This window comes from Ciconia boyciana, chromosome 24, assembly GCF_034638445.1.
Source record: "Ciconia boyciana chromosome 24, ASM3463844v1, whole genome shotgun sequence".
Taxonomy (NCBI): Eukaryota; Metazoa; Chordata; class Aves; order Ciconiiformes; family Ciconiidae; genus Ciconia; species Ciconia boyciana.
The window spans coordinates 4,951,283-5,089,397 of NC_132957.1; the positions used below are offsets into that span (position 1 = coordinate 4,951,283).

General features: G+C 49.0%; 7 protein-coding genes and 1 long non-coding RNA gene across 21 annotated transcripts in view; 5 read left to right on the forward strand and 3 right to left on the reverse strand.

Moving 5' to 3' along the window:
• LOC140643512 (hyaluronan and proteoglycan link protein 4-like) overlaps window positions 1-2,312 on the reverse strand; it is an 11,470-nt gene extending 9,158 nt beyond the window's left edge. Inside the window, exon 1 of the mRNA XM_072845363.1 lies at window positions 2,221-2,312. Coding sequence (XP_072701464.1) covers window positions 2,221-2,312 — 92 coding nt within the window. The remainder of the gene's footprint in view (window positions 1-2,220) is intronic.
• Window positions 2,313-4,595: 2,283 nt separating this feature from the next.
• Window positions 4,596-24,372, reverse strand: SUGP1 (SURP and G-patch domain containing 1). Of its 2 annotated transcripts, none has more exons than XM_072845704.1 (14): window positions 24,227-24,372; window positions 23,744-23,915; window positions 23,029-23,132; window positions 22,376-22,603; window positions 20,462-20,573; window positions 19,761-19,864; window positions 17,947-18,070; window positions 15,641-16,131; window positions 10,706-10,812; window positions 9,858-10,035; window positions 8,916-9,022; window positions 7,926-8,071; window positions 6,294-6,423; window positions 4,596-5,758 (listed from the first exon to the last, which is right to left on the reverse strand). In XM_072845704.1, exons 1-14 carry the CDS (start codon window positions 24,249-24,251, stop codon window positions 5,732-5,734), a joined length of 2,055 nt encoding a protein of 684 aa, XP_072701805.1. In that variant the 5' UTR covers window positions 24,252-24,372; the 3' UTR covers window positions 4,596-5,731. The 2 variants fall into 2 exon arrangements, with proteins under 2 accessions (XP_072701805.1, XP_072701804.1); XM_072845703.1 differs by having other exon boundaries at window positions 4,597-5,758; window positions 20,462-20,585.
• Window positions 24,373-24,626: 254 nt separating this feature from the next.
• On the forward strand, window positions 24,627-43,975 carry MAU2 (MAU2 sister chromatid cohesion factor). The gene is made up of 20 exons (XM_072845705.1): window positions 24,627-24,790; window positions 24,863-25,191; window positions 25,284-25,301; window positions 25,559-25,624; window positions 26,300-26,395; window positions 28,060-28,154; window positions 28,667-28,694; window positions 29,172-29,327; window positions 29,862-30,008; window positions 30,481-30,571; window positions 31,238-31,341; window positions 32,355-32,432; window positions 33,045-33,110; window positions 33,401-33,484; window positions 34,487-34,536; window positions 34,783-34,860; window positions 35,323-35,434; window positions 36,019-36,109; window positions 37,703-37,830; window positions 39,310-43,975. The coding sequence occupies exons 1-20, from the start codon at window positions 24,658-24,660 to the stop codon at window positions 39,382-39,384; spliced, it is 2,025 nt and encodes a 674-aa protein (XP_072701806.1). The 5' UTR covers window positions 24,627-24,657; the 3' UTR covers window positions 39,385-43,975.
• Window positions 36,276-46,708, reverse strand: LOC140643636 (uncharacterized). 8 transcript variants are annotated; one of them, XR_012039608.1, is made up of 7 exons: window positions 46,053-46,708; window positions 45,622-45,848; window positions 44,834-44,935; window positions 44,065-44,169; window positions 43,171-43,856; window positions 37,293-39,378; window positions 36,276-37,034 (listed from the first exon to the last, which is right to left on the reverse strand). It is a non-coding gene; the product is annotated as an uncharacterized lncRNA (long non-coding RNA). The 8 variants fall into 8 exon arrangements; XR_012039615.1 differs by having other exon boundaries at window positions 36,279-37,034; window positions 39,010-39,378; XR_012039614.1 differs by lacking the exon at window positions 36,276-37,034 and having other exon boundaries at window positions 37,824-38,238; window positions 39,163-39,378.
• Window positions 46,709-47,550: 842 nt separating this feature from the next.
• Window positions 47,551-112,213, forward strand: GATAD2A (GATA zinc finger domain containing 2A). Of its 6 annotated transcripts, none has more exons than XM_072845692.1 (11): window positions 47,551-47,662; window positions 80,317-80,391; window positions 90,140-90,411; window positions 101,096-101,225; window positions 101,799-101,930; window positions 105,664-105,795; window positions 106,962-107,150; window positions 108,012-108,291; window positions 108,860-109,149; window positions 110,008-110,194; window positions 111,118-112,213. In XM_072845692.1, the coding sequence occupies exons 3-11, from the start codon at window positions 90,149-90,151 to the stop codon at window positions 111,246-111,248; spliced, it is 1,734 nt and encodes a 577-aa protein (XP_072701793.1). In that variant the 5' UTR covers window positions 47,551-47,662; window positions 80,317-80,391; window positions 90,140-90,148; the 3' UTR covers window positions 111,249-112,213. The 6 variants fall into 6 exon arrangements, with proteins under 6 accessions (XP_072701793.1, XP_072701795.1, XP_072701792.1 ...); XM_072845694.1 differs by lacking the exon at window positions 47,551-47,662 and adding an exon at window positions 47,704-47,755; XM_072845691.1 differs by lacking the exon at window positions 47,551-47,662 and adding an exon at window positions 61,580-61,719.
• A 10,774-nt stretch (window positions 112,214-122,987) lies between these two features.
• NDUFA13 (NADH:ubiquinone oxidoreductase subunit A13) lies at window positions 122,988-124,464 on the forward strand. Its single transcript, XM_072845794.1, has 5 exons — window positions 122,988-123,139; window positions 123,284-123,362; window positions 123,673-123,744; window positions 123,820-123,889; window positions 124,213-124,464. The coding sequence occupies exons 1-5, from the start codon at window positions 123,046-123,048 to the stop codon at window positions 124,330-124,332; spliced, it is 435 nt and encodes a 144-aa protein (XP_072701895.1). The 5' UTR covers window positions 122,988-123,045; the 3' UTR covers window positions 124,333-124,464.
• A 651-nt stretch (window positions 124,465-125,115) lies between these two features.
• YJEFN3 (YjeF N-terminal domain containing 3) lies at window positions 125,116-131,444 on the forward strand. Its single transcript, XM_072845881.1, has 6 exons — window positions 125,116-125,225; window positions 127,938-128,046; window positions 129,664-129,774; window positions 129,869-129,982; window positions 130,423-130,573; window positions 131,230-131,444. Exons 1-6 carry the CDS (start codon window positions 125,179-125,181, stop codon window positions 131,442-131,444), a joined length of 747 nt encoding a protein of 248 aa, XP_072701982.1. The 5' UTR covers window positions 125,116-125,178.
• A 1,175-nt stretch (window positions 131,445-132,619) lies between these two features.
• CILP2 (cartilage intermediate layer protein 2) overlaps window positions 132,620-138,115 on the forward strand; it is a 6,699-nt gene continuing 1,203 nt past the window's right edge. Inside the window, exons 1-9 of the mRNA XM_072845882.1 lie at window positions 132,620-132,695; window positions 134,283-134,381; window positions 134,725-134,997; window positions 135,256-135,438; window positions 135,807-135,965; window positions 136,071-136,331; window positions 136,470-136,578; window positions 136,664-136,821; window positions 136,926-138,115. The exon at window positions 136,926-138,115 is cut by the window's right edge and continues 1,203 nt beyond it. Coding sequence (XP_072701983.1) covers window positions 132,635-132,695; window positions 134,283-134,381; window positions 134,725-134,997; window positions 135,256-135,438; window positions 135,807-135,965; window positions 136,071-136,331; window positions 136,470-136,578; window positions 136,664-136,821; window positions 136,926-138,115 — 2,493 coding nt within the window. The 5' untranslated portion in view covers window positions 132,620-132,634. The remainder of the gene's footprint in view (window positions 132,696-134,282; window positions 134,382-134,724; window positions 134,998-135,255; window positions 135,439-135,806; window positions 135,966-136,070; window positions 136,332-136,469; window positions 136,579-136,663; window positions 136,822-136,925) is intronic.

Genomic DNA, 138,115 nt, shown 5'->3' on the forward strand with positions numbered 1-138,115 from the left:
GCTGACTGTCTGCAGACACCGGTGCTAATAGCTTATCCTGGAGAAACACCCAATTACCAGCCCGAGCGCTCCCCGGCGCAGCACGGCAGACGTGCCGACCGGGGACGAAAGGCCAGCCGTCCCCCTGCCCCAGGGTCACCCGGCTGAGAACAGCTCAGGTCTCATTTATAGGAGGCTGCGGCAACACCCAGCTCGTGTTTGCCTTGTGCAGGCGGAATTGCTCTTCCAGGGACAAGGATGGGGACAGGGACAGGGGCCGGGGCACGCAGGACCCCGCGCCCAGGGACAGGACGGGCGTCAGCAGCGCTGAGTGAGGCTGAGCTTGTCCTCACCGTGTGCACTAAGCATCCAAACCCAACACTTTTGAAAAAAACCCTCAAAACAATCGAATAATTGAAGTGTCACCGCCTAAGTGCATTATTACTAGTGTATAATTAATTACTACACAACTAATTACTCCCGCAGAATGATTAATTCAAAATTAAAATATGGATGCCGCGGTGGAGTAGCACAACACCGGGCTCCTCCGATCACCGTAAGACGTGACCGTGCGTGCGATGGGGCTCGAGACACACCAACGCGTGCCGGCACCGGGGCCACCCCACAGACGTACCAGCACCTCGGGGTGCCGCGCCCAGGGCACCCGGCTCGCCCTGCCAGGCTGAGGGGCTTTGAGGCCACCGTCGCTCATCCCGCAGCAGGGACTAATTAAGGAAGGGGGGGACGTAGCCCCTCCACATCCCCCCGCAACGCCTGGGCAGGAGAATAATATTGTTACGGGCTTCAGTTTGGGGGGGCAGGCTGGAGGGGCCAGTGCTCCCCACAGCTACAGATGGTTTTCACCTGATGCCGCATCGTGCAGAAGAGCTGCGGATTTCATAGCGATGGATCCCGGAGATCCGGGCTGTAGCAGTGCGGTGCCACGTGGGATGGAAGGGAAGGAGGAGACCGAAAAGATGGGAATGAAAATCGGGAGATCGTTAAGTAAAGTTTATCGGGTGGCCAGGAAAGCCCCGGCTCTGCGATTAAGAGAAGTTGGGCTCAAAGCCTTTCCTGCTGGTAAAGCAAAAGCAGAAATTAGCTATAAAAATAAATGTATAACGAATGGGAAAAGGAGGGTGAAGGGGGCCTGGCAGGAATGAAAGGATAGAAGGTGCAGTAAAGCGATGGAAGAACACAAGGGGAAAACCCATAGCTGGCAGGTCCTGGGGCGTGGGACTGGAAATAAGAGAAAAGTAACCAGCCAGAGCGTGGTTTTATATAGCAGAGAAATAAAGCACGCCAGGAAGCGGTGGGGCTCTGGCCAGCTCACCAGGGAGCTGGCCCTGGCTGGTGGCTGGTACCAAATCCCCCGCCGCGAGGGCGCCGGCCGGCCAGGGATGTGCTGAGCAGCCAGAACGCGGCTGGGTTGGGGCGTCACGGGGGTGTCACAGCACCAAAACTGAAACCGGGGCTGTTATCAGGCAGCGTGACGGTGGCGATGACGAGGCCGGCGCGGAGGGGTGGCATCAGCCACGCTGGGACCTGCCAGCGGCCGAGTTGCCAGGGGGGTTACTCTGGGAGGGGGAGATGGGGCTTGGAGGGGTCCCCAGCACCCCGGGAGGCACGGCTGCGTATGGAGGGGACACCCAGTGTCGGGGGTCCTGTCCCTCTGGCCCGGAGGGCTGCGCTGGGGCCAGGTGGGTGGAGAGGATGCTCATAAATCAGGGAGATGCTGAGCACCCTAATCCCTGGGGGATTTGGGCTGTCGGCGAGCCCCGTTCGCTCCATGTTGTGCAATGAGCCCGAGCAACCCTGCTGCGCGTCTGTTCACTGAAAACAGGATTTAAAAGTCATAAAGGCAGCCATGAACCACGCCGGCAAAGCCCCAGCCCGCAGCAGGCTTGCCGTGGGCTCAGCCGGGGCAGGAGCACCTGGACCGAGCCCCCTGCCCCGGGCTGGACCTCGCCGCTTCTTCCCCCGCCCCAGGAGGGACCCAGCACCCTGCCCTGGACACTGCTCCCCCCTCTCTGGGTCCGGATGGGACCCAGTGCCCCATCCCGCGTGGGATGGCTCCCACCATCCTCGGACAGAGCCTTGTCCTGGGTCAGTCCAGATGCTCCTGCCCAGTCCCAGACTGGACCCAGCAACCAGGACCAGTGGAGGAGAGGACCCAGCACCCCGCCCCGAGCCGGACCGCAGCACCCCAACCCCAGAGCTTTGTCCCCAGCCCGCACTCACTCTGCCAGGGCGGTCGCGCCATTGATGCCGAAGGCCACGGGGATGGCGAGCAGGGAAGGGGTGAGCACACCCGGTGTGGCGGGGAGCTGCATCCCCGGCCCGGCTGCCGCTGCCAGAGCCCATGGACTTCGGCCCCAATGCTGGCGAGCAGGCAGCGCCCTTAAAGCGCCAGAGCCGCCCGGGCTCCCCGGGGGGAGGAAGGCCAGGGGGTCCCGGGGGGAGGAAGGCAGCAGCCGAACACGCCTGTGTCCATACGTGGGTCCGTGGGGGTCTCTGCGCTCGAGGGCTGCCGTGAGAAACAGCACTAAGGGCTGCGGGGGAAGGATAAAACCACTCCAGAAGAGGCTGTGAAAGCTCAGGGACTGTTTTGGTTTTTTGTTGTTTTTTTTTCCCAATTCATTATGGAAACCTTAAGTACTTAAAAGAGCCAAGAAGACACACCTCTTCAGATCTGTAAGAGGAAGAGAGAAGTGGAGCATGTGAAAGCCAACACTTCATCCCTGCCTTTAATAATGAATTGAATTGAGCAGAGAGCAGGAGTTTCAAGGTCTCTGCCTCCAGCTGGGAGCCCGGTGTTCCTGACCTCCTCCTCTCATGCTCTCTGCTCAAAACATGAGTGTTTACCTCCCCACCAGCCCGGGGAGAGACCTGGCTCAGCAGTCCACAACCGGGCACACGCTTAGAAACTTCCACGGTGCTTAGCAGACCCCCAACACGGCCACTCAACCTTTTCCCTTCCCCTCGAAGCCTTCCCCAACGTGCCACTGCGTCGGGTCACTCTTTTGCCCTCTTGCTTCAGAGTCCAGGGGCTGAATTGGCCGCCCTGCACTTTGCCCTGGGCTCGTTCGTCGTTCCTCCGGGCGGGAGGAACTCGAACGCACCCCGTGTGCCTCGTCAGCATGGAAGTCGTGAGCAAGCTCATCAGCGGTGAGGAAAAGCTCGTTAGGCAGTGCTCGTTCAGCCTACGGCAAAGGGAGCGCACCCGAGAGCAAGGGGGGTTCAGTCTCCAGGGCTCAGGAATGAGACTTGGCTGAGAAACCACCACCAGCCCCGCCTGAAAGCAGCACGATACCCTGTTAAAACAAAAGAAAGAGGGGTGAAAGCAGGTGATCTGGGGTGACTTGGAGCAATAACTGTCAGATCTTCCCAAATACCAAACCCTCTACAAGCGTCGCTTCAGTCTCCCAGCTCTTGCAACAGCCGCTCGGGGCAAACAAGCCCCGAGCCCTTTGCCTCTCCCTGGCCGGGTGATTTCACGGTGGCCACCCCATGCCACGCTCACCACGGGCACTCATGCTGTCACACACGTGTTCACACCGGCCGGGCATCTGGCACGGCCTTTGCGTGGCAGGCACCAGGAATTTACTCTTTGATCTAAAAGAGTCCAACTTTGGTGACCTTCTGGGCATGCCGCAGCAGCCGCCTGTTTGATTTGGTTTCTGAAGACTAAATCCCCGCTTTGTAGCTCACGACGGCGAGGAGGAGGACTGCGCCAAGTGGCTCAGCCAGGTTTCTGCAGAACTGACCCCTGCTTGCTGCTCCCAGCGGCAGGGCACGGGGGACAGCGTGTGACTCACAATGACATAAGAAAAAACCAGAGCAGAGCAAAGCACCTATTGATGAACACAGTTATCAAGAGAAGGGGCTTAGGAAGACCAAGGCCACCGTGTTGAAATAAAAGACTAAAACAACTTTTGCCAACACGACCGCGACGAAGTACACGGGGATCGCTGTAGTATCAGATTAGCTTTAAAGACCTGATCAGCAATGGCAGCAAGCCTGCCCACTCACCCTGCCTTTAAGGCCACGCTGTGACCAGGGCACTGTTGCTGCCGAAAAGGATGTCGTGTACATACACTTGGAATAAAAAAAAAAAGACTGAAAATGCCTCCGCTCCCCCAGCAAGCCCCTACTTCTACAGAAAAGGCAGCAGTGAAACGGGCAGCCCAGCTTCAGCCCTGCGGTGCTCCAGTCTCTGTTAATCCAGGACAACCAGCTCAGCAGCTCTGGCTTGTGCCAGGCAGGAACCGAGACCGAGCGGCACTGCCACGACAGAGAGACACCAAATGGATGGGTGTCCTAACTTACCAGGAAAACGCCGTTGTCACAGTGACCTTAATCATTTGAGGAGAAGTTTGGCCCTACTGAAGACCTGCCAGATTTCTTATCTTTATTTCCCAATCTTCCACGAGTCCCGCCCATGCTGATTAGCCATCCTAAGCGCAACATCCCCGTGTCCGAGCTGTGGCGAGCGTATGCGATGTGCTGGCACACCACACGCTCCCCCAGAACAAGCCCAGCTCCGTGCTCCTGCAAGGTGCTCACGCATTTGGATTTTTCTCAGAATGAACCCCTACTGAATTTACCATTTCAAATGTTTTTATTGAAAGCTAAGTCCTTGACTCTATGTTGTTAAGAAAAGTTAACAGAAGAGAATTGCACGCCAAGTATTCGGACTGAGGGAAAACAAATGCAAAAGAAACCAAACCCACCAACCTCACTTCGTTTTCTCTAAGATGCTTGGAAGGAAAAAGACCCAGCGCAGTCTCTCGGCCTACAAAAACCTCACAGTAAGACCACTCTTTCAAAAAATTCAGTGATTAAATCTAAGGAACAAATGACTTTTATTTTATTTACAGACTGAATGAAGAAAATTTGTATTTGGAGAGGGGGTTCTTATGACAACAAAATCCAAATGGCCTTTGAGAAACTGTGTGTGAAGGTTTGGCTCTTCATCACCCCAATCCATAGAAAGTGTTAGCAAGTCTCTTGTTTTGCTAGGAAGCCGGGGGGTGAACTTAGTGTTCAAGAAGCCAAGAAGCTGTCGCCTCTGAAGTTGAATGAACTCACCCTGCGCCCCTCAACCCTTGCAGCCATGCTCCACACCGATCCATGCCTCGTCTTCCACAGGGCAGAGGTAAAACAACTAGGCACTGGTTTTGCCATGTCAGTTGAAGGTCAGACTATAACTTCAGGCTTCACGACAGCACCAGAACCCAGTTCTTCAGGGAACAATAGCCTGACTGGACAATAGCCCCAAAAGCTGGGTCGGAGACAGTCCCTTGTTGTATTTGCAATTAAAAAACAAACAAACAACTCCCCCCCGAGCAGCACAAGCTGCGTATCCGAACAACAGAGGATCTGCTGTTACACAAAAAATGCATTCCTTGTAACATGGCACTGAGCTAAACACAAACAGAGTCCCTGAACTATTCTTACTGGTATCTTTGGTGCTACCCTTCCGCTGTCAGCAGGGCACCGTGTGTAGACCTCCGTCCTCACCTGCTCTGTTCTCCTCTCCGAATATCACCCAGGCCTTGTTACGACACAGTTGTCATGACACTCGAGTGTGCAGTGAGTGGGCTTGCAGGCCTTTCTTCTGGGTGAAAGATGGTATTGTGACTTTGATAAGTTTTACAATATTAGCAAATAAGAGAATGATAATGCAGTTTCATAACATTTCACAGTAAAATTACAATTGTTTTGAAAATACATTGTCCCAAAAACATTCTCAGTAGTAAGGTCGTCGTGGATTGTTCTGTGGGGAATAACAAGAGAAAATTAATCAAAATTGCTGTCTTTGCAGAACAATGAGCATCTGAGCTTAACTATCTGAAAAAGCCACTGAAACATGACATTTCTGACAGTGAAACCTGAGGTTTCCCACCAAAAATTACAAATGTAGCTTTCCAGGTGTGCTGGCATGCTGAATGTAAGAGGCAAATGCAAACTTACAAGCCTTTTGCAACCAGGAAAACGATTATTCAAAATAAACCATGGATTCATGGACAATCCATCTGCTTCCTTTGTGTGCACAGTTTATACTTTGTATGTACCAGATAAAATTAAAACCAGGGGCTTCTGTATTAAAAAAACATAGCAAGGAAAACCACGCAGCCATGGATGTTTTGGTAGCAATAATTTGATTCAACACAAGAACAGAATCAAAGAGAAACTCTGACAGCATGCGCTCTCTTGGCTACGCACTAGAAGCACTCCCACCCTTACGAGATACGCACAGGAGCCTCGATGGATTTGTCTCTATGTCTGCTCTGGTTTTGGGACTACCTTACCAAGGGGTTTGGTCGGAAGCGGTAGGCGAGCATCATTCGTTTACGGAATGCCTCGTACTCATCATCCTCCTTGGTTAGCTCGGCGGGGCGATCAATGCCAAAACCAGCTCCATCCACAGCAGTAGTTCCCCTGTTTGGAAAGAGGGCACAAAGTCTCCGAGGTAAGCAGATGTGACAGATCACCTTCCTCTTCACCAGAAATACCTGCTGCCTCTTGTCGTCAGAGCTCAGAGAACAAGCATCAGGGAGCACTGGGCATCATCACACAGAGCGCACTGCATCGAGACAGACAGCTAATACCGCACAGCTTATTGCATTTGCCACTTTTCTACGTTGCCCCTCCAAATCAATGATGCTTGCCATTGTTAGATGGAAGCAGTAGTGTCAACGTGTATTTGCTTAACCTTTTACAGCTGGAACAGAAATACTGTCTGGGCTTTGGATGCCTCCCTACTGCACGGTGCTCCGACTGGCAGACTAACCTTTGGCAACCCAATGCGTTGATTTGTCCCTCACTGACTGGAGGTACACAGAACTGGTAAACAACGCGCCTGCCTCCCATTCCTTCACTCCGGAACAGTCCAAAAGCGGACGCAACTCCTTTCCAGCTGCAGTAGCACCTTCTTATCCATTCTAAGAACATCAGAGATGGTAGAGCCCAAGCAAATCACAACCCTTGTTCAACCCTGTGATGGACAGAAACTGCCTTCCTTCTCTTGTTTGCACGCCTTCCTGTTTTGATTACAGCGATCTTTTATCACAGGACTTCTTTGAACCAATAAGCATGTTGCCAGAGAGATGATCTTGCGAAAGAGGAGAAGTGCTTTGTAGAGATACTTTTCTATTGTGCAGTAAACAGACAACTGTTGTTTCTAAAAGGATCTAATGCTAAAAACCAATTCAGAGTATTTCCTATCCCCAATATTTGGTTTTGAAGTTCAGCATCTGTTACCAACAGATGATCCACCTAAAGAGAGATGCTCATCTATTTTTGGATAGAAGTCCCATAAAGCTTTATTATATACAAAGTGTGATCAAATCAGAAAACCTCTGCGCAAAAGAGTGAAGTCAAGACAGCTGCATGATCACACACAAAGCTCTCTGATCTGGACTGAAACATCTTTCAAACACAGGTCTAGCAGTAGCAAATATTGGTAATTGCCTTTCACCCACAGTACATCAGGGACCAGCTAGCAGGCACCAACGGCGCTTCAGATGCAAAAGGCATGTTCTTTAATACTTAAAGAAATTTATGACTTTAGAGACATGACTTAATCCTCACATGCCCTGGGAGAGGCGAGGTACAGAGAAGTATTACCTTCATTTTATAGATGGGGAAACTGGGGAGAAGGCACCTCTCAGAAGAACACACTATGCCAACTGAGATTAGAAACTCTTGGCTCAGATCATACCTCCTGCCTGAGATAAAGTAACAAAGCCAGGCCTTGGGGGGAGGGAACCCCAAAGAAATCAGAAACCATTTTTCTCCTTTGCTGCAAGTATTCCATATTCTGTTCAAGTGATGAATTACAGTCACATTCATTGCAGCTGCTTCCAGTAGGCTAGGGTAGGAGCATCAATTATCAGCCCAAGAGGAAAGGACTAAATCAATAGTAGAAGAACTCTGCTTACTTGCTGACTGGGTTTTTAATCCCCTGTCCATCCGAGCCAAGTCCCTCGCCTTCCTTCCAGCCCATCTTCATTAGCATTTGATAACCTATGTTTTCCACAGTCAGTTTGAACTCTTTGTATTCAGAATAATCTGGCTCACGTCCTTCCTGCAGAGACACAAAAGGTAGCGTTGGTTATTTTTTATATGCACCTATCTTTGCGGTTCAGAGGAGGGGAAAACCAGCTTCAGCCACTCAAAGTTAGGATGGTTCTGGCAAACAGTTAATAACTAGCACGATTTCTTGGGATTCCAGTTCTGCACCACCACAGAGAAGAAAATAGGTAAATGATAGAGCGCTGCACAGCCCTATAACATACTCTGCAAGAAGCAGGGAATGCTACTGTGAGATTAAGCTGAGAAATATTTAGCTCCTGAATTTAAAGTTGCTCACTGGATCGAGCTTCAGATACTTCAGTTCTTATTTAAGCCAGGGTCTCCAGGGAACGTCAGACCCCATGCTGGTTACATGAAAACATTATGAGGGATGCACCAGCATCAAGAAGTTCTACAGTTTAGGAAGAATTGGCAGGTATTGAATTGCTTTGCATAAGCTTTTTGTAGGCTTTATATTTTCACTTTACTGCAATCGTCTGGATAAAAATTCAAATTTTCCTTGCTTGGCATCAGCAACCGCTTATCCGAAACAGGAACAGCAGACAAATGGTGGGTAGTCTGAGAGGCTTGTCTATAATTTCACCTAACCCCCAAATACCGTCCCAACAGTCTGTTCTCTAATTTGCTACAGCTGTTTCTCTGCAAAGAGCAAAAAAACTAACCCCTTGTTTCCTCCAGCAGTAACAGAGCTCCCAGTGGAAGGGCAGAAGTACCTCAAGGCTGCAAGGTAGCTAACTGCTGTGAAAAAGGGCTAAGCAAGCTTGAGATCTTTCCCTCACTGCTATGGGACAAGTCTGAAGCATTGCCACCGCCCTGTGAAGTCTCTGCTATTTCACCTTCAGTGCCTTGAATGTCTCCATGAATTTCTCCAGCTCGTCAGGTGGAAGAAAGTCTCCGATGAAATGTTTCCCTCTGCCCATCTGGGTCAGCTGCTCGGCCCATTCTGCCCAAGACACAGAGGAGAGAAAACAGTAATAACGCAGCGTTCTTTGACTTGGAATTTCAGAGGGTTTGTGAAGCATAAAGCCTCACAGCAACAGACGTTTATTATCTCCAGCCAACAGGCAGGGAAGCCGCAGAACAGACCAGTGAAAAGTGACCCTGCAACTCCCACGCCAACGAGGTGATCTCAGACATCTCCCTCTGGAGGCCTTTGTACAACCACAGAGCGAGACGTTTGCATGGCAGCTCCCTACACACCTGTCGTGGTTTAAACCCAGCCGCTCCCTCGCTCCCCCCCGGTGGGATGGGGGAGAGAATCAGAAGAGTAAAAGTGAGAAAACTCGTGGGTTGAGATAAAGACAGTTTAATAAGTAAAGCAAAAGCCACGCACGCAAGCAGGGCAAACCAAAGAATTCATTCACTACTTCCCGTGGGCAGGCAGGTGTTCAGCCATCTCCAGGAAAGCAGGGCTCCGTCACGCGTAATGGTGACTTGGGAAGGCAAACACCATCGCTCCGAATGCCCCCCTGCCCCTTCCTTCTTCCCCCAGCTTTATATGCTGAGCTTGATGTCATACGGTGTGGAATGTCCCTTTGGGCAGTTGGGGTCAGCTGTCCCGGCTGTGTCCCCTCCCAGCCTCTTGTGCCCCCCAGCCCCCTCGCTGGTGGGGTGGGGTGAGGAGCAGAAAAGGCCTTGACCCTGTGTCAGCACTGCTCAGCAATAACCAAGACATCCCTGTATTATCAACACTGTTTCCAGCACAAATCCAAAACATAGCCCCATACTAGCTACTGTGAAGAAAATTAACACTCTCCCAGCCAAAACCAGCACAACACCTCGCGTCTTGTCCATCTCCATGCGTCGAAGCTGGTGCTCCCACGTTCCCAGCTCACTGTCCACCTCTTCATCGCTGTCATAGCCATGTTGGTGCTGCTGAATTGCCTTTTCCCACATCATCTGCATCTCCTGCATGGCTCGCTTGTGTTTCATGATCATATCATACATCTGCTGCATCTAGGGGAAGAGACGCAACAGCGCACTCAGTAAGGCAACCAGTTCACAGGCAGCAGAGTCTGCCACAGAGGCATGCGAGTTGTGCAGCAGAGCCCGCACCCGCCCCAGCTGCCATACAGACCACGGGTTACGACAACTACAAATCCCAACAGGCAGTGCTGTTGCTTGATCTGATCCGCTCGCTTCTCAGATCAAACAGGAGCATTACGCGTTGGTTCCTCCAACAGAAGTGCCTTGATATTAACAGTGAGGACTGCTGCCATCTCATCATCCTCACACAGTTTAAACATCACCCTCATGTTCTGGCAAAAGCCGATTCTGCTCTCATTCCCCCAAAGCTTGCAAGAATCCACTCACCTTCTCCCCACTGCTGAAGCAATACGTAACCAGCTGCAGATGTGACACAACAGACCTTATAGATTTTGGGGTTTAGTTTGGTAGGACAGCAATTGGCTGGCTTAATTCATATTCCCCAAAGTCCTCTAATATTTCTGCTGACTGCAGCATCACATGATTCTTAGGCATTCAGCACAAATCCTAGAGATTTATTTGTGGGCCACTGGGAAAGTTCCTTTGCTATCTCCATCTCCGTTTTCCCATCTCACCCAGCCATGCTGCAACGCAATACGCTGGTACACAAACTAATTTGGAAATAATTTCAGGGCATTACCTCCTGCTGCTCTTTCAGTTGTTTCTTCTGGGCTTCGGAGAGCTCCGTCACACCCACCAAACCAACCGGTTTCCCTTTTTCGTAACCAAGACCCTTGAGGTCCTGAACTGTAATAAGCACACGTTAAAAGACTTTAAAAAATCTGAGACAGCTGTTGAGACCAGCAAAACCGTATCTCAAGATCCCCGCATGAAGTTTTACACTCATTTCATGGTTCCAGCATTGAGACACTTAACTGAAGAACAACCGCCTGGTAGGACTTAGGAACCACAGGAGCAGGAAAGCCACTGGGTCGCACCTCCTTTGACAGCCAGCTCAGAGTATTCCCTCACCCTGGCCCAAGGCTCTGCCCATATCGCGTTAGCAGACTCACAAACTGTGTCTCGCATCCTCAGAGGTCACACTGCATGGCAATCTGCTACACCATGCTTTAAAAATCAGTCCCCCTTAAGATTAATTCCCCTCATAAGGCTTCCTCATGAACCCCAGCCACTGCAAAGAGTGATACTTAATTATTCCAAATTGAGTCACGAGCAGATCTGAGCCTGTCAGCATATTGTCCAATCTGTGCACGTAAGTGTCTGCTGATTACTATGTAAACAGCAACTTCATTCAAAATGAAAAGCAAATGACCACATTAGAATAAAGACATGAGCATTATGCTGCTTTTGGAAGTTGCTGTTCCCCAAGGAGATTTTAGTTTCTAATCTACAGGCTCAAGAGCAGCATTGCCAGGGATGGTGCCCCTGCTTTCAAAGAGGGGGCATTTTAAGTCTCTGCTTGACAATCCCATTGATGTATCCATCCTCCTTTTTCTGCAGCATTCCCTTTTGGAAGCTCTTCCTTTGGAATAATTTTTGCTGTTGTATCGGGTAAGCCCTGAAATTAGATACTAACATTATCTGGGCAGGGCACCTACTGATTTAAAATTACCATATAGCACTCTGAGTTCAAAGGACTAGTTAAAGGAAAGAGAGAGGGGGGGGAAAGGAAGCCTATTTGTAATTGCTGCACCATGAAAGAAAGTAACAGAAACACTGCTGGGGCTGCAAAAAAGAGATTTACAATGGAGATTGCCTTACAAACTTGTTTCATATATATCTAGCAGGACTGGCAGCTCCCCTCTAAAGCACCTCAGGGCTAAGATCCCAACAGTTAAATATTTAAGGGATTAAAAAGAAGACACACAACCGCACTTGAAAGCGCGTTGCATTTTTCAATACAAGGAAAAGGATTTCTTCCTAATGACTGCAAAAACCTCCGTCTGAATGTAAGTCCAGACTACAGTTAAATGATGCTTCATTAATTATTCATTATCTATTAATTATGAAGCCCGATAATAATAGGATCATTGTTCATGACACCAAATGTCTACACAGCATGCTAATTAGGCCCCAGGGGTCATCTTCTCCCTTCCTCTTATTCGCACTCAGGGCAATTGATCTGAGCACTCTTATCTCTTCTCCTTTCCCGCATGCTTTTGGATGAGCTCTCCACGATTGGAAAGTGGCTTCCTTAACTCCAGCCTCCCAAGGAGAACATAAAACAGCGCATCCACCCTCCCTCGCACAGCTACAGCCTCTGCACATTCGCACCAGCGCCAGGAGTCAACTCTGCAGGAAGAGTTATGTAAAACACTGCAAGAGGTTTTCCAAGAGCAGGGAAGCAAGAAGCCGCGTTACGCTAGGCTTGGTGCTAGGATAGGCGCTTTCAGCTCCCAAGAAATAAGAACAAATAGAAAAATAAACCTATCTATTATTGATAAACAGCCCGATTTCTGTCTCTGAAGGCACTGAGATTTGGAAACAGTTTTAATGAACACACTAGGCCTATTCCACGTAAAGAAGAATCTGGCCCCAAATGTTATGTGAGACTGGGGCACTTCAGCATCAGCCCTAGTCAAAGATTCACCTCCTGTCTCAGGGCATGGGAAAGCTTTCTCTGAATGCACCAAGGAAGACTCTCTGCCCTTCACAGAGGTCAGCAGCTCTTTGGCTTAGTTCTGAATTGCATAAACACTCAGGCTAAGAGCCAGGCATGGCTCTAGAGGCCTCGCGAGCTGGTGGCTTGCCAGCATATATAACCACCTTAAAGGAGAAAGGTGAGACTGTAGCATCTTCTTTTACTTCCCAGAAAGCATATGCCACGGCTCCTTCCTGTGCTGAAACTACATCTGGTTTGTCTGACTGCTCTGGTACCCTGCAGACTTTCTGCTGAGAGATGCTGAAAGAGTCACTGCAGAAATTTAGCTCTGGGGGATATTTTTGTAGACTTGGCCCAAAGTATCACAATACAGGCAAAGTTGACAGAAAAAAGCAAAGCTCCACCCCAAGTCCACATCTGAAGATAGAAAAGTCTATTCATAAATAAGATCAGTCAGTGTATTTGCATAAAAATAGATAAGATTTCTAAGTTCCTTGCACTGGTCTAGCACCAGGCAAACACTAAGCAAAAGATAAGGGGTTGCTTCTCAGTCTCATGTTCAGCAGGCCTGGGAAAAATACATTTTTTTCCTTGAATGACATCAGCTTTGCCTACAGGGTTAATGGTGCAGTCTATCTGCAGCATTGGCAGAAGACTACCTAAAGGTTTATCCCTTTCCCACATGCCTGAAGAGGAGCTGGTTACAAGAGAAGTGAACGTCCTCTAAGGACAGCAGGAGAAATCCCAATACAGAAGTGCCTGATTTTTTGCTTCATAGTCTGAAGATCTTACTCAATTAAAACTAATCGGACCCAAACCAATCCAATATTAGGTTTCAGAAAATTCTAATGACGGCCTGCAATTTCCCATTAGTCCACAGAGTTCACCGATCACAGTATCTCTGCTCTGTTCAGCTTTTCACATGTATTAGTCCCTGCAGTATGTATGCTGTTAAGTGTTTCTATATCAATATATTTAAGAAGAGCCTTGTTTCTGTCCAAAAGGGCTACACTTTCTCCTCTCCGTGATACCAATCTATTACTAAGAGTAGACAGGAAAAGAATCAGAACAGTCCGCCACTAAATCCAAAACAATTGCTAAGGATAAAGGACTAAGACATAGATATTTAGGTACCAAAGCATACTGTGCAACTCTAGCCTTCCACAGGACCAGGGGTATAATTTGGAATTCTCTTCACCTGTCAGGTTGAAGATGTTAATTCTAAAAAGGGATTAGTCCATCTGAACCGATAAAAAAAAATCCTTCCCCCTGCAGAGCATTAACAGCACATTAACGGTTGATTTGTTATGCCTGGCAAATTGTTTGCTGTCCTTTTCTTCTACTTGACACAAAGCCCTGCAGAAAGTGAGCATGAACACAACGAGCATGTCCCTGTCTAATTAAGGGGAGGCTAAAAGAGCCAGGGGACATTTCAGCAGGAAGCATGCTGGAATGAGCACATGGATACCCTTGCAGCCCCCCCGACTGCAGCAGGAGGTATTAAGATGGAATCTGATGCTTGTTTTGATAGCGCCTGCCCAGCTTCATCATCGAAGCTTCATTACTGTCTGCAAGAAAACAAAAATTACTCTAGAGGTACAAAATCAGGAAAGACTTTTGCATCTGATTTCTGCCTTACTATGAGCAGCAATTCCAGGTCAAATGAATAAGCCATCCAGGTTGGTATCTTGTCCTGTACATATGAGATGTATAGCCAAGACTTCTGTATAGGGCTGTGATCAGAAGACAGAATTACAGAGGAACTTCTCTTCATCTACATTTGAAGTGCTGGATTAGGAGAGAGAGTCCTTCCTTCCTGACCTCTGCAGAATCAACAGACACCACAGCACATACAGCCAACCCTACATCTTACCCAAGCCTAACAATCAAAGCTATTAACGGCTGAGCAATTATCTCCTCTGAAACCCAGACAAAGCACAAGACCCACTGACTTGCTGCAGCAATGAATTGTACAGGATGACCATGCGTTGAGAATTATCTGTGGTCTCACCCTGCAGCTCAGAAAATTATAGCTTGTTTTCTGTTACTCGTCCCACTTCATCTGTTCTGCTATTGCTTTTTGAAAAAGGTCCTTATTGAGACAGGTACTTATTACTTTTCCTGGGCCTTTAGCCTCATACTATTAATTCTCTCAGTTTGCCAACAGTGACTGCCTTATCTTGTGTCTTCTCTTTCTCCTTTTCACATCCTTTCCCCATACCACACTAATTGGGCAAAGGATTCAGAAGATGCCATCTTAAATGTCTGCATTCACCTGTTGTCCTTGAGTGACTCCATTTTGGTATGCATCTCTAACTGCCTGCCTAATTACCTATCTGCACAAGCACAGATGAACAACCTCTGAGAGCTCACTAGAAGTGCCTCGACTGGAAGAATTATCTTCCAACACTCGAAAAGAGCTGCACCCCCTGGGTGAACTTGGCAGGTGAAGTAACAGGAGCATGAGCCTCAACGCTGGATGAGGACTGTGAACCCCGTCTGTAATCAAATGAACTGAAATGGGTGTAAATTGGAACTGGAAGTTATACTTGCGTCCGCCAGCACTTGGGGAACAGCTATTCCCATTTAGCCTTCTGATCAGTTGGAGTGAGATGGAAGTGCTGCCCAGGGATTTTATCCTACCATGGGGAATAAGCACAGTTCAGCCTTTGATATTTGTTTTCTGACAGACTCTCTTCCTGAAGTGAAATAGCCCTAAATAGTGTAGAGGCTGAGGCTGTAATGAGCTATAGCACAGCAGGGTTTTAGAGATAGCTGAAGAACGATAAGATCCAGTCCCTGGTGTCTGCGAGATAAAGTGGTTTATCTGGGTTTCCACACAGGGGAGGGTTAGCTGCTAGACCTAGCTGAGAGATAGGGGGCTGGCAACCAAGGAGATTACAACAAGAGATACAACTCGCTGGGTTTTCTGTTTACAAAGCCAGCTGTGCTAAGGCAGAATGCACTCCCCAGGAAAAACAGTTATTCAACACAATATACAGACCCACTAACCTGAAAGAGGAGAGGGAGAATCCAGCTGTTGGACAAGCTGTGGGAGGGGCAATTCGACCTTGTCCTCCTCCGGCCCCCACCTGCTCTTCCGCTTCTTTTTCGTAGTGCCGGTAGCAGTAGCTGTGGTGGTTGTTGTTGCAGTAGTTGTAGCTGTCTGATCAGGTGGAGTTGTAGAGGATGATGGTGAAGGTGAGGGCAAGGGCAGAGGCGAGGGAATGGGCAAGGGCAAAGGCGAGGGAACGGGCAAGGGCAGGGGCAAAGGCAAAGGTGAGGGCAAGGGCAAAGGTAAGGGCAAGGGCAGAGGCGAGGGCAAGGGCAGAGGCAGAGACGGTAAGCACAAAGGTGATGGTGATGCCTCGGGACTGGTCTTCCTTTTCAGACTGGACTCTACAGGTAAGGGGGCACACACAGTGCTGGTTTTGGCCTTACGGAACTCCTCCAGTTTCTGCCGGTAATACTTGTAGCCTTTGCTGTTTGGCTCATATAAAAACCTATAAAGAAAAAAAAAAAGAAAGTTTAGATGTAAGAGTCATATGCAGGGGTTGGATATAGCAGTTTGGTCAGGGCTTTTCTTTCCTGCAATGCTCTTGCACAACTAGCCTTCCTGCACACTTCCTTGCTCTCCAGCACCATCCTGTGTGCGTGTGCAGGCAATGCAAGGCTCCGCATGCTCTTGCAAGGTAGGCTGCAAGCCTTTGGGATCAGGAAGCGTATTTCCCATTCATGACCAAACCACAGCTATTTTCGGTGTCAAATAAACACACCGTACTAAAAAGGACCATCTTATGTTTGTGGAAATGCAAGGTCCTCCCCCAGAATTCACCTGCCTTCCAGAACACGTTTGGAAAAACTGCAAGGGCTCCACAACATGTCAGGTTTCAGTTCACAGAACGAAACAAACATTCAGGTCTTACCAATGGGAATGCCACACCACTGCCTAAAGAAACTGCTCCCGAGTCTCTATTCAAGCTAGAAGCGTTGACATTGCCAGTCTGCTTAACTACACCAATACTCCTCCTCCTTCTGTTCCCTCATACACAAAAAACCATTGCTTTGTTTGCTACCCCTTCCAGAAATAGGCATCTCTGACCTTTTGGGTAAAATAAAACTCCTTAGTCTTTGTGGGAAGAACATGAACAATCCTCAACCTAGCAGCTATGCAAAAAAAACCAAAACAAAACAAAACAGTCATGTTTGTTACAAACACATTATCTTTTTGGGCTCACTCCAGTTTAAATAGTTCACACAGAAAACCTGTCTATTCCTAACTCCTCTATAATCTTCCCTTTTTAGATGACCAGTTTAATACTTGATATAACCTCTCCTCAGGATAGTGTCTACTCCCACAAGAAAACATAGGAGATGACAGGCCTTTCCTATCTACCACTGCCCAACACACACAGGCAAACACAAACAGCTCTCTGACATATTTTAAAGTTCACTAAATGTGGTCCTGCATCCCTCCATTTGAATAAGAGCACTAAGGATTGCTTCAGGACCAAGCAGAGGGCAGGATGGGGCCCTCCTATGGCGAACCTGATGAAATCCTAACAGAGGAGATGGTGTTTAACTTGACTGTGCTCAGGTGGGATCACAGCAGTGTTTTAAAGTAAATAATGAAACAGCTCAGGTATTAGCACATCTGTCTAATGTAATTCACAACACAAGAGGAGTACCCCAGAGGGCCAGAAGGCAGCCAATAAAATGCCAAAATATCAGCAACAAAATAAGGCTTGCCGAGCCCCACTTCACTTCCAGAGAACACACCAAATTGTTTGTAAGAGCAGAAAAATGAAACATGGATGAGACCAAAGGGAGGCATTAAACAGCTGTCAGTGAGCACTGAAGAGAACAATTCACATCTGAAAGGCTGAAAAAGATATTCCAAAGGAGGACCTAATGGTGAAGGAATGCTACCCGTACGTTAGTGAAGATGCTGTGTAAAGAGCAACCCAAGAAATTAATTGGATAGCAGTGGTATGAGTGGTGGATGGGGGCCCACACCAAAACACAGCTAGAGGGAAAAGTGTAAGAGTTAGAATTATACTCATACATTGCAACAGAAAGCAGGCAAGGAGGGGTGGAAGTCGTAAATTAATTTTGGGGAAAGCAAGTCGATTTCTCTCCCTCTGTGCCTTGCTTTAAACTGTGAAGCTTGAGAATGTAAAAGTCTCGGTGCTATATAAGTGCACTGTCCTTGTAACTTCAGACTTCTCACAGGCTTGTCTATTATTTCCCCTTAAAAAACCAAAATGACCCATCCAAGCCCCCCCACATTACACTCAGCAGCAGGCTTCTTCCTTTACCTGAAAGCATGGTTCTCTCGGTTGTTCTGCAAGGCAATAGCTTCCACCTCGGGACCCCCGTCTGCTATGAACCTGGCCAGTTTCTCAGCAGAGTTCTTTGTCTCTTCGTCGTCTGGGGGTGAAACTTTAAGCAGGCTGTCAGTACTGGGCCCAACTCACACAAGCAACAGTCAAAGCCTATCTGTTCTAAGAACCCCAAGAGCAGAATAAGGGCAAAAGGTCGAGTTTAATTTTTAGAAATATTACACATAAACAGAGTTTATATCACAAAAACATGATATTGCATAAGGTTGTACAACAACTTTGTAACCAGAGGAGTGCCCATTCACACATCAGCTTCCTCTGTGCCAGGAGCTAGATGAGAGCAGATTAACAGATAAACCAGCTTTTGCCTTCAAAGATGGACACTTGTTTCTCTCTACTGCAGAGGAAGTCTGTTTCTTCCTTGTCTCAGGCACTTTTCCATAGGGTTACACCTCAGCACTCGCACTTATCTCTAAGGACTTTGCCACTGACGCCCCCAGGAGCAAGGGGAAGGCCTTAGAAAAAGTGGCCAACTAATACCGCACCATAATCCCACTTGTACCTACTGTCACTACACATCTGCTGGCCATTTTAGGGGAGGGTTGTAGGACAGAGGAAATTCTCCACAGAACAGTCCCCATCCTCACCTGGAAGAGGTGGCTACTGCAGCCTTAGTCCAAAGGCACAGAGAAGGCTCTGATCATTAATATTTCAAGCATATTTGACGTTTATAAGGAGCCAGGCAAATACGTTATTTAGCCACGACAGCCTTATATGACATTTGCTACCTGCACAGTACCAGTGCCAGTACTCCAGTGTGCTGGCACAGGACCAGGAGGCAGAAGACATGATTATAAGCCATGGACAAGTCATAACCTTTCCTTGCTTCAATATTCCACACCTGTAAAGTATGGATAATACTGCTTAGCTTCCAAACTGTTGTATCAGTTAGTTGATATTGGTAACAAGCTCTTTCAGCCTACAGTCTATTAAACCATGATTTGTTTGAGCTGTTAACTCATCAGCATGACAGCTAAATTGCATTAACACTCCTTTCCACAGCAAAGGAAGCTGACACAGAGAGGTCGAGTGATTCGTCAGGGCCATGTGCAGGCCTGAAAGAGGCTGGACCAGAAGCGATAAATACCTGGCCCACAGACCACACTTCACCCACTAAATAATTTCTGTCTCTTAACACAGTTAACCAGATTCCACTGCTCACACCACCTGTCTGTTGGCAGATCACCCACTTCTGCTGTTTTCCCACCTGAAGACACAGTCCCTTACTTGCAAGGATTTATGTCCCAAGCAGAAAATAAAAGCTTTTAGGAAATGGCAGCAGAAATGAGGATTATGTTCAACAAACCAGCCAACCATTTTCATTGATAACAAACCAAATAAGAACATCTGCGAAAAAATACTTTTCCTAAATGCATTTTCAGGGCTGAAACACTTGCCAGAACACACAGGACGGAGAATCATTTTAGTTCATTTTGTTAAGGATTTTGGAGAAACACAAGGAAAATCTCTTTCAAGAGCCCTTTACATAGAGCATGCTATAGCATGCTGTGGGCTCAGGAAACAACCATTTGGGCACAAGAGTTTGATGCCATCATGGTGGTGTTTCATCACCATCTCCTTCCATGTTGAAATTTTATTTACAGGCAGGAGATTGACAGCCAAATATCCACTCCAACTGTCTCCAGAACAGACCTAACAAGCAGTTACAGAGACAGTAGTAAAATTTAACTTATGCAATTAATTATTTTCCAGCTCCCAGTCTTAATTACCTTTCTGAGAAGAGGATGCCTGAGAACTTTGATTCTCTTTTCTTATCTCTGCCACTTTCTTTCTGTAGTAAAGGAATTCTCTGCTGTTCTTATCATGCAAAAACCTAGGGGGGAGATGGAGGAAAAAAGGGCAAAAAATATGCATCAGCAACAACTATACACAAACATTGATACTTGGGGATATAAATAGCTCAAAACCAAAAAATACAAACTAGATAAATTACTCGGAATGCACTTCAAATGTGGATTACAGTGTCTTCAGCATGTATAAATACGCATAGCTTTAATCTAAGGACTTGCATCCAAATTTTTTGTGTCACTTGAAGGGAAATAAATAACAGCGTCCTCTGACACAGGAGGGAATCCTTTGTCCACAGCCACACAGCGCATCAATGGCAGAGGAGACAGGAGCAGCCCTGAGATCGAGTCCAGTATCCCCACATGCTAGATGTTGTAAGGCAGCCAGACCTCCCAGGCTGTATTCCTATCTCTAGTTGATCTGCCTCCTCAGCACCATCACAGCATCACTTTCTGCCTCAGTTTCCCCCGCTATAAAACAATTACTCGCAACAAAGCTCATATCCACCAAACGATAATTAAACCAAACACATCCATGAGAACTATATACACAAGGCTGATGTTTTTCTCCTACAAAGAGACAGCGTTCTGCTTTGGAAGACAAGAGTTATCACCACACTTACGAAAAAGCTGGATTATCCTTGTAGTCTTCCACAGCGACCTTCTCTAATTCTGGTCCCCCTTCAGCCACGAACCTAGCCAGCTTTTCCACCACTTGTCGGGTCTCCGCATCCTCTGGGGGTAAAACTTTAAGCAGGCTGTCAGTACTGGGGTTCAACTCACACACCAAACAGGCAACAGGTACATTACTTCTAAGAACCATGGCGGCAGACAAAAGTAGAACGGGAATGGGAAGAAAAAGGATGAAATGGGGGATCCAGTCTTACACAGCTGTACAAATTACAATCCCTAGGTTACTGTCAGCCCCTGAACTCCCCTAGTAGGAAGTTAATATTTTGTCTAGATTTTTCCTACAAGGAAAAGCCTAAGATTTGGATCACCACAGTTTAGGGTGCAACTTCAACTGCACCATCATTTGCTTCTGACAATTCTACTCCATACAAAACACAATGGGGAAGAACAGGAATTTGGTTTTAGCCACAACATTACTCACTAAAGATTACAGATTCCAGTTCCCAAGACATCGCTCTGTACCCAGACAGCAGAGACAGATTGTGTAGCTGGAGCACATAGTTCTTCCTACTGGCATATGCCCATATCTCAACCCTCGCTTGGAGGGAATCCCACCAGAGCTTAAGAGGAGAGCTTAGTCTCCAAGAAACTGTATTTTGGCTTCTGTGCCAAGAAAGGAACCCACTAACACTGACAGCGATTGCAGAGCTGATGCAGGGGACATTAAATGGGAACTAAACACAGACATTTGTCTAGACAACAATATTTTGGGTAGGGCGCTGAACAAAGAGCACACAGGAGCAGAGCTGTCCACGCTGATCTAGACTAGATTCGAACCCACGGTCTTTAAATTAAGGGTCCATATTCCGTCTTTGCTCTCTGCAGCCAGTGGCTATTTCTCACATTCCTGCAGTGCATTTCACGCTTAAAGTTCAGACTTGCTAAGATTATGCTTTTATAAATCCCACCAGAAATAGCTAGACATGGTTTTGTAGACATGTAATGAAATACGTTATGACACAAAGCTTAGTGTGACTTATTTAGCAACTCCAATCTCATTTTATACTTGATTAATACGCACGCATGAAATTCAGATTATTAAGCAAATCTGCCTTCTGGCCTCCTAGCCTAGGTTATGCAGAGAAACTTGGTCATTTAAGTGCTGCAATATTCTTCATTGGTTTTCTATGCTACTTAAAGCAGTCAGGACGTAGAGATGAGATTTTCTAATGAAACTTTGAAAAGAGGCAGGAACTTTGATTTTACCTGGTCATAGTTCCCTGCCTTACATGTAATCTTATTTATTAACGTACAATTTTTTCCCCCTACGCAGCCACATCCAAACTGAGGACTTTTCATTTTCTATCATTTAAAAACCCTAAAATTCCATTTCAAATACAAGCATTATATCTATATATGTTCTAGAGAAGTCAGCACTAGCCATAACAGATTTCAATTCTACAAAAGCAGAATTATTATGATTAGCAAACAATCAGGCTCCATTAAGAGTAGAACAAATTTATTTTCTACACATTATTTTTCACAGAGACTTATAGACTGGTCAAGCACTTGCCTTGATAACTCAGAGAAAATAAATCTCCTAGGCACAAAACAGAGCTGATCTAACTATGGAGAGTGACCCATCTCCCACACCAAGTTCAGGCTGGGTAAGTAATATCTAACAGCATTCAGTGCCCGGCTTTTCTGCTGGCTTCGGAGGAGTCCACCAGCATTAACTGGTGTCATTTACATTTCACGATGCAGAATTCTGCACCCAGGAACTGTGCCCATTCACAGCATAAGGAAAAAAAACCCAGCCCTCTACTGGGAAGAAGATCCTCCTATCAGTAGGGTAAGTGGACCTGCACCCCAAAACAAACAACGTAGTACAAGGTGTCATTTACCTTTAATTTCCAACCACTGCTCATAATCTTCCTCCTCATCTTCATCTGGCGACTGAAACACACTGAGGCGGTTAACGACTGGGGTCTGTTTGGAATGGGAGTAGTTCTTCGCTTGGTGCAGCATGCTGCTCAGGACCTGACCGGGGCGCTTCCCAAACAGCATAGGTTTCTTCCCAACATTTGATGCAGAAGTGTTTGCCGAGTTATTAGTAGAACTTGGGGGAGGTTCTTAGAAAAGAATGAGGGGAAAATAATTCCTGTGCATCCTTACTGTTTTAATCTCAGAAGGTTACAAATAACAACTCAGGCAGTAACACAGCTGCAATAGGCTGTTATTTTCAGAGTAAGTTAAAGACACTGACTGGTAAAAGCTGCATAATGAAGGGAAAGCTGCGGTGATTTTTACAAAGTGAGATTGAAGCTAGAAGAGAGACGCTTGTCTTTACAGTACCTATAGAGGGAAAGAGGTACCTATCGCATCTCGAAGAAAGACTTTAATCCAAATTTAAAGGAGTCGTCATTGCTTTAGAACTTACTCGTACTGGTAACAGCTCATAGCAGGGTTTCTAAAGTGAACATACATGGAGGCAGCTCACACAAAGCTGGTATCATCAGGAGAAGGAAGTCCTCCTGTTGCTCAGAAGTCGACCTACCAGTACTTGACTTTTCCTTCTGCAGCTTGAGAAACTGCTGGAGGAAACTGCCATCATTAACAAACTTGTTGGAAACACAGGCTTCATTGTCAGTACCGTCATCTCTGAATAGAAAAAGAAAAGTAGGTGACGCTACTCATCCTCCTCCCCAGCCCCCTTCACATTTATTTTGAACAGAAAACAAGACAAACGCTAATGACTACTAATCTCTCTCATCTAACGTTGAAAACACACATAGCTTTTCAAAAGCACAAGGACGTTCAGCTTGCTGCTTACAGCATTTACCCAAGCTCTCTACCTGGCTTGTTTACCACTCCATTGAAACAGGATTTCGACTTGCTCTGTTACGTTACCCTGCTTCCAAGAACCCCAGGCAAGCATTTAACTGGAGAACTGTGCTAACTCTTAGGAGTCACGACTGTAAGAAAGGTAAGAAATAGGAAGCAGAAGGGAAGTGTAATAATACTCTTAAAAATAGATGATTGCTCTTAGCACATATCTATTCACACTAGTACCTGAAAAATCTGACTAGGTCAATTAAAGTGCAACTATCCTGTTCCAACCTTTAATTACTCAATTATCAATTTCAACTTTCTCAGTATTTGCCTCCAAGTGCAAGAGCTTTGTAAAGCTTGTCTCTTCGGTTTCATTTGACAAGCATGCCCGTTTTCTGTCAGCAAAGCTCCCGTCTAAAAGCACCGTAATTCAGACATACTCTCCAAACAGAGGCAGCTGTTGTATGCTCAGGTAATTCTGTCTCGCTTGCTGCTCCAGTCTGGCCTCAATTTCTCTCTTTTTCTGCGCTATCAACTCCTCTTGGTGAAGAATATTCACGTTCGTCTTGGCCGATTTAGACTGCGCGACCCCGAACCACCGGCTCGCTTTCCCTACGGCAAAAGCGGGGGATGAAAATTAACGCTGCGGCGTTCGGGGCCTCCCCGAGCCACCGCGCCGACCGGGGGGATGATGCCACGGCCCTGCCCCGGGCCTACATCGCCCCGGCTCCCACCGCCGTCTCCGCGGGCGGGTCTCTCCCCACGCAGCAGCGGGAAGGCCGCCGAGCCCGGCGCGCCGCCGCCACCACCCCCGCGCTGCAGCCGGCTGCCACACCGCAGGGCCGGGGACGGGCTGGGGAGGGGGGGGCGGCGGGCCGGGGGCGATGGGGCAGGGGCCGGGGGCTCGGCGGGACCGGCCGTACCTGGCGCATCCCTGGGGTTGTCCATTTTGGAGCTCCCGTCCCACGATGCACCGCGGTTGGCGGGGCGGGCGGTGCCAGACGGCTCTGCCGCGAAGGCCTCTGGGAGATGTAGTCCCGCGGAGGCCTCAGCCTCCCTCCCCGCGCCTCCCGCGGCAGCGAGGCCGTTCAGAGGGGCTGAACCGGCTCTCTGAGGGGGGGGTGCCGCCGCCACGCTCCTTCCCTAGGCCCCCCGCCACAGCCCGGCGACGGCGGCCGCTCGGACTACAACTCCCATGAGGCCGCGCGCGGCCCGCCATTTCCCATCAGCGCCTCAGGGGTGCAAACACCTCCCAGCGGCCCGCGCGGGCGGACTCCATATCCCGTCGGCCCCCGCGCGCCTCTCCTCGCCCCCGCCCCTCCCCTCCCGCCCGTGTTGTCGCGGCGGCCCTGAGATGGCGGCGGTGGCGGCGGGCGCGTCGGGCTCGGCGGCTGGCGCGGCCCCTCAGCAGCAACCGCCGGCTCAGCAGCAGTCGCAGCCGGCGGCGGGTGGGGCGGCGGGCTCCGGGGAGGCGGGTGGCGGAGGCGGTGGGGGGGCTGGCGGCGGTGGCGGAGGAGGAGGAGGTGGTGGTGGTGGTGGTGGCGGCGGCGGAGGAGGAGGCGGCGGCGGCGGCGGTGGTGGTGGCGGCGGCGGCGGCAGCAGCAGCAGCGGTGGCGGCGGCGGCAGTGGTGCTGGGCCCGCACCGGGGTCGGGGTCGGGCGGCGGCGCGGCCGGGGGCGAGTCGTGGTACCTGGCGCTGCTGGGCCTGGCCGAGCACTTCCGCACGTCGAGCCCGCCCAAGGTGCGGCTCTGCGTGCACTGCCTGCAGGCCGTGCTGCCCCGCAAGCCCCCGGCCCGCATGGAGGCCCGCACCCACCTCCAGCTCGGCTCCGTCCTCTACCACCACACCCGCAACGGCGACCAGGCCCGCGGGCACCTGGAGAAGGCGGTGAGCCCCGGGGGGGCGGCTGCTGGGGGGTGGCCCTGTCAGCGGGGCCGGCCTGTGGTGGTTGCAGACTAACCCCCTGTCTTCTCTTGCAGTGGTTGATATCCCAGCAAGTATCCTTTTCCTGGCTGCCTGGACGAGGAGCGTCGCTGCCCGGCCACCTCGCTCCTGCAGCGAGGGCTCTGATAACAAAACACCCTCCAGAGAGAGCCTGGCCCTGGGGATGGGGATTTAGCTGGTATTTTTAATCTACTTCCGTGGTTGTGGGCCGCTTTCCTAACGTATACGTTCTGTAAAGTTTTTTGGGGATGTTGGAGTGTTGCTGTGTGCCAGAGAGTGTTTAATATTTACTTAACTCTGATGCTGCTAGATTCCTCAGTTTGAAGATGTTAAGTTTGAGGCAGCCAGCCTTCTGTCCGAGCTGTATTGTCAGGAGGTGAGTGCACTGAGACTACTTCAGAAATTGTTGCTTGTCTGGGGGCTGCAGGGCTGCATTTAATTTGAGTGGCTTTGGTCTTGGAGTAGTATATTGCTATTAATAATAGGATCTATGGAGTTTTTAGAGGTCAGCTTCAATGTAAATATAGAGTACTAAAGTGTAAGCCTGAAAGACTTTTGGTCTTTCTTATTGTGAAAGTTGCTGCTGGAATTGTAATGCAGGTCTTCCACAGCAAAGGAAGTTTACTTGGCCAAAGTATTTCTTTAGCCCTCGCTTAGACAAAGACAGGCTGATTTGGGGGGAAGGAGGCAGTTTTCCTCAAGCTTTTGTTGTGTTCCTAGGCTATTTTTATTCTTTTTCTCCAGAAAAGCCTTAACTAGTCTTTACTTTCACTAAAGTAAATGTTTACCTTTTCTCTCACATGCAGGAAAAAAGTGCATATTAGAATAGTGGCCAAAGGAGTTCAATAGCTAATACTTTTGAACAGACTTTGAGTCAAGTGTAGGTGTGTGGGCCTGTGTGTTAAATACTTGGCTTTGTTCCTTTTCATGTTTTAAGGTTCCTGACAACGACAAGGTAGCGACTAGTACTTTAAAAGTTGTTATTGTTAGTGATGAAGTTCCCAGTAGCCTGTTTTTTTTTTGTTGACTAGGGTGCATGTTTCTGTTTCAGAATTCAGTGGATACAGCAAAACCTCTGTTACGCAAAGCCATTCAGATTTCACAGCAGACTCCATACTGGCACTGTAGATTGCTTTTTCAACTTGCAGTAAGTGGTTTATATTGATAGCCATGTTGCTCTAGCACTGTGACTGGAAAAAATGCCTAGAAAATATCTGTATTCTTCTTAAAAAGAGCTTGGATGCCTCCCCTCCCCCTAATTATTGCTGTTAATGGAGAGACAAAAGAAGAAAAGTGCATGCTATCAAGTAATGATACATTGGTAGATTACGGATTGGATCAAGGCCCACTTTTTACTTCCTGAAGGCAGATGGGGAAGAAAGCAGCAAGGATCATCCTGTGGGCACTAGTAACACACAACGTTAGAGGTGGAGGAAAATAAAATCCACCTTATGGCTTGCAGTAAGGGCAAATGTTCTCTTAAAGCCTGCTGCAATTGGAGCTTGCCAACCTGAAGTGTGTGTTTGATTATTTTCAACCTAATTAGCACACAGAGCAGAACTGGGATGGGAAAAGCAGCTGGTGCGAAGGCCTCCAAGCAATGTTACTCTTCCTCTTCTGTAATATGCTCTAAGTGTGGCTTCAGCTGCACAGGTCAGACCGTCTTCCCTTCTAGGAATAAACTGGTGCATGTTGGAATTTGCAGCGTTTAAGGCTTGTTACAGTCTTCAGCTGTGTAACTACTCTTAAAGTGCTGATTTTCCTGAGTGATCCAATGCATTAGGTAAGGAGCATATCCAGAAAGTTAACTGATCAGTGGGAAGAGCAGATGATTGCTGAAGAGCAGCATCTATTTTTCCAGGTTATGCCTCTTCTCTGCTCCTAAAGAGCCTCGAGGTGTTTAACGTGGGAGTTGAGGGAGTTAATTGCTCTTTACAGGTACTCTGCAGCAGAGAGCTAGTTAGGAAGCAATTTTATCTTTGAAGACTGTCTCAATAGTCACCTGTACTTGTCTTTTCCCCATCCCGATGAGCTTAAACAAGCAGACCAGCTTGTTAAAAAGGAATTGCCAAGCTCCTTTGTGTAGTTTAGGAACAGTGAAATGTGGAGGGCCTTACTATCCTATCGATTAAAGGACAAATGTTTACTTTGCAATGACTTAATGCCTGAGTACTCACAAAAAGCTTAAGCTTTTTTCTCAGTGCCTCCCTCTGAATAGGATCCTTCCTCCAAGCTTGACATTCTTTGCTGATTTCTCTTCTGTGTGGTATTTCCTTTCTGGCTTTTGCTTGACCACAGAGGCCTGTGTGTGTCATTGCCTTGGTGCCATAGTTCTGCAGCTGTGTGGCTTTCTACCTGAGTTTGCAGAAGGTACAAAAGTCAGAAGGCGGGAGGGAGTGAGAGGTGCTCTGGTGGCTGCATCATCCTCTCCCCGTCACCTGAAACATACCTTGCAGACTTCCTCTGCTCTTCTTGCTGGAAAACACGCTCTGTTGTTCCAGTTACTCCAATGTAACGGTCCACGGTTATACTGGAGCTGTTGGGATCTGATCTGCACATGATCTTAATGAATTATAACAGCTTTGTGTGGTAGGAAACTGGGCTGAGAAATTTTCTTTGAAATGTTACAGACCTTTTTTTGGAGAATGCCAGGTGTTTCTGGAAAATGAATCTAAAATTAGATGATACATTTAACAAGTACCAGTTTAGCACTTGTCATGTGTAAAGCACAGGAGTAATTACATTTTTAAAAATTGCTAATTAGGTTCACAAATAAAATGCTGATCTCTTGTGGCTTTTTTTTTGTTTCAGCAACTACATACACTTGAAAAAGACTTAGTATCTGCATGTGACCTTCTCGGAGTTGGAGCAGAATATGCTCGGGTAGTAGGATCAGAGTATACCAGGTGAGTTCCCTCAACCTTTTTCCCTTTCCACAGAAAATATTTTGGTTTCCTGTACGTTTTATTTAGAGATGTGATTGCTATGTGGGTTTTGCAGGCAAACCAATATTTCTGAGTGTTCTCTTAGATCTGAGAGTTTCTTTCCTTTTTCTGTTAAAAGCAGTAATGTCCAGTAAGACTCTGGAGAGTCTTTTTTCAAAATGAATTTTGTTTATTGTCTTTATCAGCAAGTTTTCCCAGTAGCCTGTTTTGGCCTTACAAACTATTGTAACTGGAACTGTCCAAAGCTTAGATACGAACCTGAGAGACTGGGATTTTGATTCCTGGTGCTATGATCGGACTGTTCCATTTAGCTTTTAAATGTGCTTTCTGTGGCAGGTTCCTTAATACTGTTTTGTCTATTGGGTTTTTTTTTTTGGGGGGGGAGACTGGCAGATTTTTTTTTCAGGGTTTTTATATACGGTTGTGGTTTGGGTAACTTCTTTGAGTATGACATCCATTTTGTTTCATTTCAGAGCACTGTTTCTGCTAAGCAAGGGGATGGTAAGTTGGATGTACTTTTTAACTAAACTATTTCCTTGTTTAACTAGTATAATGCAAGTTACAGAGCAATAGAGTATAACCTGCCTGAACATAGGTTATTTGTTTTAAGGTATCTTACATGCTTATCTGTGCTTTATATATTGTTTTACTCACGTGAGTGAGCAGTGTTAAAATATACCTGGGATGAGCCTTGAGTCTGCAGGATTCTTGTGAATAGGTTTGTCTTTTTTTCTCCTTTATTAATGATGACAAATAATTTTCTGGAAGGAAAAAGGATGACTGCAAATTGTCACCGGAGCCCTTGTAATTAGGGGTGAAAAATCTAGTGGTGTGAAAAGGCTGGTGCTCTTCAGTAAGATGTCTTTGAGTCTGGTTTTGTTTTAAATAATAGATTAACGTACCTGGGGCTCTGCTGTGGTTCTCTGAGTGTTTAAACTGTTTAGCATAAAAATAACGAATTTTTATTTAAAATTGTAGCTCCTTCTAATGGAACGAAAGCTGCAGGAGGTGCACCCTCTCCTTACCCTTTGCGGGCAGATAGTTGAAAACTGGCAAGGAAACCCCATCCAGAAAGAGTCGTTACGCGTATTCTTCTTAGTCCTGCAGGTCACGCATTACCTGGATGCTGGGCAGGTACGTGCGAGTTGTGCTTCTATAGTTCCCACGTGAGAACTGGGGAGAAAGAGTACTGCCTCAAAAGTAGCTAATTATTACACTGAGGTGATTTGGGATTTTTTTTTTGCTGCGCTGTGCTTTTTGTTGATGAAACTTAATTTCTGTAGATTTTAATCACAAATGAAATTAGGATTGAAGAAATTACCTTCATTTCTTCTTCCCAGAGGAGGGGTTTACTGTGGTACGCTTATAACTGTGGCAGCCACTGTTGGTTCCGTATAATGTTGTTGGAGATAACAGGTTTTGTGTATAATTTTGAAAAATATTTTGAGTGGTTGTTGGTCATATATGCAAATATGAAGGGCTGATTGTTGTTAATCCTGGAACAAGCCTAAAGTAGTCACTGTTCTGTCATGCTGGTGTTGTGATTTATGCATGAACTAATTTCCTGAATGTGGAGATTATTTATTGCCTGGTAAGTTTTCCCAACTAAGTAAATGTTCAAGCATTTGGGCTGCAGCAGCTATGTCTGATATGAATCATCTTTTGCAGGTGAAAAGTGTGAAGCCATGCCTGAAACAGCTTCAGCAGTGCATCCAGACCATCTCCACGCTGCACGATGATGAAATTCTGCCCAGCAACCCCGCTGATCTCTTTCACTGGCTGCCCAAGGAACACATGTGTGTGCTTGTCTACTTGGTGAGAAGCTCTTTTTTTCACTTAATGTATATTGCTAATTAAGGAGGAATTGGTTAAAAATTGCTTGGAGCCAGCAGTGACGGATTCTGCAGACCATATGCTGCTTTACGTTACACTGACAGTTTAATTCTGCCACAGCATCTGTGAGACTGTTGCTTTCAGTGATGTCAGTGTTTGAAGAGACTGTGCAAGGAGTCTGGAAACTGGAATGTAACTTTTTTAATATCCAAGCCAAATAGAATCAAATTAACTCATACGAAGTTGAGCTGTGTTGGCTTATTTTTACCAACAGAGTGACAATCTTGACTTCAAATTCCTGAAACTAGTTGTCCCACTTCTTAAATATGATTGTACTCCTGAATGATGTCAAAATTTAGTTTAAAAAGCTGGTAACTGAGGAGTTGTGTGAACTCCCAGACCTTTCCTCTTTGCAAAGATAATTTTTTGTAATTTTTCCTGTGTTTTCCGGCAGGTGACAGTGATGCATTCCATGCAAGCAGGGTACCTGGAGAAGGCTCAGAAGTACACAGACAAAGCACTCATGCAGCTAGAGAAGCTAAAAAGTAAGGATAAAGATTATAATTTAGCTGATGCAGCAAGATTCCATTACTTGTTGCTAATTTAAATTAAAACAAACCAAAACAAAACCGCAGCAACCTTATTTAGCCTGCTGTCAGTCTGTTTCTGCTGCATCTAAGAACTTTGTTCTGTTTTAAAACTGGATAGTTACTTTGAATACAGAAATCGAGTTTTTGGGGGTTTTATTATTGTAACCCAATAAATTGGGCTGCAAATACATGCTTTTTTTTTTGCTGCCTTTCTGATTGTCCATGTATTTGGTTATTCAAGTTCTTGATTCTCTAAAACGAGGGTGTGTTCCCAAGAAGTATTTCCTTAACTGGAGCTCAGATTCCCCGTCCTGACAGTTCGGGGCATTGTGGTTTTTGGGGGTGTAATGTGGGTTTTTGGGGATTTTCTGTTTGTTTTTTAAACCTGTGCCATCCTTCCCGGGGCATATGGAAGAGGAGCTGGGCAGTATGCTGGCTCTTCTGACACCAGGTGGGCCAGCCAAAGACATCACTCTCTAGATTTCCACAAAGGAGTCTATATATCGAAGTCTTGCTGAACCACCTGCAGTTGAGGAAGCTGGCTGGGTGCTGGGAAGGCTGCGTGGTTAGGATGTTAGTATGGTCTTGACTTTGCTAACTGCATTACTTTTCCCTCTTCAGTGTTGGACTGCAGTCCTATCTTGTCGTCTTTCCAAGTTATTTTGTTGGAACACATTATCATGTGTCGGCTTGTCACGGGACACAAAGCCACAGCATTGCAGGAGGTAAAAATGGGGTTTCATCACTTCCCTAGTTGTGGATGTATGCAGTGACAGCTTTTAAAATATGGGAATTTCAGTTTTGAGGAAGATACTTGGGCTCAGTTGGGTATTCCAGCAGTGCTAAACTACTAACAGATATAGTCAGGCCTAACGGTGCTCAGGATAACACAACTCGGAAGCCGTGGAATTAGCCTCTTCTTAAATATTTTATTCAAGAACATTTTGGAGGTGCTCATGGAGTCAATGGTAATTGATCAGTGGCCACAACTGACACCTTCCTGATCATACTTTGCAGTCTGATTCTGGTGTCTCTTCCCTTTCCCTCAGATTCATGACTGAGTGTTCCAGTCTTGTCCAAGTATTTCTCAGTTTTTGAGGTTCCCTGCCTTTCTGTCCTTTCTTCCTCTTACATAGTCTGGGGGGAAGGAAGAGGGCAACAGTCTTCTCTAATGCAAGAAAGAACAGTGCTTTTTTCCCATTCTTACAGTAATTTTTAATTCTTGTTCATCCATCCCTTATTTATAGGACATACTGCTGTATCATCTCAACCTCTGCTGTCAGCCTTCTCATGAATGTACTCGCGGGGTGGGGGGAAATTTAGCCTGCTAAAAGAATAGTCATCGGTTCTGGCTCATAAAACTCATCCCAAGCACATACCCTGTGGAAGATTTTGATTCCATTTTTTCTGTTGCGTGCCAACTCGAAATTCTGAGCGTGTCAGAAGAGATCTGTGACTTGGTTTGCAGGTGGTGCCACCATATGGTGGAGCTGCTGCAAAGCAAATAATCCGAAAGCAGTTTGAGTGTGCGTCTGTGTGGGAGGAGTGTGTATGGAGCAGTGCGTGTACCTTGGCTCGAGGCAAGTCTAGCCTCCGCTTTTACCTAGGAGCGTGATTAGGGTTCTTGAACCAATCACTGAAACATACTGAATGACATGTATGATGCAAGTAGATGGATTTAGAGCATAAAATGAAATGGAGAAAAAGCACCTTAAAATATTTTTCTTTTTTCGAACAGATTTCACAAGTCTGTCAGCTCTGCCAGCAGTCTCCCAGACTGTTTTCTAATCACGCTGCCCAGCTGCACACTCTATTAGTAAGTGCCTATGATTAGCAGTAAACTTTTGACTCTTTGGAAGACCATACCCAAGACTCATACTCATCACCAGTAACTAATGAGAACGTAGTGAGGCAGACAGCAAGATGTCCTGCTGAGTAATGGGGTCTGCGTTAGCGATCACCAGTGCTGCTGTGGGGGCTCACACCCAGTGTTATTTAAGCCTGTCAAAGGCTTAAATCCCTTTTAAAAATAAGTGATGTGTCACATGATAGTTAGTATGCAAAGTAAATACACGAGATTTATACTGTGCACGTTTGAGACGGTATGTTGTGGGAACTGTGTAAGGGGAAGAATTTCTGTAGCACTGCTGTTTGAGTATTATAAGAAATTAAGAGGGTTTTCTTAGATAAATAGGGTGTTTTTTACAGGAACGTACTATTTTGAAGGACTTCGTGTAGAAGTTGCTCACTTCAGAAATTCAAAATATAATTTTTCCCAGAGCCAAGCAAAACTAAGGCTTGTTGGTTACCTTTTTTCTGGCTAATATCCTGAGATTTCTGTGGTTTTGTGCATGCCTTTTCCTCTCTGCATTCTCAGCTTGCTGTAATTGTATTATGTGTTACCTTAGAAATATCATGTCTTCTACAGGGGCTCTACTGCATTTCTGTTAATTGCATGGACAATGCAGAAGCACAATTTACTACAGCACTGAGGGTAAGATTTTCTTCCCAAACTATTTACTATGGATGTTCAATGTGGAAATGGGCTTGTTGGAGTTGTTGTGTGGGTCACCAAACAGCTGAGGTTGGAAGGGAAATCTGGAGACCATCTATATTAGTTGCACTAGTTCATTTTTTTTTTCTATGCTTATCACAATTCGGGTCAGGAGGATTTATTAATAGCAAAATATTGGACAGCAAATCTGTGATTTATATGGGGTGAGCAAATTCTGGGTTAGATGCTGAAAGTATTTGACTGTGCTGTTGGTATCTTGTTTATTTTAGCTCACTACACATCAAGAACTGTGGGCATTTATTGTGACGAACTTAGCCAGCGTGTACATCAGGGAAGGCAACCGGCATCAAGAGGTAAGTGGTTTCCAACTCTCATTCTAAAAGTCAGAACTTTCTCGGAGAGAAAACTGCTACTGTGCTTGGACTACTATTTTTTTTTTTTCTGAGCATTTTTGCAAAGCAGTGCCTTGTCTGGCAGCCAGGCAACTCCTTAATCAGGGTAGTGTCAATTAACAGTAAGGAACCAGTGGTATCGGCTGGCCTAGCTGCAAACCACTGAAGCAGAGTATTCTGGATTGTACGCAGAATTCTCCACAGCACTGGGAGGGCAAGCTTCCCAGTGTGACGTGTGTGGTTAACTCTGTCATCTTGACTCATTCAACCTGTTTGCTTCAGTTTCCATCTGTGGAGGGGGTTTATTAGATTGCATAAAACCTGGAAGGATTTAACTCAACATTCAGAAATAGCCATGTGCACGTGTGTGTTCATTTTGCTTCGGCGGTGTGCCTGAAGCCATATTAATACAAAAATTCAGCTGTGTGCACTCAGTGACGCGTCTGATCCCTCGGTAGTAACTTTTCAGAGACATGCTTGCAGGTTTCTTGTGAAGAGGCTGTAAATGAACTTTTTCATCAAGCACGCAATACTTTGTTTAAAAAGCTTAGAAAGCAAAAATGATAATTTAAAAAGTTGACCTTTTTTTTTTTTTGCTTAGTTGATTTCTGGTTTTAATTAAATAGCGAATCCGATACAGCATTCATTTGGGTCTTGAACAGCTCAGATATGACAGCTAAAAGCTTTCTGAGGAAATAACATTGTACAGAAAGTTCGATAAAGTCTGAGAAAGCATATTTTGTATAAAACTGGAGTTTAGGATCAAAACGGGCATGACAGCTCCTGATGTTGGAATGTTTGTGCTGCGATCTAAGCAGTACAAGTAAACTTGAGTGTGTTTGCGGTGACTTGCACCACTTTGATTTGATGTGCGCTTCCTATAAAACCACTTGCCGTCGGTACTGTAAGCCTGTATATGTGAGAAACGCTGATTATCTTTCTTTTTCCCCTCCCACTTTGTAGCTTTACAGCTTATTGGAAAGGATAAATCCAGACCATAATTTTCCTGTGAGGTGAGAATTCCAGAAACTATATACATGCTGATGTTGCATTGGTGATGGTAATACTGGATTTGTAGCAGGCTTTTTTTAAAAGAAAACAAAATAATCAACTTCTTTTCAAGGCAGAAGTTCTGACCATGCATTAAATATAATGTTTTGTTTGGAGATTTGATTATTAGGCAAATTCCTAGAAATCTGTTTGTAATGCATTTAATCACTGCACAATGCCTCGATTTCAATGCGTTGCTTTGTCCGTAGCTCTCACTGCCTTCGAGCAGCGGCTTTCTATATCCGAGGTCTGTTCTCCTTCTTTCAAGGAAGATACAATGAGGCAAAGTGAGTATAAATTGGTGCACTTGGAAGGTGGGGGGGGGGAGAAACTAAATCAAGCTTTTTAAGATAAAAATGAAAACCCTGAGGCCTTGCTTTCAAACCTGCTAGCTCTTCTTCCCTGCGGATTTAGTCAACCTTCTGTTTTACTTCGGGGGAAATACCATGAAACCGTTCAGTTTAGATCTCTTTAGTGCTGAGTGCTAATACTAATACTTGTGCAGCGTTCTGCGGTGGCACATCTGAAACAAAAGCTTTTCAAAGGAGGACCTCTATTATAATCATTTTTGCTAAATGAAAGGTGAGGTTTGGGAATTCCGTGCTTTGTTTAAGGTCACCTGCAGCACGCTTTTATTCCCGAGTGCTGATATTTGCCAGTTGGATTAATTAATTGCTTAATGATGTTTCTTACATACTGGAGGGAGAGTAGACTTTTTAAAACACTTTATTTTTGCTCTGTTTCGGTAGACGATTTTTGCGAGAGACACTGAAAATGTCAAATGCAGAAGACTTGAATCGATTAACAGCCTGTTCTCTCGTCCTCCTGGGTCATATATTCTATGTGTTAGGGAATCACAGGGTAAGCCCTCACTGCCTCCGGTATTACCGTGTAAATGTTTGACTTGTCATTTGCCAAAGAAAATCGGGACATTGTGTGAAATTAATCTTAGTTTAAGAATGCTTGTTTATTGGTATCCCACTAAAAGTTAGCAGCTTATTGACTTACGTAATTGTGTAGCTGTAATTGGCATGTTTGATAACACTTTAACAAAGTAGTAGTATTTGAAGGCTGTTCTAGAAAGTGTGTTTCTATAATGCCTGAAATAACTTGAAAAAAAGGAGCTGAATGAACGACAAATAACATCATTCAACTGGATTGTTTTGGAAGGAATTGTGGGTACAAGCTCCTTAATTCTCACCGTATGCCAGAATGCATGAAATATTTCTGTTATCTTGCACAGCATAGACAGCAAAATTCTAGACAGCTTTAGATGATGTTTTTGGGTTATTGTCCCATTAAGCACTTCCACTTCTTAGCTAGAACATGGCAGCAATTAAAGTAGACAAATTTTTTGTCACAAATTTAACATCTCTATGTAATGTGTATTCACAAGGGGGGGGAAAAAAAATATCCATTTTATTTTGATATCTGCTCTTCACCAGGAAAGTAATAATATGGTAGTACCAGCCATGCAGCTTGCAAGCAAGATACCAGATATGTCTGTGCAGCTGTGGTCTTCAGCTCTGTTGAGAGGTAAGTTAGGAAAAGGGTTTGTACTTAAAAAAAGCAGCAGAGAGCCCATTGCTGCTAACTGGGGATTGAGCATGGGGACATATGCCAATGCCAGCACTCCCTGAGAGAGTGCCTGGGTTTACAAAATACCGCTAGAAGTGCAAGATGATTCTCCCGGTTACTGGTCTGCAGCTCTGGCACTGCTGTCAGGTACTCCAGTTGGATTTTGGGGGCGGCTGTAAGACGCCTGGGGTGAGAAGGGCCTGTAGAGCTCCAGCATCTCTGTGTAACTGGTGCGAGGCAGCAGTTGGGTTTCTCCTGCTGGTGCTGATGGCGGTTTACGATACAAACACCTGAACTGGAAACCCTTTGGAAAGGGCTCCAGTTCGCACCCGTGTAGCGTCTACTCTGCTGCTGCTCTGCTTTTCTTTGACTGCAGTTCCAATTGTAGTAAACATTTGATTAAGTTTCACTTAGGCTTTGCTTCTGTGTATTGGGCTTTAATACATATAAGAGACTATTATATCACTTCATACATAAATATTGTTTAATCTGACTTACACAGGCCCCAGGATGCTTTGTTCAAATATTGACTAGCTTCTTGGCAGACCATCAACATCAGTGCTGCAATTGATTTGCTCTCACTAGAAAATAAAGCAGTAACTATCCTTTTTCCAAGAACTTACCCCGCAGCTTCAATTTATATTAAATTGTCATGTTTACTATAAGCATGGTGCTCTGCGTTGAGCACTGTGGGCCAGGCTTATTTTCTGCTTTGCTGTTGCCTTTGCCTGGAAGTGGTTTCGTAGCAATTGCAATATTTTTCTTATTCGTTTCCAAGTGGTAGTTCACGTACAAAACATGCCGATAGTACAATGATGAATCCGCTGGAGATGAAACGCCACCCCGTGTTCAGCTGCTGTTGCCTCCGGTCGTATCCACTAGCCTGGGAACAGCGAAAGGAAAAATGAAAGCAGAACAGAAACTGGTGAAGAGCTTCCTTTTCTTCAGAGTAGAAAATTACTCTACAAGAGTAATTTCTTGAAGAAAAGGTGCTTGATGAGGAATAACAAAACACAACTGCACGTTCGTCGATGGGAGCTGCAGCGTCCCAGCCCCTGCCACGCTGTGCTACTTGTCATTTTTAGCTGAAATTGTGTGATTCTTAGTAGGTTACCAGTCTTAAATCTGGTCGAGCTAGTACCTGTGAGTAATCCTCACAGAAAACAAGACACTAGGATCGGTTGTCGCCGTATGCAAAGCAGCAGGCTTCTGTAGCCCCCCCAAAAGCAAGGATTCGCCAAAGAGTAAGTGTTGCTTGACCTCTGAAACCTGTGGTGTTGAATCGTGGAGCTGCAGAGAGAAACCGGCGAGTCTTTCCTGTTCCCACTAGATGGTGCTGGAAACTAAAAAGACAAAACACAAACTGCACAGGGGCTTTTATTGGCGTGAGGAGTTTGCTTCCTCCTTTTACAGCTACTGTAATGTTATTTTTTTAATAGTTGGAAACTAAAATGACACCAAATCCTGCAGTGTGCACTGCCAATACTATTGGAAAAGGGAAGGCTTCGACACAGTGTTTCTCGGTGAGCACACGATGCTCTTGTCTTTCAGACCTGAACAAAGCCTGTGGAAACGCCATGGATGCGCACGAGGCAGCACAGATGCATCAAAACTTCTCACAACAGCTCCTCCAGGACCACATTGAAGCATGCAGTCTTCCAGAACACAATCTAATCACGGTAAGCCATCTTCATCTTGCAGTTAGGAGCGTTTTTGAGGCAAAACAATGTGGTTTGCTTTCCTTTACTGTTCCTTTCTTCTGCTGAGCACACTTCTCAGTAAGTTGACAAAATTCAGTCTACCTCCTAGTATTTAAACTGGACTGATAACAGGAAAAGGAAGTGTGACTCAATTTAATTAATTCACTTTTATAAGGGTTACTTGGTGGGTAAGGTTTTTGTTTCTTAGAAGCATTTTCTTGGCACACCAGAACTGCGGTGCGTTAAATGGCTTTTGTAGGCAGAGAGCCACTTCATTTTGGTGACAACTATTACTTTTGAAAGAAACTTACCTTGTTCCCAGGTTTTAATATTAATGTTGAGGTCATCTGGTCTGCCTTGTTCTGGGGAATGCTTCGTTGTACACTGCTAAAAGTACAGTTTCTGTTGATACTTTAGCATTCCTAAGGGTTTTTTTCCATTTATCTAGAAATCTGAATTGCCCGTTAATATACCATTTGATGCCTGTATAGCCATTGCCTTAAGGTGCAACTTTCTTTGGACTTCAAATACTGATGTCCTTCCTGTCAGAAACATTTTTAAGACTGTTCTAAAAATACAGAATTGTTTCTTAAGCTGCAGCTGAGCAAGGGCATAAGATAATCTACTGTTCTGGACTGAAATAATGTCCAGAATGGGAATATGAGATGCAGTGAACTCGACATCTTTTTCCCAACATTCCCTTTTGGGGAGAAGAAAGGAGGAAAAAAGGAAGATGCTATTTGCTGGTTTTGCTCACAGAGGGATCCCGGGAATGAAAGTGTTTGCGATGCAGCCTGTGTTGAGAGACCCCCCTGGCCAGGCGCCTGCCTCCATCCGTGGGCCAGGCACAGAGATGTGAGCCAATGCTCCGGCCTCCCATCTTTGCTTGCCGTTGCTGGCTTTTGCATAATCTATGCTGGATTAAAAATCTGGAGGGGGAAGAGGATTAAGAAACAAATATTAAATCTGTCCATTTTAGATTCTGACCAATGTGAGAGGAAAATATTTTAGTAAAGAAATGGGTGAGAACCAGAGGCTTTACTTGGTCTTGAAACACTATAGCTGCAGCATATAATGGGCTCAAGCAGACACATCTAAAGTTAGGTCCCTCATTTGTGCAAGTCGCGCTTTCCTGTGTTTGGACGGTCAGACATTTACCTGCAAGAGCAGGAAGTGCTTTCACTTGATTGCCCTTGACCCTGGATTCAGCAGGGGAGTCAGCTAGGTTTGGAATGACGGGCACGTGGAGCAGCTTCGAAAGAAATACTGTTCAAGGGATAGGAGCTCCACGCATGTAAAACAAAGTCAAACCTGATATGCAACTTCTCGTGATGAAGTCTTTAATTATCTCAAGGTAGCGAACGTCTGTATGGCGAGCTCCTTCCTCTGGCCTCGCTGCCATTCCTCCCCTCTCCAGGCAGTGGCTGTAGGATTTTCATGCTGTTTGTTATCTTTCAGTGGACAGATGGACCACCTCCTGTACAGTTCCAGGCACAGAACGGACCCACCACCAGCCTGGCCAGTCTCCTGTGAAAGAGAATAACTATCAGGACAGTGTGTTTAAAAAGAAAAAAATCCAAAAAAGGAGAAAAAATTCATGCAAAATCTTTTCTTCAAAGAAAAGGCAGCAAATTCCTCTTCTAGTGAGGGCCTTGTAGGAAACAGATTGCATAAAGACAACATACATTTCATAGACTTGCAAAGTGAGAAGGGCATTTTAAGCTGCTTTTACATAATGTGTGTGAATATACAGCTAGTGTGTATATACCTACTGGTTTTAATCTGCTTTCCTCTTACTGAGAATTAAGGTTTAGTCCAAAGGACGCTTGTTCCTTAAATTGTTAGTACCTACTTTTTAAAAATTGTCACAGAAAATGAAGAGGACTCGCACAGTTTTGAATACCAATGGTATGCTAAATACTCAAACCTTCCTTGGAGTACGATGCACGCCAGTTTTAATGTTTTCTGCGCCCTTCCACTCCTGGGAATAATTGGATTAAATCATGATTGATTGCAGGGTGCCCTAAAGTTCTAAATCTAGTTTCTGAGGTAATATTCTTTCCCTCTCGTTGTCTGCAAGTTGTTGCCAGTGCCGTTTGTAGCCTTGCAGCGAAGGTAAGGATGAGATCGGCGAGATCCGAGTTCTGACGGGCAGGGTGTTTGCAGCCGGGGGGTGCGGCAGCGTCCTCGGAGTGGCCCCCAGGCTGAGCAGAGCAGACTTGCGCTGTTGTCAGAGGAGCAGATGCCACCGCCCGGATTCAGGAGCGTGTGACAATGTGCCACCACTTCGTCCCTATGAGGGTCTTCCTTCTATCTCCCTGCACTGATGGCCGGTCCCGCACAGGGTAAGGCAGAACCACAGCACTCTCCATCTCCGCGACTTTGTCGTGATCTGTAGGGAAGGAGGAAAGTTCTTGTCCTCCTGTCTACTCCCTCCGTGGCTGAGCAACTGGAAAACAGCATTTTGCATCTTTACTGCAGCCTCACCAAGGGAAGGCAGCATCTGTGCCTTAATGCCTTTTACAGGTGATTGAAGTCAGAGTTAAACTAGGCAGTTAAAACCCAGATCCAATATAAGCCAGAGGCTTATGATAAAAACTAAACTATAGTCTTGCCCTTGGCAAAAACTTCACGTTTCCGAACTTTTCTGTGTTAGCTTTCCTATTCTATCTCAGTTTTTTGAACTCTTCAGCTGTGAATTCTCACTGCGTTTGCCTGTGCCTCTGCAGCTGTCTCAAAACAGGAAAGACAAGGCCCAAGTTTGTTCTGCAGAAAACAGTATGAGAGTTGTTAATTCCATGAAGCATCAGCAGCTTTATAGCAAAGATCTGTGCCAGTCTGTCGTAGTGCCATGTAAAGCTTGCAAGGTTCATGGGGTTGAATAAAGGTGTTTTTCTCTCTTGGTAGCTCTGCATATTTATCTCCCAACTTAAAAGGGGGAGGGAAAAGGAATCTGCTAGAAAAATTACTTGTGTAGGGCTTTCTGTGATTGCTTCTTTTTCTGAGGGAGGAGGAGAATATTTTAGAGGAAATATTTGACCCCCCTCAAACCTTTAGAACTTGTATTGTAGAAGGAATACTGTGAAATCTGTCTTTAATCAGAGTCATGGAATGGTTTGGGTTTGAAGGGACCTTGAAGATCATCTAGTCCAACTCCAATGGTCATTCTTTTCCAAAGTCTTGTGCCCTGTCTAGCAACAGCTCAGAGACGCTTGCTTTTGGTACTTCAGACCTCTCAGTTTTTACCACTAAATGATATTAAGAGCACAAGTGTTTGTCCAATTACCAAAATGGGATTTTTGTTTCCTCTACTGGACACACGATGCTGATTGAGATCCTGTTCTCAGACATTTACTCTTGCAGAAGCCATGTATGTTCTAGGCCTTGTTAAATCTTCAACGGGGAAAACATGGCCTCAACATCGGTGTAGGGAGAGAGTCTTATTACTGGGTTTGCAAGAAAAAAGAGTGCTGTTTAAAATCTCCCTTAGAACTCAAAAAAATAGGAAAGAAATTTGTGAGTTAGCGTACAGGGTATTTGGAGGTACCAAATACAGGGAGAATCCATGCAGATGGACCCTGTTCTGCATCGCTTGCTCATTGAGATCATGTTCTGTGTCTGCCGCCCGGCTCTCGTGATCTCCTGTCCCCTCGAAGGCTTTGAATCGCAGACCTGACAGCCGGCCTGCTGTGGCATTCCTACAGAAGCTGCCAGGCTCGCAGCACCAGGGGCAGGAGCCCGTCTCCATGCCAGCACCTCGGTGGCGGGCGCTGCCCATGTGGCCCTGGTTCCAGGCGAGAGGAGGTGGGTTTACGCTCCCTCCACTTGTTCTGGGACAGCCAGGCTGTGCCGCAGGCATCTGTTACAACAACTTCATAAGCTCAGCAGCTGTCACGTGCTTAGATTTTGATCAGGTAAATCCTATCTTGGGAATGTTGATACCCCATGGACTATTTTTAAGTCTTTCCCCCTTTTTTGGGTTTTTTTTTTTGCGTATGGGAAGCAGTATCTCTCTTTGGTTGTTCCCTCCATAAGTCACTGCGTTGCAGGAACTCGGTACCTGTTTTTAAGCACCTAAGTGCGATGGCCGTTTTCTTGGCAGTGCTCTCGGCAGCTGAGGAATGACTAGTACATGAAAAAGATGTACTTTAAAATTTGCTAGAGTCCCATTCAGGTAATCCAAGCATTCTCTTTTTTTGTCTTTTCTCATCCAATCTGAGGCTGTTGTTTAACTGATTACATGCCCATCGCAACGATAATAAATTGCTTTAAATGTTGGCCAAAAAAGTGCTGCTTCTGTAAGGCAATAGTAAAAAATCCCAACTCTAGAGAGCTGTGGTTTGGGCTGAGTTTGAGAAAAGCATTTTGCAGCAAGCGAGATGTCCAGCAGCGCCCGTTCAGGTAGCTGCATCTCCTGACCTTATCTTGCTGCTCAGGGACCTGCAGAGCTGAAGATTGTGTTACGGGAGAGCGATTTGCGGTGGCAATTTTCTGGCTTCTCATTGTTGGTACTTGTGTGCGAACCAGGCTGCTTTGTAGTTCAAATCCCTTGCCGGTCTGTTCTCGGGAGGGAAGGAAGTACTTGAGGGAAAGGCTGCCTGCTTGCTTCTGATGTAAGCGTGCTCAGGTTTTAACAGGAACCATTTGCTAAATGTGGTAGCTGAACTTGTAATGTCAGGAGGAACAACCTGGGATTTCCCTGTCTGCGACAAGCCAGCTTCACCTGGACTTTTCTTTTGTGCAGAACAGCGCTCGGCCGCACTCACCCACAGCCCTGTGGCGTTCAGAACTCTGCTCCGTTACCAGAGTCCTCTTCCCATCACAGAATTTCAAAAATCATGTAAATTTGAAAATAACTCGGTGATTTTCTATCTCTGAAATTCAATGTACATTTGTTACAATGTACAGTGCTTTTTAACTACACTTGTATATTAAATTATTTAATAGTTTTTGCTTTTCAGTATCTTTTGTATGTAGCAGAGATTAAAACAAGGACCTCATAACTGAAGTTATTCCTAATTTTCAAATGCGTATGTAAAGTTGAACAGAAAACTAGAAGTTTACAGTTTACAGATAATGTTCTGTTAAGTGCTTGGTCTGTCTAACTTGATTTGAACAACGTATTTCTAATCTTTCTTGTCCGATCATTTAATTCTCTATAGAAACAAACACGAAGTCTTTTATGAACTTCTAAAAAAATTATTCTTCTAAAGATGTAATTTAGAGACCTGTACAGTTTTTTTCTCTATTTTTAAATGAGTAGCAAGAACTTACACAGAAGCATCTAATCACTGTTTTGTAGATAGTGTAAAAACTTACGTATGTATAGAGAATGCAGTCTGAAGAAGTGTTTGCCTGTTGTATTTCATTTCCTACAGTATGAACATCAGCAAGGCCCATGTACACAGGAAATCTAGATCAATCTGGCGGCTGGGGAATTTAAAAAAAAAAAAAGAAACAAATCATGAACTTCATCCCCTGTCATCCCATACGTGCACTCGCTGTGACACCATGAGCAAAAATTGACATTGATAAAATGTTAGGGCCTTAAGTTGCTATGCTGCCAGTGGATGCATGGAGGTCAGCACAATGTATTCCATGTGACTTCACTGCTTTAATTTTATTCAGCTTTTCCAAATTGTCCCGAAAGTAAAATTATGATAGGAGTTCAGTAATGTCCCATTTTCCTTTAGAGATGACTGACCTCTCCAAATCATGCTGGGTGATCCCGTTTCCGTAATGTACGGCAGTTCTTGCCGCAGTGGCGAGGAGCGAGTGAGAAGGAAATCGTGTTGGTAGTTTAGGCTGAACAGAACACTTGGAGAAATCAGGATGAAATAACACCCGTCTGTGCTCTTCTACTGTCTGTCTTAGCAAGTGTATTTAATTGTTTCCTGCAGTGAACCTTTAAATGTCACGTCAGGTTTGTACAATGTATTGTTAAGTGTTTGTAGTTCTCCATAAGTAGCAGGACGTGTACCTTCTGCCAGTGCTCCTTCCTGAAGCTGTAAATACAGTAACTCATGTAATGAGACGGAACCGGGGGAATTACTTTTGTTGCCTTTGTTTCCTCTCGTTTTCTATATTAGAAGAATTTTTAAATAAAGTTTAATTTTACTTCTTCTAGCAGTTTGCAGAATACTAATTCCTTTAGTTGATCTGCAGGCAACCCTGCCTACAAAGGACGCGTTTTATGCGGCAACAGTGACTTACCCCTTGGCCCAGCTAGAAGTTGTTTAAGCCCTGTCCTGGCTGTGGGACACGGGGGGCGCAGGGGTAGATTGCCGCTGTGCCTGCAGTTGGGCTGAGCGCTCCTGCCTGGAATGAGAACCAGAATTTCCTGCTGGAAAATGTCCACCTGACTGCTCACCTTAGCACGCTGGAGATGGCCGAGGGTGGCTGTGAACCTGCTCTGGGGGTGGCTGGAACCCCGGCAGGTGTCTGGGTTAAAACAAGACTGGCGTGGATTGGTCAAACACCTGGAATTTTTCTTATTTGGTCTAGGACAGAAGTATTTTTCACTGCAGTCGTGCAGTCGAGAAGGATGCTGACTCTATTTGATCTTCATAAATGGGATCTGGTTTAATGGAGATTGCTTTTTGCGTCTTTTATCCCGAAATTTTCTGGCAGGTATTTTTACATTTTGAGCTTAAATTTAAAAGGAAGAAGAAAACTACTGAATTAATTTGTCTGGAAATGACATTTTGAAGAAACTAAAAATTTTAAAGCTTACTGCCGACCATCCCTTTCCAAAACGTCATCTGAGCTGCTAAGCTAGTCCCTTGCATTTCATCATAGAAGCTGAGTAGGTTTTGTTCCAACAAGTTACTCACTATATGAAAATTTTAACCCAAATGGCAGCTTCCTTTCTGTCAAAAATAAGACTCAGCTATGCTGACTCTCCAGTCTCCTTACGCTGGTTATCTGCAGTTCCTTCCTCGGGGAAAAAAAATGCATCTGGCATAAACTGAGCTATCGTCACCTTCTCTTTGTTCTGCCTTGATCGGGGCTGACTCTGGACTCTCCTCGGAAGCAGCTCCTCGCAGAGGATGTGCCTAGTGGCAAAACTCCACGTGAAACACATCTAAAATACATTAGCAAGAAGTATGAAAGTTTGGTACTTGCCTGATGGACGCGGAGACGCATCCAGAGTAGATCCTCTTTGTATTTTACTGTGTAGAGGCTTGTCATGAGCTGACAAAGCAAAATTAAGATACCAGCCTGCTGCACAACAAGCGACTGTAAGTTTTCTTTTGTCAAGTATTTTTGCTTTTATTTAGCTGATTCCACATAACCCCTTAGCATGGTCAAAACCTAAAGGAGAAAACAGATCTTCCAATGTTTGCTAGGACTACTGGATACTGCCTCTGCAGGTGGCAAAGCTTGCTATCGCCTCAGTAAAATTCTGGCCAACCAGGACAAGAAAAAAAGTTATCAAAGAGATTTCTGGGAATAACTTTACCTAGCTTCTAGGTAATAAAATGCATCTTGTGCTAGACCTGTTTGGTGACACAGAAAGTGAAGTAAGTTGAGGTCCTGTGTGGATTAAAGCATCACTCCAGAAGGATTGAGCCCTTAGTAGTTAACCAGGAAGGTTTGAAGGGCCTGAGGTGAAGCCAGTGGCTTTTGGGCTTCGGGAGAAGTCCTTAACCAGAGTCACAAGTGGTTGTGAGCTGCGCTGTTAACCCTTAGTTACTTGTAGCTAAAATTGTCTTGTGCGAAGGGTGGAGGAAGGTACTTTATAAGAAGAAAACTTGTGTTCAGTCTTACCTAAAGGGTATTGAACCCAAAGTTGTTAACAGAAGCAGTGAATCTTTAATCTGGAGTGGAAAACAGCTGTGAAAAGTTGAGTGTGTTGGAACTTTCCTGACCAAAGGCTGAATACGCTCCAGGAGCGGGCATGCCGGAGAGGGAGGGATGAGGCCCGGGTTCTAGCGTTGGTTCTACTGCTCTTTTCTTGCAAAAGCCTTGATGATGTGCCTTCTGCCTTCCCTACCCTAGTAACATGGGAAGCGTACCGATTTATGCTTATTAAAGATTACGAATAAAAATATTATCTTTTACTCTTTTGAAACAAGTACCCAAATCACCTGAATATGAAGCTGCATCTAATCCTATAATAAGCTGTATGTGGAAAATAATTGATGAGAGATTGGTACTAGCATTATAAATAAAGTGCAGTTCCTGTCACTCAAACTTACCCTCGATTATAAACTTGCTTCACCCAAGATATTTTTTTCCTTCTAAAAACAAGCTTGCAGGTGTCTAAAAACGCTGAATAAGAAGTCCTGAGGCTTATGTCAGAGGCAGCGAAGGTAGGTTGCAAGCTGGCAGCTCAGAAGACATTTTTTGTATGAATACAGTCGTTCAGGGGGAAAGTTAATTGATTAATTCCTTTGTTCCCGTTTCTACGCGTTGGCTTGACCAGGTGGATTCGGTTCCTCCCACCCGCGGCGATGCCGAGCACCGGGTAGACCCTGCAGAGGGGGACGGCTCGCCCGAGGGCCCGCAGCGGAAGGGTTAAACATCCCTTCGCCAGCTCCCGCGGGAACGATCGTATCGGGGCCCTGTCAGAGGTGCGGCCGATGGCATGAAAACGTCTGCGCACCCCTGACCCAGATCCGCGGAGGAAGCGGGGATGAGTCACCACAGCCGCGGATTCCCGCGGGCTGCCCGGCCCCCGGACGGCTTGTCGGGGCTTGCCGCGCCGCTGCCGCGGGCCCCGGGTCCTGCCCCCGTTTCACCCCCTTCCCGCCCCGCCGGGACGGGTTCGCGACGCTACGGCGGGGCTCGGGGACGGCGAGGGTCCTTTCCCGGCGGAGGCCTCGGGCTGCGGAGCCCCCGGCGAGGCGCGGCCTGCCTTCCCCTTCCGCCCCCCCCCTCCTCCCCCCCCCCCGCCTCACGGAGCGAGCGACCCCGCCGCCGGCCCCTATCTGAGGCCCCAGGCCGGCCTGCGCGGGCGGATAAGGGCCGCCGGCGGGGCCTCTCAGCGCGGCCGGCGGCTCCGGCCCCTCCCCGCGGGCAGCGGCATCACCTCGGTCGGCCTCGGCGCGGTGCCGGGCGGGGGCTGCCCCCCCCACCCCCGGCCCTGCCGCGGTGCCCGGGTCGCGGGGGGGGAGGGGGGGCGGCCGAGCCCCGCACCTCACAGCCCGGCCCGGCCGCGGGCCACGCCCCCTCCCCGAGCGCCGCGCCGCGCATTGGCTTCCGATCCCCCACCCACCGAGCGCCACGTGGAGTTTACTGGCCAGGCTGCCCGTCAATCAGGAGGCCGCCCCGCCTCTTTTCCTCACCGCTTAGTATGTGGGCGGGCCGAAGGCGGGCTCTGGCTACGATTGGCTAGCGGACTGGGCAACCCCAGCTTTTCATTGGGGGTCGCAGCCGTCCGTACCTCGTTTCAAAAAAAAAAAAAAAAAAAAAAGAAACAAACCCACCACCCCCCAGCCCCCCCCCAAAGGCCTGAGCAGGAGGCGGGGCGAGGCGCGCGGAGGCGCAAGTTTGTCCAAATCTGCCTAGCAACCGGGGTGGGCGGGAAAGGCGTCCCGAGGAGGTGACGGTTGGTGGCGCGCGCGCCACCCCGGGAGTCCCGCGCCGCCGGCGGCGCGCGGGGCGGCACGGGGAGAGGGAGGGAGGGAGGGAGGGAGCCCGGCGCGAGGCGGGGCTCCCTGCGCGCGCAGCCCCCTCCTCCCTCCCTCCCTCCCTCCCTCCTCCTGTCAGTGGCCACCTGAGGGAGCCGCCTCCCCTCCCCCCACGGCCCCAGTCCGGCCCGGGCCCCGCTGAGGAGGAGGAGGCGGCTCTGAGGGGGCTGAGGAGAGTGAGTGACATCCCCACCCCCCGCAGCCCCTGGGGACCGGGGGTGGGGGGAGGCGTTCGGGGAGGGGGACACACACACCCCGAAGGGGCGAGGGTAAGGGGGCAGCGGGGCTGAGGGGAAGGGGCGAGTGAGGAGGCGAGGGAGGGCGGAGGGGAGAAGCCGGGGAGAGCGAGGGGAGAGGGGCCGGGGAAGAGGACGGGGTCGCTGCGCGGGTGGGGGTCGCGGACCGGCGGGGTGGGGTGTGGGGGTGGCTGTGAGGCACGGCCGCTCTCCCGGGGGCACGGGTGTGGGCGCCCCGCGGGCGGCGGGGCCGGGGCGGCAGGGCCCGGGCACGGCGGGGAGGGGAAGGCCCGAAGGGACGCTGGGGAATTGGCCTGAGGAAGACCGGGCCTGGGAGGGGCGCTCACAAAACGGGGGGGGGGGGGAGAAGGGGAGGGAAAGGGGGCTGGGGAAGTACCAGCGGAGGGTGGGCAAGGCTGAGGGGGTGCCAGGGAGGAGCGAAGAGTGCATCCTGGGAGTTGCCCGATAGGCACAGCTACCAGAGCATGTCAGCAAAGCCAGATTATTAGTCCCAGAGACTTGGGAAGGCGGGGGAGGGGAAGTGGGGGAGGGGAGGGAACTACCGATGCTAAAGATGGGGCATCCGGGAAAGAACTTGGGGCCACCGGGCCGGGCTGGGTGTAGCCGGCTCCGGAGCAGGCGGGGAAGGGGGCATGGCGGGGGAGAGGCCGGCGGCTGGAGAGGGAAGGGTGCTGCTAGAAACAGGGCAGCTTTTTTGGTAATGAAGGTACCAGGACTCCTGAGAGAAGCCTCAGTGGCGCGTGCTCCGGGGGGAACAAGACGTCCACTGCAAGAGAAAGTGGTGCTCCAGAAATGGACAAAGTTCTGTCACGGGGCAGCAAAAATCGAGGGTCTGCCGTGGATGAGGCGTCCCTGGGAAGAAAGGGTGAATGCAGGCAGGGTGAGGCCACTTACGGAGGGGACCTGCTAAGCAGGAACAAAAAAAAACTGGTTGCTTGCTGGAGAGTGCCAGATGGGTTGAATTCACGACAGGACTTAAGATGGAGGTGTTTTGTGGGGCTGATGCCAAAGAGGAGTCCTTATACCCCTGTGTCTAGATGTGCGGAGGTTATGTGCGCAAAGATTGAGAAGGAGGCTCATTTTCACGAATTTGAAAACACCACTATTGCGTTTGCCTCGATCACTTTCTTTTTTCTGGCAGCGTTTTATCTCTGTACTACTTTGGGGGGGGATTTAGTTTGTACGCAAGACAAGCTCTATTCAAAATAAAGTTATATCCTGTCTGTGGTCTACCACCTTCTCCTCACCCCCAGCTATCTGCCATGTTTCACAGAACGTATCTAGAGGGCTTCTTAAAAATCTAATTCATTATTAATTTTCTATCTATCTTCTGCTTTTTTTTCGCCGTCTTTGTGATAAGAGCGGTGAAAAGCTAGAGAGAGTATAAGGGAGTATATGTACGAGCTGTGTACGCTCGGGCAGTTGCTATAGGTAAAAGAATATTGTCAGTTTAAGTATTTAGAAGTAACTAACTTTACAAATTTTGACTCTTCACAGCATTTTAGCAGCAAATTCCAAATAAAAAAAGTGTAAGGGGAGAAAAAGCTTTTATTTTTGCTTTAACTTGAGAAGGACTCTTAAACATAACTCCTAAACAACTTAGGAATTGGTGGTACAACTATTTATTTGAACTAGCTGAATACAAAGCACTATGAAATGCAAAGAAAATTGTGTGAAATACTTCAGTATTTTTCACAACTGTACCATGCACAAAGTTTTAAGAAAGAAAACATGTATTTTTAGTGGGCAGTCTTCTTTTAAGCTTTAGATTGAGCTGAGCTTCTAATCTCGCTCTCACTGGTACAGATGACTTCTTTTTTTCAGACTTTCTCAAGAGTTTAATGACACGTCTTACATGAACCTGAGCATGCATACTGTTCAAACAGTGACTAAATCTTCCAGAGAGTAAAACAGATGATGTTACCACACAAATATAGCTGAAATTACGGCTGTGTACCAGTGGTCCCTAAATCCTGCTGTCCAATGGCCTAGTATCTGAAGGAAGCAAAATGCTGCAGGCTGTTTCATGTCTCCCAGTTGGCTTCATTTTAAACATCTTAATTTCCTGTTCCCATGAGTAATTTCAGAGGGTCTTGCAGGAAGAAACTTGTCTATAAGCAACGAGTTGGGGACTACAAATCACAAAATCTTGTTTAAAAAAGTACACAAACACACTAGCTTTGCTTTTGAAAGCTACTCGAAGAATGTGAATTAGCTTTCATCCAAAGTTAATTATCCAGTTTCCATCATGACGGGCTGAGTGCTTCAAGGATTGTGTGTAAGAGGCAGAACTGCTGAACGTTAACCTCCTTACTGCAGCAAAAAATAAAAGGCCGTTGCTAGATTTAAGTATAACTGAACGTCTCTTATCTCGATAAGAGTTCAGCTGTTTGGGCCAAAGGGAGATCAACTGTTTTCCACCCTGGTATCTTTAGCTTGAATTTAGGGAGTCCACTGAGTCTCTGGAGAAACTGGCTTGCGTGTTGTCACAGTTTCCCACGGGCAGGTAGGGAATTTAAAAGTAATAGTGGAGATGTATTCAATGGGTCGCAGCCGCGTTTTTAGCAGCACTCCCGAGGGAAGAGGAGAGACAACCCTAAAATGTCTCCTAGTCGTAGCGTGATGCTGTGGAATGAGGACTCGGAGCTTTTTTTACTGCTAAGGCCAGAATGAACTGGAACAGTGAATTACAAATTACAGGGTTTAAAACTTTTGGACCACTTGCATCCCTTGACATATGCGTTTCTGCTTGAGGAACTGAGCAGCATCAATGGGCCATTACCAGAGTCTGAAATATCTCTATAGCATTCTTGCTTCAAAAAAAAACTCTTCAGGAAGATGTGTGAAAAGTATTTGCCTATTCTGGCTTGCTGGTCGTGTCCTCTGTTCCTTGCAGAATGCTGGGGCTCGATCTCATCTACATTTCTGGGCTGACTCAGAGTATCTAGTTTCACAATTTTGGTGTGCAACCACAAATATCAATGATTGTTGCAGCCGAAGAACAAAGAGAGAAGACACAGTATAAGAATACCCCTTTGCTGACTAATTCCCTTTTCTTTGGAGCAAGGTGGTGTGTACATTTTTGGAATCCTTACCAGTGCGGTTACCAGCCCAGGTATGAAAACTGAAGGCATGTGAGCTGTTGTACCATGTACATACAGGTAGGCTGGCTGCTGAAGAGCATCTGGGAGTATCTCCAGAGGCCAGCGGTCTTACCTCTCTGGCTGGTTACATATAGAGATGCCGTAAGTTACTTTCAGAATAGGATAATAAATATTTTTACCCAAGTAAAATAAATTGCATCAACCAAATCCATTGACCCATCTTAATCACAGGAGAAAATACTACTCTTTGGGTCTTCAGCAGTTAGAGGAGAAAGGTTAAAAGTCAGCATGGAGAGGAGGACAAGAGTTACTCTTGTATGACTCAATCTTCCCTGCCTTTTCACTCGAGTCGTTACTTTTAATCAAATAGGTTTCTAGATTTGCAAAATAAGCAAATTAATGCTAGTTGTGAAGGATACTCTGTGGAAAACACAGTTTCCCTAGAAACAGGTACGTGGACCTGTATGAGTAGTTGTGTCTTTATCATAGTTTCATTTTACACGAGGTTCCTTATGTCAGCCATGACATCTGTTCACCCTTTAGCTCCCGTGGCTTAGGACAGATCCTTTCCTCGCTGCAAGTGAATAATCAGGGTGTTAGTGACAAGCTGGAATATTGGAACGATACCTGCAGTGTTTGCTTTTTGGTTGCCTGGTGTAGTAAACCAGCGGCCTTACACTCACAGAGCTACCAGAGGTATTTTCAGGATTTTTCCATCTGTTTTATTGTTGTGTTTGCAGCCCCTAGCAGCTTTCTCTGCTAGAGAACTCCATCTTCTAATCCACCACCCTTACTAATAGTCTCTCACAAGTTCTTTAAGTTTATGCAACTGAACCCACTTGCCCAGCTGATAAGACATGGAAGTTCCAAGGAGGCTGGGGAAAATGAGAGGAGGATGGTCAGTATTTGGTGGCAACACCTGGGCTTTGGGTCCAAAGGACCCTGATCAAATAACTTCACAGCTGAGGAACATTTTCTTGGTTTAGCCTGTTGTTACCAGTATATAACAGACTTGGCATCGTGACTGCCACTATAAAATCAAGTGGGTTTTTTTCTAGCTATTAGATTTCACCATTTTTTCAATGTATGTGCAATATAATTACGGATAAATTACAAAGCATTATATTTTTAATTTATAGATAAGTATCTCCAAAGACCATCTGAGCCCACATACAGTTGCCTTGGTTCCTATGCGCAGACCCGTTAAACTATCCTTCAACAATTGATTTATATAACTGAAATAGCTAGGGAAGTGAGAAATTTCCTTCCTCTTTGGATACAATGCCAAGGATGTCAAATCTCCAGAGAGCCTGATGATAAGAATTGGGCTGCCCTTTTTTGCAGTTATTAAACAAGTACCTGATTATTCCTCAGAGCACTGGAACCCTGGCACGCGGTTCTGTGGCACTCTCTCTCCTCCCTCTCGATTGCATGTGCCTCTGCACCCTGCAGACCCAGAGCAAGGCTCGGGAAGTGGTGATGGAGGACCAGCCGCCTCTTCACAGGAAAACAAAGGGTGCTTCAGCTTTTGGTGACATAGATGTGATTCTTTCCCCGAGAGCCATCTCTTGGCAGTGCGCTGGGAGCGGCACGTAACCAGTAGCAGTATCCGATGGCTGCGAGGGATCTCCCTCGCTGCCTTTTCTCAGTAGAGGGATTTGGCTTCGTTGTCCAGGACGAATTTCAGATTGGAAAACAGCTTACCAAAGTCTGCCTGTTGCCACAATGAAGTGTTCTTCTCTTCTTCCTCACCTGATTCTTGTTCCTACTGAACAACCCGTATTTTCTAACGTAAAGACTAGGGGAAACTCCATATGCAATTTGTGAAGTACTATTAAAATACAAGATTATTTTGGAAGAAGAAAACCCCTAACCTTGGTCTTCCAATAAAAGGTCTGTGTTAATTCTGTGAAGGTGTTTGCAGCAACTAATGCAAACAAGCACGCAGAGATGTATAGTTTAGGACTTCAGTAAACTCTAAGCAAGAAGCGGTAGTTGCTTTATGAATACTTTTCCCTTGAAATCTGCCTGAAAAAATAAGACCAGTAATGACTGATCCCATAAATCCTAAATTTAGAAATGAATCTAATTTATAAGCCTTGCTTTTCAGCAGGAAAGCAGGTTATGGAACTGACCTAGTATAGTGCTGTTGGGGGAAGAGAGGCGACTTCATCAAACTGAAGTTGGAATTAGCAGGGGGTCAGGGGAAAAGACTGGCATTTTTAATGTGCTGATAATAAACATCTTATTACCAGGAGGAACAATGTTAATAAATGCTTGTAGTAAACATGGTATAAGGCTCTCATAATCTTCGTGAAAATACAGAGGTTTTCAAAATGCAGCGCACCCCAATAATGATCTGTCTAGTCGACTTTATTTAGATCAGTAAAACCTGGCTGTGCTTTCGCAGACCTTTGGCTTTACATCAGTGTGCCCGGGATTGCTGGTAACATAACTTTATGGTAAGGCTCTGTTGGCGTCTTACAAATACACAGTCAAGTCCTTGAGAATTACAGGTAACAAAGGACTCGGAGTATTCAACTTTTAAAAATGACAACATGATTTACAGCAAACTGAGGCCATGTTGAACTGTCAAACTTTTATTCACCTATGAAAGTTTAAAGGAAAGTTGTTTGAGAGGTGCTGATAACTTGCTTGGGCTTGACATGATAAAAACTTTAATAAATTTAATTACAATCAAGGAGATGATTTTGTAGCGAAATGGCGCAGTTGTCTTTGGATGCAATGCAAGTTTCAATGCAGTGCTGATCCCTGGGTGGATGCCTTGAGAAACCAGGAACAACTGGGTACTCCCTTTCACAACTCTAAGGAAAATGCTCCATTTTAGTGAAGGGACAGTATTCTGCATGTGTTTTGCTCAAAGTTCCTGCTTTTTGATCTTTATCTACCTTTTATTGCAGTCACTTTTAAACCAGGACTGTACTAAGTTCATTAGTTGCAAGATTCTCTGTTGCAAGATTTCTACGGCTGATTTCAGTTCTCTGCCTGGCTTGCTCCAAGGCTACCTTCCTTTTGGTCCTGGAGATTATCGCTGTGCTACGGTTAATCACAGTCTGAAATTTAACCGCTCACGATGACCACCTCACTCGGTGCTTTTGTCTGTAGCCAAGCAGCAGTCCCACTCTTTGGGGTAAGAAGGGCTTTACTTTCAGTAAAAAAAAGAAGCTAAGACTGAAGCTAATTCAGTTAAAAGATGATTTTACACACAACCAGCCTCGGTGGTTGAACGCAGTATGGGTTTTAGCGACAGGGAGAGCATGAATCATTTGCCTGTTTGCATATTTAAAGAAATCTAAAGTAAGAGTAACCTGACAATGTTCTGGAGGATCTTGTGTCTATTTTCATCAAAACTGTATCACTGGAAAAAGAAGGTCTTGCATAGGCAGAACTTATAATTAATACAGAATATGTTCCATCAGCTCTTTATTTCTCAGTTGCCCCATCCTTAAGGATCTTTAGCCAGCACTCGTCTGTTAAACCACAGAGAACTGTCGATGTCACGGCATCCGTACAGACAGATATCTGATTGTGCGGGCATTAATCTCCGTTAGGAATCTAGTCTGATGCTGGATTGAGAGAATAAGCTACTGGGAATTGCTCAAATACATCTGTGGAATTTAGGTGGAGTTCTTCAGGCTGCAACTACAAACCCGTTTACCTTGTGAAAGACATTCCCTACACGCTCTGAAACCCTTCGTTTGCAGGGTCTGAACTGTAAAAACAAATCCTTCCTGAATCAGGCTTTTCTGTGTCCAGTTTGCCAGCTGGTAAACACTGACTGGGGGTTTGTTCAAATCTGATTAATAATGATGTATTATTAACAATGACAACCTGGAGTCAGGAACAACCACCTCCTGCAATTCCCCATACACTTTGGTGGATAAACACAACTCCTACTTGAAAATACTCTCAAACCCTTTCAGTTTTAAGTTTGATAACCTGAAAATTCACAACTCGGCTGAGCAGCACAATCTGGCTTTCAAAATCAAAATCTTTGGTACGGTTCCTGCAACCAGCACCACAGCCTCGTGCAGGGACACCTTGTATGTGTCAGAGGGAGAGAGCAAAGTTTTAATCATGACATCTCCAATACTGTATGACTTTCAGATCTGCTGTTTAATCTTGAGAAAGGAATCATTTCAGCCCAAAGTATACCAGGCAGCCTAACTGGTCCCCTCAAGGATAAAAGCTGGTTTTCTAGAAAATGGGGTAACTACAAATAGAGCTTTTGGTCCGTTCTGTTCCACATTTGGTAAAAACTATCAGTTATTGAGGTCATGTTTCCCCCATTACCTCTAATTTGGAGGGCAGTAAAGACCAAAACGCTCCCCAGATGGGAGGAAATGTCATACACGTTTTAATTCTAAGAATACTTCCTAATAACGATGGTGCATCAGCTCTTTTCTCCTGCCTTCACCGTTCAGGGTTTCAGAGTATATGGACACGGATACTGGTGTGAATTAGTAATTTAAATATTTTTTAATCAGGAGTCAACAAAAAAATTATACACAACTGGAAGTGTTCATTATTGCACTCGGGAAGCCATTCATTCTTAAAATTACACAGTTTAATAGCACAGCGGTCCTGGAGCACTCCAAGAGTGCCCACACCCTGAAGAGCTTACCAGTTAGAGGAGGCCAAATGCAGTGCCTGTGTGTAAGATGAGAGGAAATTAGCAGATAATAATAGAATCATCTGATTGCATATGTGGACTGCGGCACAACCCTGTTTTCATTTAAAAAGGACGGTGTGAAGTGATCAGCAGTCCAGCTGATGCAGAACAAGCCGCTGCCGGTTGGCAGACTTCTTGTAAGCAGATTCTCCCGGTGCCGAGTATCCCATAGTCTGTTCTGGAAAAGGATTCCATGCTAGAGAAGAGACTCATGGACCGAGCTTTCTCTCTTGCACAAAAAGAGAAAAACAGTGAGGTTCTTGAGGGCTCCTGGTCTTCTTTGGTGCGCCACACTTACAGGCTGCAGATGAGACAGTTAAAAATAGGCTGGCAGGTCCAGATGAAAGAGATTCTCAGGAATATTCAGCGATTGATACAATCAGCAGGAAGGGAGGCCGAGATCTCTTTGTCGGCGTGCACCCACCGATTTGAGTTCCTGCTTCTCACAGGACTGTTTGTGGCAGTTAAAACTTGCAGAAAGTCAAATTATACAGGAACTCTGTAGAGTTTTCTGCAACTGGTTAATTCTTCTTTTAATCAGGGTCAAGTACTGATAAACCACGTGACAATGATCAGTAAACAAGCAAGGGGTGCTTGTTCACAGCCATTCCCTCCAGTAATGGCTCTGTGGCTCTGACTCACTGTTTGCCAGCAAAACATTTGTGTCCGAAGTTGCAGATCACAAGACGAACTGATCTGAGACAGTCTGTGGTGGACCAGTTTTCAGGAGGTTGAGATGTTCTTTGGCAGATCTTTAAATAACAGCAATGCTGGGTGAACTTTGTTCTCTCCCACTTCCGAGCAAAATCGATAGTCCATGAAGCGCTTGTTGAATTGGAGCAAAGCTCCTCATATATCCTCTTCCAACCATGAAAGTGCTTCTTGGAGGCAGGGTCAGATAAATACCGCACTGAAGGCACCATCTCAGGCCAAGCAGTATTTGCATATGTCCGCTGCTTTCCCCATTTCCCCAATAACTTACTGATCTTTAATTCTTTACTTTCCAGAAAGATTAATTTTCATTTCTATTTAGGGTCATTCACCTCACTGCTTAGATCATGGAATTTTGACTGTTTCCAATCTCGCGTCCTGCTTTGCTGCAGAAGACGTTTCATATTTAAGCATTACTCCCAGGCAAACAGACCCGGCGGAACAGATTATATAGTGACCCTGAAGTGTCTCAGATTCTTCTGGTCAAAAAGCACCAGTTTACCAGCTCATCCTATTCCTGAACTACTTCCCAGAAATTCAGTCTCGAGCAGCTGGTGGGAGCTGCAGCTTGCACTTGCATGAGAACAGTTTCACCAGAAAGTAAGTGAAGGACCATCTCTTGGTCTCAAGTCTATGGAATTCCTTTCATTCTTAGCATAAGCCATCTTAAAATTGTATTCTGAAGATTTTGAGCAGTGTTGCAGCATGCTTAGAGTTTTATCCTTTTTTTTCCTTTAACTATTTCAGGATGTAGTCTGTTAATTTCAAACTTCTAGCCAGCAATAGAAAAGATAAAAAAGCCTAACCCATCCTTTACAAGGTGCTTTTTAAAGAAAAATTAAAGGATTGCAGCCTGTCTTGTCCCAGTGTCAGACTCCAGCTCAATACACACTCAGCAGTAGCCCTTAGTTTATCTTCTGAACGGTGGAAATCAGGTGAACGTAACATACAGATGCTGGTCTGAAGCAGCTTTCGAAGTCTCTGTGCTCCTGATGTCTTGGTCCTCTAGACCATCAAACGACATCGGAGTTGTGTTCTCTACCTTCACAAAGACACGTATCAGCCATTGAGCTTAAGAACTTGTTTAGCCTGTTCGGTATGCCAATATTAGCGTGTTCCCGTGCGTCTTATATCTGCTGGTGGTTGTAGGAAGATGACCAAGTCTAAGAGATGTGGCTTGAGGTTTACTGCTTGTTCTTGTGACCTACATTCTGACGTGCATTGGGAAAAGGCTTAATCTCAGTTTTCATTTTTCCGTTATGGACACTTGTGAATTTTGCCCAAATTGTTGGTTTTTTTTTCCTCGTGTCCCAATACCAAATTCTGCTGTTGTCGCAACCAAATTAATGTCCTCGCGTACGCTACGTGGGGTGGTATTTTTATGAAGCCTGTAGATAGCGTAGTATTAAAATATACGGGAAGGATGAAGTGTTTGATCCATATTATCTCTGGACTTTGCATCTGGAATGTGCGTGACTGCTGCGTGCCACTGGCCCGGCTGGAAGGGCTGACAGGACGGCTTCCCTCTGGAGCCACCCACGCATAGCCAGTCCCGGCACCCAGGCACCAGGGAGTGTCATTAGCGCCATGCAGCTGATGCCCTCCTCGGAACAGTGTCACCTTAGTGACACACCCAAGACATGCCAGCTGCAGTGGAGACAGCCAGCTGGATTCCAGCTTTCCTTCTCCCATCTGACCGCACACGCGCGGTGCTCTGCTCTGCGCTTAATTGAGTAGCTTTAATCAAGGCCCAGGTGAGAAATGGTGAGGTAACACTGTTCTGGTATTGCTTTACCATGCACCGTCTGATTCATAACAAGGAAAAGATTTGCAGAAGTATAGCTGTTTGCTTACATAAATGGCCTTTCTAATTCTGAACTATTGGATTTTAATTTAAATGTAGTATTTAATTTAAATTAAAATCCAATAATGCTAATAATGTAATGTTGCCTGTTTTAATAAAGGTGTACTGTGGTGATGCATAGCGCCCAAGTGTTTGGTTAGAAGGTAGAGAGTCCCAAAATGGAGTGTATTCAGATTAAAAGTGCACTGACACTTGGCTGTGAAGATTTTAGGTGCTATTTTAAATAGGAGAGGGGACTGCTTTAATCATGTTTTAGCAATACTTTCTTACTGGCAAATTCTTGCTACCTGGCAAAGATGTTTATATATGAAAATAGGGATAAGATACCATTTATTAGTTACTGTCTCCGATGTCTGGTTTGCCTTGTTTGGACCTAAGTAGTGTCAGCTTTATTTTTTTCTCAACACAAGATTAATATAACCTACAGAATTCCTCCCCAAATCCCAACTCTTTCAAAGTCTGACAGATGCAGGTAGATTCATTTAAGTAGCGTTTTTCCTTAATTTGTTGGAGTTTCACAGAACTTTCCTCCTGAAAGCAGCTTAGGACTAATTTTACTTCTGCAGTTTACTTAAACATGCTGCAAACAAGTTACTTCACGGTACATATGTATTTCTAGGAACACACAAGTCTGTGGTATCAGTGTTTCTCTTGCTGATAAAGCCACTGACTTGCCACCCTTGACATCAGCTTGTGTCTCCATTAGGCAATTACAACGCTGATGCACCTTCCAGGTGACTGCGTTATTAACAGTCCCACTTGCAGCTACGCCTGGACTGTCCCCCTGCAACATCTCGTTGCTAAAATTCAAACTTTGCCCCCAAAGAGAAGCCAGTCTTTATTAAAAAATAATAATTAAAAAACCCCACAAAAAATGAGTAGCTGGTCTTAAACCACACAATTCTAAAGTATTTATAAATAATTGCTTGCTTTGATGTTTTATGTAAGCTGGTGAAAGAAAAACATGAAAAAGCATTCTCCTCAGTCTGTGGTAGCATCGCTGCGCATCGTGTGCGGAGGACTGTAGATGGGTGGTTTGGTTTTCTAGGCTGACGGTGACCTGACCTGTAACAGCTACGCCTGAACTTTCCCTGGTAGTCTCGTTGTGAGAGGGGACTGGAGGGAGGTTTGCCGCTTGGTCCCGCGCTGGGTTCTGGTGGGAAGGCAGAGAGCAAGCTGGCTATTGCAGTGACGTGGCCTTCCCTTCCCATGCCGGCTCGCCTTCTGCATTTCTTTGAGAGGGCACCTACAGCCTTTTGACAAGGGTTGTCTGTCATTTTTAATGTAAAAAAATAATCGGCGAGGCTCTGGATGATGTGGTGACCGGGAGGCAAAGTAAGGGTGCCAGACGAGTGAGCTGCCACTGTCGGAAATCCTTTGTGCTTGAATACGGGGCATAATGAGGGGATGTAACCACAGAGAGGCAGAAGAGGGTCCCCGCCTTTTCACAGGACCTCTGAATTAACTTCTAGCCTCAGAATAAGTCATCAAAATCTGAAAAAAAAAAAGCCCCAAATGTCACTAATTATTTTGCTTCTAAATCTCTTTCAATAAGTACCACATTTGGAAATGTGTTGCACACACCAGCTCTGGCGCAGGATCTCGCTTTTGGGGTAACTTTCTTCCCCAAGTCCTTGTGACATCCCTCCCGTTTTTAACTTCATGCTTCAACTAGGTTTTAGAAAACATGTCAGAAATACGACTGCGGAGCCAGAAGCTTCATCCTTTAAGAGGGGAAGAAGAACCCTGAAGTACGGGGTATAGCCCTACTGAGAATTATTAACGTGAGGCTGACTTCCCGGGATGATGTAGTCAGGCTGGTGACTTAGGAGCCAACAGACCACATCCGAAAAATAACGAGAAATGTGGAAAACTGGCCATCTTAAGGCTCACTGGCGTCAGTCCGCTACAGAAAATCTAGAAGAATTTGGATCTTTTGGTCACTTGCAAAGGTTTTTCATATCCCCTGCCTTGGGCAGACCTGCACAGGGGTTACAGCCCGGCGAGACCAAAGAAATGGGAGGGAGAGAACAGCGTTCAGTGAGCTGCCGCTGCCGAAGGACAGGAGAAAAACGGTAGTTAGCTGGAAAACCTCACCAGCGACCTGCAAGTGTGTTGTATTAAAGGGATCAGTAATAAAAAACCCCTCAGAATTTCTTCTGCTATTAATTGGGTCTAAAATAATTCACCTGCTGGACTTAAGATCTGGTAAACACGGCTTCAGAGAGCCCTTCTAGAGTTTCCTACAAGACGACGGACGGGAGGTGAGCAGGGCTACTCTACAAACGCTCCTGTCCTGTCCTGTCCTGTCCTGTCCTGTCCCGTCCCGTCCCGGAGCAGCACCGGTAGCTCTGCCGTCGGTGCCAGGGAAGCGGCTGGGATCGCTGCGCTGCCTCGTGCCCTCGGGTTTGCTCCGCGTCTCGTACCTCGTGCGCCTCGTGCATGCCACAGCTAAGAGTTGGGTTTCTGAGTATTTACAGATATTTTCAGGCTGCTTTCTGCTACTTGCTGACCCACTGCGAGCTGGCGGCAGCTGTAGTATAAGCTACCCTGCGGCTCTTGGGTGTAAGAAAATAGCTATTTCTAGTGTTGGCTGCTTCGAGTGTCTCTCTCCTAAATCTGCGGAGCTCAGATCGTCTCTATCAGACTTCACCGTCTTCAAGACGGATTTCAGAGACGAGCCGCGTCCGTGCCTCCCCGCCGCCCGTCCGCACTCGGTAGCAAGGCCTCCGAGCGTCGGTACTACTGTCCGGAACACGCCATCTGCCCCGGGCTCGCTTCCGCAGCTGCGGTACTACTCTTGCCCGGTATCCTTCAGCAGGCTGGAGCGGCCGAGCCCGGGCAGCCGCGGGAGCAGCGCGCTGCTATCCGTTTCCTTCATCAGCGCCTGCAGACGCTCAGGAAGGAAAAAGATAAGCGGCCCCGAGAACAATCCGTGTCAGCGGAGGTCCTGCCGTCGGACCGGACCGCAGCGCCTCCGACAGCTCCCCTCCGGCCGGCCCGGGAGGCGGCGGCGCGACGAGAACAATGCCCGCCCGGCCCGGGGCGCGGAGGCCGCGGCGGGGCCGCCGCTGCTGCCGCCGCCGCCGCCGCCGCTCCACGTGGCCCCGGGCGCCGCAGCGGGGCCCGCGCACCCCGCGGCGGCGCCCCCCGCCCGCGCCGCAGCCAATCCCCGCCCGCCTGCCATGTGCCGCGACCCCTCCGGCCAATGGTGCCCCGGGTCACAGACCTGCTCCACCATTGCCCGGAAGCGGCGCCGGGCCCCCGCGCGGCGCGGTGCGGCCGCTGCTGCCTCTGCTGCTGCTGCTGCCGCCGCCGCCGCTGTCCCCGCGGTGCCGCGCCGGCCCCGCCGCCGCTGCGGCGCAGGACGGGCCGCCCTGTGTTTCGGGGGCCGCCGCGCGCATGCTCCGCCGAGTGACGCCGCGACTCCATGTGTGAGAAGCGCATTATTTGGCAAGGGGAGCCGCGGCGGAGAGGATTAGCCGGGGATCCCTGGCCGTGCGGAAAAGGGGGCGGCGAGGTGCGGGGGAAGCGAACCGGCAGCCGGAGAGCGGGACCGGCGGCGCTCGGATGCGCGGGGACCGGCGGGGAGGTGCCGCGACGTGTGAGTTCCCAGATGAAAAGTTCTCGTTGGGTTTATTGTCTTGGGGGAGGGAGGGAGAGGCGGCGGCAGAGTTACTGGTGAAAGGCAGCCGCTGGGGATGCGTGTGCGCTCCCGGGGAAGTTCCGGGAGAGGCCGGCCGTGCGGGGACCGCGGGCAGCCCTCGCTCACCCGGGAAAAGTGCAAAGTCCTGCTCTCCGGCCGCCGGGCTCCAGCCGTCGGGCGGACTGATTGATTAACGCCTGCCGGGGAGGGAGTCCGTGCCCCTGCCTGCGGCGGGCAGGAGAGGGGCGGGGCGGAGCGGGGCTCCCGGGGTGCATCCTCGCCGGTAAACGAAAAGTTCGGCGGCGCGGCGCGCCCCCCGAGCCCGGGGCCGAGCGCCCCGGGTCGCCGCCGGCTTTTGTTCGGCGCCGGGACGGCAGCCTGCGAGGCGTTTGTTTCGGAAAGTTGTTACGGGCTTTCCGCCGTGCCTGCTTCCTCTTCCTCCTCCTCCTCCTCCTCCTCCCTCGCCTCCCGGGCCGGCGCGGGGCTGGGAGCGCCCCGGCCCCCGCTGCCCACCGCGCCCAGCGGTGCCGCCGAGCGGAGGAGGCGGCGGGACCGGCCCCGCGGGGCCCGCGGCGGGGGGCGAGCGGCCACCCCGGGCAGCCCCCGCCCCGGGCAGCCCCCGCCGTGGCACTGGCCCGGCTGGCGGCCAGGCTGCGGCCCGTGTCACAATAAGAGTCCCCGCCCGCCCGCCCTTCCTGCCGCTCCAGGTGCACCGGGCTGCGCCCCCCGCCCGCCCCACGACCCCCTGCCACGCAGCGAAGGGGTGCGCAGCCGCCGCCTGCCCCGGTGCCGCGTCGGTAACGGGGTTATCGGCCGGGGCTGCGGGTGAAGGTCTCGCCGGGCGCCCTGCCCCGGTGCCCCGGCTTCTCCATTACTGCACGATCCCGGCGCCCGCGGGAGGGGCCGGGCAGGATTTGGCCCCGGTCGGGATAGTCCTCTGGAAGAGGCGCTGCCCAAGCGCACGCAAGCGTCGAGCTCCCGAGAGTCCAGGAATTGCTGCTCTCGTTTGTGGAGAATGAAAACTGCCTGGCATCGCTTACTGCTTTTGAACGACAAAGCTGGGGAAGCCCGTAAGTCAGGGTGCACATACTTACTTCTCTAGAGCATCTGCTTACTTTTTTTTTTTTTAATTTTACACTCTCTATATATCTTCGGTTTTACTTTCACTTGTCTTTTTTTTTTTTCTGGCTGCCCCATTCTCTTCTATTTTTGTACCTTGTGCAGTAAACCCCTTTCCCCCAGACGGAGGTTCCTAAGCTGATGGGTACGGCAGGGACTGTCAGGGAGCACTAATTTGCAGGCATGGCCCTTGTGCTTGTTTCCAGCTTCTTTTGCAGGTGTTTGACTTTCATGTTTCTCCCTTGCTTGCCCGCTTGTGAATGCAGCTGGAAGCAGAGGTAGCAGAGCTGCTTGTAGAGACGGTTACACAGGAAGTGAAACGAAGAGGGGCCTTTGGGAATAAGAGACATGCCAGCAGGCTGGAAGCTGCCATATATCAGCGGGAGAAGAGAACGAAACCCTGCTTTCTTCCAGACAAACTATTGACCAGCGTCTCAAGTGGAAGGAGACGTGGGGAGGAAGAAGCAGGAGCGTGAGAGAGGTGCTGTTAGGGCAGAGGACAAGGTGGTAGGGGACCAGAGGCAGGAGATGGTAGAAGAAAGTAAGAAATAAAGGGACGCGTAGCACATGGAAAGCTTTTTGTGTAAGTGAACTGTGTGGTGGTCTCCTGGGCGTTGTGCTGCTATGCACATGCACTCTGCGGGCCTGGCTCTGGCGACAGACCGTCAGTCCCGCCAAATCTTGGGACGGTACCTGCCAGGATGTGGCGGTGACATCCCATTGATGCCTGCTGGCATTCGGGCCATGGGGAGGCCGATAGCCCCCCCGAGCACTATAAGTGGGGACCGTGCTGTACATGGAGGGGGGAGAGCCGGCTGTCGGGGGGGACACGTTACCCCCATGTGCCGCCTCGCAGCCACTCGGGATTGTGAAACGTACAGAACGGCATATTCTGGTACATCACGCTCCATTACTCGCTGCTGGCGTAGCCTTTGGTGCATCTGGATTGTCAAGCTCTGGACAAAAAAGGGGGTGTGATATCCTGGAGGCAGCGAGGCTCTGTGGTTAAGTATCTCGGATAGGATCACAAAATATGCCGGTTTCAGGGCTGGGAACTGTTTAGTTTGGTTTTTTTTCTCCCCCCCCAACTATCTGGTTTTGAAAATGGGGAGGGCTGCACAGCTTGGCATGTGAGGTTGAGGCTGTAAAAGCTCACCCCTTTATGTGTTGTCTGTGAGTAAGCAACAGGCTGATGCTATTCTAGCTTTTACTTGGAAAAAGAGCAAATATATTACCAGTTAGCATGTTGCGGTTGCACTTTGTGTGAGTGTGAAAAGGACGGAGTTCTGTGCTTGAAGTAAAAGCCACCTTGCTGAGTTTCACTGGAAGAGAACGTGTCGTATCTCTGTGGTCACTCGGTATCCAGCAGTGGAGTGGGGCGGAGGTAGCCAAATACATTTCTCTTTCCTCAGAGGTGGAAGCGCAGAGGAGTAGCTAATACCATCCCTAACAGCATTACATAGTCATGAGGTTACATCAATGAGGGGTGATGCAACACTGTTGGCATATGATGCAGTGTCAGTATGCTAATACTGTAACTTAATATAGCTGCGTTACGACTTTTTTGTAGTAATTACAGGCCGGTAGTCATACGTGGAGCTGTTTTAAAATCATTGGTTCCAATTCAGACAGTGCTGGTGTGTTGTGTGATGTTTGTGAGGCTTATGCAAGGCAAGATGAAGGATTCAGGTTGCTCTTTCAGCCAGACAGCAGCACACGTACGTAGGTACAACTTTTAGGGACCTCTCTGCACGGCCTCAGGTTTGAACTGGAGTTATCCCTTGGCTGTCAAAGGAACTATAAGTGTGGAAGGAACTCCGGGCTTACTGTCTTATGGTCTTACACTTCTATTTCTGGGTGTGCTCTTCGTTAGCCCTACCCATCCGTAAGGGCTATAAGCATTCTTACTTTCTTACTGAATCACGCCTGCTGTGCTGCTTTGGGGGGGGGGGGGGAGAAGAAGAAATGATGCTTGGGATAAGGGAAGTCAACTTCTGACAACTTTCGGATAGTGCTGGCAGTATTTTAAAAATTAAGTCTCAAATTTGCTCAGATGTGATGAGGCCACATTGGAGATTGTCTTAACGCTTTCAGTGGTACCTCTTGAAATGGTGTCCATGCTGTGAAGTCCCTGGCCAGTGGCCAACTGACCGAAAGTCACGGTATCTAGTACAAGAAATCGGGAAGGACAGAACTGACGAGGTGCTGTAGTGGTCAGCAAAGCTCAGGTTTTCTGCTTTGATGGAGCACTTGCTCTATGTGTAACTTCTGAGTGGAAAATGCTGTTTTGCTGACTAAATTTAGAATGTTTTCATTGTGCCACAAACTTCTACACGCAGTAGCTAGATGTTACTTGCTGATAGTAGGTATTAAGTGTACTTACGTGTTTAAAAATTCAAATCTTTGGGCATCAGAACTTACTTTTTTAATAGTACTTATGCACATATGAACCGTGAGCTCTTCCCCAGGCTTTAATCCTTTGGTTCCTTAACTGCTATACTCTGAGGGGAGTAGTTGTGTGCTTATTTGGCTCCTGTTTCACAAAGCACTGTGTTTCCCTTTTATGTGTCTTGTGAGGTAGAAAGTTGCATGCTCTGTACAGAGTTCACGTGTGTGATAATGTACCTGTGCAGGTACAGGCTTTTATCCTGCGTATAGGTACTGCTCAGATAGGTCGCAACAAAAAAGTTGGGAAGAAAACTTGCAGTGTGTGCATTCCCCTTTTGAATTAAAATACACGTCCTGAGTTCTCATTATAAAATAAAAGGAAAAATGAACTGCGATGTGGAGGTTTTTTTATTCCTCCTCTTAGAATGACCACCATTATAGCCCTGTCCCAGGCACTTCTTGACTTCCAATTTATATCTCTTTCAATAATAATTTAAGTAACGTAGAACTATATGATGGTGTGGTTTTGGTTTTTTTTCCCCCTCCAGATGTTCCTGGAGACTGTGGTATCTGGAGATACGGCAGACTTATTTTTAGACTTGGGGAAGTAACGTTTGCTTTTGTGTAATGCTATTCATGTTTGAGGTATCACAGCAGACGGTCTGTAGACCAGTATGTGAAGTGCAATGTAGTTTGCATATTTTGTTGATTGGGGGGGGGGAATGGTACATGAGCTCTCTTTTTTTTCCTCTTTTCCTGGTATTAGACAAGATAAATGTTAAGAGAAGAACATGCCACTGATGGAGTAGGAAATCCAGGACAGCCTTTCAATTGTATTCTTCTTTGAAAGTCTGTTCTTGATAGTTTCATCAGGCTATCCCTGTTCTCCCTGCGCTATCCATGCTGCTTGTTTTAGATTTGTGCCCTTAAAACTTACAAGCTAGAGTTTGGCACGTCTGTATAGACATTCCGCTTATTTATGCGGTCATACTATGATTAATTGGCGTAAAGACTTGCGTGGGATCCTTCCCCCCCCCCAGGCTTTTCTAGCCTTTTTCCCCCTCCCTTTGTCTCTGCATTTCTGTGGCATCCCTTCACCTGGGGAGCTGGACATCTGTTAAAGATGTTGACCCTCATGCAGTTAGTGGTTCCCGCTTTATTTCTTAGGCACCACCTGGAATTTCTGAGGTTGTTCATTTCTTTGTGATATTTTCTGTCTGCTTAGCACCACTCAGTCTGAATGCCCTGTGTGAATGCCCTTCCATCAGTGAACCTCATTGTCGGGTGAATCATATGTCCATTTTCAGGTGGGGAAAAGGAGAGTGAATTGCCCAAAGCAAGCATTACAGGACAAGGACAGAGCAAAGGTTAAGGTTTATTAATACGCAGTTTCCTATGGTGGCTTTTTGCTCTTCAGCACTTCTCCTCTTCCTTCCCCAACTGCTGAAGGTACTGGCATTTCCAGCTTTCATTGCCTTTAATTGTGTGCTTTGGTATTTGACTTCTTGGTGTGTCAGGTCTCAGAACTCTCCAGCAGGGCACCAGTACACAGCTCGTGTTTACCTGCGAGCATTTGTATGTGTGTGTCTGTGTGACCTGTTCGGCATCACCTCAGGAGACCGTGGCTACCACGGGGCAGGGAGGAATTCTCCCGTACAGCTTTCCTACCTCTTAATTACAGAACGCCTCTTCATTGCGCTGGGGCTTTTTAACCTGTTGTCCGCTATGCTCCTCTCTTTCTAGTGCAAGTGAGGCTGGAAAGCAGCGTCGTGACTCTCACTCCATGAGCACAGCTCATTCTCTTTGAGTGAAGAGGGCATTTGGAGGAAAAAAAATAATCTGATTAGGCCATTTGGGCTGTATGGGACAAAGTCAAGGTTTAGCAAGAAAGTTTTGCCTGCTTTTGATGTGTTGACTCTTAAGAAAAAGTGTTTGGCTGTGTTGCTGTTTCAACACACTGAAATAAGGCAGAAAGTGGAAAACCTTTGCTACGTGCAGCTGTAGCAATGCCCTTTTCTCTCCTCCTCGTCTTTATCATCAGTAGGGTTTGACACAGTTCAGCATTGCAGCTTGAGCACGGCACAGCGCTGGTCGACAGCGGGTCGGTTGGATCCAGTGCAGCTCGGTGGTGTGGTAGGCAGGTGCCAGGTGTTTGTCCCTGTTACTGCATCTTGCACACTCACACTGCTCAGCACCAGCCGATGGCCTGTGTGCTGTGGTGACTCGTTCTCACCTTTACGTTTGCTTCCCTGTCCTCCCTGGAGGAGGAGTTTTATATTGCCTTGGGTAAGTCACTGAAACCTCTCCATGCCTTGGCTGTCCCATCTGCAAAATGGGTATAAGCGTATGTTACAAAGGAAGCATGCACAATGTGGCTTATAACAACTGTTCCTTTTATTTTAATCTTCATCTTCTTTGGCTTTTATATCTGAAATTATTTAACCCCGTGTCATCTTGTTTTTCAAATGAGAATTGCTGGTAGGACTTGAGAAGAGGGGAAGAAAAAGTCATCAGGTTTACCTCACCATCTGCAATGCCGGTTTGTTGTATTAGGAAATGCAAACATTTGAAAGATCTAGGAGAGTAAAATTTAACAGCCAGCCACAGACACTGAAGGCCAGACAAATACAGGAAGGAGTGTCACATGTCTAATGGGGAGTTGGCAAACCCCTACACTGGGGGAAGCAGGGAGTTCACCCCTGACTCTCACATTCGTTAATTCAGGACTTCATGTCTTTGTAGGTCGTGCACAAGTTGGGTGAGTTTTCAAGCTCTGCAGAATTTCTTTCTCTATATCTGTTATAACTGGCGGGTCTGTCCCAGCGGCAGGGTCGAGTCTGGGCGCCTTTAACCAAGACATGCGGAAGCTGATGATCAAGTGTGTTTATTTTGTCTTTTATTTTTAAGAAGGCTCAGTTTCAGGAGGCTGTTTCTTCTCCTGCCATTGTCCTTCCTGGTGAGCCCTTGGGCATCGACTAGACTCCCTGGGTCCTCCCTCCGACTTCTGGTTTGTGCACAAAACAAACCGATCCGCTGACCCAGACCTTGGGGGGAGGGTCCTTTCCCATTTAGAAGTCTTCCACGGCTTGATCAGGTGCTGCTCACATTAAGCAGAATATATCAAACAGTCTGTATTGTGAAAATGATTGGAGTTGTACAGCACTCCAGGAGTTCAAGTCTCTTTCAGGTGTCGAAGGGCTATTTAACACGCACATGTCTGAGTTTATATCAATCTGTTCTGTTTGTACTCATTCTTATTAAATTCTGGTTTTTACCTTTTTTTTTTTTACCGTGAGTTAAGCATTTCAGCCTCTATTCGTTGTCCTACTTCTTTGTTTCCTTCCCTTCTTTTTCGCCTCCCGCCCCCCTTTTTCTCTCCCAAAAGAACAACAAACCAAAACAATCAGTATTTTGCAAGAGTAAAGGAGTTTTCGTGACTGTTTTTGGATGACCCTCCAGGTGAGGCAGTTTGGCATTCCAGATGATCTGGCATGAAGTTAAAGCTCTGCCAGAAAGGCTTTACTCCTGCCATGTTTGGAAGAAGAGTTGGTCTCCAATTCCTTTAACAATTATGAGGTGACTAATAACTTGAATGCCGTTTCCCTGCTAATTTGCAGTGCCCTGTAGTGAACTCTGCTGCAGCATGAAAGGGATCAGTGTGTGAGCGCTTCGTCTTCTGGTTTTGGTGTCTTATGCGTCACCTTCTGACTTGGGCTTATTCCTGTATAAACATGAATCAAACTAAATTAAAAAGTTATACCCAAGTCTCGCTGGACCCGATAGCCCAAGCCGTGTGGATCGAGAGTTGGGAAGCAGTCCACCGTGCTTCCAGCCGTCCGTAACAATATGTGCTTTTTGTTGCCCTTGCTCCAGCAGTGTGAATGGGAGCTGGAGGGATGGGAACAAAAAATGAAGCCTATAAAAGAGCACTCCCACAAGACAGGAGATAAGCCCTGACATGAAGTAAACACCATTCCTCCCCCTCTCCCCCCACTTCCAGTATCTTCAGCTGAATATAAACGGATATTTAAAAAGTCAAGTACCTGAAGACTTTTCTAAAACACCTAGTAGCAAGTGAGGCTGTATGATATTTTCTTCTTTTTGCACCCCATCAAGTGAAAATAACTCGTCGCTGTTCAACTGTGTAAGTAATGTGGGTAGTTCCAGCAGAGAGTATGGAAATAGATATTCTGCCTCACCTGCTGGGAAGAAGTTCCACTAACTCTTTTTATCATAATTACTGATTCTGTATCAGTAAATGTTGTTACTCAAAGTTCTGACAAAAGTGGGTAACAACCACTTCTAAGCATGTTAGATGGCACCTCAAAAGGGTGGTTATTTTTTTCAATCATATTTGATGGCAGACCAGATGAACACAGTGATAGGTATGTAAGTAAGAGTGAGCTGATTGCAAGGCAGTCTTTCCCCCCCCCCCCCCCCCCTTCCCTTCTCAGTTAAATATCAAAAATAAGTAGGAGTTTATGGTGGGGTTTTGGCATTGAAGTGCCAGATTGCTGGAGCTGAAGGAATAAAGGCTTATTTTGTAGCTTTTCAATGGAAAAAAGAATGCAGCCTTGATTGAGTTTTCAGTTAGTCTTGAAATTGATTTTGACGTGACCTGTGTCATTCCCTTTGGGGTACAAATACCCAATTTTACTACCTATAAGACTATAGGAGTTGGCACTCAAGAAAGCTTTGTTGTTTTGTTTGTTTTGGGTTTTTTTAAATTCAGTAGAACACTTCCAATTGAGTGATGCTGGTTAACTTGGCTTCTTGTTTCCTAACTCGATCTAGGTGGAGAGACTCTTGTCAATATTGGCTGCTGAAACCACGTCTCCTGCGCACCAGACAATTACCCCATGGCTGAGACAGTCATTAGCAGCAGGTTTTCTTGAAACAGTTTTGTAAATGCCCAGAGCGTGGCTGGAAGGAACGGAGCCCGGCACCGGCATGGGATGCCGTTGAAACAGGGCAAGCCTCATCACAGCAGCAAAGTCACTTTTGTGACTCTTTCAGAGGGGAAATATTGCTGAAGATGGCCAGTAGTGGCTTTTCTCTTAGTTTGGTTTATGCTACAGATGCTGAAGGCTTTCCAGATACGGAAATTAGTCAGCAAGTTGAATCATTAGATTTCATGCTAATGCTGATTTACCTATTGCTGTACTTAGGAGCAACTTCCTTGCCATGTTCTGTTAGCTATGCCCAGTACGTTCATTTGCTGAAGTAGCCATGGGATCACGAGCTTTGAAATGCTTGCAAGAATTAGAGGAAGTAAACTGAAGGCATTCATATTTAATAGGATCTTAGAAAATCCTGTCTCCAACAGAATTAGGTACTGCCGTTGTGCACGTGTCCCTAGTGTTGCAGTATGTACAAACACACTGAACCACCTAGTGAGATTCATGCACAATAGAAATCTAAAATTTTCTGGGTTTCGTTGTAAAATAGTGAAATTACACGTGTGCCGATTACAGGCGCAGTGCTGGTGTTATGCTCAGTAGGATGCTGTGGAGTGTGGGCTGTGGATTTTGCTTTCTGCTGGCTTCCTTGTTTGTTTTTAAGGCTTATGAGATGTCATCTTTGAAAGCAAGTGCCTAGTTGTTTCGGTAGTGGAAGAACCCTTACCTCAGAGTAAGTCTTCTTGCTTTTGTTTGGTATCTGTGGAGGGTATCCAGTGAAGCTTTGCTCCATCTGTGTTTGGGTTGTGCTCACGAAGAGCTGAGGATGCGCTGTGGGCAGTATCCTTCCTTTCTGGGCCATGCATGCACTAGGGAGAAGTGTGCCTTTAATGCCTTGATTAACTCTGTAAATGTGACAGGAGTTTGATGTCTTAGGCCTTTTTTGAATTCAAATTCACTTTTGTAGTTGGGAGGAAAAGGAAGATTACATTTGTAACAGCTTTTCTATACCTGTTCCTGAAAGCAGATGATACCGCAAGAAGACTGTGCCTCATGGTGTAGCTTTTTTTGAGAGGAAAGATCCCAGCGAGGAGATGGAATCCTTCTCCATAAATGGGACATTTGGGGCATTCTCCATAAAACTTGAAAAGTAATCCTTGCCTAACTTTCAGAAGCTCAGCTCGAGGCTAATCTGGGTTGGCTAGGCATAATAATTCTTATTTTCATTAAAGTTATGCTCCAGGATAGTAGGTAGGCCTTACAGTTAAGGCTAGCATTAAATTAATGTCTTGCAATTCATGAGACTGCTAATATGTAGGGACTGTTACTGCTCCGTGGGCTACGATGGCAGGATCGAACAGGAACATCACCAAGAGAAACCGCTTGATTATTATATCAATAGGTCTTAATATATTTTGCAAATACTGTTTGTGGGAAAGTTTATGAATAGTCAAGAAGGAAGCAATACTAATTAGGAACAGAGAATGCGAGGTGGAAAGCATAGTGTTTTTGGGGGTGGTCTGGTATATAGCATGTATGTGAGGTATTCTGTGGCTGGAAAAGCTCTAAAATTCTCTTACATTCTGAAGAAAGTAAACTTTTTGCTTGACATTTTAAAATAAGTATCACAAGCTTTGCGGTTGCGATCGTGCACTTCTCTGCACTGTGGGCAAGCTGGGATGTGGGAGGCAGAGTACACCTCCAAGCTTGTTACCTGCCATCTTTATTCCATTAGTTTCTGTTGAAGGTATTAAAGCTTCTTCTGCTTTTTCTCCTTCCTTTAGCAAAGGTGTCCAAGGAGGAATGTATTGCTTCCTTTTGTTGGACCAAAACCTGTTTTTAAACCTCAAGATGATGGTTTAACAAGTAGCCAGGACTCTTTAAGTGATACAAGTGGCTTGGGGAACAAAAGCACGTGAATCCTGTCAGTTAAGGCCTGATGGGTAACTTATTTCTGTGAAGTGCCTGAGAATTATGATGATGAAGACTATAGAAGTAATTAAATAAGAGTCATTTTAATATTGCGCATGTTATTGATCCCTTAGGACATTTAGATACGCAAACTTGATAAGATGATCTCCTTTGCAAAATGTTGCTCAGTGTAATTGTAAAACCTCTGGTTGTTTTCTACCCAAAGTGCCCTCGTGTTTCTGTGGAAGTTAGATGTTGTTTTACATAAAGCCACTGAAGTAACTGAGAGCTTAAACTTCGTCTTGCTCATGTTCAGTATCCGTTTGCTTTCTTCTCCTTCTGGGTCAAGGGACCCTTACAGGTTTGTTACCAGCGGTTAGGCTTGCTCAAGATGAAAAATCCCCCTCGATCCCATGGGTGATAACGACAACTTTTGTTTCCTTTTGCCTTCTCACTGCAGGACCAGGGGCTAAACGTCAGCCCCACAGCCTGCCTTGTTTTTAATACAGACATGGCTGTGTGCAAGCCTGGCTTGTGATGTTCGGCGTGCAGTGCTCCCTTTTGATCTCAGGTGGGGGATGCAGTGTGCATCCAGATCAAGTTTTGTATGCCGAGGCTTCTGAATTAATTAATGATGGTGGCTGTGCTCGGCTTCCCCTGTAAATAGGTGTGGCCCCTGGGTCCTTGCCAAGCTGCCATTTCATTCCCTTATTTGGATTTCTGAACGGTGTCATTCTCTACACACACCCTCGGTTAGGTTTTTAAATAATATAGTTGGGGAAACTAAAATTGCTGCTACAAAATTATTAGCTTATGGGTTATTAATGTACTCCTACAACTGAGATTCAGAACGTGTCATTAGTGGAGGATGGTATCTTGAGCTCTCCCCAAAAAATCTTAAAATAAAAAAAGGTTACTGCTGTGTTTCCAGTAGCTGATGCTGAAGCCAGGTAGGCACAAACCAAATTATTCAGGAGGAATCAAGTTGTCACGTTTTAGTGATGCCAGGTTGCCCAGTTAAAGTCTTTGGCTCTTGGTGAGCACAAACTGCCCGCAGAGCACAGCAAAGCCTCATTGCAGTGGTGAGCATCAGCAAAGCAGATGAAAGCGAGCCCCCAAATATGGCATTCCAGAGCAAACATGATGCATACAAAAAGCATATCTTACTCGATTATGAAAGTAGAACAGATTTTTTCACCAGAGCTAGAAATAACAATTTGCCACCTGCCTTTTTTTTTGTTTTTAAAATTGAACGTTGCCACTCATTTTAGTCTCCATCTCTCCTAATGAGAGATGCAGAGCTTTCCAGTCTTCTTCCTTGGGGTTGTTGGGCACTCGGTGAAAGAGGTGATAAATTCATGCACACATCCCTCTTCCCCTGTTTAATATTCTGCCAAACAGTTCTGCAATTGCATTTCATAATGCTGCCTCTTTGCATAGAAAAGAGACACCCCCTTCCTCCGTCAAAAATATATGCTACATCTGAAAACAGAAGATAGTAATTCCAGTTCTTGAAAAACGTGTTTATACAACAATCCACAGAGACCGGCACCATTAGGCGATTAGATTGCACTTTGATTAAAACCAGTTCATTGCAACTACTCGGTGTGGATGGAGGATAGCTGGACAGGCTCAGTCGTCTTGAAGGAAACGTAGAGTGTGTCTGTCCGGCAGCGTCAGTCACAGAGCCGGCGTTCTCAATCTGGATGATGAATATTTCAGTGGTAGGAGCCCTTCGTGCTCACCCTGTGAATCCGGTAGATCTTGGCCCTGGGTAAGAATCAACATAATTGGCCATAAATACAGAGTAACTGAAAAATAGTTCAAACTGTGCTATGTCTAAAACAAAGAACCCCCAAACCGAACCCCTTTAATCTATTTTTAGCTGCTCTTGGTGTTCTCTCCTTTTGCTTAACAGTAGACGTTATAGTTCCTCTTCTTGAAACGGGCGCTGCTTTGTTCATGTCTGCTGCTTGGCTGCTGTCTCTGACATGCAGGGTGTTTTTTGTTGTTCCTGCAAGTCAGCCTCTTGCAAAGATTTTGATTTAATGAGTCAGGTCTACCCATACAGTAATTACAAAGATTAACTTGGATAGATGTGAAACAGATGTATAAAACTGTTTGGACCTGGCTCCAATGCAACCTCTTAATCAGTGGTTTCATCCTTTCTCTGACTTAACTCCCATTTCACAGTTTAAACTAATAATTGTAAAACTAATGGCAAAAATAATATTTTCTTTCTGTTTCACTCATGGACTTTCCTAATTCCTTATCATGCCTCTTTGTTCCTTTGAGTGAGAACATGACGTTGCTTAGATGCTTCTGTACAGGGGAATACAGCGCTCAAAACCAAAGCAAAACAAAACTGGTCTACCCGAAGGGTTGCTCTAAGATTAACTTTATCTAGAAATAATCAGCTTTTGTAGCTCATTTTACAACATATTGCTCTTTTATGAAACGGAAGTGTCTTGGAGCGGTTTCCTGTGGACTTTTGAGGAATAACTGGTTTTTCAGAGATTTGCTGGGGAGCCTGCCCCCCCTCCGCCCCCATTTGAAGACATAAATTGTATTATGAGTGAAAAGCAAGCTGCATGCTTGTGTCTGCTAGAGTCCGTAGTGGTGCAACCCTAGACAATCATGGGTGTTTCTATTCATGAGTAGCCAACCAAATCGTGATCTGGGTATTTTGAGCCTGCCTGATCTTCTGAATCAACCTGCAGAGAAATGCACTCCATTTTGTGCTGACTTGGGACTCGGCGCAGGGCTAGCCAGTGTTGCGTTTTCCACGTAGCATCTGTAAACTCTGTTGCATTTGCTGTGGGCACTTCGGTGTTGTGAACTGCTGACCAGGAGAGCAGTAACTGGGTACTCCAGGCTCTGGTTACAGAAAGCCAGATTTCCAAGGTCTTGAATAGCAAGGCTTCCTGGAAGGAAAAAAAAAAAATTGCAGTTAGTGTTGATTTTTCTTTCTGAACTGTGTTATTGGAACCTCTTTATCTTTGCATCTTCCAGGTATCCACACTTGACTGAATTCTGGCTAATCTCAGTAAAAGCATGGGTAGATTGGTGAGGGGAGGAAGGAAGGAGCTTGGTAATGTAATTACCGCTGAGATATTCCAGACTAAGGAATGAGAGAAGTCAAAACGCACTTGCACTTTGGTCTCAAAACAGTAACTTTTGATTGCAAGAGATTAGATTGTACCAGTGTGTTTCAAAAGGTTCAGCCTGGATTTTCTGCAGAAAATTTACTCTGAGATCTCCTGTTTCCCTGCACGCTGGTGTATGTGAGTGGCAGGATTTGAGAGGGCAGAGTAAAGCTGAACTCTAGTTCTGCTGAATTAGTGTCAAGATCTGTATGGAGTGCGGTGCAGCTAGCGTGATTAGTAGATCATACTCTGCCAGAGCCAGAAGTAAAGGCAGGGTTTCTCCTTGAAAGTCTGCACGCACTTCCATATGATTTGGCAGCCCTTGGTAGCCACTTGGTATCCAGTAGAGAACAAATGCTGGAAAATAAGTGTTCTCCAAAGGAAGGATGTGCTGGGGTGACATGCTTAAAAAACAGCTGTTGCCAGTAAGTAGTTTTTCTATATCTGACTTTCTGCTGCTGTCTCAAACGATGCCCTCGCCGGCTGGCGCAGCGTGTGATCCCCGTCTATGGACCGGTTTAACTAAAGGGTTACCGCAGCCCCTGGTTTCCCTGCCCTGTGAACGCAGGCATTGATCTGAAGGGTGTAATTATAAATGCTATTGATGGCCCGGGAGGGGAGTTGTATGTTTTATCTCTGGCGCAGGAATTCAGGAGTGAGTGGGAGAGACTCTTAATTTGTAACAGGTTTTATTTGCAATCTGACTTGTACACAATAAACGGGTAGCAGTGGGATTAATGAGCATCTGAAAGGAGCTTTTTATCTTCCTACAAGGTGGCACTTCACTGTAGAGAGGCTAAAACTAAAGAGTGGGTATGCAGGGTGTTTAGGAGCTTTCACCTGAATCTTTAGGCACACGGAAGTTAAAAAGCAATGCTTGAATGTTTGGAGAAATACCAGCATATGCCAGGTACAGAATGGATCGGCACATTCGTAAAAAGCTGGAGAAGTGCTTTTCCACTCCATGATGGTTGCTTACGCTGTATGGAAACATGCACCATGACTCTTATTTCTATCCGATTGCTCTTCCTAGAATTCTTGTTGAGATGTGTGCAGGGAGGAATCTGTGTTTTTGGAGCGTACAGAAATGCTTTTGACTGATACTTAGGTGCTTAAAAAACCTGATTTGAGTTCTCCTTCTAGACAAGTATAGTCTTTGAAGACCTTACTCTTGTATTCAAAAATGTTTATGGAAGTAAAGCCTGAACATGTGAGACAGAAGCTAGCCCCTTGTCTGTCAATATTTAAATTGAAATGTGACTCCTTTTTTCTGTTGACCAGTTCACTCGGCCTTCCAAAAAGTACAGAAGTTTTCTTATCTCCGTTGTTTGAGGAGGTATGTACAGCAGTAATGCTAAACTGTGGTACCTGTGTCATAGTTTCCATGCCTTAATCTTCTTAGAGAATCCGTAGGCTGTCTTATTCTGAAAATGTAATGGTTTTAAAACCCTGTTTTGCGGGCTAAATCTCTCTTGAATTTTACTGGATCATAATTTTTCTAGACAGTGGTTGACGGGATTCAGTAACGTTGCAAAAAATGCTGTCCCTAGTATTCTGAGCTACACCTTTCATCATCATTTCATAGAGGAAAAAACCTTCATGAGTGACAAAGTAGGCTCTGAGCAAATAGATCTGATTTCTCTTCTGGCAAGTTAGCAAGAGGTACTCTTCAGTCCAGTGCCTGCTTAATTTCATGAACATTTCACTTATGGTTTTTTAAAGTTGCTATATTGGAATGAGAGGCACAATTCTCTTTAAATGAAACATCAAACCTTTGAAAGAACTGCAGAGTGATAGGATACTAAAGACTTGGTTTTCTTGAATGGTGAAGGAGCCGATGCAGGACCTACGAGACAGGCAGTGTGCGGTGTCCCCGGCTGGTGGCAGAGCCCACGCCGCTACCCTTGGACGACAGCAGCATTGCACCAAAGGACTCCGTACCTGTGGCTCGGGTGTCCAGCCGTGCACTCCTCTTCTTCTGCAGTGACTTCTTCTGATGGAAGTGCTGTCAAAACTTAGAGCTGCTGCCTGGACAGAGTTTCGCTTCCGAGCATTAACTGTTTAATTGCCTGCTTTCTACAAGGTTCCCTGAACAGATGCTTTAAAAGTGAATCCTTTGAAACATCTTTATAAGCATGTTAGCCTTTTTTCCTTAGCGGCGTGCACTGCGAAAGCAAACTTTCCATCTTGGAGATGCAGGAGAAGGCTAAGCCACAGATGGAGCCGGCTGCAGAGGGACGGAGCGTGGGAGCCAGAGAGGGATCTGGGGCCATGGTGCCTGCTGCCTCCCCGGGCAGCTTGTTGCCAGCGGTCTGTTGGGTTTCAGTGGAAACTTCCACGCGCTGAATGTGGGTCAGCGCGAGAGGTGGCCCTGGTCCCGCGCTGCCAGCATCCTGTGGCAGTGAAGCGGTTAAACTGCTCTTCTGGTGTCCTTGCAAGATGAAAACTATTTTAGTCCCATGACACGAGCACTATGGGAGTTTAATGCTACAGTTCATTAAAAATGGAGGCTGGCCAGAGCCTCAGAAATACGATTCGGTAGCTTAGGCTTCCCACATCCAGAGCACGTTGGAAGGAACGATCTCTGCTGAACTCCTCCAAAACACGGGGAGCACTCTGACGCGAGGTTGCTGCCGAGCTCATTCGTGTAACCGTATTCCTCTTTGTCAGGGAAAACTTTTTGCACGGCGCAGGCTCCCTCTGCGCTGGAGGTGCCTGGTGTGCCGTCCTCCTGGCAGAGCTGAGCTGACTTCGGATGGAGCCGATGCAGAGCTGATGCCTGGAGAATCCTCCCCTCCCGCTGCGACCTTTACCAGTCCCGTTCAGCGATTATCTTTATCTCTACCAAGCAGAATAATTCCTCCTCCCTCCCCCCCCCCCCCCCCAGTGTTACAACTTGTGGCTTCCTGCTCGCTGCAACAGTGTCGTAACTACCAATTACCGTGGCTGTGCCGTAGCGCTTGTCACGACCCGGTATGCCGTGTGTGTTGTGTGTATTGCTTTTTGTTGTCTTCGGTGATGAAGAAGTGTTTGTTCGTGTCCGAGCCAGGTGCACAAGGAGCAGCATGGGAGTACTACCGTATCTGTTGGGTTTTATAGCACTGTTGAAGGCCCTGAAGTAGCTATTGCAATGGTTTTCAATGGGCTTCTAATTAGAAAAGCATTGAACTAATAGGATGAGCTATAATTAGCAAGACCTGCCCTCTAGATAGCTAATCAGGGACCGGAATACAGTTGCATATCCATTCATTAAGTTTCTATATCTGCACTTCTGGAGTAATTTTTTTAACCTATTGGAACCTTTTGGGGTGCTTAAAATAGTAAACCAGAGAAGATGTACTGGGCACAATCTCCCAGCTTTTGGGACAAGGTGACCTCTGAGCTTGCTGGGGTTCAGTCAAGGGGGAACAGTTTGACCCTCGGGTGGGTGTCAGAGGGGTGACCCTTCACAGCCCATTTCTCCTATCCAGAGAGGAGGACTAGAAGTCGGTGAGCTGTTGTCCTGCCTTCTGGACAAAAGAAAATAGCTCTGCAACTTTTTGAGGAGGGAAATGACTCAGTTCTTGGTGGCTTAGCAGAAATAAGAGGCCGAGCTTCCAAGGAGTCGTCTTGGCAGCCACTGTGCATCAATTACTGTGCTCCACCTACAACCCAGCGCTGCTGCCGTCTGCCCCGAGAGCTGACACCGGCGTCGTGTCAGCATGCACAGTGCTGTGCAAGACCCGCTGCTAAAATTGTGGCTGTTGACTGATTATTTGCTTTGTGCTGGGTAAAAGCAGGCTGTGATAAGGGGTGTTTGGCTCGGCTTGTGCTGCTGGCACAGGTAACTGCCGATCCAGTAGTATAGCAAAACCCGTTGATTTTTCTAACTGACCAGTGTACACTGGCTGTGGGTTTCTTCCCTCAGTGTTTTCATAGAGAGGGAAGGTTTGGATATCATACGCTGTATGTACAGGCTCATAAAAAGATTTTTGTAAAGCATAAGTGAGTATGGGCCAGCAGAACTTTTTCTGGAGTAAGAAGCAGATAAACACATGAGCATGTTCGTTTAGAATTATTTTTATAGGCTGTCCTACAGGACAAAAACTTCTTAGAGAAGTCGTTTTCCCCTCCTTTCTCTGCTTTACATGCAACTTCATGGAAGCTTCTGCAGGGAACGGTGATGTGGTCCCCAGTATGACCAGGAACAGCAGGACAACTGACTTCATCCGTGTTATGGGTTGTGGGTGGTGGTGGTACCCCACCAAAACCTCTGACTGTATTGAGCCAGGGCGTCCAGCTTGGCATTAAAACTTGCTCTGATGTCCCTTAAGTGAAAATACCAGATTCTCACTAAATTGCTGAACTGAGCCCACGTGTGAGCACATGTGTGACCGTGGTGTCACATCCAAAGATGACTCTGTTTGCATCTCTCAATGTTCCTGCCACTTAAGTATTAAGTAGTATTACCTTCATGTAGGTAGCATTGGACAAATATTGCCTTACTAGCGATTAAAATGCTCGTCTGGGGGCCTGCTGGCTTGTAGGACAAATTAAAAATGACAAGTTTCTTTCTGAAGATGTGTCTTCAAGTGGTGTTCTCCTGCATGCACATGTGGACCCGTGCTGCTTTTGTCCACAAAGTAAAACAGGGAGGTGGCACAGCAACTGCTTTAAGACTTGCCTGGAGCAAGCTCCTGTGGTACCGGCCATCAGGACAAGTGCAGGTCTTGCAGGTCTCTTCCTCCTTGAGGGAAACTATCAGTTAGCAATGGGAATGCTGGTTCCAGCAGGTGTTTGGGTCAAACCAGGGATATCAAGAGCCAGTTGGTTTCCTTCTAGAGTGTTAACCTAAGAAGCAAAGACTAAAGAAATATGGAGTAAGAAAAGCAGTAACTTGAAAATATTTTTGCGTGTGCTTTTGTTTTTAATCTGAAAGCATTTGAACACAAGCCTGACTTGCAGTTCCTTTCCTTAAAATAATAGAATGCAGTCTTCTCATCTTTCACACGGGTACCAATGTTTAAGGACGACTGTCTCATCAGCGAGCATGTTTTGGGTGAAGGTGGTAGGCATGTCACCAGGTATGCTAACTGGCTTGTCTCTTCCCTCAGGATCCTTGCTGCAGTCACTTTCAGCCACTCGGCCTGGTCAGGATCCCACCTGGAACCCATGAACTTCACTGACAGGTAGGAGTTGCGAATAAGATGGAGGACAAGTCTCTAGTCTTGGACAAATACCCCCTCTCTCCCTGTTCAGTACTGAAAATGGGGAGGTGGGCTGGGAGGGTGGAATTGTCTTCTGCTCTTTTGCACCTCAGCTTCTGCCTTGTCCAGGAGGACAAGGAAGAGCTGTAGAGGAGCTCTGAGATTAAACTCGGATCAGAATTCGGTTCCAACTAAAAGTGGCCTTTCACTTAGCACTTTACTCCACACTCTGAAGTAGGTAAATCTCCCTAGTTTACTAAGGGAGAAAGAAGTTTCACTTCCTTTTAACTGGGCATTCACAACAGCTGCACAATATTGTCCATCTTGAACAAGAGGAGAAGCAAAAGCAAGCACAAAGAAATTCCTCCCTTGAGACTTTCTGTATGTTTTGATCGTTTGTGCAATTCCCAGAAGAAAAATTGTGAATGGAAGTGAAATTTCTGCAGATACCTTGTAGCTCTGGCAATGCTCAGTGGCGTAGCTAAAGTAAAGCTCTCTTGATCAGCTGTCCTGTGTGTGGTGGTGCTCACCTGTCCCACTGTATTGTCAATTGGATAAATCCTTAAATAGTTATTTATAAAATAGTGTTGTGTTTTGTTGTTTTTTTGTTGGTGGTGGGTTTTTTTGTTTTATGGGTTGTTGTGGTTTTTGGTTTTGTTTTTTTTTCTTTCCAAAACATATATTGCCGAGGCTCTGGTGATCAATGTTAAGCATTTCTGGTCTTTGCTTTTCTTCCAATCTCATTTTTCCTGGTCTTGGTGTTGATGTCTCTGCTCATCGATTTACTCATTTGATTTACTATGTTTTACCAGAGTCAGCTTCAGAACTAACATTGTGCAAGCCATGAGCACCAGTGATTATTTTTTGGCTATTTATTACTTGAGTTCCCAAATCTTGCAAAGTAGTGCCATCTTTCATGAGACCAACAGGCTAAATGAAATCATAAAAACACCTTTCTTAATAACATCAGTCAGAGGTGAAGGAGTAGGAGTAACAGTGAGAGTAGCAGAGAGTATCACACTTAGATGTCTTGACCGTAGTCATGGAAATTTCTTAATCTGCTCTCTTGTTCAGTGAGTTACCACCATAGCTCTGTGCCGTTGTAGAGCAATGTGTGTAAATACTATCTTATTTTGCCAATTCAACTTGTTACCCAAATACTGCATTTTGAACCATAATCGAAACTGGTATTTAACAGCTGTCCTGCAAGGAGGAATCTCTCTGATTTTTTTTGGTAATACAAAGCCCAGACATAGTCATTAGCAGACTTCCTGCCCAGTAGTTTCTAGACAAAAATAGATCCATAAAACTTGGGGGAGAATTCAGGTCAAACAAATCCTTCATGTAGTGGCTGTTAGTAGTATCCTCTAAAAACACCTCTTTAAACCCAAAGCAGTGGGCCTTAGAATTAATAGAATTTTAAAGTTCTCTTTAGAAGACTTAGAATATTGGTTGGTAAATAAGAAAATTCCTTAGTTGTTTAGATCTTGGTGCCTTGTCCTTTGTATCCAACTTACACCAATTCCCTCCATGATCGTACTGAGGCTGTATTAAATAATTTATATTGGGTTGAACGTGAATCCACGGTGCGGCACTTCTTGGAGAGGAGTGATGCTGAAGCCAGTGTGGATGGTCTGTGTGCACAGAGAGCCTCCCTGCTCTTAAGTTTTTAAAATGCAGAAAAACCAAGGAATTGCCTGTATTATAATATGCACAGCATGTGGTGCTGGAAAAGCTGATTGTTGTTGTGACTGAGTATTTAAAGATGCTAATTTTGCTGCTCTTGCATTAAAATAAATGAACCAACCTAGATCCCTCCTCTAATAAGAAGCATACATTAAATGGGGAGGGGGGGTGGAAGAAGGGGAGAGGATCTGATTGCAATCTACAGTGCCGTTACTTAATATTTAAATCTGTTCCCATCAAATAAAAGTTTAAATCAAGTTGTAGTCCTTTAAGTGGAAGGTTTTATTTTTGAGTCAAAATAAACACTGGATAAACAGTTTTTAATGATTAGTTAATATCCGTGAGGATCGATGTGCCTAGAGAATCCATACCTTGAAGAAAGGCAGAGTCTGTCTCACCGAGGTGGGGTCAGACCACACGCTTCTGATAATAGCTGGCGTCTTTTAACAAAATCACTTTGATTTCCTTCTTCTACGGTTGCCTTGTGTGAGGATGGTTGAATTCTCCCGGCAAGCTCAGGGGTGACAACGAACCAACTCCATACTGAACCATGCAGTTCATTCCTGAAAACTACAGCTATGAATCACAATCACAGAGCATGCGAAAAACTGGCACTGCTTTGCAGAGCGAACCAGGGAATCTGTGTCATTGTGGCAGGACTGAGAAGCAAGGGGTTTTTTTTTTAGGCTGAATACTCCGAGTAAAGAATAGCAACACTAGTAAAAGGTATTTAGGAGAAAAATGTGGGGGTTTATGCATTTTTTCTTAATTGCTTTATTATAATTGTTTTATCTAAGATCACCTTGATAGTGAAGGCTTCTCTGAAGTTCTTGGAAAATTTTAGCAGATTACTAGATTGATTTCTACAGGCAACAGCTATTTTTCCATTGACACAGCTACGTGTTTAATATAATCTATGTGGCACATGGAGCTCTCTGTTAAGGATCATGAATGCTTCCCCCTTTGTTATACAGAGCACTTAGATAGTGGTTAGACTCCACGCTTCTTTAATAAATGGAGCCAAACTCAGCCATAATAGTGATTTTGTTTGTTTTTGTTTTGTATTAAGTTGGGTTGATACAAATAGCACGGAAAGCAGAAGGGTGACTCCTAGTGCAGTGGGACTTCAGCTACCAAAGGCCTGTTTCTGGCCAAATAGAGAACTTCATGTTTGTGGTGCTCAGAGTTCAACTTCAGAGCCTTTCTATGAATGTTTATCTGTTCATGGTAGTAAATATTTAGTGAAAGCCAGGCTGAATTGCTTCCTACTGCACTATAATGACTGCGAGCAGTTGTGACGTGGGCACGGTGTGCATCTTAGTGCCCGGTCACTCGGATGGAAATAAAAGCAGCTTCTGCAAGGCTCGAGGTGCAGAAGGAGCTGCTGCAGGTGCTCCCCTCTGAAGCCGGGTGCCAGGAGCAGCTGGGGGGATGTCCTGGCTGTTTTCAGGACAGTGTAGGATTCTGGTACCCCACATTTTGGCTGTTTTCCTTCAGCAGTTCATTGGGCTGGTCTCCCTGAAATGATGCTTTCCTGCTGGTGGACCCCTCCGCTGCTGTCCCCTGGCCAGCGGAGAACTTTCCTCTGCTGCCTCCAGATGCCCGACACCCGTGGCACAGAGGAAACTTCTGTGGGCTCCGTCTCCTTTTAATTGCAAGTACTTAACAGTCCTAAGCAAGCTCATTTATTTTTCCCTGAATGCTTAAAGAAGGGGGAAATAATAATAATACTACTAGTAAAAAAGGGAGGCAGGACTGAGCAGCCGGGAGGTGCTGTGGTGGCCGGCTGGCGTGAGCACATGCAGCTGAGCAGCGTGGGAGCCTGGCGAGGGAAGGGTTAAGGGCTGCCATTTTGTTATGTAACACCCTTAATGGACATATCAGTGAATGGCACCAAAATGGCAGGGCTTAACCCTTGGTGGGCTGCAGTGCTCAGCCAGCCAGGGGCTGGGAGCCTCTTCCCGCTGGGAGCAGCAAGTGGGCTGCGGAGCAGGGACCCTCCTCTTGTCCCCTCTGCTGAAGGGGGGCTTCAGCACTTGTAGTTCTTCTTCTTTTTAGGTCTCTTGGTATGGAAATAATGGCTGAGATAGCAAAATGATCAACCCACCTCTGGCTGCTCTCCCGCTTTTTGTTGCCTTCATCAGGGAAAGGATGGATTTTTGGTTGCCCGGTTGAATTCAGGTGCGGGATGATTTTTTTTTTTCAACCTGCAAAATAACCAGTGTTCTTGTCCTACTGCTGTTGCATTAATTTAGTCTTTAAAAAAATCTAGTTCTTACTTTAGCTTTCTAAAGTTTATCTGTCTAAATATCTATGTGATAAGGTCATGAACTTCGCTGTGTGTGCGTGTGTATGCACTTTTATACACATGCACACAGTAGTGCACAGACACACACACATATATATGTAAATTGTAATGACTTTTTCCAGGACATCTCTCTTCTGGCTTCATGATCAATGAGTATGTAGGAAAACCCCCCGCTTACAGCATAACAAGAAAATCAGCTCAGTTGAAACAGTGACTTCTCATTGAAACTTTTTACATCCTGCTGTGAGAAATTAATTTCTAGGCATCGTGGGGAGGGGGGGTGTGGATGATCCAAGGTGACTGCATGGGCTGCACTTGCCGGAGGCCTGGCTGGTGTGTGCCTCGGGTCTGTGCTGGTTGCGAGTGACTGTTCAGAGTCAGTCTTTGATCAACTAGCTTTTCACTGAGGGGCATCGAATGTGTCTTAACCTCCCTGTTTCCTCCTCTGTAACCTTGTCCTTCCCCCCCCCCCCCCCTCCTTACTGTAAAAGTTTCCAGATCATGCTGGGGAAGAGGGTTGTTGATCTTTGTTTTTGGCTACCAAAAAGAGCGAGTATCGCATGGCTGGATGGGTTAGTGTGCGGCTGCAGTGGGATTTGAGCCCGTCTGCAGATGGTCTGTGCCGAACCCGTATCTGCTGCCGGTGCTCACCAGTACTGCTGATTATTCTAGCAAAACGTTGGGATGTGATTTTAACTTCAGGTCTTTTAACTTCAAACCACCGAGTTGTGCTAAACAGCAAAAAGTAAGCAGAACTACTTCTCTGTTAAGGAATTACTTGGAGTTTGTATGAGGAAGTTATAAATCATGAACGGGAGAGGAGGTGATACGGATAACTCTGAATGTGATGTGGGGAAAAGTGGAAGTGTACATTACAAACAGCAAGCAAAGTGTGCTTTTTTTTTTTAATTGTGGTTTTGTCTTCATGTACCGTGTCGGTGTTCTCTGTGTGCTTGTGCATCGAACCTGTTTTGGCTGCCGCCCCGGTTGCCTGTTCATGCCCTGGTGAGTCGGGCATGGCTTCTGCAGCTGCTCAGGTTTATTCCGGGCTGGACCGCACATCTGGAAAAATCAGCATAAAGTAATTCATTTCCCAAGTCTTAAACTGGAACTTTGTGAGTTTTTTTTTTCCTCTTCTGTAACTTTTCCCTGCAGCGGCAAAAGCAAGCAAGCAGGTGATTGCTGCAGCATCCCCAGCCCTTTGCAAGGGGATGGCCTGTATGTGACGGTGTCCTACATGTCCCTGCTGGAAAGGACACTGGCTGAGTTAAACCAGGTTTGTCATCTTGGTCTTGCTGCTCTCCTCTTTGGAGGGAGGAAGGGTTTAGAAGATGGCAAGAGAGCTTTTTTGACCCTTTTCCCCATGGAAAGCACACAGGTGGTATCACAAGCGTACACGATGTTTACCAGGCTAGCGTAAATAGGTTGTGAACTCAGGAGGTTTTGGGTTTTTTCCTGTTGTCAGTGTGCTCAGAGGGCAGTGGAGCTGCATGGGGGAATTTTTGACAAGACTTCAGGGTGACCAATGTAATGGCCTGCAGTCCGAGGAGTTTACTGTGTTTTATATGGTATACTAAACTGCCTTTGGAATTGATCGTAGTAGTTAATCTGTTACAGCAATAGCACTTACAATTGAGTATTTGCTGCTTAAATCCCGGGCGCTCCGCCCCAAGCTATGCCATTCCTTGTAATAAAAAACAGAACCTTCCATAACACTTAAAATTTACTGTGTAATCCTTACTTCCTCTTCCTTCTTTCAAATAAAAGGTATAGTCGAATTGAACTGAAGCTGTTTGCTGTTCATGTTGATCGGTTCCTGTTAATGGTGGAGAAGCAGAAGTGGGGATTTTGGGAATAGCTGCAGAAGTGATATGTTATCCTTGAAACAGCCTGGATGTTTTGAAACATCCAGCTGATTTATTCTCATCTAGTGGAATCAATTGGTGGAGGTGCGATTTCAATAAATCTAGCAAACTTAAGGGCTGGTCACAGAGTATACTGGTAAGGTGCTGGTTAATAGTGGTGGTAAAGTCTCATGTGATGACTGGCATGCCGTCCTCGGGTGCTGGGGATTAAGCAAATTGCCAGATTTGCCATCGGGAGGGTGTTTTCTTCCCAGGTGGGTTTGGGTTTCTCTTACCTCCTCCTGTCCTGCAAGGAGCCGTGTCCTCTTCATCAACGAGGACACTGTCCCTGCTGGCACAGGTTTCTGTAGGTGCGCTCTTCCTCCTCCTCTCTTCCAGGACACCTGTCTGGTTTTAACCTTTTCCTAGAGACCTTGAGTTTAGGCTGTTTTGGGAAGAGTTTTGTAGTCTGCTTTGTGAAATAGATCCTGCCAGGGACTCACTTAAACTGTACACCTGCTTCTCCGTGCCCTCTGACTTGCAGGAGATGGGACCCATCAATCCAGGTGATTCCCATAAAAGTCTCTGACATTACCAGTTTTCATCTCTTTTCCTGAAAAGAGAGGCAGAATAGCCTTTTTAAAGAAATCCATCTGATTATTTTATCTCTTTTCTCCTCCCCTTCTCTCAGTGCCACGTTAATTTTCCTTTAGGTATCTCTGCATGTATATCCATGTTAGCTAATTGTTTTCTGATACTATTTCTTGAAAGGCTTAAAATTATTTTAGGGAGCTTGGGTTTAGGGCTCATCTAAAATAAATATGACTTAGTCACTGTTGTGGTAGCGGAACTGTGCAACCAGATCTCTCTATTACAGTGTATATAAACCTTGAGGAGCCTGCACTTGCAATCTTCAGATTTAGCTGTAAAAGTCGTAGTGCAATCTCATCCCAAGGTCTTTCCAGTAACGTAGATCTTCACAACACACTGTTTTGGTTGTGCTACAGATATTCCTCTTCTCTCTAGCAGTCGCTGTCCCCAGTTGCTGCTTTCCAGCCTACGTCATTGCGACAAGACGATGTGAATTTTTAACAAAAACTTTGACTGAATTTTGGTTTGCAGAAAAAGTTCCTCGAAGCAGCACCGTTCCTCGAAGGAAAAACGGAGGTGTCGCTTTTTGACTGTGTGAGCAGGGAACGCACAGGGAAGCTGAGGCTGTTTCCAAGTAAAGTTTGTCAGTGTCTGATAAGGGCAATGGTTACAAGGAGAAATGGCTGCTGCTAGTTCGTGAAGGAATTGCAGAGTGCAAGATGTGATGTTGTCGAGAATACGCAATAGGAGAGGGTTGTGTTGGAAAGGCACATTGTGCATTTTCATCAAGGTGTTAATCTATTCGGTCTGACCCTTGCAAGGAGTTTGCGTACAAAGGGTTTGCCCCTGGAAATGCTCTGAGCGGGGTGCTCAGTGCCTGCCTCTCCATCACTCTGAGATGAGCTGTCTTGGTTAGCTGGAAAACGGGTGCTTAGTGGAGTGTTGAGTATGCATTACCTGTCTTTACATTAGGATTTTGACTGCATTCATTTTTTAAATAAAACTTAGTGCTGATAGGAGATTTAGATAATTTCCATTGCTTGTGATGTTAAGGCAGGTAAGCGAGATTCCTCTGCCAGTGTGCAGAGTTCTGCCTGGCAGCTCTGCATGGGATACACTATGAAATGTCCCGGTACAGCTCAGGATACTGCCTTTCCCCATCCCAATCAAAACTGGGGAAAACAAAGTAGTACAGTGTTGTGAAAATGTTCTTAAAGTTTGGAGCCTGAGTACCTGAAGTGCCGCTCTCGGATCGGCACAGGCTGCTGGAGTTGCTGCTTCTCATCCGTCCGAGGTTGGAGAATATGAAGATACTGAAAATGAACCCAGATCAGGCTCTTTTTTTTTTCAGGAGGTTTCCTACTGACTAAGCAGTCTTGCTTCAAGAAAGTCACTGTGATTAATAGCACATCTCAGTATATGTAAGCTGGGTGATAGCTGGCCAGTCCTTTGTTTTAGCCCTGGGTTCAGCTGCGTTTGCACTGAGTTAATAGGAATAAGATTTGCGATTCCCCGTCAGGCTGTCTGATCGCTCGTTCAGGGGGAGAAGCAGTTGTCATGCTGCTGTATTGTCAGCAGAGATACTTAAACCAAGGTACTATTATCGTTAAAAGCTGTGCTTTCAGAGGGCTGTCTGAGCCGGAGCGAGGTTTGGAAAAGGCTGCTGCCTGTCAGCTGGGGTACACTGAGCCATGCCGAAAATCTCCGTGCTGCTGGCTGCCTGCCTGGGCTGTGTGCTGTTTACTCACTTTCATAAAAACCAAAATTAACTTAGCCTTTCTGTAAAACACACCTTTCTTCCATTATAGTAAGTTCAAGCATGGTCACACTGTAAATGCAGATCAGCTATGGGGAGGCACGTTGTGTATGGACTATGATTTTAATGTCGTGTCTCCCCTCCCTAAAAAAATGTGTATGTCATCCAACACGTTGCAGAGAAACTTGTGGTCACTTGCATGGGGCTTACACTATCAAAATGGCAATTTCACATAATGCTTATGTGACATCGTTGAATAACGGGGTGGTGGGGGTGAGCAGAGGTTAATTATGTTGCGTAATTATGTTAATCTCTCGCTGCTAAAAACATTGCAAAGACTTTGTCCAACTATTGTGTGTTGGCCTTACTCTTGAAATCCATTTTAAAAGGAGGAGGAGGAAAAATCTGGGATGGGAGGAACAATTAAAATAAATAAATAAATGGATTAATTAATTAAAAACTGGGGGGGGAAAGGGGGGGGATTTCTCTCCCTGTCCCCCCACCCCCTTGGTGCCTGGTGTCCCCAAGCGCCCGGAGGGATGCCTGAGGAGGAAGAGGAGGGATGCTCCGGGGTGCCGGCCGGCGGCAGGGTTAGCCCCGCTGCGGGTTGCCTGCCGCCAGCTCAGACTGGTTTCTGGAAAGTGCTTTGTCTCGCAGGCTGCATCCTGGGAAGGGTCATGTGGAGCCCAGTGATGTCATGGGATCAAAGCCTGACTCAGCTCCGCGTCCGATGGATGGGTGTCCGCAGGTACCAAAGTGCGGGCTGAGATGTCAGAGCCCACCAGGAGCAAAACTTCCCACGCCTCCGGCAGGCGAGGAGTTAAGCCTGGTTCCCCTGAGCCCAGCGCTTCCTCTGCGCTTGGAAAAGCCTGGCTCCTTCACCAGGAGGGGAGAAAGTCTCAACTTGAGTATTACAATGGCAGTGCCTTAGCGCCTGGCGGCAGGCTGTCAAGAAATATGGAAGCCTCTCTTCACGCAGGGTGTGGTGGTCCTTTTCCCCATAGTGTCTGATTCCCGAAACTTGCAATCAGGCTTAGGTCCTCAGAAAGACATGGCAGCAGTCCCAGGGAGATCCTAATCTAGAATTTTGTAATTGCATTCGTTTGCGTGTGAGGCAAATACATACATTCTTCCTGCCTTTTGGTAAAGAGCCAAACTTTTTTTTTGTCGGGGGGGGGGGGGGGGTCGGTCTGTATGTTCTCCTGTACTCTAATGCAGGCTTTTTTTTCCTCTCCTTGGTGATTCTAGTTTATGCTTAGTGGGGTTTGTGTGTGTGTTCTTGTTTTGCCTTTTGTTTGTTTGTTTGTTTTTGCTTAACATAAAAAGTCTAAGTACAGTGATGCCGGGTGCTTAATAGCTTCAGTCTGAGATGTATTTTGAAGATAGGGTAAGTGAGCATACTGGCAAAACTTTTATTGCTCTTTCTGAACTTCTTTTGCAGTAACCGCTGTACTTTGCCCTGTTTTGAAATTAAGGTGTTTTGTCCAACTTACTTTGTTTTTTTTTCCAGTGTACTTAACTCATTTGCTTCTCCTCTCTCCCCAGAGCCTCACAATGACAGAGGAAGCATGCAGGACACGAAGTCAGAAACGAGCGTTAGAACGTGAGATAACGCATAATGATGTGGACAGTAAAAAAATAAAAATGGAGAAAGGACTATTAGGAACCGATATAAATGCTGAAGGCGACATGAAAATAAAAACAGATCCTGGAGCTGGAAAAGTGCAAGGATTATTAAAAAGTGGAGAGGTGAAAGCAACCATTAAAGTGGAGGTTCAGACGGGAGATGAGCCTGTGGACATGAGTACCTCAAAAAGGTGAGTTATGACCGACGTGCTGCAGTTGCACTGTAACGTGTGGGATACTGGCACAGTAAAATGTGGTCAGATGGCACTAGGAAGAAGTTCTCTGCGTCTTAAAGGTAAAGAGAATTAAAATTGTACGTGCATGTTGCAGCTCTGGCTCTTCACGTGAGATTCAACAGCTACTTCTGTATAACTTCCTTACTGGTTTTTCTTCCACAAGCTTTGACAGCAGTGGCAGCTGTGATGAACAGCTGAGTAAAGAAATACGGTCTTGAATAGAGAAACGTACAAGTTATAAAGAGGGTGCGCTTTGAGCTACTGATTGAGATTTATGTGAGGAAGAGTGGTTTGGGTTTTTTTAATTGAGCTGTGATATAGAAAAATAATAGATTATAATTGTCTAAACAGAGGAGTTTTAATTGCAACTTGATTCTTCCTGACAGAGCAGTCCGTATGGATAAGTCTGACTTTCTTTTTGAAGTAACTTGTGGATTTTGACACTAGAAGTGTTACGAAGACAGCACCCGTCTGCAGCAATTCTCTGTAGGACAAGTTCTTAATACTTTTTTGAAAGTCCAGCCTCCTTAAGACGTCTGAGTTTTGACATCTGAAAGCATGAATTCAAAGTTCCTTATCACTTTGGAGAATTTTATTATTACAAAAACGGGAAGCTTTTCCTTTGACTTGTATATGAGATAGACATGTGAATTGGGTGCTTCTGACATACAGATTTACGGGCATCACTTGAAAGCCAGATTCCAAATCTTCTGCCATACTTCTAAGCCAGATTCTGCCTGTACCAGGCTAAAAATTCTGTCAAAAATTCTGTGGCCCTGCTGTTGGCCCTTCAGAGCCTTGCTTTTTTCTTTATAGTGCAGTAAGATCCAATATATTGAGCAGGAAGTCTAGAAGCTTCGTTTATTCCTGGTTCTGATACCAGCTGATGTTGGAGCGGTAACACATAAGAACTGAGACCTGCCTGTCTGTGCAAAATGGCTTAAACAATTCTTGGAATAAGAAATCTGTGTTTGCTTGGATGTCAGGTATTACAGCAGTGCAGATTTGAGGTGTGAAACTGAAAACACAAGATCCTTATCAACTGTGCAGGAATTATTGGGAGGAGGAGCACTTATGAGTGCTACTGAGAAAATTGGTATCTTTGATGTTTAATGGTAATTCATCTGTGAACTTCTCCCAACTTTTGATGCTTTGCTAAGAGAAATAACTTAGACTGCAAGAGCCTGATTACTTTATCCCAGTACTGCTTTGCTATATGTAAAACAGGACCTCTTCCATCAGCGTGATTGAGGGAAGGTGATAGTTGTCAGCTTTCTCCATAAAACTTCTGCCAAAGGGACAATTATACAAGCTGCTCAATTTGATATTTAGGAGGTGCTTATGTCTTGCACAGAAGCAGTTAATTGGGGTAATGGATGACTTCCATGTCAAGCAGTTGTATTGTGCTGACTAGGAGTAAATCTCTGAAGGTGTCTCTTGGCGTAATCGCTACCTATTAATTAACACAGGTATGCACACTCTTTTTGAAGAATATCTAAAAAGATTGCTCGTACCAAAAATCGAATAAATTAGAATCAGGTATTCTAACTCTTCTGTTGCAGTACTTGCCCCCACATGCATATGCTCTTTGTGAATTTATAATATTTTTGAAATGTGTGCCAGTGTTTCTGCTCTGTTGGTGTCGGTCTCTGTTGCAAGACGCGCAAACAGGATGATGAACAAGGGGCTGTACACTTTACTTCCCAGAGAGCATCTGGAACAATAACACCTCTTTAGATGAGATGAGAGAACATCCTCTCTCCATACAGCGTTCTTATTTCAGGTGGTAATAGGATATTGTTGTATTCAGTTTCTGCGAGAAGGGAGAAGAGGCTTCCCCATACAAAAAATACGCTTGCATAAGGAGGCAGTCTGATCCCAATTCCTCTGAAGTTAAATATAATTAAGAATTTCATGAGACTTTGGATAAGCACTTTGGATACTGTTTGTACGTTGGAACACCTTTCATAATGCATATTTATATACAATTCTTAATAGAGAGGAATTAAACCCTAGGTCATCTCAAATGACAAAAAAAGTGAGCCTGAATGATTCTGCAAACTTCTGGAAGTAAGGCAGCAGCTTCCCAGGCTCCGGGGCTCCGCTCCTGCGTCGTGGTGGTGTCCTTGGTCCATGCGCAGCTCCGCTCCCGGAGCGTGAACATGGCGCTGAGCAGCTGACCAGCCTCCGGATGCAAATATCTCCAAGCGAATGCAATATGAGTCTGGAGGTGCCTGCGACAGAGAGGAAGCTTGTCTCTGGATGAGTCTGATCCCTTGCATATATAAGAATACAATTGGCATTTGTAGGGAAGGTGGGTCTTAGTTTCATACAGATTTTTTTTTTTTTAAAGTGTGGGACTTACCTTTCCAGACCTTTGATCTCCAGAGGAATTTAGCTTGCAGCTTTCATAAGACCTGTGTCTTTAAAGCAGTTGAGCTGATTTTCTGAGGAGATGAAAAAAGAGCTGTTGCTTAAAATGACTGAACTGCTACAAACTTCTTGGGTAAAATTCATGCTTAGTGATGTATGGTGTTTTGGCTTGTAAACTTCCTTAATGCTTTTAGAACTGAAAACATAATATTTTCCTTGGAAAAGGTGGCCCAGCAATAATCACCTTTTAGCTGACGTAAAGCTGATTGGATTACCTTTCTGAAATCAGTTGATTTTCAAGATTTGAAATACAAACCTGGCAATATCTCTGCGTTAAATATATTTCTTTTAATTTTTTTTTTTCCTAAACCTTGAAGTTAAATTTAAAAATAGGATCTGGTTTGAGCACATTTTCTGATGCCAGAAGAAACAGAAGAAAGTCTGTAGTGGTAGAAGTCTTTGAGAGGTCACACAAGGCCAAACCAAAATCTTGCTCCTCTGCCTGGCGCTTTTGCAGCACTGGGAGCTAGCTGCGCTGGCGTGTAATTATCCTAGACCTACTGCAGAGAAGGAATGGGAGGAAGGAGAGTCCTCCCCCCTTGATAAGGCATGTCTCGTTTGCAGCGGGATGGTAAAATAGCACAATGTAAATCACTTTGCTTGTGAATACACTGATTTACATCAATATGGGTGCTGGAGGGAAAGAACATTTGTCAAACCTGGTTGAATCCTGACATCTTCGCATGCTTTCAAGCTCTGCTTTCCCTTTCGTCTGTTCTTCATCTCTCCTCTGGTCTTTCCTTCCCCATAAATACATGAGTTTCTGACCACATTTGCCCTGCGTTGAGCATCAGTTGCTTCCAGCTGGGGCTTTCTCCTGGAGCCTGGATCATACTGCCTGCTGCATCACATTGCATTTATTGTACTCCAGATTCAGCTCCCTTCATCTACAGTACACGTTCTGACCATTTTCCAAGGTTTTTTTTCTAGTACTACTTCCTGAACCATACAAAATGAACCAGTTGCATACGCAGTACTGGTTAAGCTCATGATTTCTGGTGTACTCACAGTAGGGTTTGGCAGAGACCACAAGTGATCTGTCTGGGCACAGTCCTGTAACTGTGGCTATCTGGATGGGAGCTGCTGTTCTCAGGTCTACAAGGACAAATTGTCCTCTCTTCTGGAGCAAAAGCATCAGGATCCTTCAGGAGCAGCATACAGTTATCCCAATTGTAGGAAAACCTTGCTTATAAATAGGTGTGGGGTGCTTACAGGCAAGGATACAACTTGATCCTGTGAGCAGCTGTGTTGTGCTTGGTCGTTGCACTGTGCTATCTTAAATCCTCAAAATTATAGTAACTCTCCAAATAGATAACCTCAAAATGTGTTTTACTTCAGAATTCTTAAAAGCGAGGCTTCTCAGTCATACCAGGAGAGAGAGCGAGAAAATGGTTTTGTCCCAGCACACAAGCGTGATGGCAATGGTGAGGGTGATACTGTTAATAAAACACAAATAGAAGAGTTGGCTTCGATCTGTCTATCCCCGGTTCTTGCTTTGTCTTGTTAGCAACCTTGGGGTGAACGTGTCCTCTGTAAAGCAAACTGGAAAACTTTTTAGGCAGTTGAACATCTTTCTATTTTTCCTGTATTTTCTCTACTTGTCAAGAGTGGTAAATTAGCATATTAACTATCTTATCTGTATTAATTGTGGCTTGATCAAAAACAGTTTAAGGCTGGCTGATAAACAGAAATTATACCTACAGATTTTGTGTCAGTTGGGGTTTTATTTTTAAAAACCCAACAAACAAGCAAAAAAAATCCACATTCCAAACCCACTATACATATTGTGTTGTCTCTCTCATTAAGCTACAGAGCCTGGATTTTCCTTCCAATTGAAATACACGTCTGGATAAGCCCAAAAGTCTGCATTTCATACCTTTGGTTTATTTTCCACAAAAATTGCTTGCACCCATCTATTGTCTCCTGATGTGTGGTACGCTCAAATATCAAATATACCCACACCTTTAAGCCCTTGCTTCGTGAAATTACATGTGCGCTGGCCTGACTTAAGCCACTGCTTGTTTGCTTAAATAAAAACTGCCAGGAAAGATGAGACTGAAGAGTTTGTAGGCATCCCTAGAATTAGTGCTCTCGGCAAATAATCTCTCCGAACTCTTTAGTTCCTTTAATTTTAGGTCTTGCTGGTTACGATTTGTGTGCTTGACAAATGTTGTACTGCTCTGGAACCTCAGAGTAATCATGTTCTCTTTTTGTTACACGGGATAATTACAAATAATGTCTAATAGAAATTGTTTTGAAATCGTGTGAAAGCTCGCCTAGTGGCTGTGCTCTGAATTTTCATGTTAGGGTTTGGATGCTACATCTTGGTGCTTTGAAGGATTTGGGGTTGTTTTGTTTTGTTTTTTAATCTGGCCAAATCACATTTAAAACTGGCTAAATGAATGGATTTGACTCTGAAATTCTGACATGTTCTTGAGCACATCAGGATGCAGCCTGTGTTGGCTGACCAAACTCTCCACTTTACTGCAGTTTACTGGGATCAGCGTTCACGGCAGTGCTGGTGAAGAGCAACAGGCTCCTCTCTTCCCATTAGTGAGCCTGGAAATGTGGCACAGACCCGTACTTTAGGTCTCCTTTTCAGCTTATGTACATGGTAACTGTGCCTCCTGGCATGTGTTGTACTAAAGGGTATTGTGACAAAATTGATGCCAGAGTTTCTTGGGGAATTTTAATGTTTTATTTTAAACGCAGACATAGTTTGATTAAAGTGCCCTTCCTTTATGTTCAGAGGAAGGGATGAAGTTTGTTTTGCTTCAGTTTCGCAGCAGTCACCAGATCCATTGCAACTTCTTTGATTCATGTAGATACAACTCCAGGAAAAAAAAAATCCCCTCTGCCTTGCTTTTTCTTTCCTTGTTTGTCTTCCTTCCTTGCCAGATATTTTTGGATGAGAGTATACAAGAGATTGTTGAATGGACTGAGGCAAAACTGTTGCATATTTGCTAATGCAGATTAAGCTGTAGTCTGAATAACAGTTGTGATGCTTCCTTTGGTTGCCTGCAGATGGACAGAATACGTTGGGATACTGCAGGATGGGGCTGTATAGGGCTCTTGCTCTGCGGCGGGGGATTTCATGTTTCGGGTCAGTAGTTCTGTAACTTTAACCAAGTGAGCATCGCATTGATTTTTTTTTTTTTTTTTTTAAAGAGTGATCGAAAGGGCATTTTGGAGCATGGGTAAGATCTGGTCTGTAAAAGGCAGCTTATTTGTTGTGTAATGCTTCTGGATCAGTATGAACAAATGCAAAGACTGCTTGTCGCAATACAGGAGCTCTTTGGTTAACATCGTGAAGCGCTCTGTAAGCTGCAGCACGAGTCATCTGAAATTAAACCCTCTACCAGAGCCAGTAGTTCCTGGGTGTCTCTTTTTCTCTTACTAGTGTTAAGTTAAACTTTGTCTTCCTTGGTCGTACTTTACTGAAACTTCTGTCTTGCAGGAAGGTGGATCTGTTAAAAAAGTTGAGTCCACCTCAAGATACCTTAGACCTCAGATGTATCATCTTCAGAACAAAAACTTAATTAATCTTCCTCTGGCCCAGCTAAGTGGAAGCAGACCTCCAAGGCTGGATTTGGCCACCTGACCCTCTTCTTTCCTTCAAATCAACAAATAAATGCACGGTTTCCCCATGGGAAAGTGGCTTTTTTGTTTGATTTCGGTTTTTTTCTGGAGTAGTTGGTGTGCTCTGAATTGCTACAGGATGCTCCAAGACACTAAGGAAAACTCTTTAGTGGCATGATGCGTCTGTCCTTGTGCTTTGAGGTTTTAAAAGAGGATATTGGAGGAAGCACGGCCTTTTTCTTCGGGTACTTAGTGACTTAGGAGGTCTGCGTTTGATTCCTTACACAAACTTTCTGCAAGGTCTCTGTTAAATTGTGTTTTATTGCTGTGAATGCTTAAATGGGTGTACGTAACTGGGCAGCAACCCTGCTTTCATCTTCTAGCGTAGAGTCCAAATGATTGAGACAGCAACACTTATGAAAGCTGAAGGGAGGATAATAGAACTATGTCTTTATTTAGCTAAAGGATATGCCTGATGGCTTCAGAGGATAAAGGTCATGGTATCAGGGCAGTTATCCCAAATTATTAACTGCTGGTGGCAGTATTTTTCTGAAAGTGGTGATATTTCCATTGTCTGTCTTATTTTGAAACATCTGGTTTGAATTTTTTGCTTTACACACAGGCTAACAAAAGAGTAAAGCAAACTCCTTTTTGAAGGAAGATTGTTTTGCAGAATTCTGGTCTACGTTTCTGGAGCTCAGTCTTGAGCCACCTCATCCCCTATGCAGTTGGTCGCGCTGCGGAGGATATAAATCCTGTAATACTGAATATGGGTCGACTTGGTTGCCGTGGTCAATATGAGTTGCCTTAAAAAAATACATATAGTATCTCCCCCCTTCAAGAAGAGTTTTTCCTCTGGGAGGTCACACGTCAACAGACTCCACGTTGGTGTAGGTAGATGCTCCTAGATAGATAGGACTATTGAATGCTTCTGTGGAAATACATTAAAACTCTGAATGTAGTGGTTTCTAATGCAGCATTTATTAGATCAGTGTCTTATAATGTAGCTGGCAGGAATATCGTAATGTGTCTTGCAAAACAGAGAAATCACACGGGTTCAGGGAAGCCGTAGATGAAGTACCGTTAGGCTGGTGACAGGCAGTCCTGGTCTTGTCTCCTGCTTCACAGCCTGAGTAAAGGATGGGTTTATTGCAGAGCTGTTAGGGGCAAGGTTTTATTTCCTAGTTACAGATTTCATATTGTGGTCCTACAAAATGGCTTAGGCAGCTTTTTTTTTTTTTGTGCAAAGCAGTGGTATCTTGCATAGACACTTTTGTTTTGATGTTGCTCTCTTCCAAGTGCAAAGAGATTACTGGGGGTACCCCCCGCATCAGGGGGATCCCCGATGCAGGCTGCGGTAGCTCCTTAGCAGAGGTGCTGTTGGTCCGTCTCGGGGAAGGGCTTTGGGGGACGGTGCGTGTGGTATAACGGCTTGGCCAAGCAGCCTCTGTCTGCCTTGGCCGGGCAGACCGAGGTCCGTCCCGGCTCCTGGTGCCCTGGACATGGTCTGCAGGCCGACGAGAAGCGTTTGCAGCAGCTGCCGGTGCTCAGTTGTGCATCGAGAATGTGAACGGCCGCTCTCCCTCCATGCTGCCCCGCTCCCGGCCGAGCAATCCCAGGCTTGGCCAGCGGGCTGCGAGGTGTGCTCCCCCTCCTCCTAAATTTTGGTGTGTTTTTTTCAAAGATGGAGTATTCAGATTGCTGATGAACGCAAACTTCTGTTGATGGCACTTTGCTGCACATACCTTGTCATTCTGTTATCAGCACATGTCGCTGAACTAGTTCAGGATGAAGATTTTCCTCCTCGTGCTATCCTGGGAAAGCCCAGGTGCGGGCAGGCGTCATCTTTCGGCCTGGCCTTCCTCGTCCAGCCTGAAAATAAAACTAGGAGGACTCCATGACGCAGTCCGGTGACTCTCTTGGGGCTTTTTTTTGCCGTTTCTCCCTTTTTTTGTTCCTTGGAAAACACCAAGCGCCCCTTGGCACGGGTGCCCGTGGTGGGCGGTGGAGACCCCGGGGGGTGGCAGGGACCCCCGGGCACGGCCGCTCCATTTTCTCTGCTGGCACCTGAGCCCGACCTCACCTCACAAAATGAAGGCCGGGCAGCACCGGCTGGGACCGGCTGTTGCCATGGTTTTCGCCGTGGCAGGTCACGTGCCCGTCGTGTCATGTGACCTGGCAGTGGCCCCGCTCGGTGCAGGAGGGGAGAGCCCCGGTGCCGCCATCTGAAGCGGGTTCAGACGCTGCCGCCTCGGCCGGACAAAAGCTGGCTGGAGCACGGCGGTGGCAGCTCCGGCATGGCCCCGTTGGCAGCTCCCGGGTTCCGCCAACCTCCCTGCGGAGGACAACCCGACGGCAGCCGGGCTGCTCTCACCGCTGCTTGGAGAGAGGGCGAAGCGTCGGCGATGGTAGAGTGATCGGCTGTAGCCAAATAAAATCCTTCACATCACCTCGTATTTGTGGATGCGTTCGGGTTGTAACGTGTTGACCCCGTAGCTCTTTGCAGCTTCCCGCCCCGCAGATGTGCGGGCTGGTTCAAGGGTGGAGCTGGGAGAAGAGCCCCTGTGTTTCAGGAGTGGGCTGGTTCAGGTTCCCAACGCTGGCTGCTCAAATTCCCACATTTATGTCATTCTCGGCTTTTTAGGTAACTTAACTGTCCATGCTTTTCATGAGGGATTTAACCTCAAACTTTGAGGAGGAGCGGCCAGCGCTTGGCTCCCGTTGAGTCTCAGTCCTTCGTGCGGAGCTGCTCCAGCTCTCACCTGAAAAGGGCTCAGCAGTGACGAGCTCAACATGTCGGTGCGTTCCCTGCACGCCTGCCATTCACCGCTGTTGGGAGAAGTTTCCCGAGCCAGTTAGAGCTTGGCCCGACCCAGTTACTTCCCCGCTAAGAGCGACCTGAGCCAGTTTGGTGCATTCAGATACAGGAAAAAGCTGGAAATACTTCACCTGTGCCACTGTTAATTTTGAAATAACCTCAGAGTTTAAATGACTCCAGTTTACTGGCTTGCTGTGCCCTCTAGAGGACACTCCACTTTTTTCTTTATTTTTTCCACTAACGTGGAAATTGTATTTTAAAAGCTGTTTTTTGCAGTATCCAAAATACCGTTTGACCTGCCCCGAGTGTTTACTGAAGGTGTGTGTTTCGTAAAGCTTACCGGGGTACACAGCTTTTCAGTGCTGTTATTCAGTGTGAATATCCTTTGCATCACTAAATAAGATAATAAGGATTAATTTCTGTTAATCATTGAATGCTTAATAAATGTGGCCTGTCAGTTAAGTCTAGAAATTTTTGTTTAGTCTAAGAAGTAGTTGCCTGATACTTAAAAGTACAAAGCTCATATGCCACATCTCTTGTTTGTAGATAGTACAAGCCACACTTACATATTTGCTTCATCTTGCTTGATACAAATTCTTTATGCATTTTGTCTAATGCATAACTGTAAACCAGAAGGTTCTCACTGTAAACTTTATTGCTTCTGGCTTTGGGTTACAAGAAAAACAAAACTGTTACTTGTGTTATGTTCTCCTAAAATTCTTGCTGTCAGCCCTTTCTCAAGCACTGTCATTGTTTCCTGGGCCGTGCAGAAGACTTTGCTGTCCCGTTCCTGCGAAGCTTCTGCTAAACCTCTCAGCAATCACATGCCACAAACCTTGCTTTGAAATACTTGTGCTTTGTAGTTTGAAATCCCAAATCTGGTACCAAAGGTGATCTGACAGTTACCAGCTTGTGCAGCAGAGGAGAGGCACTGGCGTCTGTTGTCACATCACGTCATCTCTGTCCCTTTTGGTTCACGTAGTTTAAGATTCTGTTCTCGTATGATAATTGTAGGCGATGGAGCTGAGAGGTGACTTATTGTCAGGAATTCAGGTGGAAGGTGCAGCCATCACTCAAGATGCTGTGCATTAAAGCCAACTAAAGAGTTAAAATCAATATAAGTCTGGCCGTGTTTCAGTGGTTTTCGATGAAATTGCGTGGATGTGTCTGTGTTGAGGCTGTTACAGGTTTCCACTGTTAGTAGCGGAAAAGAATTTAGTAGTGTTGGTGTAGAAAGAAAATAATGCCATAAAGTACTGAAACTTAAGTAAGTGAATTGGTGTGAATTGTTTGTGTTGGGTTTCCTTCAGATTCAGTAACTTGGGTGGGGAAAAGTCACAACTTAGAAATATTTGTATTAGGAAAGGAAAAAGAAGAGGGGGGTATGGTTTTGCCTTTCAGCAGCAAGTGACCTGTTTGTCCCTGGATTGGGGTGGGATGTGGTCTTCCCCTGGTACAAGCAGAGCCCTGGAGAGCCTCTGTGTCTTCCAAGGGGGGTGAAGTGGCTGATGGAAAAAGCCACTGTGGCTTTTTGGAAAAAGTGGCTGATGGAAAAAGCCTTCAGATTTGAAGGAAGTCACCATTCCTACGTGTGGTGGCTGCATCTTGCCTCGTGGCGCACTTTTGTACTGGGAAGCTTAATAACCACAAGGAGAATAGAAATTGATTGAACTCATCCATGTTTATTCAGAATTGAGAAAGTCAGGATTAACCTAGCAGGAGGTTGTAAATAATGTTACTTTGCAGCAGGAAATAGTTGTTTGCTTGTTTTTATTAACTCATTCTCTGTATTTTTCTTCTGATTTGCAGTGAAATAAAGAGAGAAAAGAGAGTCCCCTCACCAGATGTTATAGTGTTATCTGACAATGAACCTTCTAGCCCTAGAATGAATGGTTTAACAAAAATAGCATTAAAAGAGACCAACACGGAGGCACTCATGGTGAGTCGTCTTGTCTTGACACACTTTTAAGTTGTGCCATCTAGAAAGAAGAAAACACACCACTTGTTCCCACAGAGGCACCTGCCGTCATGGGGTCAGGTGGATACGTGGTTTTATGAAGATGGATTTGCAAGCGGGGAATCTTGAAGCTGTTAAAAGCTGATGTCAGGGTTTTGGTGTTTGGTTCGGTTTGTTTTTGTTTTTTTTTTTTTCAAGCCCTTACCTCCTTGACTTTTATATGCTTTGAAAGTGCACTTTTTTCAGAATTGGCTTTTTAGTGGACACAATGTCCCTTATTCAGCATGGCATAACACAGATGTGTTGTCTGACTCTTCATTTGACTTTGTTTCCTTGTTTTGCTAGTGAAAAATATCTTAAAAACTTTTTTTTTGCCTTTGAGTTCTTTCTCCGTGCACACTTTGTGTCCATATATTGCAGGCATGTTGGTGATATTAAGACATACATGACAATTATAATGCTGTAAGTTCTTGTTGTAACTTGTACAGTGTCTATCTCTTTCCCTCTCTCCCCTCCCTGTTTTCCCATCTTCTATTGCCTTACCTGGCCCTGCAGAAAAGCAGTCCAGAGGAGCGTGAGAGAATGATTAAACAACTAAAAGAAGAGTTACGGTTAGAAGAAGCAAAGCTTGTTTTATTGAAAAAGTTACGGCAAAGTCAAATCCAGAAGGAGACCACTACTCAGAAGGTATTTATTTTCCTACAGATACTTACCATCTTGTCTTTTGAAAAAATTTAAATAACTGTGGCGGTTGCCATAACCTATGGAACATAAGGTAGCTTTCAAATAAAGCATATCTCACTTTTCATAAAATTTTAATGAAAGGTTATAGTGGTTTATCCTGTTAACAGTTCCTTTTTGTGGAATTCGGTTTTTTGTCTTGCCAAGACCAAACAACAAGACAGTTTATCCTATCAACCGTATTCAAAAGCCGAAGACATTTTTGTTAAAACTCAGATGCATTTATGAATGTAATATACTTTCAATTATTAAACACTCCATCCACTCCTTAATGCCGCGTAGAGATTGCTGAAATACATTTGGAGGAGGTTCTTGCACATGACGAATGTGCTGACAGGGGGAGTTAAAGCGTTTGAACCCCAGGCTCTGGGAGCTGGCGGCCGAGGGCTGCGTTTTGTGCTGCGTGGCAGAAGCCCAGGTCTGGATTCCAGGTCTTACCAGGTGAAGTAAGTCTGCGGTTAGCTGCACGCTTTCATCATCCAAAAATCCAGGCGGCCCCTGGAAGGAACGGTTCAGCCCTCCCACCCTGAACTGCCTTCCCTTCCTCCTCTTTTCTCCCCACCCCTCATCTCACACAACCACGTGCAATTTCCAGAGTGCTGGGAGGAGAACTGTTTTCATCAGAAACTTAACCCAGAGAAAAAGTCTACCTTTTTGTCAGAGCGGTTGCCCGGTCTGCTCGCTACATGTGCCGTTCATGCTGGCACTGAAGGGTAGAGGTGGAGGGTGGAGGGAGAAGAGCAGAGGAGGCTGGGGGGCGAGGGGGCGTGCGAACACCCCACGCGCTGCTATCAAGGCACAGGCTAAATTTCAAGTATCTGCAACAATGGCAACTAAACGATTTTATCTTACAGCGTGTGATGCTGACTTGATGGATTTTGTGATGGGGGCGATGTGTAGATTTAAGTGCACTTGACGGTGCAGATGGATGTTAATACAGCTCTCCTGGCTGGTTTTGGTTGTTTTATTGGTGTCTTTCTCCTGGACTTTTGAGTGCTTCAGTAGATGGGATTAAAACTAATGCAAGTACCTGCATCGCTCAACTTGCTGCTGAATGCTGAGCAATGAGCTCTGGATGTTTGAACTAAACTAGGGTGGAATGGCATATCCTAAACTTCTTAATATCAGAAGTCTTTTTCCTAAACTTTTTTTCACTTTGCATTATGCTTGAACCTAGTTAGTTGAGACTAGTAGTAATGGTGGGTAAGACTGAAGTGGGCTCTAAGCTGAGACTGCTAGAATAGATTTCCACGTTGCTCTGCTTTTGGTGTATAGACTCTTTTATTTTCCTGGTATAATCTTATCTATACTTACTTAATAATTTCTTCATTTAAATATGCATGTTGAGATGCTTGGAGGAAGAAAGGGATGGGGGAGGGGGAAAACCACAGTCTTTGAAGATTCTCTTACTGAGGCGCAAGGAGGTAAACGCTTTTATTCCCTTAGCTTCTGTAATTCTGCTTACAGCCTTACACTCGTCTGCTTTCTTTCTGGTTTTTCCTCTTCCAGCCTGCTGGTTCCTCTGGGAGTGCTGTGGCCACCCCTCCGCCCTTGGTGCGGGGACCGCAGAGCGTTCCTGCTGGCAAGCCGTCCCTCCAGGTCAGTGGGGTGGGCCAGGCTGCCAGGTTTAGGGCATGGAGCAGAGAAGAAGGTGCACAGTACAGGAAGGACAGTCCCATCACATTAATGGCTTGGAGCCAGGTGGAATTTTTTTTTTTAACTCCCGAAACCCCACTATAAGCTTTTTAAGAACGACTGGGGTGGGAGATAAAAGGAGGATGTCACACAGGGATAACTCTCATAAACTTATTTTTCAGTGGCTGATCATCCTGATCCACTCTGCTGATAAATACATCATCCATACTGGTACTAACGACCTTTGGCAAAAGAGAATGCCATGGAGTTATGTCATAGAAATACTGTGGCAGCCTGTTGCCGTACCCTCAAGAGACTTAATTGTGCCCTCAGTATGATTAACTGTAAGAGCTGAGTGAATCATCTGATTTTCTCTTTTGGCTTGGTGGCTGAATGGCACATGATGGTAGGAAAGATCTTGGTCAGACTAAATTAAATGAAATGTTGGAAAGCCTTGGGGAAGAAAAAAAAAAGCAGAGGCAATTGACATCTGTCAACCTAATCTTCCTTTTGAGTGTCTAGTATCTTGTTTCACTTTAAAACATTTTTTAAATTTAAAACACTTCTGGTTATTTACCTTGGGCTAATTCAAAACAAGTTTCAAAACTGCTTCAGCACAAAATGCTTTCACTTGGAAAATGGCAACTCTTCATTTCAAAATCCCCTAGAATGCTATACTCGAGGGGAAGGGGTAAATTTGCTATCCATTTAGGAAACATTCACAAAACCTAAAGCAATCTGTCAGTTGGAGTAATCTCTTCCTTGAGGCAAGTTGCCTTCACTGAAGACAGCACTTTCAGAGGAACTGGACCACAAGTTAAATCTTCAGCGATCAGACAGCGAAACTTTGGTTGGACAGAGCAGAGAGCTGGGAGCTAAGAATCCAGAATTGAAGTTACTCTGTCTAACTTGCAGTGTTTGGGCAAATTAACCTAACCTCCATCTGCTTTTGCTTGACTGTAAAAACTACTAATTCCTGTGTGTAGGAGTTGAGTTAACATTTGGTCTTCAGTTGAAAGGCATAACAGAAGTGTTTAAAACTTCCCACCTGCCTAAATATGTACGTGTTGTGTACACATGGTAACTCATGAAAGTGGGAGCTTCAGTGTTTTTAGAAGTCTTCATTCACAGATGATGGTCAGTTTGGGGCTTGAGTGAGGGAAGTGGCAAGATGTGTAAGGCCACACGAGTGGGATGGAGAGGTTTGTTGTTCTTGAGCAGTGAGTGCTTCTCCAGCTCGATTGCGTAGTGTTAGTGGTCTGCAGGCATGTAAGTGATGCATGAAACCATATCACCTTTTATACCGGCATGAGGAACTTTGAGGATGTAATGCAGTCTGCAGCCCAAAAAGCATGGGCAGCAATTTTTCAAATTTCTTTAGCCTGACTCCTTTTCTTTTTCATTTTTTCTAAAGCTTTCCCCTTTTCCTGTCTCTTTTTTTTCCTTCCCACATACATGCATGTGCCCAGTCTGCTCACCTCCCTGGGTTCCTGCATCTCCAACTTCTGCCTGCCCTATGCTTCTCCTTGAAGACAGCAGTTTGTGTTTCCCTGTGTTCTTACTCCCCCCAAAATACACTTTTTTTCTTTCTTTTTTTTTTTTTTTTTTGGACACTAACTTCACTGAAGCCAGCCTGGCCATCTCTTGTCCTTCAGTATTTCCATTGGCTCAAGACAGATACTGCATCCATCACATCAGCCAGAGAGGAGAGCTGCTCTCGTGTAGCCCCTGTTCTCGTACTCGGGTTGTGGCGTGCCTCTTTGATGTGTCTCAGTACAGCAGTTCTTGAGTTATTGAATGTCAGCGGTGGGAGGGCAGATGAAAATGTTGTTCAGGACTGCTCTTTACCTTTTAAATCCTGTGCAGGATGAGAGAAAACAATCCCTGAGCGTGTAGCCAGACTGCCATCGCGTCCTTACCTGTGTCTGTATTGCTGCGTAAGATTTCAGATACTGCTTTATCGGCACGCTAAGCAGCAGAAGAGAGCATGCGTATAAATAGACCAGAACAAAACAATGCGAGTAAACTATTTTTTGTTTTGCAGACCTCTTCTACACGTATACCAGGCACTGTTATTCCTCCTCCCTTGGTCCGTGGAGGGCAGCAGACTTCTTCAAAATTGGGAACTCAGCAAAACACACAGATAGTAATGCCACCTCTTGTCAGAGGAGCACAGGTAAGTATTTACCTTGTGGTAGATCCGCTCTGTTTTTCCTTAATGCATCTTAACTATTTTCTTAGTCATCTTTCTGCTTGTCTGGAAGGAACGTATGAAGTTCTTGCTGGGATTTCTTATTGTGGCTAGATGTATTGCTACTGAAAGATCCTGGATCGTGTTCCAGTTTTGCGTATTGTGCTATCCCATAACACTTCCAGTGAAGCATGAGACAATCCTGTGGTGATGCAGGATACTGTCTTACCTGCACAGCTGCTTCCCTTAGCTGTGCCAAAGCAGTTTGTTTGCCTTTCTTATGAAAGTTAATTTACAGGCTTCCAGCTTCACCCGCTTTTTAGGAGAGCGGCAGCAGAGGAAATGAAATGCAATCCCTCGTTCTTCCATTTTTCCCCCTCATTATTATTTCTGTCATATCAATTTCACCTTTTCAAATGCTAAAACTCACTTTTTTTTTTTCCCTCATTGTGTCTGTCTTGCGATTGAGTAAGAGCTGCTGAAATGAGATAGTCGACTGGAAGTCTGAAAGTGCTGCTTTGCAGGGTCTTTATCACCTCTAATAGAAAATAGTGGTGTCACTAAAGGAGTAGGAAAGCAATGTTCAATTTGATACGGTCTTGTAAAATTATGACTTCCGTGGGATACCAGGAAAAAAAAAAATTTCCTTGTTAAATGAGGATTTATTTTGCAGTGAAAGGTCTGCTTTTATCTGTTGCATAGCCAGCATTGAGGAGGAAGGTAGAGATTTGGTATTTCGTTTTTTGTCTTCTGATTATGGAGGAAAAACTCATTCTGAGAAATAGCTTTCCTAATGCCTTTAAAATGAAACGAGCTCAACAACTATACATTTTGAAAGAAATTTGACTTGGAAACTTAGGGAGGTTTTTTTGTTTTGTTTTGTTTTTTATTATTATTATTATTTGGCACATTACAGTTTTGGCCGTAATGTGATGGCCTCACATACGTTTTTCACGTTACATTCTACTTGTTTCATTTTGACAGAGGGAAAGGGAAAAACATCACATTTGGACATGGATGTTAATTATCACGCTTTCTTTGCGTTCCCTGCCTTGCCTCATTTCCACTGTCTCATGTCATCCCATTTGACTTCCACCACTTACTTCCCCGCTATCTAATCCTCCCCATCGTTCATGGCACCATTGCATCAGCCCATTTCTGTGTCTTCCCAGCAAATCCACAACATCCGACAGCACTCCAGCACGGGGCCGCCTCCGCTGCTGCTGGCACCGCGGGCATCGGTCCCCAGCGTACAAATTCAGGGACAGCGAATTATCCAGCAGGGTCTGATCCGCGTCGCCAACGTCCCCAACACCAGCCTGCTTGTCAATATCCCGCAGGTGAGTTCCATAAGATACTTTCTGCCAAACGTAACGTTCATCTCAGAGGAACAGATAAATAGTTTTAATTACTGATTGTCTGATTACTGTGTCTAATTGGTGTGGCCTGCCGTCATCTAACTGATGTGGTTGCTTATCACTACAACTGTCCTGCTCCTTGTTCTTCCCATGCAGTCCCTTTCTCTGTTCACATTCACCTCCTGTGCACAGGAATGAAGAAAAACAGTACAGAGTATTGGGAAGAAATACATATTTCAGTGAACTGAATTTTGTGCCTCATTTCAGATTTGGTATTTCAATATGAAGCTGTCGATTAGAATTTTCTCCCCCCCCACCCCCACCCCCCCCCTTAAGAAGCGTAAATGAGTGTTCTGGTAAACAGAGCTCAAAATGGGTTAGTGCTCCTGTTTGACACACCGAGAGATACTGAAGCAGCAACTTAACATCGACCACTGATACTGGCATACAAGTGCTGTAGATAAAGAAAACAATTTAAAGTCAGTGCTTTGACAAAATCATAAGGAAAAGGACTCCTTTTTGGTTTTTTTTCTTCAGAATTTCTAAAACTGCCTTATAAAAATGATCAGTAAAGAACAATAAAGTTCTTTAGAGCGTTAGATGACAGGTACAGTGTTGCAATGAACGTATGTATTGTGGTCTGTTTGGTCACCTACAAAAATAAGATTTAGAGGCAGGCGGTTTGCTCTAGTCCCAAGCAGCCAGCCTTCACCGCACACAAACAGCCCCGCGCAGTGTCAGAGCCAAGGCTGGTTCCCTCCCTCTCGATGGAGACGAGCGCGTGTCTCGAAAGCACCGAACCATCTGGCACTTGTCACTAAGCTGTGTCGTGTTTCCTCCCAGGCTTCACCAACTTCAATCAAAGGTACAACCGTGACATCCGCTCAGGCTAATGCTACTACGACCAGCGCCGCTTCCATCGTCAACTCCAACGACTCGCCGGCCAGCCGGCAAGCCGCCGCCAAGCTCGCCTTGCGGAAGCAGCTGGAGAAGACGCTGTTGGAGATCCCTCCTCCTAAGCCGCCTGCACCAGAGATGAACTTCCTGCCAAGTGCAGCTAATAACGAATTCATTTACTTAGTCGGGTTGGAAGAAGTTGTGCAGAATTTGCTGGAAACTCAAGGTGAGGTAGCGTTAAAAATGGTTCTCTTCTCACCTTTGAGGAACTTTCCCATCTGGATTTTTATCTCAATAGCAGGCAGTAAGGAGTTTCAGGCTTTGCAGGATTAAATTGTCGTACTCTCGTCGAATCTAGGATTCACTTCCTTTAATAATTTTTCAAGTGTTTTATTAATATTTTTTTTAATCTAAAAAAAACTCTAAAAAAAAAAAATCTAAGAAAAGAAAGTTAGGATTTCTCACAGGCTAGACACTGATTGTAAAGATTTCTCTAAAATGCATCCAGTTCTCCCCAGAGCTGTTGACTTCCTATCAGCCACTTGTTTGTCCATCACCACTAAATTCTCTAACCAGTATCTAAAGAAGTATCTGCTGGATACCTATGCACACACTCATGGAAGTAAAAGAGTTTAAAGATTTAGTAATGTGAAAGGCTTCAGACAGAGGGGAGTTAAAGGTGGAGGGATTGCTTTGGGGTTTTTTTTATGCTGGAATATTCTTGAGGTTTCTCAAGTATTATTCATTCATAGAAGCCACAGATGGAGCTGAGATAAGTTGGTTGTGTTCTCCAGGTAAAGTTTCGGTTGCTGTATCATCTCGCGAGCCCTATATGTGTGCTCAGTGTAAGACTGACTTCACCTGCCGTTGGAGGGAGGAGAAGAACGGAACCATTATGTGTGAAACCTGCATGACATCAAATCAGAAAAAGGCCTTGAAAGCTGAGCACACTAACCGACTGAAGGCTGCCTTCGTAAAAGCACTGCAGCAAGAGCAGGAGATTGAGCAGAGGATACTGCAACAGACTGCGTCTCCTGTACAGACCAAGTCAGACCCTATAGTGCAGCACCACTCGCTCAAGCAGGTAAGGCTCCGTCCACCAGAAGCCAGATCTTGGTGACGATGGGACAAGGGTCCCATGGCTCCAAGCACAAGTGTTTGGTATGCAGCCATGAAATTGGTGCATGAACTCGCTTTATTTAAGCTCCACGGTGTGTGTGTTTGAATGTAAGCTTAAAACCGGGCTGGTTAAAGTGGTTTTTTGTTAGGTGGGGACCTGATACTCTAATTATCTTCGGAAGAGCAGAAGAGAGTGGTGCTTTTCTGTAAAGTCACTGTAATTATCCAGGGTGTTTAACTCATATCCTGCAAAGTCTGTTCCTGAATTTTTTTAGGATGTACCAAATGGAAAAAGGTGCTCTGGTGCCAAATACACAAGAGTAAATTGACCCAAGATAGAAAAAAAAAAAATTGGCTTGAGCCAGGAACACATAATGTTGCTTGTGAAGTTTTAAGGTGATGGTAGCAACCGTCCATGATAGGGACAGGATCTTGCACACCTTGTAGAACCACCTTTCAATGGGAGGAAGACAGGAGCTGCTTAAGTGCTGCTTTGAGTTGGAATTATCAAGGTACTGGTTATTTAGGACAGCGAAGTGGAGTGCTGCCTGTGTGTGGAGGTGCTTACACAGCACATTTTTTTGCTGCTTTGCAGTTGATTATAATTCCTCATCCTTACAGGTGCTTTCAGAGGTAGAAAGCTGATTCTTATTTTGTTGTAGAGATGTCTTGGAAGTTTTCAGCCCTGAAACTATAGGAATGCATTCCAGACTTGGCAGAAGAAGCCAAGAAAGGAGAGAGGGGCAGTAAAGATTCGTCAAGGCTGTTGTACTTGAGAGACAGAGAACTGCTATGCCTGTCTTACCGTTTGCTCTCTCACCAGACTTCTAGCCAGATGTCTCGAGGTCCTCCTGGAGCTCCGCGAGGAGTGTTGCATGCATTTAGCCAGTCACCCAAGTTGCAGAATGCATCGTCTGCAGCAGCACTTGGGAGTAGGCCAGGTAAGCATGCTGAGAGACCTGTCAGCAAGGGCAGCGCTGCCGCCTGGAAGAAGACTCCCATCAATACAGGTAGATTTTTCTCTAAAGTTTCTTTTCTTTGTACTTACTAGCTGCACTCTGTCCAACAATCATAGTTCTTTGGGTAAGGATGCTTTCTCTTTGACACTTCCTGCATGAAAGCCCGATGGTACCGAGGCTTTGCTCTTAGTGGTGGTGTTGGCACTTGCTTTTGGTGTGGTTTATGCTCATCAAAAGGGGCAATCGGGTGGTGGTACCAAATAAAAACTACTGCTTTACACATTTATAAAGAGACTAAACAGATGTAACGTCATCGTTGAGTCTGTACTGCGCCGCAGGAATTTGTCATTCTGTTCTGGGAGTTTAACTCAGTCGTTTAATTTTGACTGGTGTTTTCTGTTTGCTGAAAGCAACATACAGTAAATAGATGTGTTTGCTCTAGGTAAGGCTACAGTGCACACTCCCAGCGTTCCTCAGGATTTGAAATAACTAAAGCTGTTGCTTCGAACAAATGGAAATTATAAATTCTAATCCAGTCTTTTTTTATATATAAGAATCTGACTTGAAGAGTCCTTTGTGTTCTTAAGTGATAATTAGGATCTCCAGGAAGGAAACACTCTAGCGACTAGCTCTTTTGAGATCTACTTTCTTGCCCAGTATTGAATGGATTTCTTTTGATTTTTTTCATTCCTGACAGCTTAATTTATCATTTAAAACATGATTTCATTGCAGAGAGCTCTAGCCTGCTCAGATCTTCATTTCTGGTACAAAATCTTGCTCCTATGTGTTCGGATGATTTTGGAAGCTTTCATCTTCTGAAGGTGTCTGACCTTCGTGGCCAATAGTGCCCTGTGCTTGCTTAGATGATCCGTTTTCATGTGGGTGAAATGAGTAGTGTGTTTTTGCCACTGTTTTGTCTCATGTTTTTATCATACTGTGACACTTGTTCTCTCTTCTCTTTTATATCTCGTCAGGTGGGGCTTTACCTTTTGTTAATCCTAGTTTAGCTGTGCACAAGTCGTCTTCAGCAGTAGACCGCCAGCGTGAATATCTCCTGGATATGATTCCCCCACGGTCCATCCCACAGTCTGCCACGTGGAAATAATGCAGAGAAATGCCTGAGAGGAAGACTTTTCCTGTTTCTGCCATCCTTTTTATACCACATTACAGTGGAATCTGCTTTAATCCCAGCTGGATATGCCCCAGGCTTTATAGGATGCAAGAAGACCACTCCTCATCCCATCGAGTGCTGCTGTCCCTGCTATGAGAAAATGACACCACGTGGGTGGGAAAGACTTAAGCTCATTTGGTTATCAGATTCTTGTGATTGACTGATGATGAAGGCTGTCAGGGAAGGGGAAGAATTCTTTTTTTTTTTTTTTTTGGGCTTTATGTATTTAGTTTGGAAATTTTTTTTGTCACCAGCACAAAAGGAGGACTAAATGACTCTCTGCCTTCGGTTTCTTTATTAATAACTACCCATTCACCAGGAACATGGTGTTTGTTCGCGATCGAGCGTGGATGTCAGTTCAAGGAGAGAGGAATTTCAACCTGATCTTGCAGATGCATTTAGTGAGCCGAGTTCATGTTTGCTTTTCTTCCCTGCCCCTCCTCCAGCCAGGAAGGCAGTTGACAGATTATAATGTTTCCAAATCTTCTGATGATGAGCTAATGATAAATAAGTGCAAACTCAAATTCCAGTTGAGTATGGGTTTTTTTTTTTCCTAAGGGACTGGCTGCCACCAAAACTCGTCTGGTAGGTGGGAACCAGTGCAGGAGTCTCTCACTTTTGTTGGATTCTGTTTTGAATAGACTTCGAACTGTTGCTAGTCTAAAATCTACTTTACTGAATAGACAAACACCTTTGTTCAGTCTTTCTAATTCAGCGAAGAGCAGTTGGGCCTTTCATATTTTCCCAGAGACTTGAAAGTGAAACTGTTTTTTGATTATTTTCTTTTTGGAGGGTTTTTTGTTGTTGTTGTTGTTGTTTTGAGCAATTTTACTCAAAAAAAAAAAAAAAAAAAAAAAAAAAAGGAATTCCAGAAGCTGCACGCAATCAGAAAGGGCGAGTGGAGGGAGCAGAGGACTAGGAGGCTGCCGTCAGGTCGCAGGCTCCTTCCTCTGCCGATACCTGCCGAGAAGCGGCCGTTCCTGGTTCGTGCTGCGGTGGCCCGGTGACTGTGCCAGCACGCGTTGGGCACATTGGGGGCAGGACTGCCTACCTTGATCCCTCTAGAGCTCCGTTCTTCCAGGCATACCAAGCATGCTCCTCTGTCCATCACTTCAGTATTTCATTTTTGATAGAGCTTTAGGTAACCCTGCTTTAAGGACAGGTTTCTACGTGGTTTTAATATATTTTGGGAATTCCACAGGTTAAACCCAAATCCATCAGGTCCAGGTTTTTTTGTTTTGTTTTGTTTTTTCCCCTTCTCATCATCTTCCCTCCTTCTTCCCTGTGCTTCTCCCAAATTAAAGTTGAATTCAAGTGGCAGAAATACATGCCTTACTACTTATGTTGCATATCAGTACTAGAAGTAGTGCTGATAAGAATTATTTGCAAAATTATATATATATATCTATATATCTATATATAAAAGAAAAGGGGGGAGGGGTTACTATTCAGTCTATGCTGAATCTATTTTCTTAGCAGTTGCTGTTAGATCTAACTTTAAACCAATAACTGTAGAGGGTTGTCCCCCTTCAGATCTAACTATTGCATAGTGAAAAAGAAAACTCGTTCATTTTAGCCCCTCTTCTGTTGTGTGAATATCGGTATTTAGATACTTTGAAAACTGTTCAGTAGCATAGAAAACCTAGTTTTGCAAAATGGTATTTGTTGCTGTATAAAGCCCTAGAATTTCAATTTGACTTTGTTTTTTGTTTGTTTTACAAATGTATATTAAGAGCTAAATGGGGATGAGAGGAATTGGTTTGAGTTTTTAATTTTTCTTTTCATTCCAAGATATTTTGGATTGGGAGATGTGGAGAGAGAAATTGAGTGCATTTTATTTTTGCACTTTGAAATATTATGAAAAAGTTTCAGTTCCTTACCTGTGTGCAGGTTTTTTGGGTTTTTTTTTTTCTCTCTTCTGACAAATGCCTGCATTATCTCATCATTGATGCAAATGTCTAGCGCTGTTAAATCACTTGGGAAGAGTGCATTTGTTTAAAAAGAACAAGCAAAACTTCTCTAACTAAAATTCAAATACCTTTTTGGGAAGCCTGGACAACTTCGCAGTTTCTTTCCAGTGTTGGGGTAGGCTTTAGCTTCAGCTGATGCTGGAAAAAAAGGGAATGGAAAGAGGGGCAGACATATTAAACTTGCCTGTTTTAAAAGCTATGTCAAAACCTGTTTGGATACTGCCAGTTCAGTACAGCAGCTTGTAAATTTTAATTTCAGCACAATAGATAGGGGAGACTTAAAATAAGCTTTAAAATAATTGAGAAGACTTATTGTAAGATTTGGAACTGAAAATAAAAAATGAGTCTGCACATACTGTCTTACAAATGTTGCTCCCTCAGCAATGCTGGACTGCAGTCTGTTTTCATTTAACGTAGAATAAAACCCTACAAATAATATCTTACATATTGGGGTAGAATTATTTTGAAGGCTTTGTAAGCGAACAGAAAATACTACATGGATATTAGGCTGTCGGGATTCAAACCAGTTTTGACATCGTTTTTAATCTGTGGTTCTTGGAGTGTTGCAGGTAACGTGGAGGATATATTTATTGCATATGTGTTTCTGCAAAGTTTTAGATAAATGCACCAGGAAAAGACTTAAGTGGTTATACACGTGTTAAATGCCAGAAGAATTGCTTCTTCCTTTGTAGTAAAAACTGCATATTCATTGAGTGATGTTGAACTGGGCTAGTTAAGGTACCAGGCTAGGCTGAGAGAGTTGTTAAAACACTTGCTACGGTCTTTCCAAATCTCCTCCTCCCCATCTGTATGTTCCCCTTCTCGCAGAGAAAAAGAAGGGGAAAAAAAAAAAAAGAAAAAGGAAAAAAAAAGAAAAAGAAAAACCAACAAACAAACAGAAAAGCTCAATTAGATGGAATATTCACGTAATGGTGTTATGCCCTAAAGGTTAAATCGTTTGGGAATTGCGAAGGAGGGGGGATTAGACACGCTTTTAAGAACAAATCTTTGGTTTATTTCTACTGCTGTCATGTTTGGGATTCCTGCCTCCGTAAGGGCTATTAGTTCTGCTGTAGAGCTGTCCGAAAGTCACCTCATCGGCCCTCTCCTGGAAAAAGACCATTTTACTTAAAGCTCCCTCAGAACAAGAGACTGAACGTGCTGCTCGACAGTCTAACCTGTAAGTCGGTATCATTCAGGTGGAGTATCCGGCATCGTGTCCTGTTTCCCCGACCCTCCACTGCTTCGCTGCAAACTGCTGCATGAGCTGGTTTGACATTGCTCAGATGCTGCTTGCTTCCCCCCTCTCCTGGGGAGAGGGTTAGAGCAGCGTTGGTTCTTGCAAGCCATATAACCTTTCTTTGAGACGTTGCGACTACAAGATTTTATAATACAGTAATAATGAAAATGACTATTGTACTTAGATTTTAGCAACTTGTGAAATAAACCCCGGATTTTCATTTGAAACCCGTGTTGCAATTTGGGAGCTGTGTGGTTTTTTGTTTTGTTGTTGTTTTTTTAATTTTATTTTTTTATAACCTAATTTATTATCTGTTTGATTTCTGAGCGTTGGCGAGATTGCAGTCCTTTTGCTCAGAAACGCGACAAGTGGCCTGGTTGAACCTTTATTTTTATAGCGCAGTCAACTTGGACGGCTTTTCCAGTTCGTGTAAAGGGTGACTTTGCTAATTTTTGTATTCTAGGGAATCCTGTAAATGGCATTCCAGCTGTAATAGTGAGGAAGACTCTTGGTTAATCTTAAATTCGAGATAGTTTGGGGTTGGGGTTTTTTTTCTATAGACACTTATCATTGTTTTAGGGAACCGTTCATTTACCTCTGAGTTCTCAGACCTAGTTGTCACATTTTTTTGCTTACTAAGGAAAAAAAGAATTTACCAAAGTACAGTTCAGAATGGAAAATGGGGGACTTGGGCTGCAGAAGTGAGTAGAGCGGAGCAGGCGCAGGCAGGTCTCATCAGAAACCCTATTTGGCTCATTTGTCACTTTCTCCTTTTGGAAGGAGGGGGCACAGAAGGCATTTTTTAAAAATAATAAATATATAAATATATAAATATATATATATAATGCAAAAAGACCTCAAGGAACCGCAGTAGTGTTTGTCTGCTTAAGGCAGAGTTATGCTGTATATTGCATTTAGCGAAATAACTTGCATTGTGCTTTTTTTAAAACAAGAAAAAAAAAAAAAGACTTTATAATCATCTAACAAAGGAGTGTAACAGAGTAACGTTACGCCAGCGCAGGGTATGTTTTTGTCACTCGTATTTATTGTGACTCTAAATCTTTGATAATAAAACAAAAATTTAAAAAAAAAATAAAGTTCCCACTAAAACCTGATAGACAGTTTCCATGGCAGAAGAATCTGAAATCAATAACTGTATATTGTATTGTGAGGGATTTTTAGTATTTGAACGACAATAAACAAATGGACAAACTGCTGGGTCTGCCTCTTATTTCGAGTCTGGGTTTTGAGATGCATCTGGGTTCGCACCACTCGCGTGTCGCTGAGGATGCTGGAGATGAGGTTGTGGTCCGCTCCTTTCCTCTGGGGAGGGCACAGTTTCTTCCCCCAAAACAGGTGATGGGAGGAGAATGGACAAGGAAGGAGGAGGCGATGTCTCTCTGGAATTTTATGGATTGAAATTAAAAGCCACAAACGGATTCGGCGTCCTCGCAGATGCCATCTCTGGATGCAGACGGGCACGCACGCTCTCCAGGCAGAAATGAGGCACAAACGCCTCTTCAGCCCTTCTCACCCTGGAATTGCTGCGCTCTGCCGCTCCGTTACCCCGTGGTTTTTATCTGTTGTACGTGTCCTGTCGTTCAAAACTTGACTTCCCAAGTAAGCAAGCTGGAGAAGATGAAACAAGCTGCCTGCGCTCTGCCTGCGTGCCACGCAGCGGGCTGGGAGCTGGAGAGCTGCAGTTGTGGTCACTCTGCCATTCCAAAACTAGAAATTTAACCCCGAGTTCCTCCTGAAATACTTCAATGCATTACTAAGTTTACTTCGGTACTCCAGGATAACTCAAGAAGCTGGTGGATTGCTAACCTCTGGGAGGAGAAAGGGGAGATTTAGATCGCAAACTTGAAAAAGAACATTGCCAAAATATTTTTCGCCTCGATTCTGGATAAAAACAAAGCTGTTGGAGCATCGCTCAGCGACCTGGGAAGTGCCGCAGACAAGGTGGGTAGCGAGTCCCATCGCACCTGGGTCTCTCCTGGTGCTGGCAGTTCCCCAAAGCCGCTCCCGGTGTCTTTCGGCTCCCAGTGATCTGCAGTAAGGCGAAGAAACAGCTTTGCTGACAGCCGCGCGTGCTCTGGAGTCACTTGTTCAGAGGGAGAGAGGGAAGAAGGGGCACGGTTCCCTCTCTAGAACAAATCTCAGCTTGAAGGGAGGGGAAAAAATACCTTTTTCCTTCAGCTCGGGTTTCCATATGCACCGTGTGCATTTGTATTGCCACGGGCAAGACCACAACGGTAACTTGGGATTCATGCATGTGCTGGATCGAGCCCTGGCTCTTTGTCTGTCTGTCTGTCTGACACAGCTGGAAACCCCCCCATCCTCATCGAGCATCCCAGCCTCATCCTGCCAGAAATACTCTGATCGCCCTTTCCAGCCGTAGTCCTCTGCCCTGGGGGAAGCAGGAAGATGCTGTTTCAAGGAAGAAGCGATGGTTGCTCTCTGGCTGTGCTCTGGCGAGCCTTCCGGATGGAAACGCCTGAATTTGCCGACGATGCAAAGCGGTTTGTCCTGGGTGAGAGCAGGAATAACTCGTTTTGGCGTCGTAAAACCCGGTTTTGGAACTGCAAGAGCTGATGCAACGGGAGGAGTGTCCTGCAGGTCCTGCTGACGGCATGCGGGCAGCAGAGCGGCGAGGAGGAGGTTACAGCACGGGGCAAAGCCCCTTCCCTGCAAGGGAAGCCTTGTTTTACGAGCAGATCTGCACCGAGAGTAGCGTGGGCAGAGCTGGGTCCCCCGCAGGCCACCTCTCCTGGCTCCGCTGGACGCGACTGGGTCGGATCTCGGTGACCCGATCTCAGATCTCACTGACCCGAACCCTCCCCTGTGTTCACAGATGGTTGGAACATTTGACCCTCGTCAGGGGTGGGGGGATTTTTTTTTGTTCTTTTGACCTTCTAGAATTGGAAAATGTCTAAAGTTCTGAATCTGCAAGTTCAGGGACCAGTTTAATTCAAGCTATTTCATTTTCTTCAAAGCTGTTTAATTGCTGCGCTGGTGAAGGCTCTTGCCGAGGAAGTCTTTTTATGCAAAACTGCTGAAGTGCAAGCTATTAACGCTAGGCTATTTTGGTACCAAAAACATCAAGCTACTGTGGATTAAAGCGGTAGAAGATGGCAATATCTGAACCCAGCAGGCTCTGGGGGGCAGCTGAACCAGATAACGTTGTAGGTTATGGGTTAGCATCTCAAAAGTCACAGAGGTAATTCTATCATGCTAATTGTGTGTGCTAATTTAGATATTGCTGGCATCTGAAGGGATAAGTCCACTACACTCCACCCTGAAAAACTCCCAGTTCAGGGGCTGTGTTAGGAAATGCAGCCACTGGAAATTAGGGGTCTGCTGTCCCCAGCAGCCTGGGCAGGGGCTGAGCCCTTTGGGAAGAGGAGGAGGAGGAAGATGAGGCCCTTTGGGCATCAGCGAAGCACATCACCTCCAGAGCTGGGAGGATTTCAGTCACTCCCGATAACCCTTGCAATACTGTCCACAACCTATTTTATTCCCATTCCTCCTCAGCTACAAAAAAGCCTTCCCTCCGCTTGTCGGGGCTGCCCCCGTGGCTTGACCCCCTCTGAACCCCCAGCTCTGCTCCCCCGCCAAGGGGATCCCCTCAGGAGCAAAGGAGCTTCAAGGTTCGTTTCGATCTTACAAATCCTTGGCCCGGTCCCAAAAGTGGTAGCGTGATGCGGCTGCCGTGTAACAGCGGGGCGGGATTGCATCAGCTCCTCTGCGCTCCCCTCTTCGGAGCCGGCTGCGGGGTCTCGCCTTGCTTGAGACGGCGGGAGCTGCTCCCTCGTGTCCCACACCTTGACGTGCTCTCCTCGGCCGGGGAGAGAAGAAAAGCTTAGGCTGCGATCAATACAATCAAAGAAGGGAAAGCTTGGCTCTTTAGATACCTTCTTTGCTGTTGAAGATAAATTATAAATATAAATGATGAACAAGGGAGCCCCTCTTCGTTATTACAGCCGCAGTAGGTTTAAGGCGTACCAGGGAGAGACCTATAAAAACCCTTTTAAATACAAGTGAAATATTAAAAAGCTGATTTTCATGTCAGTCCCTCACTCCCTTCTCTGGACTTTGGCGTTGATGGGGAAATGAGGCGGTTGATGCGTTTTAGGGCATCCCAGGCTGGAACAAATGGGACGGTTCAGGGCAGGGATCGGGTGGGCGAGGGGATGCTGGAACCAGCCAAGTGGTATTCCAGATGGGAATATCGAGATACTGCTTAGGAAAAGCCCTAATAGCTGCCTTAATAAGGATTATTTGCATAAGGAATTCCATTCCGAAGGATAAAGGTAATTTATTAAAAAGGAATTTGTCAGACAACTCGAGCTGTGTTAAATAACTTCCGAAAAACAAAACAACTTTTCTTTGTTCCATTTATTGCAGTAACAAAGCCTCGCTTTTAAGTCAGGCTTAAAAGCAGGGCAGCGCTCAGTACCTCAGCCCTCGCGTGCTCTTCCCGGTGGCCGTCGTCCTGCAGGGAAAGGACCGACTCCTTGAAGTCTGCTGCTGAAATTAGCGCCAGGTCTGAGCCTCCTGCTCTGCTAATGGCAGGTCTGCGAGGTCAGTGGGCGGCGTGCTACGAAACCGGCTTCTCCCGTGTTTCGGAGCGGCCGGATGGAGCCGTTTGATGGGATTTGTGAGCTTTTGAGTTGACAGCCCTAGAAAAGGGGAAATCAAGGTTTCTGGGTTCAGGCGGTACGTGGAAACCTCGTCAAATGTGTTCCTTCCCCCTACGATGCAGAAATAACCCCATTTATGCAACCCCCAGTCCCGGCGTTCAGCACTGTGCCCATCACCCGAGCCCGGGGGGGCCCCGGGGACTCGGCCCGCTGCTCTGTCTGCCCCAGAGACCCCAACCCTGCTCATGTACTGTCCTCGGCATAAGCCAGCTCCTCCCGAAGCGGATGCTGCGTGGTGCCCGCGTCACCCCAGGCTCTCATCTCAGGGGAACTCGGGCTTCGGGGGGGATTATGACCCCCCATGGATGTAAGACCCCAAGCCGAGACAGCCCCTCTTCGCTGGGCAGCTCTTCTTATATCAAGGAACATTATTCCCAGCAGCTCCTGTATTGTGGTGCTGCTCCTGCCTGTGCTGCCTGGACCAGACACACGGCTTTCCGAGCGCTCTGCGGTGATGCACCTTGCAGGGAGGGAGATGTCACCATGGGGGTTTTGGTTTTTTTTGGTCGGTGCACCAGGTTTGCAATGCCGGGGTGTTGCTCCAGCCCGTCCCCCTTCTCCCCGCTGCAGGGGAGGCAGCAGAACAAAACCCGATGGGTTTTGCATCTTCTGGCAATTAAGAAGCGGCATGAAACGTTCTGGGATGTCTGCAGGGAGGTAGCGGCCGGGCAGAGCTCTGGCCTCGGTTTTCCCTGTGGATGGAATCTCCCTCAGCCTGGAGCTCCCCCACTCCAGCCCAGGAGCCCCCAACCCGGGGGGGTCTCGGGGTCCTGCAAAGCCACCGGACCTGGTCAAAGTTAAAATTCGGCTTCCGAGGTGGAAGGGAGCTGGGGGCTCTGGGCTGCTCAGGGACGGGGGTTTCTCTCTGTAAATGAGCTGACTGATCTCTCCTGCTTTTCTTCTCCCTCCCCCTCGCCGCGCGCAGCCAGGCTGGATCAGGGAACGCGTGTAGGTGTCCTGCCAAACTCACGCCGGCTTCGTTAGGATAATTTGCCAGCAGAAAAATCCCCAGGTAAGTGTTAAACACTCCGAAGCCAGAAACAAAACCCTATCTGCTGAGAAACGAGGATGAATTTCTTCCTCTTCCCCTTCCCCTCGTCCCCCAGCCGTGGCTTTGGGGGTTTTCTCCAGCCTTTCCCTGGTGTGCGCCGTGGGGCTGGAGCATCCGCAGAGCCCAGAGCCGGTCCAAGCCGTGCCCTTGGTGCTTTCCCACTTACATCATGTCCTCTCCCGCAAAAAACCCCTCCGTGCCGCCTCCCCATCCCCTCCACACCTTCATTTCCCCGGCTCGTTAGCTCAGTGAGCTTAATCGTGAGCCAGCGATGGCTTTCTGTCTTCTCAGAGCTGGGGAAACAAAGGCAGCAGGAGGTTTCCATCAGCCCAGGCACAGCGGGGAGCAGCAGCCGCCGCAGGGGTGGCCCCCCCGGGGGTGCAGCCTCTTCTCTGGAGCATCCTCAAAGGGAAAACCTCAGAGTCCAGGGGGAGCGGGAGCTCAGCACCCGACCCCAGAGCACACGGGGCCCGCAGAGGTGGTGAAGGGACCACACGGGAGGTGGGGCGACGGCTCCCGGCGTGGGAACGCGGCCGGGGAGCGGGAACCCCCCGGGGAAGCTGCAGCTCAAACCGTGGCGGCGAAAGGGGCTGAGGTTTGACTCGACTCTGGATGGGTTCGGTGCTCCAAGCGCGAGCACAGCTAACAGCAAGGGAACGAGGGGATATTTTGTTTTCTCAACGGGCCAAGCAGCTGCTGGAGATCTGGATTTGTAGTTGTGCCCGAAGGTGCAGCTTATTCCAGGGGCACCCACCGGGAAAACACTTGGACACGGAGCTAACGCCCGTGTTTTCCCCTCCAGACGCGTTTCCCCGGGGGCCATCAGTGAGAATCACGGGTCGCCGTCGGGTTTAAGTCCCATCTCTGCCAAAAGCAGGGGCAGGAGGACGAGGCCCAGAGCCAGCGAGCAGCTCACGGGGTGGCTGCTCCTTCCCCTGCGAGGGTCTTTGCCCATGCCTCGGCTCGGTTCGGTTCTCCTGCAAATTCAGTTGCAATGAAATGATTCAGTACCGGGGAAGCCGAGCGAGTTGATATTCTATAGAGGCTGAACAAGCCGTAGCAGATGCGGAGGAAGACCCTGGCTCTGGGTGCCGGCGCTAACGAGCCCATGGGGTGGCTCAGGATGGGGCAAGGAGCAGGAGCCTTCCCGCATCTGCCGGTGCATCCCGCGAGGACCACGGGCATCCCTGGGCTCGTCCTTCCCCGTGTCCTCCCCGTCCCCCTCGCCCTGCCGGGAGGCCAGCCCCCGCTCCCCAGCACCGCAGCCCCCCTGTGTCCCCCTCTGTGCCCCCCCCCCCCACCCAGTGATCCCGGCTGCAGCGGGGCCAAGGCTCCACGGGCAGGATTTGGGCCAGGAGGCAGCGATTCCCCCCCCTGGTCCCACGGCTCCCACCCGCATCTGCGAGCAAAGCGGTGCTGGAGAAAGCAGGGAGCTGCTGCTCGTGGGCCTCGGCCCAAGTGTCCCCCCCATCCCCGGGGTGCCCTCTCCCCCCACCCGGGGCTGCCCCCAGCATCTCAGTGAGCTCCTGCCCAGCGGCCTCGGCCACACCATCTGCAAATTTATTAAGTCCCAGCGGCAGCCGAGGGATTATGGCCGCTGATTAGAGCTTAAGACAAGAGTGACCTTGATCTTGAAACAGCCGAGGGCTTACAGAGCAGGGGGGGGGTGCAGGGAAAACCATCCTGGGGGCCGCAGGGTGCTGGGGGGCTCCTCACCCTGCTCCTGGCCCAGGACCCCCGCGGCCAGGGGGGGTTTGCACAGATAAAATGGTGGGTGCTGGCAGCCGTGCCACCTGGAGCTGGGGGGCCTTCGGGTTGGGGACAGCCATGGGTTGGGGTGCGTGTTCGCTGGTGGGTGTACGCTCCGGCGTGAGCACACGCTTTGGTGCACGCTTGCCAGTGCACGCTTGCACGTTTTTTTGGTGCACGCTTGCCGGTGGGTGCGCGCTTTTTAGTGCACGCTTGTCAGCGCGTGGCTGCACTCTTGGTGCATGCTTGCTGGTGTGTGCTTAACCATGGCTGCACTCTTGGTGCATACTTGCCTGTGGGTGCATGCTTTTTTGGTGCGTGATTGCAAGTGGGTGCACGCTTGCTGCCGCACGCTTGCTGGTGGGTGCATGCTTTTCGGTGCACGCTTGCTGGTGGGTGCACACGGCTGGGGGCTGCCTGCCAGCGGGTGCACCCCACTCTTCGTCCCCCCCCCCCCCCCCCGTGGCTCCAGCACCCGCAGCCGCCCCGCCCGGCCGCGCCCCGCCGGGGGTTCGGTCCCCCCGGGATGAGGGGGGGGGTGTGCGTGCACCGGGACGGGGTGTGCACGGGGGAGGGTGTGGAGCGTGCACCGGGACCTGGCGTGCACAGGGGGGGTGCGTGCACCGATGCGGGCGTGCAGGGGCTCTGTGTGCAGGAGCCCTGCCCCGGTACCGGGCGTGCACGCAGGGGCTGAGTAACCCCGGGTGCAGGAACCGTGCACGCAGCGCAGCGGGTGTCCCCGTTCCCACTCCCTGCCCGAGTGCTCGGCGACACCTCACGGCCGCAGCCGTCTGTCTGTCTGTCTGTCTGTCTGTCTGTCTGTCCGTCCGTCCGTCCGCCGGGCTCCCCCCAGCCTCCACCGGCACCGGCGGGGGTGGGACCCACCGCTTCCCGCCGCCTGCGTTGCCCCTTTAAGACGCGGCCGGCGGCGCTCTGCGGGAGGCGCTGTCACGTGACGTGTTCCCCACAGAGCGTTTCCGGGCAGGGCGGCGGAAGTGACGTCGGTGCGGCCGCCGGGATGGCGGCGCCGAAGGTGAAGCAGGACATGGCCCCGCCGGGCGGGTACGGGCCCGTCGACTACAAGCGGCACCTCCCGCGCCGCGGCCTCTCAGGTGGGCGGCGGCCGGGGAGCGGGGCCGGGCCGGGCCCGGGAGGCCCCACGGGGGAGGCCCGGCCCGGTCCGGCCCGGCCCGGCCCCTCCGGTGCCGCGGTCCCTCCGGTGCCGCCCCTCACCCGCTCCCCCCCCCCCCCCGCAGGTTACAGCCTCTTCGCGCTCGGCATCGGCAGCCTCCTCCTGGGCTACTACACCCTCATCAAGTGGAACCGGGAGCGCAGGTGCCGCCCCCCCCGCTCCCGGGGCTCCTCCCGGTCCCTCCCCGGGACGCTCCGCCCGGCCCCCGCGTCCCCTGCCCGGGGCTCCTCGGGTCCCCCTGCGCTTCTGCCCGGGGGCTCACCGGTTGTGGCACCTTGTTCTGCCCTTCCCGCGACTGTGCTCCGGTTCCCCCGGCTCTGCCCGGGTCTCCTCGCCTTTGCCCCGTCTCCCTCTAACCCCCTGCCCGGGATCTGCTGCCCCCGCATCCCCTCCCCGGTGCTCTCCCGGTGCCCCGCTGAGCTCTGCTCCCCCCCCCGCCTTGTCCCCACGCAGGCGGCTGCTCATCGAGGACCTGGAGGCGCGGATCGCCCTGATGCCGCTGCTGCAGGCGGAGTCGGACCGCAGGTACCGGGGGCTCGGGGGGGCCCCGCCGGGCGCTGCGTCCCGGCGCTCCGGGCTCAGCCTTCCCCTCTCTTGCAGAACGCTCCGCCTGCTGCGGCAGAACCTGGACGAGGAGGCCAAAATCATGAAGGACGTTCCTGGCTGGAAGGTTTGGGACTCCCAGATGCCCGGGGGTGGGGGGGCCGTGCCGGGGGCTGCCCCTCGGTGATCCCCGAGGCAGCGGCTCGCGCCGGGGCGGGAACCAGCCGTCCCGGTGGGTTTGGGTCCGCGTCGATCTCTTGGAAAACTTGCATTGCCTGGGCCTGAAGAAACGCCCCCCCCCGCCAGGAACCGGCGGCGCGGGGGGCTACGCTGAGCGGTAACGCTCATTTCCCGCCCCGGTCAGGGCTCGGAGCCGGGGGGGGGGACACACGCTGATCACCGCGAGGCGGCTGCGCCCGCCCCCCCCTCCAGGCCTCTCTCCCCACCCAGGTCGGCGAGTCCCTGTTCCACACCGACCGCTGGGTCCCCCCGACGGTGGACGAGCTCTACTACCTGCGCCCCGCCAGCGAGATGGACAACGAGAAGTTCGGGCTGCAGTACTACGTCTGAGGCACGGCACGGCACGCCGCTTCCCGGCCTGCCGGCTTCCCCCGGTGCCGTGCCAGGGGGCGGTGGCTGCCGGGTGCCGCCTGTTCCAGCGGCTGTTATTAAAACCACACGGATCCGCGGTGTCGGACACGGTGTCACGCGTGTTCCTGTACAGCTCCCTATCCCCCAGCGGGAAATTTTGCCGTTCCCGGGGCGCTTGCTCCTCTTCCCCTCTTGTGCGTGTCCGGGGGTCCCGGCTCTCGCTTCCGGAGCCCTGGGCTGGGGTGGGAGCGTGGGCTGGGCCGCGGGAGGCGGCTGGGCGCTGCCCGGCTGAGCTGGGCTCTGCTCCGGCTGCCGAAAGCGCCCGAGAGGGGCCGGGTGCCTGCGCTCCTGGCCCTGCCTGTCCCCTGCAGCGGGGCCTCGACCCGGGTCGGGGTTGGGGTCGGGGCGCGGCGGGGAGCAGCCCTGAGCTCGCCCTGTGGTCTCTGACGCCACGGAGGCGGCTCCCACCGGGGCGAAAACCACCGATTTTGAGGCTTTGACGTGTTCCCGTTGCTTCCCGTGCTCGCTGCGGGGTGCAGGCAGCTGCCCCCCCCCTCTGCCTGTGGGCGTGGGGGGGGGGGTGTCACAGCCGCGATTTCTGCCCTCCCCGCCCCGAGCACCGCTCCTCGGGTGCCCGGCCCCGGCGGCAGCACCGCCCGCGGGCGGGGGCCGGTGCGATGCTCGCGGCGGGGCCGGGGCGGGGGGGGCCGGGCGGGGCGGGGGCAGCCGGAGCCGCCTCCCCCGGGCGGCACCGCGAAGCGCCGGGGGGGCCGCTCCGCCGCCGCTCCCGCAGGGCTCCGCCGCTGCCCCGTCCCGCTGCCCGGCATGAGCTCCGCGCCCGGCCCCGGCCGGCAGCCGCCCCGGTACCTCAGGTGAGCCCGGGGACACGCACCCCGCCCCCCCCCCGCACCGCCCGGTGGGGACACGGGGATGGGGCTACCGGGGTCCCGCCGTGCCCGCGCCCCTCACCGTCCGCCCGCACCGGGGCTGCGGGGGTTCGCCCCCAGCACAGCCGGGACCCCCCCCCAAGCCGGTGTCGTCGTCGTGTGTGTCCCCCCCCCCGCACCCTGAGCTGGTCCCCGCTGCCCGCAGGGACGTGGCCGGTGCCGGGACGTGGTGGGGAGCCCGGGAGGGTGCCGCGGTCCCGGCGGTGGGGCGGGCCCCTCCGCTGCCCCGGGACCCCCCTGGGCTCGGCTCCTGCCCCCTCTGGTGCTCCGGGGCTCCTCCGGGCAGGGACGCGGCGTCCCCGGCCTCCGCGCTGTCCCCACGCGTGTCCCCCGGGACTGTCGGTCCCCCGGGGCAATCCCACCCCGGCTTCTCGCACCCCCGAGCGGCGGGGGCGGGGGGGCGGGGGGGGGGCTGGTACCCAAATAGCCTCGGTTGCCAGAGCAACTGCATCCCGGGTCTCCATGGCTGCGGCAGGGATGTCTCCGGCAGACGCGTCCCCAGCGCGGGGAGCGGAGCGGGGGGACCCCGGTCCCGGGCAGGGCTGGTGCCTCCGGGGTCCCCACGCTTGCACGCCGGCGGGGGGGTCCCGGAGCCGAGCTGTGCCGGGGAGGGACGAGCAGCGGGCACGGAGCAGGGATGCGGAGTTGGGATGCGGAGTTGGGATGCAGAGGGCGGGCACAGAGCTGGGATGCGGAGCCGGGATGCAGAACTGGGGTGCAGAGCCTGGGGTGCCCCGCTCCTGGGGCCAGGGTACGGGAGGGGACACGGGAGGGAGGCTCTCGAGCCCCTCGTCCATCGGCTCCTCTCCCTCCTGCTCCCCGTAAGGTCTCTGCCCCGTCGGCGCAGCAGCCTTCCACCGTCCCCTCTGAGAGGCACCAGTAACTGGGTTGAACTGGGTTGGACTGGGCTGTGCTGGGTCTCCGCTGGGCTCTGAGGGGTATCTACCCCCGCGCAGGGGACGGGAGCAGCATTTCCCCCCCCACCGCGTCCCCAGGCCCTATAGCAAAGCCAAGCCGCAAAGCCCTGGGTGAGCGGGGAGGGCTGGTAGCGAACGTGCACCCCAGAACATTTGGGGGGGACGCTGCTCCCTGGGTGAGCAGTGAGCCAGGACCCAGGGAGCCCTGTGACGTGTCCCCCCCCTTCCTGGGGACGATGCCAGGGCAGCGGGAGCCAGCCCGGGCGGGGGCCCAGGTTTCCCGGCCAGCAGCGATTACGGGCAATGTTCTCCCCTGGAACAGACGTGGGGAATTTTGTCAGAGCCGAAACGTGCCTTTTGTTGGGTGACCGACAACACAGCTGCGCTGGGACCCACCCCGCTCCGCCAGCCCTGGCACGGGAGGGGGGACCGGGGACTGGATGTGGCCCCTTTCCCCCCCCCTATTTGCCCACAGCACCCCACTGTGGGGCTGGGCCTCACTAGAGGGCACCACAGGATTGGGGACAGGGATGGGACGGGATGGGGTGGGAAAGGATGGGATGGGGCAGGATGAGGTTTTTCTGGGGGTCAGCCAGGATGGCCAGGGCACTGGGGGGCTGTGGGGTCTGCCAGGACACGCGGGGGGTAGAGGGGGGTCTACGGGGACAGACAGAGGACGTGGGGTCAATGGGATCTGTCAGCACGGCCAGGGGTTGGGGTCTGCAGGGTCTATGGGATCTGCCAGAGTGACCGGGTCTGTAGGGGTCTATGGGTTTGTCAGGACGCCCAGGGGATGGGGTGGGCTCAGCCTGGGTGGCCAGGGAACAGGGGGCTCTGCGGGGTCTGCCAGAATGACCAGGGGATGTCGGATCTAAATGGTCTCTGGGATCTGCCAGGGCACCCCGGGGACAGCGTGGTACAGGGTCTGCTGGGACATGGGGGCTCTGGGGGCTGCCAGGACACCCAGGGGACGTGGCTAGTCAGCCTGGACGGTGTGGGGCCACCCCGCAGCCAGGGACCCGGCCCCACGACCCCTCTGGCTCCCAGGGCCGGTAGCACCACACCATTCCTGCACATGGCGGGGGGCCAGTGGGTCCCCTCCCCGCAGCTGGGACCGAGCGAGGTGGGAGTGTGCACCCCCAAAACAGGAGCATGGCCGGGCCCAGGGCACCCCAGCTCCCCCACGGGGCTGCGGGTTTTCACCCCTGGGCCGCCGGGATCCCGACTCCAGCCTCTCCTGGGGGCCGGATTTCACCGTCCCTTCCATAACAAGCGCGGCGGCGGCACGCTGGATCCGGCACACGCTGTTCCCATCCGCGGCGCAGGTGAGCCAACAGATGTGAGCAATTATTGTCCAATTTGGAGGCTCCCCGGCCCTGCCAACTTTTGGGCTCGGCAGCAAAAGAACAACCACAGCATTGTTCGCCTTTATATAACAGCCCGATCCCCGTGAGCCCGGGGCCGCTGCCAGGGCCGTGCCTTGCACGAAACGCAGCCCCCATCCTGCGGTGCCAGGCCCCCGAATCTGCCGGCCGTGCACGCCCCGAGCCCCGAGCCGCTGGCTGTGCCCACCCTGAGCCCTGCGAGCCCCCAGCCCGCTCACCCGGCACCCCCGAGCATCCCTGCCCCGCACCCTGGGGATGGAGCGGGGTCCCAAGGGGCTCGGAGCCAGGGGTGACGGGGATGTCCCCGTCCTCACTGCCGTCTGCTCCCCCCGCAGCAAGGCGGAGGCCGAGGCCATCGAGAAGGAGCTGCTGGAGGATTACCGGTTTGGGCGGCAGCAGCTGATCGAGATCTGGGGACATGCCTGTGCCATGGCCGTGACCAAGGTGAGGTGGCCAGCGGGGCCAGGGACACCCTGCCGGGGCCGGGGGCTTTGCTGCCAGCAGCTCTCCCACCCTGCGTGGTTTTTCCCACCGCCGGCCGTGGTCACCCTCCTGCCCCAGACCAAGGTGTGGGGACAGGGGACAGCCAGGCCTCGTGCAGAGCCCCGCGGGAAGCGATGCTCTGGCCATGCCAGGGCTGCAGCCCCTCCCTGGGTGGGTTTTTTTTTTTTGCATTCCTCAGCCACCCTTCATTATTTCCCCTGGGGTGAACTGGGCTCACCCCGGGGCCGTGGGTTACACCCTCCACGGGAGGGGGATGCTCGAGCCCTTCCCTGGGGTGTCGGCACTGCCAGGCACCGGCTGCCCTTGCTGCCTGCGGGGAGGAGGGTGCTGGGGGCCTCCCCAGGGCTCCCCATGCCCTGGTGCTGCTCTCCTGGGGCTGGGAGCCCCGAGTGCTCGGGCTGGATGCGAGGAGGAGGAGGAGGAGGCAGCCGCCGGGCTCTGGGCAGCGTGGGTGAGTGGAGGTGAGCATCAAGGGCAGCTTTGTGCCTCGGAAGCCGGCGAGCTCCGCGCTCGCCTGGCTCAGATTTTCCGTTGGAGGTGTCTGGACCATTTTCTGTCCTCCCCTTCTCTAAGGGCAGAGGAGTTGCCTGAGGAGGGGAAATATTTGGGTGTTGGAGCCTCTCTGGATCCCGGCGCTGCCTCGGGGCTGGTCCTGGTCCCATGGGGTGGGACCAGGGACCCCCGTATCGCAGCATCCCCAGCTCCACCGCCAGCCCCAGCTGGGGAGAGCAGGGCTGAGCATCCTCCTCACGGGGCAGAGCATCCTCCTCTTCCTCGTGGGGCTGAACCGGGGAGAGCATCCATGGACCCTCAGCTTGGGCGTCCCCGCACCCAGCCAGGGTCCCCAGCATCGTCCCCTCCCGGCACGTCCCCAGGAGCCACAAGGCAGCTGGCAGCGTGGCCGGTGCTGGGGCAGGGCCAGGGCCAGGCAAGCGCAGCTTTGTCCGGCGGCTGCGAGCAGGCCGTGCTGCTCGGGTCTCTGGCGGTTGGATGGGACCAGGAGCCAGGCTCCGTGAGCAGGAAAAAAATCCGTCAATGGATAAACAGAGCCTTCCTTTGCAAGGCTGCTGGTATGTGGAGCGTGCGGCCGCCTCCCTGCAGGCTGGCGGGGAGCCCCGTCCTGCCACGGGCATCGTCCCTGTCCTGGGCACTGTCCCTGTCCTGGGCACCGTCCTCTTCCCACCTCGGCATCATCCCCCATCCCGCTGTGGGCACCGTCGGCATCCCACCACGGGCATCATCCTCATCCCACTGCAGGCCCCATCCTGCCCTGGGTGCCATCCAAGTCCCGCTGTGGATGCCGTCCCCATCCCACCGTGGGCATCGTCCCCATCCCGTCACGTGCCCCGTCTTGCCATGGGTGCCGTCCCCATCCTGCCGTGGGTGCCGTCCCCATCCCGCCTTGGACATCATCCCCATCCCACCATGCACCGTGCTGCCCACCCAGCAGCACATCCCCACCACGGGTCCCTCTACCCCTCAAGCCCTGGTCCCCCTGTCCCTGCCACGTCCCCGGCGCTGGGTGCCATCCGTGATGTCCCCGTCTCCTCTCGGCAGGCCTTCCCGCTGCCCTCCCTGCCGCGGAAGCAGCCCACGGTGCTGGTGGTGTGCGGCCCGGCGCAGAACGGGGCCATCGGGCTGGTGTGCGCCCGGCACCTGCGGATCTTTGTAGGTATCTTCCTCCCCTTCTCCTCCTCCTCCTCCTCTTCATCCCTGAGCGGTGCAGGGCTCCAACGCTGCATCCCCGCTCTCCACCGCGCAGGACTACGAGCCCACCATCTTCTACCCCAAACGCTCCCCGGACCCCCTGTACCGGGATTTCACGACGCAGTGCGAGAAGATGGACATCCCCTTCCTCTCCTACCTCCCCACCGAGGTGAGCCCCCCCGGAGCTGCCGCGCTCACCGGCTGACGTGGTTGAGTTTATTATTCTTTTTTATTCCTTCCACGCCCGCCCCCGGCTCTGCTGGGAGCCCGGGGATGCCATGAAATCCAGCGGCGGCTGCCGCGGCCCCGCCAGCCACCGGCTCTGTTGTTGTTGGAAGCGCCGGGCTCGACGGGAGGAATGTGACCCGAAAGTGCTGCCCTGGCCGGGGCCATGCGTCTCGGCGTGCCGGGCTCTGCTCCGCCACCGCGCCCCTCGTCCCCCTCCTCCCCCCCTCGCCTCGCGGGGGGGGGATTTTTTTGGCAGGAGCCGCTGGGTGAGTCCGTTTAAGCAAGAAGACGGGATCGTGGCGTAGGGCTCGGTGCCTGTCCCGTGGTGGGGTGGCCGGGGGACCCCCCGCCCGCTGCCCCCCGTGTGTGTCCCCCCCCCAGGTGCAGCTGATCAATGACGCCTACAACGCCGTGGTGGACGCCGTGCTGGGAGCCGAGGCGGAGGCGGGCGAGGGGAGGGAGCCCTGTGCCGCTATCCTGGCCACCCTGAAGCATGTCCGCATCCCCATCGTCAGCCTGGACGTGCCCTCAGGTCCGGCACCGCGCTCGGCCCTCCGCGCAGGATAGGACCCAGCCCGGAGCGCTGCGCCCCACGCCCCGGGCTCGTCACCCTGCCCACCGCGGCATCGCCCTGGGCTTGGTGCCTGGGCAGCCGGGGAGCCCCTGTGACGCCCTCCCAGGGTGGGGACAGCCCTGGGGACCCCCTGCTCTCCCCCCCCCCCGCAGCCTGGCAGCATCCCCGCCGGGAGCCGGGGCCGGCGGCCGCTCCCCATGGATGCATTCAGGGCATCCACGATAAATAACAAACTCCCTGAACTGAGACATGATGTAATTTGAAAACACCCGGGTGTCTGGTGGCCAGGCCTGGAATTGCCATCACGAATCCCCCCCCCGCCGCGTCCACTCCCGCCGCAGGAGCAAACAGGAGCCCTCGGCACGGCCGCCGGTGAATCCCCACCAAGAAAAACCCCGCGTGGTGCCAGGATGCGGCCGGAGCCACGCAGGGTGGCGATGCTGGGGACGGACGGGGGGACAGGCGCCCCATCCTCCCTGTGCCCTCCCCATCTCCACCACCCCAGAGCATCCTCTCTCGGCACACCGCCTCGGAGCTGGAGCTGCCGGCAGCACCGCGTCCCCTGGGGCCACCCCCTGACCCCCCCCCTCCCCGTGTCTTTTTTGCCGTCGCAGGGTGGGACGTGGAGGCCGGGAGCAGCGGTGGGATCAGCCCCGACGTCCTGGTGTCACTGTCGGCGCCCAAGCAGTGCGCCCGCCGCTTCCTGGGCCGCCAGCACTTCGTGGCCGGTCGATTCCTCCCCTATGATGTGCAGAAGAAGTTTGAGCTCAACCCGCCCGAGTACCCCGGCACCGAGTGCGTGGTGGCCCTGCGAGCCCCCCGGGAATAAAGCGCTTGGTGGCTCTTCCCCGGGGTCGGAGTCTGCCTGGGGACGTGGGGCGAGGGGACGGTGACCTCCCGGCAGGGTTTGGGCTGGGGGCTTGTGCCAGGACTGGGTTCCATGCCCTGGCCCCAGCGGGGGACTCGGCCCTGTGCGCAGCTCAGCCCCCCATGCCGTGTCCCCTGGGACCTGTCGCCAACCTGCTTTTGGGGACAGACCCGGTGTGACCTCCTCTATCGCCTGTCCCATGGGGACGTGGGCAGCCGCTGGGGTCCCTTGGGTGGCTTCGGGGTCCCCGGTGCTGCCGCGTCCCCCCATCGCCTGAAACCCTTGAACGCACCAGGGAAGGGTTGCGGGAGCAGCGCCCTCGCCGTGGGGTGTTTAATTAACGGGGATGAGCCACCGCCAGGGACCGTCCCCGCCGTCCCAGGGGAGAGGGTGTTCGTCACCCCACAACGGCGCTGGGAGCTGCTTCCCCCCCCAGAGAGCTCGGTGCAGCCGGAGTTTTGGGGAATGCAGGGAATGCACCGGGATTTCCGCTGGCTGGGCCGCAGGAGGGGGCTGCAGTCCCCAGCCGTGGGCAGCTGTGGTTTGGGGGTGATCCTGGGGGGGTCCCCACCCCATCACCCCCCCCCCCACCATCACACAGCTGGCAGCTGGGTGCCTTGCACCCTGCAGCCCCGGGGAGCAGTCGGGGCCACGGGCGCACCGAGCTCTGCGTGGCCTCAGCTCCACCTCAGCATCAGGACACGGGCGGCTCCGGCACACCCACGCCGGCCAGGTCACGGCGCGGGCGCCCACCGGCCCCGCCAGCCCGCCGTGCCCCAAGGCAGTGGGTGCCAGGGGAGTGCTGGCACCCCCAGCCCAACCGCAGGAGCACCGAGGCCGAGCTCGCTCGGCTTTTTTCCCTTCCCTCCCCTCCACATTCCCAAGTGCATCCAATTTTAGCAGCTTTGCAAAAACAAACCCTCAAGTTTCCCGGGCTGGAGCGGTGAGCGGCAGCGTGCAGCCGGCTCGCCAAGGAGGGCTCCTTCCCGCTTCCCTCTTGACACCGATCCAGCCCCGGCAGAGCTGACGGCCCCGAGTGCCAGGAGCCGATTGCTGCTGTCTGCCGGCGCGAGGGGGAAAGACCTCATATATAGACCCACGGTGCCGCTGCGCTCGCAGTCGCCGGCCGACCTGCCGCCGTGCAGGCAGCCATGGCGGAGCTGGCGCTGGCCCTCCTGGCTCTCGCCGCCTTGCACGGTGCTGGGGCAGCAGGTAAGGCCGGGTCTGCCGTCTAACCACGGCACGGGGACCCATCCGTGCTGCCGGCCGGGGGCATCCCTGCCCTCCCGGGGGCTGGCGGCAGCGATGCGGGGTAGGATGGGGATGGGGCTGAGTGCTCGCCAGATGTGTGCCGGGGCCAGATGTGTGCCGGGGCCAGATGTGTGCCGGGGGCAGAGGTGCGCAGGGTCGTGGTCACGGCCGGGGACGGTCACTCTGGCATCTGCCGGTGGGAGGACACGTTGGCGAGGCTCAGGGCAGTTTTGCCCTCCCCGGGGCCATGTCACCGGAGGGACGGGGACGTGCCCCGTGCCGTGTCCCCACCAGCGCTGCCTGCTCCGGCGCCGGATGGCTGAGCACCCGCGGGAAGCCCCGGCTGGCTCAGCCACCCCAGCTGCTCCATGGGGCTTTTGCCCCCCGATGCCAAGGCCCCCCAGCCCCGCGGGGGTCTCTGCAAGGTGCCAAGGGCAGCGTCCATGTGAGACTGAGCCGGGAGCGTCCCTGGTCCGGGGACAAAATCCATCCACCTGCAGAACGGGCTGCGATGCGTCCTGCTGTCCCCCAGCTCCCTGCCACCTGGGGGGGGGACAGGAGGTGGCAGGGTCGAGTCCCCCCTGCCGTGGGATCGCTGCTGGTGGAGGGCTGGTGCCCGTGGGGTGCCCGTGGGGTGCCCGTGGGGTGCTCACGGTGGTCCAGGCTGCACAGGGGTGTCTTGAGTGTCGGGCTGCATCCTGCCCCGTGCCCGTGGGTGACAGGTTTCTCTCCAGGGACCTGCTCCCCGCATCCGTCCCCTCCAACACGAACCCCCCGTCTCAGCACCCGGGATCACCGGCACGAGGGGCAGGCGGGCAGGGCTGCCCTTGGAGACCCTGGCTCCCTGGGGTTCACTCCCGTGGGACGTGGCTGGCCAGGCTCGGTGGGAGCTGGGGGGGGACACCCTCCACCCGGGATGCACAGGGAGCCCCCCGAGCCGGCCGCTGCCATGCTGGCCTCTCCGCTTGCCGGCTGTGGTTTTACAGCCCAATTTCCCGCTGCCTCCCGGTTTGGATGGCGGGGCTGTGTGACGCTGGCTTTGTGCCGTGGCTTCAGCATGGTGGGTGCGTGCGTGGGCACCCTGGCTCGTCTCCTCATCCCACATCACTCCTGGGGCCAAGCTCGCCCCGGGGCAGCCAGGAGCTCGCAGGCAGCATTTCCCCGGCATACAGCCCGTGGGCATGGCGTGGGCCCCGGCACGGCCATGCTTGCCACGCGGCACCAGCCTCGGCTGCCCCTCGATCCATCCTCGGCTGGCTGGGAGGCTGCAGCCCATCCGTGGCCACCTCAGACGATGACACCACCAGCCTGGCCCCCTGGAGCCGGTAAATCCTGCCCTGAGCCCCTTGCCCGGCTGATGATACGGGGCCGGGGGGCTCAGGGTGGGAGGGGGTCCCCATCCCTGCTGGGACGTCGGTCCGTCCCGGCGCTGGCCGAGCTTTGCCACGCGATGTTGGTGCCCGTGGCTCGGCGAGGGACCGGCACCGTTGGGTGCCCTGGGGAGAGGGTGCCCCAGCACCGGGTGCTCTCACCCTGTGCTTCCCCCAGAGCCCCTGGAGAACGACTCGGAGCCGGGCAAGAGCGGCGCTGGGGGGAAGCCCTGGAAAGCAGCCCCCAGCCTGGCAGACCTCGACCTGGACACAGCAGGTACGGCTGTCCCCAGACCCCCGCCGGACACCGTCCCACCGGGGACCCGCGGCCGGGACACCCCAAAGGGGCTGCATGGGGCAATGCCCACCACGCCAGCCCGGGAGGTGACATCTCCCCACGCCACGGTCATGTCCCCGTGGGACCCTCGCAGCAGGGACGTGGTGTCCGCCGAGGCTCCCGGTGCCCTCCATCCCCACGTGCTTCATCTGCTCGTCCTTTGCCCACGCAGCCCTTGATGTCCCTGAGCTGTGCCCAGCCGCAGCGGCACCCCGGGGTGCTTAGGGACCGGGGGTGGGGGGGCTGCTCCCCATCCGCGTGCTCAGGGCTCGCTCCATCCCAGGCGGAGGAGCCGAGTGGACGTCCTGGTTCAACATCGACCACCCCGGGGGGGACGGGGACTACGAGAGCCTGGAGGCCATTCGCTTCTACTACCGTGGCCGCGTCTGCGAGCGGCCGGTGGCCATCCAGGCCCGCACCACCGAGTGGGAGCTGCCCGAGGAGGTGGGCGAGGTGGTGCACGTCAGCCCCAAGAAGGGTTTTCGCTGCGTCAACAAGGAGCAGCCGCAGGGCAAGACCTGCTCCAACTACCACATCCGCTTCCTCTGCCCGCTGGGTGAGTGCTCGTCCCCGCCGCGTCCCACCCCCCCCGGACTCCGCTGGCACTTTGTGGGGGGGGTCCATACCCATTGCTGTGCTCACCCCTTGCTCGTCACCCCCCTGCTGCTGCATCCCACCGGGTGCTGCCGGAGCTGCAGCTGCACCAGAGCCCCCCCCCCCCGCCCTGCCAGCAATCACCATCCTGGGGGCAACGTGCCCCCCACGGAGCTGGGTGCGGGTGGTGGGTCCCCACTTAACGCCTCTGCCCCCCCAGAGCACATCTACTGGTCACACTGGTCCTCCTGGAGCCCCTGCTCGCGCAGCGCCTGCGGCAGCAGCGGCACCCAGACCCGCACCCGCCGTTGCGTCAACGCCCGGCTGGTGGCCGCGCTCAAGGAGCTCAAGTGCAAGGGCAAAGCCGTGGAGCGCCGGCCGTGCAGCGCCGGCCCCTGCCCAGGTAGGGACCCCGGCACCCCTGATGCCGGCCACCTCCGGCTCCTCTCCCGGCCACCTGCTGCTGGTGGCACGAGGGGTCCCGTGGGGCCATTGGCACGAGGCCTCTGCCCCCGCGCCGACGCGGCAGCTCCCCGGGCAAAGCCGCCACCGCCCGCACATCGTCAGCTTAATTGCAATAACAGAGGCCGCGCTGGTAAAAATAGCTTGGCAGGGGCGCGCGAGGGTGAGCCAGGGCCGGCCGGGCACGGGCGGCTGGATGGAGCCTCCGCGGTTGGGGACCCCCCCGTGTCCCTGTGGTGAAGGGCCACCCCGGGCTGGGCGCTGGGGGGGAGCGCAGTGCCCCATGTCCGCCCGGCATCTCCCCCGCAGAGCCAGCGTGGATGGAGTGGGGTGCCTGGGGCCCCTGTTCCCGCAGCTGCGGCAGTGCCGGCACGCGCGTGCGGCGCCGGAGCTGCAAGAAAGCCAAGAAGGTGCCGTGCGCCGGCCGCCCCACCGAGGTGCAGAAATGTCCCCCCTCGCCCTGCCCAGGTACCTGCCCCTGGGGAAGCGGGGACCCCCTCCCCGGTGCCCCCCACCCACGTGGCCCCGCCGCCAGCCACGGCCATGGGGTCTGAGCGCCATGCCGCCCCGCAGCCTGCCCCGAGCACACACTGCAGGGCACCGTTGTCTCCGCCACCGGCGCGGCACTGCCGGACGCCCGCATCTACCTGGAGGGCCGCCCGCCGGTGCTGCTGGCCCGCAGCGACGCCCACGGGCGCTTCGCCGCGGCGGGGCTGTGCGAGGGCACCGCCACCAACGTCAGCGTCCACCGCGAGGGCTTCGCCCCGGGACTGGCACCCATCGTCTCCAACGGCTCCGGCGTGGCGGTGGCACACGCGACGCTGCAGAGGCTGGGTGAGCATCGGGGTGCGGGGTGGGCACCCAGCCGTGCACCCCTCGAGGGACCTCCCTGAAGGATGCACGGTGCGGGGGAGTGATTCGGGGGGGGCGGCCGCGGCTCGTTGCACCCTCTGCCACCTTCCTCCCCTGCAGAGAAGCCCTACATGGTGCTGCACCCCAAGGAGAAGGTGCGGGTGGCCGGGCAGGAGGTGACCTTCTGCTGCAAAGCCTCAGGCACCCCCGTGCCCAAGAAATACTACTGGTGAGCGGCGGAAAGCCGGGACTGGGGATGGTGGGGAAAGGCAGCCCCGGCCGCGTCCCCGCTGAGCCCGTCCCCGTCCCCACAGGTACCACAACGGGACGCTGCTGGAGAGGAAGGTGCACCGGTACGGCAGCCGCCTGGTGCTGCGGGGGCTGACGCCGGAGCAGGCTGGCATCTACCACTGCAAAGCCAGCACCGAGGCGGGCGCCATCAAATCGGCGCCGGCACAGCTGACCGTGCTGGGTGAGAATGGGATGGGCTTCGTTAGCGGCAGCATCATCCCAGGATGGGGCGTGCGGTGGGGAGGGTCACCCTAACCCTCCGTGTCCTCCCCCCGTCCCCCCCAGCCCAGGGCCAGCAGAGCTGCAAGCCGGAGCCTGAGCCGAGCCTCGTGGAGCTGCCCAGCGAGTGCCCGCAGGACGCCACCGGCTCCCGCTACTACAACGTGGGTCGCTGCCCGCCTGCCCCGTGTGCCAGCAGCCTGGCCAACCAGTCGGGGTGCGGGGCGGACGCGGGGCGCTGCTGCGGGGTGCGGAGGATGGAGATGCGGGAGATCCCCTGCGCCGGCTCCCTGCTGCCCGTCAAGGTGGTGGCCGAGTGCGGCTGCGGACCCTGCGCCCAGCCCCGCGTCCTGGTGCAGGGACGGGTGACGGCGGCCGACACCGGCGAGCCCCTGCGCTTCGGGCAGATCTTCCTCGGCGGGAGGAAGGTCGGCTTCACTGGCTACAAGGGCTCCTTCACCATCGAGGTGCCGCCGGACACACAGCGCTTGGTGGCTCGCTTCGTGGACCGGCAGCAGAGGTTCGTGGATGCCGTCAAGGTCCTGCCCTTCAACCGCCGTGGCGGTGCCGTCTACCAGGAGGTCAAGATGCTGCGGAAGAAGGAGCCGGTGGACCTGGACGGCAGCCGGAGCAACGCCATCCCGCTGGGGGAGGCAAGCGACCGGGAGCCCATGGGGGAGCTTGTCCTTCCCGCCGGTGCCTTCCTCCGTCCCTCCGGGGAGGTCTTCAGGGGCACGGTCAAAGCCAGTGTCACCTTCCTGGACCCCAGGGACATGGCGACAGCCAGCGCTGCCTCCAGCGACCTCAGCTTCGCCGACGCCGAGGGGGAGATCGTTCCCCTGCGGACCTATGGCATGTTTGCCGTGGATTTTCGGGAAGGGGAGACCGGCGCAGCGCTGCAGACGGGGCCGGTGGAGGTGCGGATGGATGCGGGGCAGGTCCAGATGCCAGAGCACCTGCAGAAGATGAAGTTGTGGTCCTTAAACCCCGAGACTGGCTTGTGGGAGGAGGAGGGGGTCCTCCGGCCGGCTGGGGGTAGCCGGGGGAAGAGGGAGGAGAGGACCTTCCTGGTGGGGAACCTGGAGATCCGGGAGCGGCGGCTCTTCAACCTGGACGTGCCGGAGGACCGCCGGTGCTTCGTCAAGGTCAGGGCTTACAGCAACGAGAAGTTCAACCCCTACGAGCAACTGGAAGGGGTGGTCATCAGCCTCATCAACCTGGAGCCCCAGCCTGGCTATCCCGCCAACCCCCGGGCG

Excerpts from the sequence above, each read along its gene's own strand:
- SUGP1 (XM_072845703.1), bottom strand. The coding sequence starts at position 24,251 with ATGGACAACCCCAGGGATGCGCCAG. Across the intron at positions 19,865-20,461 it reads AAGGATAATCCAGCTTTTTC|GTTTTTGCATGATAAGAACA; the intron begins GTAAGTGTGGTG and ends TCTCCCCCCTAG. Across the intron at positions 10,036-10,705 it reads AACTGAAAGAGCAGCAGGAG|ATGCAGCAGATGTATGATAT; the intron begins GTAATGCCCTGA and ends CTCTTCCCCTAG.
- MAU2 (XM_072845705.1), top strand. The coding sequence starts at position 24,658 with ATGGCGGCGGTGGCGGCGGGCGCGTCGGGCTCGGCGGCTGGCGCGGCC. Across the intron at positions 28,155-28,666 it reads GTAGGATCAGAGTATACCAG|AGCACTGTTTCTGCTAAGCA; the intron begins GTGAGTTCCCTC and ends GTTTCATTTCAG. Across the intron at positions 35,435-36,018 it reads ATGTGTTAGGGAATCACAGG|GAAAGTAATAATATGGTAGT; the intron begins GTAAGCCCTCAC and ends GCTCTTCACCAG.
- GATAD2A (XM_072845692.1), top strand. The coding sequence starts at position 90,149 with ATGACAGAGGAAGCATGCAGGACACGAAGTCAGAAACGAGCGTTAGAA. Across the intron at positions 101,931-105,663 it reads AGGAGACCACTACTCAGAAG|ACCTCTTCTACACGTATACC; the intron begins GTATTTATTTTC and ends TTTGTTTTGCAG. Across the intron at positions 109,150-110,007 it reads AGCACCACTCGCTCAAGCAG|ACTTCTAGCCAGATGTCTCG; the intron begins GTAAGGCTCCGT and ends CTCTCTCACCAG.
- NDUFA13 (XM_072845794.1), top strand. The coding sequence starts at position 123,046 with ATGGCGGCGCCGAAGGTGAAGCAGGACATGGCCCCGCCGGGCGGGTAC. Across the intron at positions 123,363-123,672 it reads AAGTGGAACCGGGAGCGCAG|GCGGCTGCTCATCGAGGACC; the intron begins GTGCCGCCCCCC and ends GTCCCCACGCAG. Across the intron at positions 123,890-124,212 it reads AGGACGTTCCTGGCTGGAAG|GTCGGCGAGTCCCTGTTCCA; the intron begins GTTTGGGACTCC and ends CTCCCCACCCAG.
- YJEFN3 (XM_072845881.1), top strand. The coding sequence starts at position 125,179 with ATGAGCTCCGCGCCCGGCCCCGGCCGGCAGCCGCCCCGGTACCTCAG. Across the intron at positions 125,226-127,937 it reads CAGCCGCCCCGGTACCTCAG|CAAGGCGGAGGCCGAGGCCA; the intron begins GTGAGCCCGGGG and ends CTCCCCCCGCAG. Across the intron at positions 130,574-131,229 it reads CAGCCTGGACGTGCCCTCAG|GGTGGGACGTGGAGGCCGGG; the intron begins GTCCGGCACCGC and ends TTGCCGTCGCAG.